At 39.4% G+C, this 129,908-nt stretch overlaps 3 protein-coding genes across 14 annotated transcripts; all 3 read left to right on the top strand.

The window, feature by feature from the left end:
• The first annotated feature begins 22,148 nt into the window (after positions 1-22,148).
• LOC102079979 (nectin-4) lies at positions 22,149-44,534 on the top strand. Of its 5 annotated transcripts, none has more exons than XM_025903997.1 (7): positions 22,149-22,419; positions 23,504-23,545; positions 23,963-24,265; positions 28,496-28,589; positions 41,237-41,391; positions 41,756-41,852; positions 43,268-44,534. In XM_025903997.1, exons 1-7 carry the CDS (start codon positions 22,275-22,277, stop codon positions 43,281-43,283), a joined length of 852 nt encoding a protein of 283 aa, XP_025759782.1. In that variant the 5' UTR covers positions 22,149-22,274; the 3' UTR covers positions 43,284-44,534. The 5 variants fall into 5 exon arrangements, 4 of the variants coding, with proteins under 4 accessions (XP_025759782.1, XP_025759781.1, XP_019208187.1 ...); XM_025903996.1 differs by having other exon boundaries at positions 22,168-22,419; positions 23,504-23,845; positions 43,215-44,534; XM_019352642.2 differs by having other exon boundaries at positions 22,171-22,419; positions 23,504-23,845.
• Positions 44,535-49,287: 4,753 nt separating this feature from the next.
• On the top strand, positions 49,288-129,351 carry LOC102079940 (poliovirus receptor). 4 transcript variants are annotated; one of them, XM_025903999.1, is made up of 8 exons: positions 49,322-49,665; positions 51,926-52,267; positions 117,300-117,602; positions 118,749-118,842; positions 125,018-125,169; positions 125,752-125,851; positions 127,306-127,375; positions 127,660-129,351. In XM_025903999.1, the coding sequence occupies exons 1-8, from the start codon at positions 49,518-49,520 to the stop codon at positions 127,687-127,689; spliced, it is 1,239 nt and encodes a 412-aa protein (XP_025759784.1). In that variant the 5' UTR covers positions 49,322-49,517; the 3' UTR covers positions 127,690-129,351. The 4 variants fall into 4 exon arrangements, 3 of the variants coding, with proteins under 3 accessions (XP_019208186.1, XP_025759784.1, XP_019208176.1); XR_003216870.1 differs by lacking the exons at positions 49,322-49,665; positions 51,926-52,267 and adding exons at positions 113,396-113,671; positions 115,920-116,267 and having other exon boundaries at positions 125,018-125,179; XM_019352631.2 differs by lacking the exons at positions 49,322-49,665; positions 51,926-52,267 and adding exons at positions 113,397-113,671; positions 115,920-116,267.
• Positions 72,386-84,309, top strand: LOC102077979 (nectin-1). Of its 5 annotated transcripts, none has more exons than XM_019352626.2 (7): positions 72,386-72,646; positions 74,826-75,173; positions 75,291-75,593; positions 76,714-76,807; positions 76,919-77,073; positions 77,682-77,781; positions 83,883-84,309. In XM_019352626.2, exons 1-7 carry the CDS (start codon positions 72,493-72,495, stop codon positions 83,980-83,982), a joined length of 1,254 nt encoding a protein of 417 aa, XP_019208171.1. In that variant the 5' UTR covers positions 72,386-72,492; the 3' UTR covers positions 83,983-84,309. The 5 variants fall into 5 exon arrangements, with proteins under 5 accessions (XP_019208171.1, XP_019208172.1, XP_019208174.1 ...); XM_019352627.2 differs by having other exon boundaries at positions 83,886-84,308; XM_019352629.2 differs by lacking the exon at positions 76,919-77,073.
• Positions 129,352-129,908: the final 557 nt, after the last annotated feature.

The following is a 129,908-nucleotide window of genomic DNA, read 5'->3' as shown; positions in this document are numbered from 1 at the left end:
AAAAAAGGAATTCTGTCTATGCTTTCATTTTCCACTGTTTTTCTAGGTCACTCACTCGTTCCAGTTCTTCCTGTGGGACACAAAGGACAAAGGAAGGAGTGCGCCTTCTCTGACTCTCCTTACTTTGTCCTTTGTCTGTCTCCTCTCAGTTTTTACTCATGTGATCCATCACCAGAGCTGGGAAATTCAAAGTCAATCATCAGTTATGCTTGAATATTAAAAACACATACTGCTACATACTTTTCCTAATAGTTTTTCCTTGTCCAGAAGATGGACTACAACGTGTATCTTACTTACAGTTCTGTATCACCCAGGGCATATAAAAGAGAACCATGTTATGACAAAAACTGAAAGAGAAAATAACATATAAATAAATACATAAATCTAATGAAGCTTAAAGTAACTTTATAAGTTATATTAAAGATACTAATCTTGATTTAAAGAGGCAACACTTTGGCAAAAAAAGAGAATTTTATTAAAACAGTGTGATGTTGAAATTTATATCAGCAAGTTATGCAAAGAAATGAAAAACCTGATTTGCCACAGTTTCTAGTTAGCTCAGTGAAGCATTGAAGTTTCTTTGGTATTTAGAGATTTCAGATTTCAGAGATATCTTTGTGGATTTGCTTTTTAGACAAAAGATAAAAGAAAGAAAAGGTGAAAAAAAATTGAAGCTGCTTGTAAATCAGTTCAGTCTGATGATGGTATATGTTTTGGTAGATTATTTTCCCCTGTGAATCAATTAAGAAGTGGGACACTCAGAAAGATTAGAAAGAGTACTGGTTGTACTGGTGTAAGATGTCTGGTAAAGAGCACACTGGCAAAGGAAACAGTTTTAAGTGACTTGTATGTGATGCTGGATAGCTTGGCAAAGAGATGAAATCAATGTGCAGCAAATTAGGGTGATTAAGGATAGGAATAGAAAGATAGGAGGTGAGTGCATTGAGAAGATGGAAGAATACTTCCAGTTGATGTATGTAGAAAACAAGAGAGTGGAGGACAGTTGATGAACCAGGAAGTTCAGAGAATTAGTAAAGAAGTGAGGGCAGCTATGAAGAAGATGAAGAATGAAATGGTGGCTGGTCTAGATGACATATCCCTGGAGCTATGCAGATGTCTAGGAGAGAGAGCAGTGGGCTTTTGACCAGGTTGTTTAGCACAGTTCTGGAGATATAGAGGATGTCTGAGGAGAGAAGTAGTAGTATTTTGGTGCCAATTTTCAGGAACAATGGTAAGTAAGTAAGTAAAATTTTATTTATATAGCACATTTCTAGATAAAAGATCACAAAGTACTTCACAAGGTATAAAACAAAAACAGTCAAAAGTTAACAAAATGCAATTCTAAAAAGATGTGTTTTTAGCTGTTTTTTAAAAGTAATCACTGAGTCTGCAGATCTTAAGTTCTGAGGAAGACAGTTCCACAGTCTGGCGGCCACAGTGGCAAAAGCTCTATCACCCTTGGTTTTCAGCCTTGTATGCTGAATAACAAGTAGGCCCTGATCACAAGACCTCAGGGACCTACTAGGGACATAGGGCTGTAAAAGTTCAACGATGTAGGCTGGTGCTTGTCCTTGAAGAACCAGTATCTTAAAATGGACTCTGAATTCAATGGGGAGCCAGTGCAGCTGTATAAGCAACGGTGTTACATGAGAGTATTTAGATCTTTTTGTGAGAAGCCTTGCTGCAGCATTTTGGACAATCTGCAGACGCTCCAGGGAGTTTTTGTTTAGACATGTAAACAGTGAATTACAGTAGTCCAATCATGATGAAATGAATGCATGAATAACAATCTCCAGTTCAGTATGAGATACTATATGGCTCAGTTTAGAAATATTTCTTAAATGATAGAAGCAGGACAGAAGCAGGACCGAACCAGAGATTTGACGTGGACATCCAGGGTAAGAGCAGAATCAAAGGTTACCCCTAGGTTCCTGATAGACGATTTCACAAATGTTGAAAGAGGACCAAGAGCATTCATTATGTTAGGTACATGTCTGTCTGGAGCACATACAAGGACTTCAGTCTTTTCTTCATTAAGTTGGAGGAAGTTGTCAGCCATCCAACCTTTGATGGTTTCTAAGCACACATTTAGAATCTGCAGCTTAGAAATATCTTCAGGTTTAAAAGACATATATTCGCAGTGGTAGCGAATGTCCTCAAAGGGGCTCAAAATATGCTGGAGAGGAAGTAGATATATTAAAAACAATAAGGGCCCCAACACAGAACCTTGTGGCACACCATAGGACAGGGACGTGGAAGATGACCTGCACTTAGAGACCGCCACAGAAAAGTATCGTTCATAGAGATACGAGGAGAACCACTCTAAGGCAGACCCAGATACACCAACCCAGTATTTCAGCCTTTCAAGCAAAATGTAATGGTCAACGGTGTCAAACGTTGACGTGAGGTCCAACATTAGGAGTACAGAACACTTTCCTGCATCGTTTTGCATCAGAATGTCACTGGAAACTCTAAGAAGGGCTGTTTCAGTAGAATGAGCTCTATGAAAGCCAGACTGAAATTTGTCAAAGATATTATGTTTGTCTAAAACTGCTGTAAGCTGCTTAGCCACAACATTCTCTAATATCTTAGCAATTAACGGAATTTTTGAGATTGGTCTGTAATTGCTAGTGAGAGATGGGTACAGCATTTCACTCGTCACAGCTCTCTCAGCTGAAGCTGTCTGGGAATTTCCCCCCGTGTAGTGAAACGGGCCTTGGGTTTAGCGCTCTCCGTCTCCGCTGCATGAGATCGCTGTCCTGCAGCACTGTTGACATTTTTCAGGTTTTTGTTGTGGATCGAGCTGCTGCAGCGTTTGGTCTGGGTCACATCGAAGATGGTAGAGGGGAGAGCAGGAGTCCAGGTCAGCCTCGGCTTCCAGGGCCTGCAAAGCAGCTCGTAATCAAGCATAAAGAGAAAAACAAAACAAAAAACAGACAGGAGTGTACGAACAGGAAAATGATGTTGTTTGCTGTGTTACACGGAGAGGGGAGAAACGCTGGGCCTTCTCTCCCCCCCACCCCCCCTTGTTTTTTGAATAATATAATCAACTCATAGCTCACCAAGATGACAGGATAACAGAAATGCATATTTCAAATATTGCCATATTACCACAAAATAGACTTGTCTTCATACAGTATTCACTTGTGTTGCTTAATCAGCAGAAAACATCTTACAATTTGACTATCTTAACCACTAAATTCATTGTTTCATCACTGGCTAGTCATTCCAATCTTTCTTTTTAAAGTTAAGCTGTTGTCCTGTAACCTGGAGAGTTTATTTGTCAGTAGTGGATAAACCAGGTCTGTGGTCACCTGTATTAACACACTAAGACATTTATTTAATATCATTTTCATCCCTGGTTATTTGACACTCTCATTTCTCTGATTCTTTAAACAAATTTCCCCTTGTTGCTAATTTAAACAATCCCGTGCCCAGTCCTCCTGTTTTGCTTTAGCTTTTATCTATAATTCATAATAACTTTACCCCTTTTTTGCGCTTGACTCTGTTTTAGGCACTTTCCCCTGCAGTCACACAGACTGCTTCTCCTAGCTCCTCCTTGGGTCCACCTCACACTCAGCTGTGTAGAGCTACTATGCCATTCCAATCCGCCTCTGTTCTCACTGCAGCTGCTATTTAACCAAACAAATAATTTGCTCGCCTGTGAGACAGGTCACAACATATGGGACTGCTCAGTAGACCATTTAACTCTTTATTTCTCTTTCACATTACTTCTAGAAGGGAGATGCGTCCTGCATGACACGCTGCCGTGGATCTCAAAATGGTGGTGTGCCCCTAACAGTTTTATTACAGAAGCTCTCTCATTCTAGTCTAAACAACAGTGTCTCAGTAACTTTCCACCAGAGATGGTCCCCTCTTATCTACATTTTCCCAGGCAAACGTGAGCAAGAGTCTGCAGCTTTCTACTCCCCAAGGACACATGGTCTAATGCCTTTATTTTCCAGGGCTGTGTCCACTTACACTATATAACTACACTATATAACTTTATAACAGTTGTTAATAAAAAACATAGCATTATTGAGGCACTGAAAAATTATTTATTCCCAACAGCATTATGTGATGCCAGGTCCAGCTGTACATGGAACATGCTAGTGTACGTTGGCAAACCGTCTAGCATGCAGTCAGGGCATGCAAGTTGTCCCTAACATTAAAGAAGGTTTAAAAAAGAAAATGATCACATGTAACAACTTGTTTACTTTATATGCCCCTGGCCTACAACTGCAGAAAAGAAAGCTGTCCATGGTGGGACCAGTACAGAGGAATAAACATGAGCTTCCTCCTGCACTTGTGACAAATATGTAAAAACCTTTGTTCTCATGAAAGTTTTCCTTCAGTAAGACCCATGTCCTGGTGTTCCTGCCATGCCAAAACACAGAAAAATGTCAGTTAATGAGTTGGAATAAAGATGAATAAAACCTTGAAACACAGAGATGGATGATATTTTATATTTAATGCTTTATAAATAGTCAAACACAATGGGGTCATTTTTGAGCCCAGAGAACAACAGTTGTGATTATTTGCTGCCAGTAAAAAACTTGTAGTAGTTTAAAAACAGCTTCCTAACTAAACTTTGATATATATACCCGTTTGTGATACTCTGTCAAAGCAACCAACTCTGGTTGTGAAATGATAATCACAATAACTGATGATTTAATTTATTTTTTTTACCCCAAAACAAAGAAAAAGTTAATCTAAATGAGGTTTTAGCAGACGTAAATTTGAAATGGAATAAAGAAATAGTGTCAAAATGTTTAAATTAGGTTTTAATTAAAAGTGGGTGAAAAATCCACTTCATATTAATTAAGTATCAATCAAACCAGATGGAATCATTTTTACCCCTGAAGACAACAGGTGTTATTATGTGCTGCCATTTAAAAATTTTAAATGATTCAAAAAACCATTCTTACTAAAGTTCAGCATACAGCACTCTGTGGTTAGTCAAATAGTCAAAATAATCTAAACGTTTACATATTTTATTGTCTCATTTTATTACATACTTTATGTAAGCAAGGTCTGGTGGCCCTAAATTGTAAAATGAAGGGTAAATTTTGTGGTAATGTGTGGGTCTTAAGTAAAACTAAGGTGTAACACTGAATTGACAATTTATACTTTGTACTTTAAAAAAACACTCAAATGAAGTAGGGTCATTTTTGACTCCTGAGGACAACAGGTGTATGGAAATCAGGAGGACATTTTGAGGGTTAATAGACCTCTCTGCACTGAATCATACTTGTTATTAATCTCTGGCTCTCTTCCACAGCATGTCTTTTGTCCTGTCTTCCTCCCCTCACCCAACCGGTCGCAGCAGATGGCCGCCCCTCCCTGAGCCTGGTTCTGCTAGAGGCTTCTTCCTGTTAAAAGGGAGCTTTTCCTTCCCACTGTCGCCAAATTGCTTTCTCATAGGACAATCATATGATTGTTGGGTTTTTCTCTGTATTTATTATTGTAGGGTCTACATTACATAATAAAGCACCACTGTTGTTGTGATTTCTAAATAAAATTGAGTTGAACTGAAAGAAAACTGAAAAAAATATGACTGTTCAGTTCTGTTCTCTGATTAGATCTGTACAGTACCAATTCCATATTCCTCACCCAGACCAGACGCCAAGCTGCTCTGATAGTCCTGGTTCAGGTTTTGAACAATTAATCCTTTTTGGATTTGTAGACGTAATTGTGAAACTAGTGTTTTACCTTACACAAATCTGGTTCTGTCTTGTTTATACTTTTTCACCTGAGGTCTGAGCTTTAATAGTGTTTCATGCTCTTTACAGCTCTCCATGTGATTGGTGGAAGTGCGATTCATGGAGTTACCGCTATCTTACCCTGCCATATCACTGATATCAGTGATGACTTGACACAGATTACCTGGCAGAGGAAAACCAGAGAAAAAACTCGTAATGACAATTTTATCACTCTCCATCCAAGGGAAGGACCACGGTTTGTCAATGGACATGATGATCGATTTAAGTATATCGGGAATTTTAACAACAAAAATGGAACCCTCCAGTTATCCGATGTTCCATTGAAGGAAGAAGGCAGCTACACGTGCATCTTCACGTTGTTTCCCAGTGGAAATCAGAAGACTGAGATACCTCTAACAGTGACTGCTATAGAACAAAACAAAAAATGTATTTAAGAGATGTGTTTTTTATGAGATGTAGACAGAGTTACTTTTACTGTCATCCTTATATGTTAACTTTCTTGTCTTCTGTAACTCTCCTAGTGCCTCCTTTCACAAGCATCAAGGACAACCTTCCCACTTTGGGCTAGAGATGGACCGATCCGATATTACGTATCGGTATCAGTCCGATACTGACGTAAATTACTGGATCGGATATCGGCGAGAAATAAAAAATGTAATCCGATCCATTAAATATCAAAAAAGCACCTCACAAAACTTGCGACACGGTGTAACTCGGCTCATAACCGTAGCACGTCGGAGCAGTAGGCTATGCATCACGTGATAGAGCGGCTGTGTGTATTTGGAGCCTCACTGGTAAGTAAAGCAAGTGTGTAAGTTCATCTCTGAATGTTTGTAAAGCATTCCCACGTTAAGCTTAACAACCGATATATGGAGCGACTGCCTCTTCTTGCTGCTACTTCAATGTGAAACTGCTTAATGATCAGCTGATCGGCTTTTCTGTCGCGAGTCCGTCTCTCTTCTTTGTTTTTGGCCCACTTTGCACCAGAAAGAGGAAACCAGCGGCTGAACAACAGCAGCACGTTTAAGCTTGATAAGCTGCTCTTAGAATTTTTTATTTAATATTACTTTCTACACCAGGATCCTTTTCTAAGCAGCTGACGGCTGGTAACTGTGCAGGGGCGGATCTAGCAAAGTTTAGCCAGGGGGGCCGATAGGGCATGAACAGGGAAAAGGAGGGCACAAAGACATACTTTTCTTTCTTATTCTCATTTAAAATGCCTGGCTTTTAAGAAATAATTATCTGAATCTTACACTCAAAGTTTTAATCTGATGTAAAATGTATAGAAGTCCATTACTGTATACAGTAACTGTTAAGTCTAATCTAACCTAGTAAGCTATAGTACTTTTTCCTTTGGGAAAGTACCATTTGTGAATTCTGCAATTCTGTTGAAGAAAGATGTTGAATCTATTTAATTATTCTTGAAAAATAATTTATTTCTGTGCATTTTTTTTTCACCCTGCATCAAATTTAAGTTGATTACATCGATTAAGCATCATGAGGTGGGGGGGTGGTTCCCTTTTTGGGGGAGGGGGGGAGTTTGCAACCCTATTAGTTAGGTTGCTTAATATTTCTGCTAAGTACTCTTTAAAATACCAGAATAGGGAGGATGGAGTAGGTTTAAGTTTATTAGATTGATCAGTGTTGCTGAACTATGAAATATTTTGGGTGCAGTGTATTTTTTACATACAGGTATAACAGAATAGCTTTAGTGTTGTTGTTTATTTAAACTTGAGGATGAACTTATACAAAATGCAGCAAGATATTAAAAAAACAGTTTTATTGATTAAAAACACACTATATCGGATTCATATCGGTATCGGCAGATATCCAAATTTATGATATCGGTATCGGTATCGGACATAAAAAAGTGGTATCGTGCCATCTCTACTTTGGGCACAGAAGAGGTTTTATTTGTTACCTGCACAGCTGCTGGATCGAAGCCTCCTGCAGAGGTGAGATGGCTCACTGGTGTTTTGGGAGACAAATTGAGGACGACAGCAAACTCCATCCAGTATAACAACTGTACAGCTACAACAGTCAGCTCTCTGTTTGGTGTTCCTACGAGAGAGATTAATGGTCACCAGGTCCAGTGTGTCATCAGCAGTGACTCCCTGACTAAAGAAGAAACCCTGTCCTTCACCATACAGGTCTACTGTGAGTATCAGCTGCTCATGTAGTTTATTATTATTATTTAATGAATCACACAGTTTAGCCAGAATGCAGCAAATTAAAGCAGTCAATGAGGTTTTTTGATAGGGGAAGAAATCTGGATGAAACAATTGCTATTGAGTCCAGACACGAGTGTTTCTTCACTGGCTGGCAGTAGTCTAATACACTATCTACAATCTTTGTGTGCAGTGTGGGTTTATATATGTATTATAGATAGATACATTTTTTTAATAATAAGTTATGCCACTTTTTGTCATTTTAGTTGCTCTCTCTGCAGACATTCCCCCCTCAGTACCAAGCATTTACAATGTGAGTGGGACAGCTTGTCCCGCAGAGTAATATTGCTGACCCAACACATCTGATTATTCATTTCCTATTCATGTCCTTGTCCTTCAAGTAAAAGCTGTCTCAGGCTGGTTTCCCAAGCTAGATAATGAGTTCATTGTGCTTTATTCACCTCCCCCAGTCGAAAAAGTCTGCACAGTTACCATGGGAATTATCAAAGGAGGCAGTTTATGTGTCAATCTACAAGCAAAAGTAACTGAGATGTTTTGAAAAAGAAGTATTGTGGGGGGTTTTAGTGACATTGTATAACTGTGGTGTTCTGTTTCTGGTGGAATTCCCCAAAGACCACGACACCGAATATGTTGTTTTTAGTCCAAGCTTATTGTAAATGAGTCAATGACACCTTTGAAAGTCTATAAAAGGATTACTACTTGAAACTAAATGAAAAGTAACCAAGATTTATGGTTTTGCCTGACGTGGCAAGATTCAAACATGTATGAAACATTATTTTGACATCGTTAGTATTACATCAGTTCAGGTTTAACACATTCATGTCTTTATTTTTTGCAGTCTCTCCCACAGAAGTGAACATTACAGTGATTTCAGAGGGCTCATTTGAGTATTTGACAGAAGCCAACCCAAGTGCAAACTTTATCTGGAGCAGGTAATGTAATTTGGACAGTTTTTACATATTCATTTCAATGCTGAGAGAGACAGACAAGTTATTTACCAAGTCATTTAAATTTGTTTTAGTGGTGTTGGCAGTGAATTTTGGAAAATAAGCTACAAACTATGATATCAGTTGAGAACTCAGTGTAAACACTTTAATCAGAAGGAAGGAAGAATTAAACTTTAGCTGATGGGTGTTTCCAGAAGCAAAAAATAATTTTCCGCATATTCTGTTTGTTATGAAAACATGCATAACATGGATGCAGCAAGTATATGCAACAAGGAAAAAGGAATCTTCCCATTGAACTTTTTTGTGATTTCCTTCCTCTTTGGGGCTAAAAGAGGCACCACAAACACAATATATCAATAGAAGCACAGGCTGTTCTCTATTTAGCTCAAACAAGTCAAAAATTATAGACCAATGGACAAATGTTCATTACAGAGGACATAAATGAACAGGGTGGTTCTCAGGAGGATATGACAGAAAATTGCCGTTTTGGACTTTATGCACTTTTTCATATTTTCATATCTTTCATTTCATATTTTAGTGAAATATGCACAAGTATCACCTAATGAGTGTTTACCGAAATTGTAATCAAGGTCATATATTTTGCTTTATGGGCACTTCACAAGAATCACTACTCATTCTGGAGTACTGGCCAGACTTAAATGAAATTAGATTAATTGGTCTTGGATATGAGTGTCTGGAGGCCTCCTTGACTGCTCAGTGGATTTGAATTCTTGTGAGTTTCTGCAACAAAGACAACCAGTGCCACCAGAACTTATCACTTTGGTTTTCCACTTCAACATCACATTAACCTATAATGAGTGATGGATTATGAGCTTCCTTATCAATTCTCATTGGGTCTGCTTTGAGAATCACGACCAGCTCTAAGCAGCATCTCAAAGACACTACATTCATGCAGATTAAATCAAATTGCATGCTGTGTGGTCAAATTTTTGTACATGTTGGAGGTATTTCTCCTCTTTGTTGTGATCAGCATTGGAGTCGTTACTCAAAAAACTGTATTGCATATTTTGCACAGAAGACTTTTCTCAAAAGTAATCCTGTACGGTACTTAATTACTCCCAGGAGAAAGTAATTTGCTACAAAATTTGTAACATTACTTTTGCATTTTTGCTCTTCCTCCTCCATACCTGCTTCATGTCCTTGGGGCCGGGGCTGTTGTTCCCTAAACACACTATTAGACATAAGCCCACTCATGAACACAAGTGTACTAAAAGGTACTCACAGACACACACTGTCTTGGTCGGTTGCTGCCTCTAAACATGTCATGTGTTATTAATACTGTGTGCTGCTCAGTAAAATGTAATATTTACTATTACTTATGCATATGTTGGTTGTTGCTGTGGTTTCCCATCCGTGTTGTTTTTTGGTTTTCAGCAGGTGTTGAAGTAGATCCTCAATGTTCTCTCTCTCTCTCTCTCTGTCTCATCTATCTATCTATCTATCTATATAAAAAAAAATAATAATAATTCCCCGCTCGCCCCTGTGGGCGGTCAATCCTTCAAGCTCGGGTCCTCTACCAGAGGCCTGGGAGCTCGAGGGTCCTGCGCAGTATCTTAGCTGTTCCTAGGACTGCGCTCTTCTGGACAGAGATCTCCGATGTTGTTTCCGGGATCTGCTGGAGTCACTCGCCTAGCTTTGGAGTCACCGCACCTAGTGCTCCGATTACCACTGGGACCACCGTCACCTTCACCCTCCACATCTTCTCCAGCTCTTCTCTGAGCCCTTGGTATTTCTCGAGCTTCTCGTGTTCCTTATTCCTGATGTTGCTGTCATTCGGAACCGCTACATCGATCACTAGGGATGTCTTCTTCTGTTTGTCTACCACCACTATGTCCGGTTGGTTAGCCACCACCATTTTGTCCGTCTGTATCTGGAAGTCCCACGGGATCTTAGCTCGGTCATTCTCCATAACCCTTGGGGGCATCTCCCATTTTGACCTCGGGACTTCCAGGTTATACTAAGCACAGATGTTCCTGTACACTATGCCGGCCACTTGGTTATGGCGTTCCATGTATGCCTTGCCTGCTAGCATCTTGCACCCTGCTGTTATGTGCTGGATTGTCTCAGGGTCACCTTTACACAGCCTGCACCTGGGGTCTTGCCTGGTGTGATAGACCCCAGCCTCTATGGATCTTGTGCTCAGTGCTTGTTCCTGTGCTGCCATGATTAGTGCCTCTGTGCTGTCTTTCAGTCCAGCTTTGTCCAGCCACTGGTAGGATTTCTGGGTATCAGCCACCTCCGCTATCTGCCAGTGGTACATACCATGCAGGGGCCTGTCCTTCCATGATGGTTCCTCACCTTCCTCCTCTTTCTTGGGTTTCTGCTCCCTGAGGTATTCACTGAGCATGCTGTCAGTTGGGGCCATCTTCGTGATGTATTCGTGGATGTTCCTTGTCTCATCCTGGACTGTGGTGCTGACACTCACCAGTCCCTGGCCTCCTTCCTTCCGCTTAGCGTACAGCCTCAGGGTGCTGGACTTGGGGTGAAACCCTCCATGCATGGTAAGGAGCTTTCTTGTCTTGATGTCAGTGGCTTCTATCTCCTCCTTTGGCCAGCCTATTACCCCAGCAGGGTACCTGATCACGGGCAGGGCGTAGGTGTTGATAGCCCGGATCTTGTTCTTACCGTTCAGCTGACTCCTCAGGACTTGCCAGACCCTCTGCAGGTACTTGGTGGTTGCAGCTTTCCTAGCGGCCTCTTCATGTTTTCCATTCACCTGCACGATCCCCAGGTACTTGTAACTGTCCTCTATGTCTGCAATGTTGCCTTCTGGTAGTTCGATCCCTTCCCTACCTTCTCTCTCTTTGTTACCATCCAACTACACTTCTCCAGTCCGAACGACATTCCGATGTCATTATATCCTGGTGGTGTGGGTCAGTGAATCGATGCCTCGTTCACTCTTGGCATACAGCTTGATGTCATCCATGTACAGGAGGTGGCTGACAACTGCTCCATTCCGTAGTCGGTATCCATAGCCAGTCTTGTCAATGATCTCACTGAGGGGGTTAAGGCCTATGCAGAACAGCAGTGGGGACAGAGCATCTCCTTGGTAGATCCCGCACTTGATGGTGACTTGTGCTATGGGCTTTGAGTTGGCCTCTAGTGTTGTCCGCCACATCCCCATTGAGTTCCTGATGAAGGCTCTTTAGGGTCCTGTTGACCTTGTACAATTCTAGGCATTCCAATATCCAGCTGTGGGGCACTGAGTCATAGGCCTTCTTGTAATCAATCCAGGCAGTGAACAAGTTGGTCAGTCTGGTCTTGCAGTCTCAGCTGACTGCTCGGTCTACCAGTAGCTGGTGTTTTGCGCCTCTGGTATTCTTGCCCATCCCTTTCTGGGTTAGGGTTAGGGTTATGTATTGACCCATGTGCCTGTCATCCATGAGCTACCTGTCATATCTCTCTGGTGTACCTCCTCAAGCGGCTGGCCAAGGCTGTGAGTCGTTGCTTGGCAGTTTCCCCTATGGACTGCTTTCTGTACTTCTTGGGCACCTTCTTCATCGTGTCTTTCTGCAACTCCGATAGTTGGCTAACCTCCCTCCGTGCTACCTTGATCTTAGCCTCTAGCCTCCTTCTCCATGGATGGTACTGCCCCTTGTGGCTGTTCAACTTGTAGCCAAGCATTTCACTGATCACTGCTGCCATATTGTAGATCAGCTTGTTAGTTTCGGTAATCGTGGCTGTAGGTATCGTCCGTAGTGCTGCATTAACATCATCTAACATCAGCAGACCTTCTGAGGGTACTTCACGTAGTCTTGGTAACCGGCTACGGGGGATCCAGGTTTCAAGCTTGGCCATGATCCTATCTTTCAGGTCAGTTCCTCTTCAACGATCCTTCTCCTTGGTACCCAACCTCGGGTGGGGGTGATGATATCTCCCCCCTGACCTGGCGTCCTGGCTCCCCCTATGTTGTACCTGTGAGAGCAGTCCCTTCTTTCGAATGTTGGAACACTGAGCTACTAGTTGTTTTGCCGTCATTGTGGATGACGGACCTTGTTGATCCGGGTGACATCCGAGCTGGCATGCCTTCATATTTATCTGTCTCGCTCATGTCTGCGGTAGGCTCGCTTAGCGTAGGGGGTCTAGCCTTAGGACCCTTACTGGATATAGACGCCCCAGGTGGGAATCGAACTTGCGATCCTCTACTCCAAAGGCGTTTAGTCTGTCTAATGGACAGGACATTTCTTTCCCATGTCCTGTCCATTATAGCAAAGCTGGAAAGTAAATAAATGGCAGACAGAAATGAGGCTCTGTGAAAATGACTGAAAACGCTAGTGTGGACGTGGAGCGTTTTCAGACGAAAACGCAGTTTTCAAATCAATCCGGGCTAGTGTGGACGTAGTCTAAACAAGAGAGAAAGTGTGAAAATGTTCATGTCTATCTGAGAAAAGTGTATAAAGTGTGTAGTAAGGGGTTTTACAGCTGGCTATTTCGCGGATTTCAACTATCGCGGGTTATTTTTTGAACTCCAGCGATAAACGAGTGAAGCAATATGTAGGAGTTCCTATTGATTGTGTTTGCAATACTATTACAATGTCCAGAAATTTACATTTGCCTTTTGCTGTTTTTAATTATTGTTTACAAATTGGTAAAAAGTTCTTACATTTAGGTAGATCATTATCAATCTGAGGTATGTGGCTTAACCAAATTTGAATCCACGTTAGCCAGCCCTAACTATATGCTTTAGCAAAAAGGTAAGTTTTAAGCCTAATCCTAAAAGCAGAGAGGATGTCTGTCTCTTTTCACTGTGCAATACTTTTTGTTAATATCCAATAGTTAATATCCAATAGTGCAATAGACTTCAATACTTGAAATGTGCAATTCCCTTTCATTCTTATTCCTATTTATTCTATTTATTCCTTTTGTATACTCTTTATTTATATATGTCTCTGTATTTATATAAGTATATATGGTATATTTCTGCTCACATTCTGTTACTTCTGTCGGTGCTGTGCTATTGGAAACCGAATTTCCCGGAGGAACTCACCCGAGGGATTAATAAAGTTTTATCTAATCTAATCTAATCTAAGTCTCTCTTGGAAATGAGATTTTTAATCTCAATGAGATTTTTACCTGGATAAATAAAAATAAAGGACTAATAATTATAACTGATTCTGTAAAACTTCATTAAATATCTTCAGGATTTAAGCTCCATGTTGTAATTCTTTCACAGTAACAGTTAGTAAGAAAAGCATTATATTCATAAATCGACAGTGAAATTACAAACAACATGAATATTTTTGTTCACATGACAAAGCAGTTTTACTTGCCCTGTATATGTGATTACACATAAACTCTTTTCACATTAAACTGCACCAGTGTCACTCAGCAGTCCTTGGCTTCTCTGTCTGTACGTCGCTGCTGATCCATTACAAGTGAGAAATTCCTGGTAAATGCAGTGTTTGTGTGTTTAAATATTGATGTTTTCTTTTTTGCAGTAAGTAGCTCTAAAACTACATTAATTGATTTTTTTTCACTGCTTGAGACAGCAAACTCTTATTCTTCTTTCTACTGGTGTTAATCATGTGACATAACTGCGAGCTTAATGGACCCTGTGGTGAAACTGAAATGTTTTATTGTCTGGTATTAAAACTTGATACTGTTTGGCTGCATTTTATTGAATACTTGGATCAGTGCTCTCAAATCATTAAAACAAAAAAGAAGACATTTCTCGACATTTTATTCTCTTAAGTTGCAGGACTGTGATCACAGAGTTAGCAGGACTCTGCTTGTAGACACAAGGAGTGTGGTGTGAAACCTCACTAAAACTAAGATTGTCTTCAAAAAAGCAGAAATTAACATGTAAAGTGTGGTTTACTCTTGTATTTAGGTGAAAATGAAACAACACAAAATCCTGATGTGAGCAAGGAAAAAGGCTAATAATTCTTTTTTTTTTTTTTGGCTTCTGGCACAACTCACATTTTTCTCCCCTCTCTGTACATTTAATGTTTGAGACCCCTTAATAGCCTCTAGCAGTGTGAAGCATCTAACGCATATGGAAGTAAACACAGTCAGCTCTATGTGCATCTCCCATCAGGTGAGGATTTAGCTTTGCAGTTTGTCTAAATCTTTCTGGTTTTTGTTTCTGAATTTTGGATTTGAGGTTTTTTAGATGTGTCATTGTGAAGTTATTTTGTTTTCTTTTTCCGTGGACTTCTATAAAAGGGAATATAAAGGAACTTTAACGTCTAGACTTAGATTAAAACAGATGACTCACCCTATGAAGGTAATAAGCAATGCCCAAATGAGGTTTGAAATCCATTACTTCTCCCACCCTGTGAAAGGTTTTTCCAAGGTCATACCAAGTTCATTTCCTTTGTTTTTGTACCTTAAAACCTTTCAGTACAAGGAAGTTTTGAATGTGAAATATAAAAACTAAATGACAAAGAAGTCAGTTATGTGTACCCATTTGGGTTATTTATTTAGTTATTTTTATGTAAACTGGTGTTCTGCTGCCAGAATCATGATTTCCCTGAGGAAATCTTTCTCACTATTTTATTGAGAAAGAACAATAGATCATCTTAATCTTATTTTATTCTTCCTTCTTGTCTTTATGTAGGAGCATGCTCTGCTGCTTGGGCCTTATTTCTTGTTTTGCTTTCCCTGAATGTCACTGGGACGGCAGCATGGTGCTTTTATAAATCTGGACGCTTTCAAAGGTGCTCAGAACAATAACTTTGTATACACCTAATATGTAGCATAATATGTAGGACTTCAGATATAAAAGTAAATACATATAATGGACAGCTATGTCTGGGAATTTTTGGTAAGTTAAAAGAAAAAGACTGCAATTGTGCAGATTCTCAGGTTTAATTCAGTCAGTTGGTTGTTTTAGGGCTTGTTTTTTTACACAACTGTCAGTCAACCAATTAAATTTTAACAGTCACAAATATAATTGGTTAATTCCATCACAAATCTCTAAAAGCGGTTTTGTAAGTGAAATAGGTAAAAGGTATGGAAAAGATTGCAACTGTGACATTTACAACCTGGAAGCTCCCAACATGTGATCAAAGGAACTCTCAGTAAAAGTTAAACAAGCTGTATCAAAAAAAAAAAAATTATAATAATTAATCAAAGACAGTTGAGGAACATTGGGAATGGTGCATTCTTTGAAAACCAAAGTGTATAAAGATTAGGCTTTATATAAAATAAAAGGCAGACCAGTTCTGTAACAGCCTTCTTTGTACTGATGAAAAAGATGGAAAAACAAGGAGTACCAAAATTATGGGAAGAAAATGTATGGAAAAATGATCATAATTTGGATAAAGTACTACATCCTCTTTCATAAACAAAAACTAAATGAAGCCAGCTACAGTAAAGGATCACAAAGGAGGAAACTCATTATTTGAGGATATATGAGAGTTCAAATTTTCACTTGTTGCCTGCAAAGGATTCAACAAAGTATTCAATCAGCACAGTCTGTTTCATGATTGTTTATTTGTTAAATTATTTTTACATTTCAGCTGCAGATAATCCAGTATTTTATGTGCAAGCCTTGAATTAAAAGTAAGAGTCTGCAGTTGTGTTGCTGTACAATAATTTCCAGGCCCAACTTTTTGTTTTAATCATTTTAGGTTTTGTTGGAAGAATTTCTCAGCAAATGAAGCTGCAGATGGGAGAGCAGAGCAAGAACAGCAAGAAGTCAGTTGTTAGATTTGTATTGTTGGATGGTCATTTATGCTTAGAAATATCTACTCATATATGTTTAGAGTTGTATAATCAATGTCATGTTGGTAGAGGGTTGATCCTTAGTAGTCTGCAAAGACTTTGTGTGCATTCCAGAGTGTTCTGGCATTCACACCCTCATCCTGGGAGCATGGGAGAGGTCATACCTTCTCTTATTGTTTCATGGTAGGATAAACATATCTATATCTGTTTTAGTCTAAGTGCCTTTTGTTTAGATCAGGGGTGTCCAAAGTCCGGCCCGCAGGCCAACTGCGGCCCGCGGTCCATTTTTAATTGGCCCTCAAGTAATTTTATAAATAGAATAAAAAATGGCCCGCACTTCAACTTTTGGTTGAGTGTATTGCACTTCTTAGTTTTAACACTAGGGGGAGCTACTGATGATCAAGGCAGTTGCTCTACCAAAAAGGACAATCACAGAAATTTACCCTCAAGTTACTAAACATGGCAGAACCAAAGAAGCGAAAGGTAGAAAGTGAGTGCAGAAAATTTCAGACACGGTGGGAGAGTGAATATTTTTTCAAAGAATTAAAGGGGAAGTGTGTCTGTTTGATCTGCACTGAAACTGTGGCAGTTATGAAAGAGTATAATGTACGACGTCATTATGAAACCAAACATCAGGCCTATGCATCCTACACTGGTGCTGAGCGAGAGCAGAAATTAAAGCAAATGGTAGCTATCCTGCGGGGTCAGCAACAGTATTTTTTTCATGCTCAAAAGGTCCAGGAAAAGGCTCCAATAGCAGCTATGAGGTCGCCTAACTCATCGCAAGACATGGCAAGTCTTTTTCAGATGGAGACCTCATAAAACGTTGCTTCGTTAAAGTCACCGAAATAATGTGCCCGAAAAAAGTGCAGGACTTCAACAACGTCAGCATGTCCAGAAATACAGTTATGCGACGCACTGAAGACTTGTCAGCCAACATTAAACTGCAGCTGTCTGATAAAGCTGTGCTTTTGATTTTTACTCCATCGCATGCGATCCGAGCACTGATGCCACAGACACCACACAGCTGCTAATTTTTTTTTTGTGGGGAGTGGACGAGAGCAGGAGCAAAAATATATTCCACAGTACCCGTGTGTTAATATGCATGCATGTGCAGGTACACATGCTTCAAATATCAATAATGCGCATCAATTCTGTCACTACCTGCTTTTGCGCACCACTTTCTTATATGCGTTTTTCTTGTTAATACACAGAGTACACACCGCTGTGCACAGCGCACGCACACGCAAAGTCAGCTGATCTCATCTGATGCAGATCTGCTCCTTGATCAAGTGACATTTGTCCGGATTTTTGGCACGAGTGGCGATCAGCACCGCAGCTGGATGGCCCGATTTACATACCCAGCGCAGCTGATACTCACCAGACTAATTTACTAAAATTATATGCACTCCTGTTATTCAGTCCAGTTCAGTCTGATAATGTTGATAACCGTTTCAAACGAACGTTAATAGGTGTGTTGCTAAGTCTAAGAACTTAAATAACAAGCTTGAAATATACCCGTCCCATTTTCCCCCTTATTGTTTCTCTGTACTGTAAATCTTCTGTCCAAGAAGAAATCTGCTGCTGTTCTGAGAATGAGCTACCAAAGCTTTTTCTGAATAAATCAATAAAGATCCATTCATGGAAAGCTGTGATGAAGGCAGTTTTGTCTTTAATTATATTCAACAATATAACACATTTGACCACTTTTAAATGATTTTTCTAACTTTAATACACTACAGTTAAGGACACACACGCACACACACACACACACACACACACACACACACTTACACTTACACTACGCACAGGCAAGGTACTCTTTGTTTGTATGTATACGTCATATGTTAATGAACCTATGTATATTCATGTAACCTCAATAAAAGAGCAGTGTTGCGAGGGAGCAGACGAGAGCAACTGGGGTCAAGCGAAGGAACGGCGTTTGTCCAGTTGGTCTCCCTCGTATACGAGAATCATAAATAGCTCTGCTTGGTGTCTGATGCTTTTTGCTGTGTAATTGAATTGTCTTGAACGTTCCAGCGAATAGGGTTTAAGCTACAAACCTATCATCAGTAACAGCAAATTTGTTTCAATGTGTTTACAACAATGCTTCTCCTTTTGTCTGCTGGAACTTGTAGTTATTCATTCTGAATTATTTTTAACACCACCATAAATCAGCCAATTAAGCTGATGTTGAAACATTGTAACTTGTATCAAGTTGAATAGATGTTTGCAACATTATTAGAAGCTGAATACTTTTTATATATTCTGAAGTATCTGCCTCAGCATCCTCTGACAGCTGTGGGTGCAAATAATTGTCCACATCTGGACTGAAGGCTCCACCAGCGTGTTTCAGGGTCAGCTGGTAGATGAACACATGAACAGGTCGAGGTACTCGGTACTTTTATATTCCTGAATCCCTTTTGTTAAATCCATGGATGAATGTTTCTGTCTTGCTGTCACTATACTTTATATTTGCAGTAATTACAGTATTTTAAAAGCAAAACATTTTTAATTGACTCCCACTGTGCGACAGCATTTTGTGTGGCTTTAACTGCCTGTTCCTTTGTTTTCATGTGTAACAACTTTAATGGCACTTGAGAGCTGTGCTTGTGTTTCTATCAACAGTTTGAACTGCTTTCATCAGAAGCTGTATTAATGTAGTTACTGTAAATTCATTTGTTTATTTTTCCCCCACCTGAATATTATTATGTCCCTTCATTAAGGGTAACAATGTTAATGTTATGTTTTAAGTTTACAATCTTGTGCAAGGACACAAGTTCTGACGCATCAACCATTAATATGTAACAACAGATGTATTACCATTAAACCACAGAAGCCCATGCAGACAGCTCAATACAGCACTCAGAAAGCACAAACATTCACACCAGACAACTCCCTGAATGACGTAATCAGTCTGTCTGAGAGTGCACACAGACTGGGTGTTAACCCAACCAGTACGATTACACAATAGTGCATAATAGTGTAAATATACAGCCCTGCTATTGTCTGTACATGACAGTGAATGTACATGATTTGCTCTAATAATGCAAACATGCAAGTAAATTTAAAAACAAAACTTAATGGCTTATTGGGGAGTTTTGTGTTTTCTGTTTGATTTATTATTTGAGGGTGTTTTTTAATTCATTTTGAGAAAATCAAGGGTCTTCAAAGTGGCAACAGTTGCACAGGAGAAACTATGGTCCCCCGCATTAATCAGCACCTTAATGTGGTGGAGGGGTTTGTGTGCCCCAGTGAACCTAGAGCTATGATGTTGGGAGCAATTTGCCCCTGGTAGGATCCCCAGTTCAAATTGGTGATGGGTGAGGGGCCCCTCCTGGAGCCAGACTCAGGCCGTTTAACAATGCCCAAGTACGCCAGTACGTACTCGCGTGCTCGGTGAGTACGTACTCGCCGAGAACGCACGGGAGTACGTACCCGCCGAGAACGCGAGCACGGACTCGTGGGCCGTTTCTCAATTTTCAAGTACGCGAGCACGGACTCGTGATTTGTACAGTCGGAACACCAGCGTACATGATGATGTCACAGGTCCGGAGTTTTTACTGCCGTCCCCTCCTAATTTAACTGTGAGTAACATGTTATGAAGCTTAACTTTAATCACAGCCAAACCGGTTTACTCAGGAACAAATAAAACACTGAAATAAACCAAACATTAACATTTAGAAGTGATCTAAGTGACTTCTATATCATTTTTAACCTCAGTAGTGAAACCTCTAATAATAAAAATAGTGTACATGTACATACCTTAATAAAAACAAGCAGGTGAGATGTTAGAACGCTTTTATTTCTATTCTAGTGGACACTCAATACTATAGACAGCTGCTGGGGTTTCTTTAACCTGAGTAGTGAGAAATCCGCGAGCGGGGGGGACGGACGATGTGCCGGGAGTCCGCTGTTGAGTTTTGGACGAAATGCATTCTGGGATATATAGCTGTCCCAAGTCTACACCGATGCATGCTCGATAAAATGGGCGGATCGAGAACACATCCGGGACTTTTTCGCGTTCTCGGCGTGATGCGTACTTCGAATTGGAACAGTACTTGGTCTCCGACTGATGACGTATCACGAGTACACGAGAACGCAAGTACGCACAAGTACGCATATTGATAAACGCCCTCAGAGAAGAGGTTGGCTGGGAGCACCTCTGCCCTCTAAACTCTTTTGTTGTTGTTGTTGTATGTTTTTCACATTGAAGTGTTTCAAATCATCAAACAAATTTAAACAGTGGACAAAGATGACACAAAAAAACACAAAATGCAGTTTCTAAATTAAAGTCTCTTGTTTCTATCTTTCAGCTGAGGTCTGATCTTAGTGTTTCATGCTCTTTACAAAAAGTGTTTATTATTAAGCTAAGCAATTAACTTAAACCAATAACTGTTTGGGCCACCCTTAGCAGGAACATCTGTAATCAAGTCTTTGTGTTTCCTTGTGTTATTTTTGTCTAATATTAAAACTTGTTTGATGATCTTAAATATTTGATTGTGACAAACATACAAAAAATAAGAAAGATGAGTGATTCTAAAAGAAAACAACTATTTTATAGAGCAAAAAAGAGCAAAAAAATTTCTAAAGGGAACATTTATTTTGTTTATTTTTATTTTATTATTATTTTCCTTAAATGTGTCAAATATATATTTTCTCATCTAAATGTCCACTGAGCTGTGAGCCAGGGGGCGGTAATGCGCCTTAACATTGGTTGCCAACCAAGAAGAAGAAGAAGCTGTGAGCCAGGAGGGAGGGGGGATTTTCCTGTTGAAAGTTGGACATCAACTATTGAGGATGATTTTTAATGAATTTTTGAAATAGACATAATCCTATTGTATTGACTGTATTGCATTGGATACAAGTTTCCTGTAATTTCATAGGAATATTACAGTAAATCTGGATGAAACTTGGCACAGAGGTACAGTAGGTGTCCCAGAGTAAGAATCTGTTGAAAGTTGGACATCAACTATTGAGGATGATTTTTAATGAATTTTTGAAATAGACATAATCCTATTGTATTGACTGTATTGCATTGGATACAAGTTTCCTGTAATTTCATAGGAATATTACAGTAAATCTGGATGAAACTTGGCACAGAGGTACAGTAGGTGTCCCAGAGGAGGAATGTGTTGAAAGTTGGACATCAACTATTCAGGATGATTTTTTAATGAATATTTGAAATAGATGTAATTCTATTGTATTGACTGTATTGCATTGGATACAAGTTTCCTGTAATTTCTGAGGAATATTACAGTGAATCTGGATGAAACTTGGCACAGAGGTACAGTAGGTGGCCCAGAGTAAGAATGTGTTGAAAGTTGGACATCAACTATTCAGGATGATTTTTAATGAATATTTGAAATAGACGTAATTCTATTGTATTGACTGTATTGAATTTAATATAAATGTCATTTAATTTCTGAGGAATATTACAGTAAATCTGGATGAAACTTGGCACAGAGGTACAGTAGGTGTCCCAGAGGAAGAATGTGTTGAAAGTTTGACATCAACTATTCAGGATGATTTTTAATGAATTTTTGAATATGCAACCCGACTGTTCCCTTTGGGCTGTCCCAAAGCATTGTATGCGGGCGCGCGCATGTCTGAGTCCGCGCGCATGCACGTGTGACTGCGTGCGCGCGTGTACTTGTGCGCGGGTCTATGCTTTCCATCGGGAGAAAAGGCGCTGCCGTAAATGCCGTGTAAGCGCAAGAATATTGATGCGACGGAAAAGAGGCGGCTGGCTTGACCGCGGCTCACAAATGACGGCTCACTTGACCGGGAGAAGCATGCCACGCTATTTTTCCCTGATAACTTGTCGTTTGTTGCTAATATCTGCGCTCCTGTTTACCAGAGAAGCTGACGGTATTTAGTTTTTTTTCCATACTTTTTCCATACTTTGATAGGCTTGGACTAAGGGGGGATAATCTGGGAGATGTTACAACTGAAGGCTGTCCAAATCTGACAGGGAAAAAATGTGATGACTAGATGTAAGTAAGTGAGTAAAGGGAAAACACACTAGTGAACTTAAAAACCAAGGATGACGAAGTTAAACTTCAACCGAAACAGCAGTAACGCTTTTTATAAAGTAAAAAGTGAGAAGTTCAAAAACATTTATATTTTGTTCTCATTTTTTCAGCGAATGCTGATTAAATGGGACAAGTTTGTCTTCAGCTGAATAAATTCAACTGAAGGCAGTCTTGACAGATACTAGGAACCTGGAAGGTTTTAGATTAATAAGGCAAAACAAGTCAAATATGTTTTTAAAAGTAGCAGGTAGTAGCACGTGGATTCTTGCATATACTTAAATTTTCAGAGTGTGCTGCTTGTTGAGCTTTTTACGATCACCCAACAGACGGTTTAGGTTATTTTTACTTTTTTTTGTCTGAGTTTGGTAATTGTGCAGTTTTGTTTATGTCGGTCACATTTTGTGTGGTAAATGGTATTCTGAGTTTTAGTTGTATTTATTGTACAGTGGTTTGTTGTATTGTAATTATATTGTGGTTTGTGGCCTACAGCTACTAAAGCTGTTTTGCTAGTATGTTTTCTTTTATTCCTTTTGTTTGTTAGTACAAGACAAAAGAGCTGTTGGAGGCTGGTAACTTTGCAAGACTGAATACCCTGACACCCATTAACTTTGCTCTAGTGACAAATATCTCATCCTGATGCTATAGGAAGTGGCCGTACCAAAGCTTCTAGTTCTACTATATTGAACTTGGAAAAATTTGTTTTTATTGTAAGAAGCCTGGACACATTGTAGCTGAGTGTCCCGTTCTGTACAGGTCCAATTACCAAATCAGACACCATGCTCTGAGAGTTTTGGCTTAGGTTTTGAACAATTTGTCCTAGATGGACTTGTAGCTGTAATTTTGAATCTGAGTAAAGCATCTCCTCTCTTGTTTCTATCTTTCAGCTGAGGTCTGATCTTAGTGTTTCATGCTCTTTACAGCTCTACAGGTGATTGGTGGAAGTGTGACAGCGATTCAAGGAGGTACGGCCATCTTACCGTGCCATGTCACTGATATCAGTGATGACTTGACACAGATTACCTGGCAAAGGAAGACTAGACAAAATCCTCATAAAAACAATTTTATTACTATCCAACCCAGAAATGGACCACAGTTTGTCAATGGACATGATGATCGATTTAAATATATCGGGAATTTTAACAGCAAAAATGGAACTCTCCAATTATCCAATGTTACCTTGAAGGACGAAGGCAGCTACACGTGCATCTTCACCCTGTTTCCAAGTGGAAATCAGAAGATTGAGATACCTCTAAACTTGCTCGGTATACAACTAAAATGTGTTTTAAGATATTCTAGGTGTTTGTATAACCGATGTAGACAGAGTTACTTTTACTGTCATGCTTACATGTCAACTTATTTGTGTGCTGTAACTCTCCTAGTGCCTCCTTTCACAAGTGTGATGGACAATCTTCCCACTTTGGGCACAGAAGAGGTTTTATTTGCTACCTGCACGGCTGCTGGATCGAAGCCTCCTGCAGAAGTGAGGTGGCTCACTGGTGCTTTGGGAGACAAAGTGAGGACGACAACAAACTCCACCCAGTATGACAACGGTACGACTACCACAGTCAGCTCTCTGTTTGGCGTTCCTACAAGAAAGATTAACGGTCACCAGGTCCAGTGTGTCATCAGTGGTGACTCCCTGTCTACAGAAGAAACCCTGGCCTTCACCATACAGGTCTACTGTGAGTATCAGCTGTTCATGGAGTTTATTATTTTTCCTCTTTTTTTTTTTTAATCACTGTTCATTTAAGAATTATAACAGTTTAAGAAATCATTAATAAAGTACACCAACACACCCAGGATCAATCTCAGCCTGTTTTATAAAAAAACAGACATAAACGTTCTCATATTTCTGTCTTTGTTCAGGAGAAGGTTTTAGCGGGGGGGGGGTCGCATTTGCGGTTGCAATCTTATCCCTGCTTGCATGAGGCATAACCATAACTATACATGCATTCTTATTAGATATATTATTAATATAATGTATGTCACTTTTTGTCAGTTGTTCTGTAATTAGGGCCCGAGCACTGAGAGTGCGAAGGCCCTATTGTATCTGCTCTGTTTATTATTATTACTATTATTATTATTAGGGCCCGAGCACTGAGAGTGCGAAGGCCCTATTGTATCTGCTCTGTTTATTATTATTATTATTATAATTATTATTATTATTATTATTATTCATTGAAATGAATTGCCTTTTTGAGGGCTTTAACTAGAGATGGCACGATACCACTTTTTTATGTCCGATACCGATATCATAAATTTGGATATCTGCCGATACCGATATGAATCCGATATTGTGTTTTTTTAATATCTTGCTGCATTTTGTATAAGTTCATCCTCAAGTTTAAATAAACAACAACACTAAAGCTATTCTGTTATACATGTATGTAAAAAATACACTGCACCCAAAATATTTCATAGTTCAGCAACACTGATCAATCTAATAAACTTAAACCTACTCCATCCTCCCTATTCTGGTATTTTAAAGAGTACTTAGCAGAAATATTAAGCAACCTAACTAATAGGGTTGCAAACTCCCCCCCCCCCCAAAAAAAAAGGGAACCACCCCCCACCCTCCACCTCATGATGCTTAATCGATGTAATCAACTTAAATTTAATGCAGGGTGAAAAAAAATGCACAGAAATAAATTATTTTTCAAGAATAATTAAATAGATTCAACGTCTTTCTTCAACAGAATTACAGAATTCACAAATGGTACGTTCCCAAAGGAAAAAGTACTATAGCTTACTAGGTTAGATTAGACTTAACAGTTACTGTATACAGTAATGGACTTCTATACATTTTACATCAGATTAAAACTTTGAGTGTAAGATTCAGATAATTATTTATTAAAAGCTAGACATTTTAAATGAGAATAAGAAAGAAAAGTATGTCTTTGTGCTACCTTTTCCCTGTTCATGCCCTATCGGCCCCCCTGGCTAAACTTTGCTAGATCCGCCCCCTGCACAGTTACCAGCCGTCAGCTGCGTAGAAAAGGATCCTGGTGTAGAAAGTAATATTAAATAAAAAAATTCTAACAGCAGCTTATCAAGCTTAAACGTGCTGCTGTTGTTCAGCCGCTGGTTTCCTCTTTCTGGTGCAAAGTGGGCCAAAAACAAAGAAGAGAGACGGACTCGCGACAGAAAAGCTGATCAGCTGATCATTAAGCAGTTTCACGATTGAAGTAGCAGGAAGAAGAGGCAGTCGCTCCATATATCGGTTGTTAAGCTTAACGTGGGAATGCTTTACAAACATTCAGAGATGAACTTACACACTTGCTTTACTTCTCTCTGGGATAACTTACTCGGAGATGAAATGCTGGTTTGCTAGCGAGGCTCCAAATACACACAGCCGCTCTATCACGTGATGCATACTGCTCCGACGTGCTACGGTGATGAGCCGAGTTACGCCGTGTCGCAAGTTTTGTGAGGTGCTTTTTTGATATTTAATGGATCGGATTACATTTTTTATTTCTCGCCGATATCCGATCCAGTAATTTACGTCAGTATCGGACCGATACGATACGTAATATCGGATCGGTCCATCTCTAGCTTTAACATGCTCAAAAACTCGTGAAATTTGCACACGCATCAGGTCTGGTGAAAAATTTCGTATTTTAATGGTTTTACATATGAGCACTAGGAAATGGCTCTAGAGCGCCACCTATATGTTGTTAAATGCAGCCCTACAAACACATCGTTTAAGCTACATGTATGTAATCTGGCACACATGTGTACCATGCCAAGACGAACAAAAAAGTCATTGGGCCCATTGACGCAAACCCAACAGGAAGTCCGCAATTTAGAAGTGAAGGTGACATTTTGGCTCTAATTTTGCCATTTCCATGCCTCGAACTTTTGCGAACTCCTCCTTGGGATTTGGTCGTATAAGCTTCATTTTTGGTCAGTGTCAACTACACACCTGGGCCATGTTAAATTGCGGAGCTTTTGAGTTTTCGTGATACGGTGAGGCCGTGGCGCCATGGCGAAATTCGATGATTCGCCATGACAATCTTATTGCCTCTCATTCCCTCATACATTGTCCGATCTGGACCAAAGACCACACATATGATAAGGCTCCACCCCTGAACATATTTCAACTGCCATATTTGACATCAGGGACAGCGCCACCTAGTGGGAACAGGAAATGTCATGTTTTACACTTTGGGGTACAGTATAGTGATGGGTGACATCTGCAGCCTCAAATTTCTCCAGGAAAGCCTTAAGGAGTTGTTCTTGGGTTACAGTGAAAACTGTGACTTTTCACGAAAGGGTGTGACCCCAGCAGCATGGCGAACTTTGATGTCTCGCCATGAAGAAACAAATTAGTGTAACTCAATGAAATCCAGTCTGATCACTATGAGACTTTACAGGCGTGATGTCAGACCCGCCCTGAATAGATTGATATGCCCATTGTCAGGAATACGCAGAGCGCCACCTAGTGGCAACAGGAAATGTCATGCCTTTCACTTTGATATATTGAATTTCACAGGTTCATCGTGGCCACCTGAAAAGCGGTGAATATCACCATCAGTCCCTCATGATGCTTCAGTGCGAAAACTGACTTTAAACTGAACGGCACACCCTGGTGGCAACGCGGTTCACCATGAACAATGAAGTGGCTTTTGAGGGGCTTGGAAAGTTTCAAAAGTCTTGAAATTTGGTCCACACCTCCAATGTCATGAAGGCTTTCTTATTGTGTGATCATTTTTATGGAACCTTGCAAAATGGCTCCACAGCGCCCCCTACAAAATTTCAAAACATCAGCCTGTGTTTCGTCTATGAGTCTGAAACCTGGTAAGCTTATAGAAGATATCAAGATGTACAAATAAGTCTCTTGGAGCAATATCCCAAATCCAACAGGAAGTCAGCCATTTTAAAATTAATGTGTAATTTTGGCGACATTTTCCCCTCTTTTCAGGCACCGTACTTTGACGAACTCCTCCAAGGGATTTCATCAGATTGACTAGATCTCCAGTGCGTGGCATCTAAAGACCTTTGTGATGTTAAATTGCGAAGCTTTTTACGTTCAGGGAAACGGGGTGGTCATGGGGGCACGTGGAGTTTCATTCACTCGCCAAAAAGCAGTAATCTGCTGTCACTCAAAAACACAATGTCCAATCTCTCCAAAAGGTCGCAGGCATGATGAGACTCGAGCTCGGAAATGTTTGTTATGCCATTTGTCAGTAATGGTTAGAGCGCCACCTAGTGGGACGACTATAATTACTATTGAATGAGATGAAATGTTAGCTGGTGGTTAAATGCATGGATTCTATCAATGTGACATCAGATCGGACATACTGGTTTTAGGTGTTGGGCGTGGCTCGACGTGCCGGGGTGCGAGGGCCCTCATAACGCTGCTTGCAGCTTTAATTTTAGTTGCTCTCTCTGCAGACCTTCACCTCTCAGTACCAATAACCTACTGTTTCAGATATTCAGCCTGTCCTGCAGAGTTGCTGACCCGAGTTTATGTCCTACTGGTTCCAGCATGACAAAACACCATGTCACAAAGTAAAAGCTGTCTTCTCAAGCTAGATGATGAGTTCAATTAGCCTCATTCATAGGTATTATTAAACAAGCAATTTATGTGTCAAACTATAAGTAAAATTAACTGAGGCTGTTTTGAAAATGAAGTATTGTGTGCTCTTTTTCTTTAGTGATGTTCTGTTTCTGGTGGAATTCCCCAAAAGATCACAAAACCTAATATGTTGTTTTTAGTATGAGGTGATTGTACGTGAGCTGATGACACCTTTGAATGTGTTTGAGAGGATTACTCCTTGAAACTGAATGAAAACCAAGATTTGTGATTTTGCCTGATTTGACAGGGTTCAAACATGTATGAAACATTATTTCGACATCATTAGTATTTCCTTACTTTGGGGTTTATACAGTTTTTTCTTTGTTTTTTGCAGTTTCTCCTATAGAAGTGAAAATTTCAGCAATTTCAGAGGATTCATTTGAGTGTGTGACAGAAGCTAACCCAAATGCAAAATTCACCTGGATCAGGTAAAGCAGTTTTAGTAATGGTTTCATTTGAAATATTCATTTAAATGCTGAGAGAGAAAGAGAGAGGTATTTAGAGGCACATGTACACACGTTTGTAAAAACAGTTTTTGTAGTGCTGGCAGTGAATTTCGCAAAATAAACTGCAGACTATGATATCAGATGAAAGCTCAGTGTGAGTACTTTAAGCACATAATCTACGATCTGATCAGAAGGTCAGCCAGTTAAACTTAAATGCTCAGTGATTTAATCCCCTAAAAAAATCCTCCACCTCACTTTCTCTCAGAAGCATAATGTTCCTCATGTTCAGTTTGTTAAGAAAATAACATCCATAACATGGATTTAGAAAATATACAGTGGCTTGCAAAAGTATTCGGCCCCCTTGAACTTTCCCACATTTTGTCACATTACAGCCACAAACATGAATCAATTTTATTGGAATTCCACGTGAAAGACCAATACAAAGTGGTGTACACGTGAGAAGTGGAACGAAAATCATACATGATTCCAAACATTTTTTACAAATAAATAACTGCAAAGTGGGGTGTGCGTAATTATTCAGACCCCTGAGTCAATACTTTGTAGAACCACTTGTGGCTGTAGTGGGACAAAATGTGGAAAAGTTCAAGGGGGCCGAATACTTTTGCAAGCCACTGTATGCCCATGCATATGACAGAGAAAGGAGCCATTTTTCTATTAATGCAACCCTTTTACAAAGTAAAGAACTGGTGCTGTTCTCAAAAGTTTATGAGGTCATTCTTTTCTCAATGATGAGGTACCATGGAAGTTGTGTTATTTTTAGCTGACCTGGATAGCGGACTGGTGAGCTCATGTCTTTGTCCTTATGAGCAGTGTTGCCAACTTAGCGACTTTTTTTCTAAAAAGCGACTAGCGACAAATCTGGCGACTTTTGCTAGTGTTATTAGGAAGACTTAGGACCACTTTTTGATGTGAAAGCGCGTATCGCTCTTACACTCAACAAGCAGCGGGTGCTGCCGTGGGCACCTTGCCCGTGCCAAAGCGCTCACAGGTGGCGGATAGTCCTCATGCAGCAGTCGCCCCCATCTGCTGTCAGAGCAGATGTTCACCCCTACCCACATAGCAGACAGGCCTGGCCCGGATCTGGTGTCAAGCCGGAACTACTGGCTGACTTCTAGCATGGTAAGTGGTATGTCATCCAGATATGGGCCAGGCCTGGCGTAGATGGCACTGTTTGTGTGATGGCATGCCGAATCTGGCCCGATTGTGGTTTGGTTTATGTGGCCCAGGCTCATAGAAAAAAGGTCTTCCCCTGATCCGGCATCAAGCTGGCACTTCTGACTGACTGGTGTCATGGCAGGGTGTATGTCAACCAGATGTGGGCTAAGTCTGGCGATGATGGCACTATTTATGTTCCCTTTTTCGTATTTTAGTTAGAAGATCCAAATGCCATTTTGCAATACTAAACTGCTATGGTGGCCAACGTTTCACATGCAGGTTTGACAGGTTTGTGAGTGTACACTTTATTTAAAACCTAGTGAGGGTTTACTCATGTTTACCACCAGTTGGCTGTAGCTCAGGAGGTAGAACAGGGCACCTACTGATCTGAAGGTTAGTGGTTTGATATCTGGCTCTTCTAGTCTGCATGTCAGAAGTATGAATGTAGTTAGCAAGCACTCAGTTTAGAGAAATTGTGTGATTAGGTAAATGTGGCATGTTTTTTATATATATATATATATAAAAAAAAAAAAACACCCAGCACGCCCCTGCGGGCGGTTTATCCTTCAAGCTCGGGTCCTCTACCAGAGTCCTGGGAGCTTGAGGGTCCTGCGCAGTATCTTAGCTGTTCCCAGGACTGCGCTCTTCTGGACAGAGATCTCCGATGTTGTTCCCGGGATCTGCTGGAGCCACTCGCCTAGCTTGGGAGTCACCGCACCTAGTGCTCCGATTACCACGGGGACCACCGTTACCTTCACCCTCCACATCCTCTCGAGCTCTTCTCTGAGCCCTTGGTATTTCTCCAGCTTCTCGTGTTCCTTCTTCCTGATATTGCTGTCATTCGGAACCGCTACATCGATCACTACAGCCGTCTTCTTCTGTTTGTCTACCACCACTATGTCCGGTTGGTTAGCCACCACCATTTTGTCCGTCTGCATCTGGAAGTCCCACAGGATCTTAGCTCGGTCATTCTCCATCACCCTTGGGGGCATCTCCCATTTTGACCTCGGGACTTCCAGGTCCCGAGGGGGTTACATGAATAGGATGAGGGACCTATGGAGAAAAAAAAAAAACACCCAGCACGCCCCTGCGGGCGGTTTATCCTTCAAGCTCGGGTCCTCTACCAGAGGCCTGGGAGCTTGAGGGTCCTGCGCAGTATCTTAGCTGTTCCCAGGACTGCGCTCTTCTGGACAGAGATCTCCGATGTTGTTCCCGGGATCTGCTGGAGCCACTCGCCTAGCTTGGGAGTCACCGCACCTAGTGCTCCGATTACCACGGGGACCACAGTTACCTTCACCCTCCACATCCTCTCGAGCTCTTCTCTGAGCCCTTGGTATTTCTCCAGCTTCTCGTGTTCCTTCTTCCTGATATTGCTGTCATTCGGAACCGCTACATCGATCACTACAGCCGTCTTCTTCTGTTTGTCTACCACCACTATGTCCGGTTGGTTAGCCACCACCATTTTGTCCGTCTGCATCTGGAAGTCCCACAGGATCTTAGCTCGGTCATTCTCCATCACCCTTGGGGGCATCTCCCATTTTGACCTTGGGACTTCCAGGTTATACTCGGCACAGATGTTCCTGTACACTATGCCGGCCACTTGGTTATGGCGTTCCATGTATGCCTTGCCTGCTAGCATCTTGCACCCTGCTGTTATGTGCTGGATTGTCTCTGGGGCATCTTTACACAGCCTGCACCTGGGGTCTTGCCTGGTGTGATAGACCCCAGCCTCTATGGATCTTGTACTCAGAGCTTGTTCTTGTGCTGCCATGATTAGTGCCTCTGTGCTGTCTTTCAGTCCAGCTTTGTCCAGCCACTGGTAGGATTTCTGGATATCAGCCACCTCCTCTATCTGCCGGTGGTACATACCGTGCAGGGGCCTGTCCTTCCATGATGGTTCCTCGCCTTCCTCCTCTTTCTTGGGTTTCTGCTGCCTGAGGTATTCACTGAGCACACTGTCAGTTGGGGCCATCTTCGTGATGTATTCGTGGATGTTTCTTGTCTCATCCTGGACTGTGGTGCTGACACTCACCAGTCCTCGGCCCCCTTCCTTCCGCTTAGCGTACAACCTCAGGGTGCTAGACTTGGGGTGAAACCCTCCATGCATGGTAAGGAGCTTTCTTGTCTTGATGTCAGTGGCTTCTATCTCCTCCTTTGGCCAGCCTATTACCCCAGCAGGGTACCTGATCACGGGCAGGGCGTAGGTGTTGATGGCCCGGATCTTGTTCTTACCATTCAGCTGACTCCTCAGGAGATATATATATATATATATATATATATATATATATATATATATATATATATGTATAAAACATGCCACATTTACCTAATCATAGCACCTACACATAGCACTTTGAGTTGAGCTATATAGGAATCAGTCAATTCACTGTCTGAACAGAGTTTCGTCATGTTACCTTTATGTTCCAGCACATGTTGTTATTACGTGGCTTGATTAAGGTACACATTAGGCTGACATCTGGGGCCAGAGCTGAAACTGTTCTGGGCCAGCATGGGGCCCAGCAGTGTGTCTGCAACTGGCCTTGTGCTGGCCCATGTGTGAGCTTTGCGGTATGTGGGCCATGTGTAAGCACTTTGTGTGGGCCAGATCCGGACCTTTACAATTTTGCTATGTGGGTACGTGTCCAAACTGCAAATGAATCGCTAATGAGCGAAGCCGCTGCTCCTGCCCTGACTGTAATGCAGTCAGTTCTTCTTTTACTCTTACTTTTTGGGGATCACAAGGTTTAAAGCTGCTTAAAAACACACACACACACTTTTTGTGTGTCTATATGTGTGTGTAACGCCGCCAGAGTGTCTGTTTTTGGGTCACTTTTGTCGGTGTTCTGGGAATACATCCTACCTGACAAACCATCCTACCCGCTGTTTCTACGCATGCGCACAACACAAAATTAAGTGGCAAAACGTCCTACCTTTGTGAATATGAGCTACAAACATACTCTGATGGGTAAAATTAAGAGCCAAACTGTCCTACCTTTGTGAATGTGACCTACAAGAATACTTTAACAACTAAAATTAAGTGGAAAATCGTCCTACCTTTGTTAATATGAGCTAGAAGCATACCTTAACAGCTAAAATTAAGTGGCAAACCGTTCTGGCTTTATGAATATGAGCTACAAGCATACTCTGACGGGCAAAGTTAAGTGGCAAACCATCATACCTATTTTAATTTGTGCTGGAATTACTCTGTGACAGCAGCAATCTGCATAAACTACTTACGGTAGGACGTTTTGCCAAAGTAGGATGGTTTGTCAGAACACCGGTACCATGCCTGGATAAAGGAGGAGGGTTGGAATTATGACATTAAAAAAAACAATAATTGCTAAAAGAATTTAACTTGTACTTCTAGATATATTCTAAATGCATTTAGGTTGTTTTTTACTCACTTTATATCTCTTCCACGATTCTATTTCTCTCTCCTACAACGTAGGTTACAATTACATAAGCATGACCAGTTATGCAAATTAGGCGATGACATCATTTAGCGACTTCTAGCGAATTTTAGGACAACCAATAACAATTTTCCTTGCTGAGGAGTTGGGAACACTGGTTATGAAGTGCAGAGCAGTAAGTTTTAACACATTTATTTACTTTAAGGAAGCAAAAGCTTACACAGGGAAAGTGCTTGCCAGACTTTTTTTAATACACTTCTTTCCAACCATTTCTTTCAGAAGAACAATTCAGTGTTGCAAAACTTTATTTCATTTTTCTATTACATTGTAAGGCATCTTTCTCATGTCTTTCCCACCACAGCTCACAACAATCTACTCCTTCTGGTCATATTTTAGTGAAATATGCACGAGAATCATAATGAGCTCATCCGAATTATGCTTAAGGTCATATTTTTTGTTTTATGGGCACTTTTCCAGGTTTACAAGAATCGCTACTCCTCCTGGAGTATTGTTCAGACTAGTGAAATTCCATGACTGTTTGAGAGCCTCCTTGACTTTTCAGTGGATTTGAATTCTCATTAGTTTGTGCAATGAAGCCAACCAATCCCGACCTAACTTATCACTTTGTTTCGCTACAACATTACATTTATCTGTGTACAGCGATGGATGATGGATAGATGCTCTGGTTAAGTAGACGGTATATTAAGTGATGGTTTGTTCTTCATATAACAATGAATAAAACAGAAATGTTCAAGGTATTTATTTAGACTGTTACGTTAATGCATTTGCATTTTAGCAGTTACTGTGAGCAGCTTCAAATTTTAAGGTGCTGCCTCTGGTAAATACCGACATTTCCTTGTTTTCATACACACACACGCACACATATATATATGTATATATAAGCAACTGCTTTTATGCGTTGCCAATAGCAACAACAACAGTAAAACCATCGCGTGGCTCCGACGTTCGCTTGTTTATTTTCCACATAAACCTTTCATAATAAAGCTGAAGATCCTGTTGAGATTTTTCAGGGTAAACTGAATCACGTGAAAGAGTATGCAGAGTGTTTACGGATGAGAAGCTAAAAGGAGTCATCAGGTGCTAAAACATAAACCGTAGACTCAAAAGTTAGAACAGGCTTTTCGCTGCAGCACGCCATGTAATAAATACTCACATAGTTTCATGCATGGGTCAAAACACTCGACTCCAGGTACACACTGCCCAGCTGAAAACACTTCAGAGATTCACAGAATTTACAGAAAATGTAAACATTTTTGTGATATATATATATCGTTGTCGGGAAGATAAATGTCTTATATCAGGAAATGAGATTTTGGCCATATAGCACAGCTCTAATACACACACACTGGTGTGGAAAAGTGTTTGCCCCCTTCATGATTTCCTAGTGTTTTTCATTTTTGAAAATTTAAAAAAAGAAAACAAAAGAACAGGCAGTTACCTGAACCTGCAGCTATTGTGCATACATACTTCTACTTCAATGGTGTTATCCCAGAAACTGAAGAGCAACTGGAGGGGAACCCAAGGAGATGATTCATTGATAGCGACTTCACCTTTTGACATTAACGCCATTCATACCAGTATTTTAGGTACTGTTTTTTTTGGCAAGCTCTTGCAGATACTATCAAGATTCGGCTATCGAGATTTTGTTTTTCTGATCTTTTAGTCAATAGCCAGAGAAAAGATAAAAGACTTTTAGTTGTAACTGATCCACCTTTATTTGTATAAACAGGGATTAAATTTGAGAGACCATCAATTGTGCTGCTTTTCCATAAATTGCCTATGTGGCCTCACTTTCATCTGTAATTGATATCGTTGTATAAACTATATAAACCCTGTTTATTTGTGTATAGTACATATGTAATGTGGTTGATAATGTAACTTTTAGATGGTTTAACTCTGAACTATAACTGAAGTTATAGGGTATGGAACACCACGACTGCCATAATGAATTAATTAAATACACCATTAAAAAAATAATTAAATGTGGCAATAATTAATTAAAATCAGAAATAATTAATTACATAAATATTTACGACACATGTAATTAATTAATTATTGACACATTTAATTAATTATTGACATATTTAATTAATTAATGACACATTTAATTAATTATTGACAGTTTTAATTAATTATTTAATGGTTTATTTATTTAATTCATTTTGGCACTTTTGTCCCCTTCATCTCTCTCCTTGAAATAATTTTATCTGTCAGCCTCACCCATCAAACTAAGTGGGCGGGGTTAACGCTGCCCATGCTTCTCTAACATTTGATTGGTTGCCTTGCAAAGTAAGTCAAGACAGGTCGATCCTAGATAATCGATTGCTTGTGTGGACTTGGGGCAGCCAGGTATCCCAGAATGAATTCTAAATCACAGGCAGCAATGGTGGTGGTTTTAAAATACCCCGTTTTTCTGTCACCAACTACACTTTTAACAGTGTTTTAGCCGCGAATGTAGTGGCGTAATCTTCACATGTCTGGTCAGGTTGTCAACATAGAACATGTTTGCAAAAGTCCTCAGATGTATTCAGAGATATCACTAGCTCTGCTAACAGTCAGCTGACAGAGTGTACCGAGCTCACAGCCCCGGTGTTCCAGCTTAACTGTTTTTTTTGGGGGGGGGGTTTACATTAACCGGTTTGTTTACATATTCCACTCTCCGTGTTCCACATGTTGCATTCGCAGATTCTCATTTTCGCTGAACGATCGTCTCTTTCCGCCTGGTCTTGTGTCTCTGTGCTTCTGTAACATAAAGAACGAGCTGACATTTTTCTCACGACACCAGCGATCAGCTCAACAGGCCCTCAGTTTACCTGCATGCATCCTCCTCCTCATCTGTCAGCTGTTTAACACCTGCTGCTAATTCAAAAAACACGCCCACGTTACCTGGTGATAGTCACAGTTTAACTGGGCAGCCGGTGCTCGATATAACGCAATGTCGGCGCATTTTTCTGCACAAGATAAGTAAAAAAATTTTTTTTCCCTAGCGCAGAGCTGCTGGAGCTTGTTTCCCAACAGAGCACTTTATAGGCGAACCAGCTGTATCAGCAGCTGATGTCCAATCACCGGCACACAGCTTTGAAACCTCACCTGAGGTTTAGCTCTCAGTGGTTAAACGCTGGACTTAATTCACTCAGGTTCTGTCTGTCGGGTCACGTTTACTTCGCTGTTTTATTTACAACTGAGCAAATCGGTTTGGCTGAGGTTAAAGTTACGTTTCATAACTGCATAGTTTTACTGAAGTTTAATGGTTCATTGGCACATGTGTTAGACTGAACCCTTCGCTTTTCTTTATCTGGTGTGTTTTGGATTTAACAGTGAATTTTGAGATTAAACTGACTTTTAAAATGTTTTTATACAAAGAGGAAAGAGAAGGCGCATTTCCACCGAGAGGAGCAGAGTTTGCAACAGCATGTTCATCATGAAGACTACAACCTGGACAGAAATATTACATCATCTGTTTTTTAATAGTTATTCAACTGTATTCTAAGCACCAGCTGTCTGTTAGAATTTTTAGAGTTTACTTAACTAAAAATAAATGAGGTTAACATATAATTTGTGTGATTTTTTTGCTTTTTTTCTTTTTTTTTTTGCTTTTTCGGTCATGTTATGTTTAACTGTCAAAGGCTTGTTACAAACTATGAAACACATTGTGCAGACTTCTGGATGTTAGAAGAAAACTAATACTGCTCATGAATGAGACTAAAGGCAGGAAGGTGTCCTTTAAAAATAAACATGTTAATAGGACCTCCCTATTTATATCATAGTTTATGATATAGCAGGTGTATTTCAGTAATAGCCTGCTTATTTCAGTGTAGTGGTGTACAGTCACACAGCTCACGTGGGCGTTATCTGTGATACTCCTTAACTATAATTTATCCAAGTTAACTTCAGTTAACCATTCAAACAGTTCTTTTGCAATGACAAACATAAACACTCATGTCGCAGGTAGGTTTCCGCAGTGCCAGCTGTTTACATTACAGCTGCTTATGCAGTAACCATGGTAACCACGGACTCTGAGCGGCTGGATCGACGGAGGTCAGACAACAATTTTACATATATGACCTTAAAACAGGACACAGCCATTATCCGTCCTGGCCTCATATCAAATGTGAATGCAGACTGAGTCTATGTTTGACGTTTGCTTTATATCTAATCTTCCTCTCAAACATTTAAACAGCAGCGAGTCTGCAGCTGAGGGAATACAAACTCAAATTGTCGGAACAGGTTTGATCGTTTCTTGCGTGTATTAATTTGGTGATTTATTAAATGTATAACTGTTATTCTATGCTGCTGCTGAGTCTCTTACGCTGATGAAAATGCAGAAAACACAGATCACGAACACCTGTTCAACCAATCACTTTCATTCCACTTTGATCTGTGACAAACTGACGGTTCATCTCTGTTACAGTGTTGCGTTAGACTGCTATATTTTTTTGTTCTTTATGCTGTAGATTTTCACATCTCTGGAATAGTTGGCAGTAATAAGGATGATTTAAATCATATTGATATGACCCGTGACATATTCGTAGATGACCGTTAGATTAGTCAGCTGGGAAACTCTGGGTTAACTCAGAGAGCTGAAGATATCATGGAGATGCTGACCTCGCGCTGTGGTGTACAGGGCCGTTTACCCTCATGATTAATATTCATAATAAAAATATTAGCCGAACATCATGAAGTCTGTATGTGTTTCATAGTGTCGAACAACCTTTGTACAGTTAAAGCCAGCAGTTACTACATGACGGAAACACCAACGTTATCTCTTTTATGCGTTTATACGCAGGTCACGCTGATTACTGAACAAAAACCCAAAGATCAGCTGTTAATCGAATTTATTTGCTCTCTCTCCTCCTTAAACATGTTTTTTAATGTTAGTTGTAAAAGAAGTCAGTGTCAGCGGGGGTTATTACAGCTGTGTAACAGCTCGATTGCTTGGGAGGCGAGCGGGTCTATCTCACGCTTTGCCGTGAGACTGGGCTGGGCAGACATCTCCGAAATCATCGAAGCACTTTTGCAAAGAGGCTATATCTTGACAAACCGAACAGACATATGAAGATTAAACCACTACATTCTCGGCTAAAAAAGTATTAAAACGGTATTTGGTGACACACAAACAGGGTTTTTCAAAGTTCAGTTCTGTTAGTTTCCACATGCCGGTTGTTGTGTCGTAAATATTTATGTAATTAATTATTTCCGATTTTAATTAATTATTGCCACATTTAATTAATTATTTAATGGTGTATTTAATTAATTCATTATGGCAGCCCTGGCGTTCCATAATAGGGAGGTCACTTCAGGTTAATAATGTAAAACACTGGTGTCTCTGCTAATGCCATTGTCTTGACTGCTAGAGCATGTACATGATGACTCTGATTAGATGTCAGATTTTCCATGTGTGTATGGGAATACAGAGATGCTGCCCATGTATCCGATGAAAATTAGATGGACTTAGATATTGCCATTTAATACATATACCAACAGTGAGTCAGTATTGTCGTGGAATTTTGTAAATAAAGTCTGCAACACGGAAAGAGCTATGGTCAAGCTATTCATTTCTGCGCAGGAGAGCCAACACACACATCAAACATCACAGTTCACAGTCATCAAATTCAAATTTTATTGCCATTGTTTTGTCATGTCAGCTCTGCCCTTCGGATGCCTCAGCTCCTCTATTATGCCCCTCCACAACTCTCTGTACTTTAGGTTCCACGGCCTGTGGCTGGGCAGAGAGCAACTCCCACTATCTTTTCTCAGGAAGCTCCTGGCGCTGGCTCTGAGTTTCATCCTTCTGAGCAAAACAGTTAGCAGATAATATAATGAAACATCATTACGCCTAGCTAAGCAGTTTTCCTTACAACGTCATACTGACACACACAGAGTTCACCTAAGCATGCAAATGTTATATCAAATCCTACAGTGAGATTCTAAACACAGAAATCTAAATGTGAGGCTAAACTAGAATTTTCCATAACAGTATGTAGGAGCTCTATTTGGTTGTTGTTACAATGTACAGACAATTACATTAGCCTTTTACTGTTTTTAGTTATTGCTTCCAAATAGTTAAAAGGTTTTTGTGTTTAGTTAGATCTGTATAAGCTTTAGGATTCAAACCCAGGGCCTTCTTGGTGTTGGGCAACAAAGCTAACAAGACTGCGACCGTGTTGCCTTGCTAAAAGTTTTCAACGACTTGAGTGTAAAATTCACAAAGTTGCCTGATTTAAAATATATATATATTTCTTATTCAACAGATGATTATCTCATGTTAAGGTTGGGTGTAGAATTCTTCATTGAATTAATAGCAGCAAAGCAACCCCAGACCATTTAATTTGTTCATGATATGAGGATCCATGAGGTAGTTTAGACATGGTTCCTGGATCAGGCTCACGGTGAAAAACTCAATGGAAGGTTGTGGAAAGAAACCAACTGGTGGAAGAGTATTGGTTCCAGTGACAAAGGCCAGTATTGTTCCCGGCTCCCGTGTTTCCTCTTGTAGTAATGGAAAAGCTATACGGTCAAAAATGGCAATAAAAACAAAACATAAACACAGCACAATGCACTGCATTATAAATTGAACACAGAATGCTTAAAGCATTACATTTACCTTCTGTATCTGTTAGGTAGGCTCTCCAAAAGTAATGACAACTGCTTCAGCATGTCCTTTATTGCTACTAGATATAGAAAGGCAGATGGTAAAGAGGCTCTCATGAAGGTCAGCTGTGAGCATTGAAGATCCATTTGTCTTCTTGGCTTTTCAGCCAATCACAGCAGTACAGACACCCTGCCTTCCATTTCCACTATACTTTAATACACATACGTTATTCTTTTGCATACATATATTTCCCTCAGATATGCTTTCTTCAGACATTCTCTTCTTACCTACATATATTATTTGCAAGATCAAATGCATATCGCATGCATGTGCATGATAGCAAAATGTACGAGTGCTTGAATACATGTATGTTAGAGTGACAGTATATGCATGTGAAAGAAGAATGTATGTGTTTGAGAGTGAAAGAATACATTTTGGCTTATGGCCCTTCATACGTTTGAATGTTTTGAAAGAGCTGGAAAGTATTTGCCTTTGCAGTAGTGTTGTTGGAAACTCTGCTGCCAGATAGTCTCATGTAATTGGTCTCAAATCAAAACCAATAGGTGATGTGTCGGTCAATATATGGATGAAACTTTCCAAAAAATAGCAACTAAATAAATAATTTTATCAGGTGGTTCTGAACTATAGAAATGCCTGGTCTGCAGGGAATTCTGTTTTCATGATGTATGATGTTCATACTGAAAGTTGGGATATTTTTAAATGTAATTGTTGGTAAGAAATGCACTATGTTCATAAAACAAAAGTGGAATTACAAATAACATGATTTTTTTTCACATACTCATAAATTTTTTTCACATTAAACTGTACCACTCAGCGATCTTTGGCTTCTCTATCTGTAATTCACTGATGATCCAATAAATCTGTGGAATCCCTGGCCAATGCAGTGCTTTAAATATTTTTAAGTTATATTTTTTAATCTTAAGTGGCTATATTTTTTCAATACTTGAGAGAGCAAGCTCTTTCTGCTAGTGTTAATCATGTGAGATAAATGAAAATCAGATGTGGTGAAACTGAATCTTTTGTTGTCTAATATCTGAAATTGATGCTGTTTAGCTACATTATATTGAATGCTCCAATCAATGCTCCCAAATCACTGAATCATCAATCATTGCAGACAAACGTGTAGACTGATGCACTTTGAACAGAGTAAGCAGGGCTCTGCTGATATGCACAAAATACAGTGGCATAGAACCTTACTCACACAAGATTTTCTTCAAAAAAGCAGAAATTAAGATGAAAAGTGCCATTTACTCTTATATTTGGGTTCAAGTGAAATAGTACAAAATCTTAGTGTGAGCAAGGAAAGATCTATAACAAGAGCTTATAACTGAAATGTATTTGACTTTTGGTGCAACAGTTTTCTGCTCTCCCTGTACATTTCATGTTGAGTCTCATTCATGTTTTTCTAGATCTGGCCAGTATTTGCTGGAGTCTGCTGTCAAAGTAGAGGGTGCAAACCTACAACTGCTCAGCCTGACGTCTGATCTAAATGGACTCTATCAGTGTGAAGCATCTAACGCATATGGAAGTAAACACGGTCAACTCTATATGCATGTGACATCAGGTGAGGTCAGCTTGGACTTAGCTGTGCAGTTCGTCCAAATCTATCTTTTGTTTCTGTTTTTTAGATCTGAGCTTTTGTGGATGTTGTGTCATGTTGCGTGCTAATGAATGGTTGTCTGATGCTTCATCCAGTGCAACACATGTTATTAAAGTCAGCCTCACTGACAGAATGTCAAAGCGTGTCCTAGCTTGTGAAAGCTTTTTTTCAGGGTCATATCAAGTTCATCTAATTTATTTTTGTACGTTAAAACTTGTCAGTACAAGGAAGTTTTGAATGTGAAATATAAAACTAAATGTTAAGGAAGTGAGAAAGAACAATGTATAATTTCATCCCCATTATATTGTTTCTTCTTGTGTCCCTGCAGGAACATGCCGTGTTGCCTGGGCATTATTTCTTGTTTTGCTTTCCCTGAATGTTGGGGCTGCAGCATGGTACTTTTATAAATCTGGACGTTTTCAAAGGTACTTTGAACAATAACTCTGCACTTAATATGTGGTATAATATGTAGTCATTCTGATATAACAGTATATGGACATAATGGACAACTGGGTCTAGTAATCTTTGGTAAGTAGAAAGGGTTAAAAAATCAAATGCAGGTATAGTCCAGACTCAGGTTTAATTCAAGGGGCTGGAAAACAATATTAATGCCTTTCTTTCTTTCTTTTTTCTTTTTTCTTTTCTTTTTTTACACAATTCAAAATCAACCACATCAGTTTTGACGGTCTCAAATTGGACAATTTCCTCAAAAGCTTTTACAGAAGAGTGTGGACTAACCTAGAAATGAAACAAATAGGGCCTGGGAGATCCTACTAGGGGGAAAAAGCCCCCCGACAGTATAGCCCCCTGGGATCTCTGGGACACACAAACCCCTCCCCAACGATAAGGTAGCTATTCACGGAGGGGTCTTTCATTTTAAGCTCTACCATTAACAGAGTTTAAACCCTTTTTAGGGGGCTTATCATGACTTTAAATTGCACAGACATAAGCGCTGGATGTTTCAACAGTAAGACTTTAGTCAAGAATCAATAAGACTAATGCTGCTCACACAGACGCTGGAAAAATCAGAGTGGTGAGCAGTATTATTTTTCTAGTGACTGTGTTGACTAATGCTACTTTAATTGCTTTATGTCTTGGTGGCGCTATTGTAGTTAAGAGGTATAAACAATGTTGTGCATGTTTCTCCTCGTATCTGCTTTACTGCAAATTGTTCTTTAACTTACTTTGGAATCTTCTAATAAACATAGTTGAGGCATTGCTTAGTTTAATACCTAAAGGGTCGACCCTGAAACTGGTGCATTAACTTGACATTTGCAGATGTTCATTCTGAATTATTCTTAAGACACCACAATAGGCTGTAACTAAGCTGCTATTGAAAGACAGATTGCAACATATTTCCAGCTGTTTGCAGCATTATCAAGGGCCGAATACTTCTTAAAGCAACAGATTTCATTATTCGTTCTATTAAAAAAAGTATGTTGCAATACCAGAGGTAATTTATTAGTTGATGATCTGTATAAATGACATTATTATTGGGAGTTGAGTCTCTCTAAAAGCTTCATCCTGAAATTGCCTCTGTTTTAGTTTTACATTAATTTAATGTAAAACTCTATTATCTGAGGTATATTTATAGTTTTAGTATACAAAAGGCATTTTATTAAATATGTTTTTCTTGAAGAAAGAACTTCAAGCAGCTGAGAAGTTAAAATAATAATTTTTCCATTACTATTCTCTAGGATATTATACGTTTATAATTATAATAGTTTTATAATATTAAAGGTTGTTTTTAACATTGGCAGATAAACTGAAAGTCTTTTCATGTTCAGTTGAAATTAAATGCAGTTTTAAATGGATCTTCTGCCCCGGCTTCCTCTAACAGCTGTGGGAGCAAATAATGGACAACATCTGGACCGATACCTCCACCAACGTGTCATTCCACAGTCAACTGGTAAACAAACAGATGAATAGATGGAAGTACTTGGTAATCTTTCCTACCCCCGAATCCCTTTTATTTTGTGATTCAGGTTTATAAATGTTTTTGTCTTACTTTAAAATTGCAGTAATTGCATAAATACACGCAAAACATTGGTAAATGACTCCCACTCTCCTTGCATGTCACTGCCACAGCATTTTGGATGTGGCTTTTACTGACTGTTCCTGTTGTCATGAACAACTTAAACAGTGTTTGGGATCCATACTGTTTCCACCAACAGTTTGAAGTGCTTTCATCTGCAGTTAACTGTTGATAGCAGTTGTATTAATGTGGTTACAGCTGTTGTTGTTTTTCCCCATCTGCTTATTATTATTCATGAAGGGTAACAATGTTAATTGCACATTTTTATGTTTAAAATGTACAGTACCAGCACAAGTTTAGACACATAGCCCGTTCATATTAAACAACAGATGTATCAGCAGTACACCAGAAAAGCCCATGCAGACAGTGGGTTCAAAACAGCTTTCAGACAGTACAAACACTCACACCAGACAACTCCTTGAATGCAGTAATCTGTCTGTCTGATGTATAATTACTACTGAGCAGCCAAAGCTGAAGGTGCAAACACTTGCTCTGTAATTTCAACCAGTAACATTAGTATATAATTTTCTAACTATGCAGCTCTGCCTTTGTCCTTTTTATTAAAAAAAAGGAATCTCAATTACTTATCTGGGATGTTTTTTTCACTGCAAGTTCTGCTGCTAAATGACTTGTCCCTTTTTTCCAATGTACTCTCAACTTTCCATTTCGACAGCAGGCAGCTTTAGTTACACTGTGACTCATTTTGGAATCTGTTAGATAGCATTGGCCTTATCACAACTCCTGACACAACAACAGAAGAGGATAAATTGTTTCCCTTATTTCATGTTGTTTTCACAGACCTGCTGATTTCCTAGTTGAACTTTTGCACATTAGGTATGAACTTTTACTGCAGTGAATGATAGAGATACCAAATTTATTTTCTGAGGATAAATTAAATAACTAAAGCATGGTCTTTGGTCTGTATTGTGTGAGTACAAGAAAATAATTATTATAATATGATGTGTTAAATTTGTTTAGATCAGAGGAATAAGGAAGGATTTGTCTGTGTTTCAGTTTGGCTTAGCTGTAGGCCTGAGAGTGTGTAGGGAAAGGAATTTATGGACACTGGGGGGTCTGCTCTCATGAAAGGAGACAGGAAGTTACAGTTGGGGGTTGCTGATGCTGATGCTTGTACCTTTAATAAAAACTCATAATTGTTATAACTTAGAAGTAGGTTTGCAGGAGACTCTCCACCTTATCTGTAAATGTAAGACAACAAGAGGCCAATGGCCCAGTGGATGCAGAGTGGGAGTCTCAGTGTTTGTAATATGTTAACTGTGTTTTGTATGTTGTCTAAAGGAATTTGGTGTAGCTTGGGTGAGGAGATTACTTTTATGACCGGCAGGAAGTCACGTACACAGAAACACACACACAGTGCTTTGACTGTTACGATGCACCCACACCTACATGCCAACTCACTCATGTGCACTCACACATACACACAGGTACGCGCATACAGTCACTCACGTGCACTCACATAGACATACGGGTATGCGCACACACAGGCACTCACGTGCTCGTGCATACACACACAGACACAGAGTTTGCAGCACACCATGGGGGCTTTATGATGGGGTCACTTCTATAAAGCTGGCTGTAACAAACAAAGGAGTGGAGATTTGCAGAGGGACACCGGCCTTGCACGCCTCCCCTTCTAGAAGATGCATGCTTAAATGAAGATGAATAAAGATGAATAAAGGTTTTGTGAAATGACTTATGAGTCCGGTGCCATTGATGCCCGAGGAATAAAAAGAACCGGGGTGAAACTGATTTTGTAACAATTGTAAATTGATTTCTTTTTTTTATTTGTCTTAAGAGTTAAATAAACCTGCATAAATACATGTTTTTAAAATGTTTTTCTTATTCTTTTTTCTTCTTTTTTGCAACAATAAGGTGATTTCCAAAGACCTGTTGGCTGAAAACTTGACGTATTTCATCATGGTGTGCAGTACAATTAGGTCCATATATATCTGGACAGAGGCAATGTTTTTTTTAATTTTTTAATTTTGGTTCTGTACATTAATACATAATGAATCTTAAATAAAACACCTCAGATGCATTAAATTGCTGACTTTCAGTTTTAATTCAGTGGGTTGAACAGAAAGATTGCATAAAAATGTGAGGAACTAAAGCATTTTATTCCTTCATTTCAGGGGCTCAAAAGTAATTGGACAAATTAAATAACTGAAAATGAAATGTTCATTACTAATACTTGGTTGAAAACCCTTTGCTGGCAATGACAGCTTGAATTCTTGAACTCATGGACATCACAACCTGGGTTTCCAACGTTTTAATGCCCTGCCAGGCCTTTACTGCAGCAGCTTTCAGGTGCTGTTTGTTTGTGGGCCTTTCTGTCCGAAGTTCTTTCTTCAACAAGGGAAGTGAATGCTCAGTGCGGTTAAGATCAAGTGACTGTCAGTCACTTCACTGTGGACTGGTTGCGCATTGGACAAATTGGTAATTAGTAGCCACCTCTTGAGGTGCGGGTGTGCCCTGAGGTGGCGTATCAGCTGCTGAATGGACCTGTTAAAGAACTGGCTGAGCATCCAAACAGGAAGAGAGGCTCAGACTCCAGGAAGAAGGAGCATGTAGAAGCCAGGATCGAAGGGAAAGGACCTGGCTTGTGCGAAGACAGACTGATCGGTGCAACACAGTGCCGCATTAGTAGGTTATTAGCAAGAGTATAGAACTTGACTGCATGCTGAAGTGGCAACCCCTAACCCTACTCAAATACATTTAAGTAAATTTAAGTGTTTGGAAAAATGTACTTCTGAAAGTACTTTCATTCCACCATGTACTCATGAGCTGCTGTAACATGAATCAAATGGCTGAACTGCCACCTGAGCATGCAGTCAAGTTCTATAGAGTCTTGCTAATGACCTACTAATTGTATTCAGGTGTGTTGCAACAGGCAGTTAGGCCTTAGGCAGTTTCATTAGATGGTATATGATACATTTTCACTTCTATGTTGATGACACCCTGCTTTATCTGTCCATGAAACCAGATAACATACACAACACACCAGTTATACTGCAAGAATGTCTTAAAGAAACATTTAGTATTTCTTCCACTTGCGCAATATTTCTAAAATTGATGCTGAAAAACTAGTTCATGCATTTATTACTTCTAGATTGTAATTCGCTATTAACAGCATGTCTTAAAAACTTCCTGAAAAACCCTCAGTTGAACCCAAATGCTGCAGCAAGAGTACTGACAGGAACTACAAACAGGCAGCATATTTCTCCAATATTGGCATCTCTTCATTGGCTTCCCATCAAATCCACAACTAAATTTAAAATCCTGCTTCTCACATATGGTAGCTGGATTAGGTTCCAGCCCCCCTGCGACCCTGACAAGGATAAGCAGAAGAGAATGGAGTACAAGAGCAAGCACACGGTGAATCACACATAAATGTAACAAAAACTCAGACAATGATGACCTTCCATGTTTATTTATTTATTTTTTGTAAAATTGAAAAACAATGTCAATAATTTCTTTAAAACCTAATGCATTTTGAATGCATCTAGACTGGTGTGTGGCAATAAGATAATATGTACAAACATTTCATTGTTAATGTCATTTTTGGTTGTTTAGTATTTCAAGTTGTTTTGTTCCTTACAAATGTATTTGCATGATCAGTCAGTCATTTTTCTGTTTCACTCCAACTCCCAAAAAAAGAACAAATGAACAAAACACTTGTTTAGATCTTTATTTTATAAGTATCATGGATGGAAAGGAGGATAGTGATTATGATGATTGTGGGGTTCCATGATATTCTTCACCTTTTCAATTTTCAGTATCTTTTTTATTTTATTGCTCTCAAAACTGGTGCTCATATGAATTTAGTTTGTCAGAAGTGTCACAGTGATTTTTTTAAGCAAAAATAAATTCAGATCCCTTCACATTATGTTTGTTGTGCAGATATTGCCAGCTGTAGGTCCAGTTCTTCAGGCATCAGTTTTTCTGTATCTGCAAGTAATGTCTGAATGCAAGGTGGCTTTTTTGGCCATTTGTTATCAAAATCAACCCTTTTGTATTAATTAGCTCCATGGTACAAAAATCCATGATGAAATTATTTGTTAAAAAATTACCATTCAAACTGACTGGGGAAAATTAAAATCCACTCAGCATAGAATGCATTTAAATTATATACTGTTCTAAAATGTATTTTTCAATGTAGACTTTTTATCTGTTGTTTTATCAGAAATGGCATGTTTTGCATTTAATATCAAACTGGTTTTAGCATGGGACATTTCCCTGATCTTTTTCTTTTTAGCCTGGGACAATTCAATCCTTGTCTTTTGAACAAGGATATAAATATGAAAACTATACAGAAATATGAAATATGAAAACTATACAGAAATATGAAATATAAAGCTATACAGAAATATGAAATATGAACTATGCAAGTTATAAACAGTTGTAAACAGTTGTAGAATTATAATTATCATATTGTACAGAATGATTGTCTATCCCTGCAGATGGTGATTGTCAAAGGATTTTATTAGGATTTTAGGATTTTTATTATGTTTATGCTTAAAAGTACATTTCATTATCTAGATGTGTTTGCTCTTTTAGTATTCAGCTTAAATAGAGAAGTTACGCTCTGTGCAAAGCTCAACAGGAAGCCTGCACGCAGCACAGTTCTATTTTATCTCTTCCTGTACGTCTCTGAGAAGAACATGCTATAAATAAAGGCTGACAACTATTGCAGGGTGTGAGTCTCCGTTGAGTCTCACCCGTGTGCATGTTAACTTGCAAACCTGTCTGAGTGTCATTTATTCTGATCTGAGTTGCACTACAGGAAAACTCCTGAGAGTGATAGTTTATCTTTATTGTAAATATAGTGTTAAATCTATAGCTTGATTAGTTCTATCTGGTTAAGTGTATATTTTTTTAATAGCATAGGCCTTTGTGTGTCTAAGATGGATACTTAGCAACAATATTCAATGTTCATTATTGTTGGCCGTCAATATTACAGAAGATATAAAGAGTGAGTTCAGACAAAATGAGCAAGTTTTAAAAGTTGCTGGGAGATTTGTTATTTAGAAGCATTTTGTGTATATTCAGTAACTATTTTCAGGTGCATTAAAAAAAACACAGAAACAGGAACGACCTGTTCTCAATCACCTCCCTCTCGTCTTTTGGTATTCTCCCAGAGGAGTTTCTCAATGAACGTTAAAAATAGGAAGAAAAAATGACGAAAGAAACAAAGAGCTATTGTTAAAACAGTGGTGATGAAATGGTGAAACAGGCCAGTTAACCCAACTAACACTTCTTCTTTGTTCTTCTTTATTTATTCTTATATGTATGTATATATATACACATATATATATATATGTATTAGAATAAATTCACAAACAGTTGTCCTGTGTTTAGGACGGTCTAAACAACTGGTCACTGATAGGGATTTCTTATCATTGACCTTCTATTTAAATTTGTTTAGGTTTGACCATCTACTTTTGAACCTCTAAATTTTGATGACTGTGCAAAACTGCAATATCTTTGGTAAAAGCCTGTGAAATCCACTTGTCGTTTATTTCACTAGGGCGGGGGTAAAGCTTCCCTTAAAAATAAATATGGCTATTTGAAGCTTTGCAAGCTCTCTGTGAGGGTTTTTTCTTTTTCTTTTATTTGAAAGGTATCATTCCAAAGTACTTTTAAAACTTCTTTTTAAAGGGCTAAGCTGTTTCTTGTGATCATGTTACAATGTAACAATGTTCACAGAAAGAAAATAACAAAATAGTACTATTTCAAATTCTTTTGTATTGGTAATAAATTACTAGTGAACTCTACTTGAAAGCCTAGCAACAGGAACAGGCAGAAACCTGTTCACTAACAAAGACTTACTGTGTGATTTTTTCTCTCTCTCTCTTTTGATCCCAGAGGAATGTTGGCAGTTTCTGTCTCACCCCGCTGTCTGCTACTATTAAAGCAGGAGAAACTGATTCCCAATGGTGTATACTACGTAAATGGCCAGAGTGCTTTTTGTGTTATATTGTAATTATCGCTCCTCGTATCCCCAAAGTTCTCCTCTGGGTGCAGCCATGAGCTAATGGCAAGAAAGAAGATCAGATGGATGGATGGAGCTGTGCCTTTTCTTTGTGTTTTCTTGGTCAGTAATTTCATACTAAGTAAATTCTCTATGATCCCCTGTCGTCTGGTGCTCCTGGCTGCGCTCCTGCTGAGCAGAGATGCTGACGGTATGTAGAAGCTGTTTGTTTGTTGCCTATGTCACTCATTTTTTTGATAGTCATGTAAAGATATAGATACATTAAAAGTAACTCAAGTCAACCTGTGCTGTGTGATGTGAGGGACGGCGGGTGCCTTTGGGTTCATTCTATAATGCTGGACTTACTTTCTACGCAGGTTTGAACTTTGAGAGTATTAAAACAAGAGAGAAAAGTGTGAAAATGCTCATGCCTGTCTGAGAAAAGAGTTTAATGTGCATAATGAGGGGTTTTACAGCCTTAAGACATCCATAATAATTGTAAAATATAACATTGGCTACTTCGCGGATTTCACCTATCGCGGGTTATTATTAGAACGTAACTCCCGCGATAAACGAGGGAACACTGTACAAAAAAGAAGATACAGCAACGTGAAGTATGAAATTCAGTCAGAGAAAATCTAAACACAGAGTTGTCTACAACAGTCTGCCTTATTTGCTTGCTTATTACGAACCACTTTACCATACTTGAGTGAACATGCTGAGGACTGATTCTTATATAGCGCTTTTCTACTCTCCCATATTACTCAAAGTGCTCTATACAACACGCCACATTCACCCAATCACACACACACACTTTCTCTAAACAGAGTGCTTCCTAACTAACTACATTCATACACATTGACAGTCTTGACATGCAGTCTGGAGGAGCCAGGGATCGAACCACTAACCTTCCGATCGGTGACCTGCTCTACCTCCTGAGCTCCAGCCACCCAGTGGTAAACATGCCTGGCCCATATCTGGATGACTTACCACTTATCATGCCAGAAGTCAGCCAGCAGTGCCAGCTTGACACCAGATCCGGGCCAGACCTGTCTGCTATGGGGGAACTAGCCCACCCACAGTAATGAAATCAAACAAAATTGGTGTCAGTCAACTGTGCTACGTTTCTATTGGTTTATGATAGAACTAGCTATCATTTTTGGAGTTATTGTATGAAACTCGAGAGGCTCAGACAGTTCTATGTATTTACCTTTTCTAACAGGAAACATATCTACATTTTTCTGATAGTTTTGTAATTTGTTACCAGCAAATAAAGTGTTTTTCTCCATCAGAATGCACAGTTTATTTTAACTATTATGTGTTAACCTAGCTTTTTACTTTTCAGAGTGTGATCATGACAAAAAATATCCATGGCTGGTTTATGATTCACAACCTTTTCACAGTATAAAAAGGGGCTGGTTAACCTTGGAGCACTGCTAAAAACTTTTATTAATATCTTTAAAATAATAGCAATTTTTTTGCAGCTTATACTGGCACCTCTGGGGTTAATTCTTGATTTTCTGTACTACAAAGGTGATTGAGTTCTTACTGGGGTCATTCCCCATGGTAACTTGTGCTGTGAACCTGCTGGGCTAGGAATTTTTTATAGTCCATATATTTGTGAAATTTGTGATTTTGCCTTTGTGTAATAAGTTCCCAAATTAGTGTTGAGTTTCTAAATATGCTTATAGATACCAGTTTGAGCCACAGCTAAATTTGGATAATGCTAAAAAAATGTTTATAAGATGATGATCAAATTTCACGTTGTTTCACTCTCAGACACAGTATGTGGGAAACGAGCAAAAACACCTTTACATATCCTCTACTTAGTCATTACTTTGTCTGTCAGCGAGGTTAAACAAAACTGCACACCCCAGCATTTACAATCATGATGCATAGGCAAGGAATGAGACCATTAAATCAAAATATGGGTGTTACCTTCTCTGCAAAGGGCCATTGCCAACACCTCGAACTGTTACAGTAATTTTAGACACTTCTTTTTCAAACTGCTGTGAAAATTCAAGTCATGCTGAAGGTGTGTTTGCTAAGTCAGTAGCTGGAGCATAGAATATAATCCAGCTAGTCCTGTTTTTAGCAATACAGCCATGACTTTCAACTGCCTATAATCAGTTTACTTATCCCTACAAATACTATCACAAAGACTGAAAGTCCAAAGTGGACTTTATTTTTTATTTTTGTTTTATGAAGAATGTGCCAAACCTGTGATATAAGACAATCAACTTGGTGTGTAACATCTATGGCATTCTCCTTTAGCTCCATCTAAGATGCACTGTATCACACAGATTCGATACATCAAGTTTCTAATGAAATTCCAGCCTCTCCCTCAAGAGTTTTTGAGGAGGCCTGACATAATTAAACTTGTACTTTAGTGTTTAAACCTGTAAAGCTTTTTGGGTCCTCTGTTTCTGCTTTTTTCAGTTCAGTTTTATAGTGTTTCATTCTCTTTACAGCTCTGCAGGTGATTGGTGGAAGTGTGACAGTGGTTCAAGGAGATACGGCCACCTTACCGTGTCATGTCACTGATACCAATGATGACCTGACACAGATTACCTGGCAAAGGAGGACAAGAGCAAAACCTCACAATGACAATTTTATTACCATCCAACCTGGAAATCGGCTCCAGTTTGTCCATGGACATGATGATAGATTTAAATATATCGGGAATTTTAACGACAAAAATGGAACTCTCCAGTTATCCAGTGTTACCCTGAAGGATGAAGGCAGCTACACATGCATCTTCACCTTGTTTCCCAGTGGAAATCAGAAGACTGAGATACCTCTAAACTTGCTTGGTATGAAAAAATATTAATTTAAAATACTCTTTGTGTTTGTGTGTGACATAGAGAACGAGTTACTTTCACCATCCTGCTTGCGTGTTGATTTATTTAAGTGCTGTAACTCTCCTAGTGCCTCCTTTCACAAACATCAAGGACAATCTTCCCACTTTGGGCACAGAAGAGGTTTTATTTGCTACCTGCACGGCTGCTGGCTCGAAGCCTCCTGCTGAGGTGAGGTGGCTCACTGGTGCTTTGGGAGACAAAGTGAGGACGACAACAAACTCCACCCAGTATGACAACGATACGACTACCACAGTCAGCTCATTGTTTGGCGTACCTACGAGAGAGATTAATGGTCACCAGGTCCAGTGTGTCATCAGCGGTGACTCCCTGACTAAAGAAGAAACCCTGCCCTTCACCATACAGGTCTACTGTGAGTATCAGCTGTTAATAGAGTTTATTATTTTCCCTCTTTTGTGTCGCTGTCCATTTAATAATTTTAATTATTTAATTTGCTATTTAACAAGGTGCACAGCCAGACACACCCACGTTTACATTAAACCATAAGGTGATGCTACTGAACTGAAATGAGCAAAAACCTCTTGTCACAGTGTCAAATTACTCTGTACCAGTCATCCAGCCATGAGAGAAAAATAGTTTCATTATCTAATGATAAAATACATTTGTTTATAAATAATATAATAATGTAATGTCTATACTTTCAGTTCTTTTTACAAACCCAACATCAGTGTTTTTAACAAAAACAGGCACACACTTTTTTATAACAAGTAGCATTAAGTATTAAATTGAGAGACGCTTCTCCTTACTTCTCTATGTTGAGTGGGACTGTAACATTTTACCTCGGTCACATAAAATAGTAACTAAAGAATATTAAAATAGAAAAAATATTATTGTTTGATCAGTAATTTTACTTGTTTGTTGTCTGTATGCAGAGAAAAAATAATCATAAAACCCTGTTAACAGTTTCCACTGCAATAAGCTTTAGTATGAAAGTTTATTTTGGACTCCTAAACAACAGTATAAAATAAGTAACACAACAGTATGCTTGTTTAGGACAATATATCTCAAATTTAGAGCTTAAAGCATTAAGTGTATGTAAGTGAGCCAATGAAAACCATGAAGCAGGAAAATAACTGTTTTCTAAAATGGCTTTAAAACAAAATCTAAACTAACCAAAATTTACTAAAACATATGTGAGATGTTATTTTGATTGCATAAATATTTCGTCAGTTCAAAGATTAACACATTTCTCGCTCTATTTTTTGCAGTCTCTCCTACAGAAGTGAACATTTCAGTGATTTCAGAGGACTCATTTGAGTGTGTGACAGAAGCCAACCCAAATGCAAACTTTACCTGGAGCAGGTAAAGTATAAACATTTCTTTTACTGCGTAAGGCATGTTTTTTAAGCACACTGTGCTAGTGGTCCTATCGGATTTAAAGTACCATAGCAGAGTTGGGTGTGAAGAAAATTTTTTGATATTTATCAACAGACTTTTGCTATATTTGGAATATAGATCTATATTTACACCACCCCAGATCTCCTCTACCAAGACACACCCACAATATCAAAAATCTCTGCCTTGACTGCCCCTGATACACACTGTACCTAACACCTAGGACACTTCCTTCACATGTTGTTTCTTCAGGATATGCTTAATGGGGTGGCATGGATTAAAGCCTCGCCTCCAGGGATTCCCCCTCGCCGTTTGCCTCGTTTCTGGGTTGGGCCTTGATAACCCCACTGTGAAAACCCACTCTTCATAGGGTTTTCTGAATTGCTCTTTATCTGCTTTTCACCAAAGACAAAGACTTTGTCAACTGCTTTAATTCCCCCACAGCTCAAGCTGTAGTCCAAGTATTGTCTCCTTTAGCATAATGTCTTGTGTTTGAATAAAGAAAAATACTATCACAAAGACTGAAATTTGTTTAACTTTTCATTTAACTTTTGGCACAAATCACAACTCACTCACTTTATGTATATTTAATGTTGAGCCTCATTCACGTTTTTTCCAGATCTGGGCAGTCTTTCATGCAGTCTGCTGTCAAAGAAGAGGGTGCAAAGCTACAACTGTTGAGTCTGACCGCATATCTAAATGGCCTCTATCAGTGTGAAGCAGCTAACTCTTATGGAATAAAACATGGTCAGCTCTATGTGCATGTGGCATCAGGTGAGATCAGTTTGGATTTAGCTGTGCAGTTTGTCCAAATTTATCTTTTGTTTCTCTTTTTTAGATCTGAGCTTTTGTGGATGTTGTGTCATTTAGATGTTACTCTGTTTTCTTTTTTTGTTTTCTCCTATTGAAAGATATAAACAGAGACTTGAATATCTAGACTATGAGTAAAATTATTCCATATAATTTTCTCTCCATATTTAAGTATTCGCATCATGCCCTAGAAGCTAGAATTCCATGGAGAATAGTTACGTTAAAGAAGTGGTTTGAGTACCCTAGAGATAAGTTAATGAATCGATGAGTGATGCTCCACTCAGTGTAATACGACCAGTTCTTTAAGCTAAGAGCATGTCTTAGCTTGAAGTTCTTTTCATATCAAATTTGTCTCACATTGTTTTCTATGTCAGATCTTGTCTGTTGGAAAACATTTTTCAATGTGTTGGATACAGGTGTCAGGTTAGGGTTGTTTGAATACTGTCCAACTCATTTAAATGTGAAATATAAAACTAAATTCCAATAAACAGAAAACAACTAATCATCTCCTTCTCAATATATTCTTCCTTCTTGTGTCTCTGCAGGAGCATGCTCTGCTGCTTGGGCCTCATTTGGTCTTTTGCTTTCCCTGGATGTCATCGGAGCTACATGGTTCTTTTATAAATCTGGACGTTTTCAAAAGTGCTTACGACAATAACCCTGGATGTACTTAATATGTAGCACTGTACTCCTAATATTAAAGGATATGTACACAATGTACAAATAGCTTTTGAAGTTTTAGTAAATAAAAATAGACCAAGCCTCAATTGCAGGGGGTCAGACAACAATATTTTTTGTTATATATACACACAGTATAAACGTTGTCTGGTTATATTTAGACTGGTGTAATTGTGATTGGACCTGAACCAGAATGATGTCGGGGAAACTATGGGAGCCTTTAGAAAAGCTTGTAATCTGAAAATTACAACATCCTCTTAAAATAATGAATTAAATCTCATGTTCTGGGTCTCTGATGTTTATTTGTATTTTTATTTGAAAACATGTGTTGTATACTTTAGTTTCAGCCATTAAAGTTGATTATTTGCCTCGCAGTACAGATGGACAATGATCCAAAACACACTGAAAAAGAAGCCCAGGAGGTTTTGAAGGTAGCGTATTATTCTGCAGTGACTGACTCAGTCCCTTGATGTCACTCCAACTTGGCTGGATCTTACATCCTGAACACAAAGTTAAAAACAAGAAGAGCCAAGAATAAGAAACTGAAAAGCCTGAGATTAAAGGGCTTGGAAAGGATCAAGAAGAGAAAATCCATTCTCCAATGCTCTCTAAGACTTCTCCCATTGCCTACAAAGGATACAATAAAGTATTCAAACCGAACAGTCTGTTTTATGATTATGTTTATGTTTCTCCATTTACAGTTCAGCTTCATGTAATACAGTAGTTTTGTTCAACGCCTTCAATTAAAATTACGAGTTTTGCACTTGAATTGCTTCAGGAGGGATTCAGGAGCTTTAATTTGGCTTTCTTATCAGCAAGAAGCAAGTACAATAATGTTTACCTCCACCCGACGATTCAACTGGGGAGGCATTAGGTTGCATTGACATTGCTTACCCACTGAAAAATATTGAAAAATGTCCTGTCCACCAATAGTTCCCACATGCATTGGATAAAATTCCTTTCCATGTATACGTTGTTCCAATAGCCTACTTCTCATCAGCATTCTTAGTTCCTCAACACGTGACATGGGCTTTATCAATTGAGGCAGATTCAAACCCAGAATTTGATAGATCAGGTGTTGAGTAGTGTCGTCACTAAACTATCCAGCTATATCACTCATGCACCGCAAATGATTCACAAGTTACTCAATGCCTCCTGAGCAGAAATAAATAAAAAGAGAAACTGTTGGAGAAGCACAGGTAAGCAACATTGCCCCTGATATACTGGCGATAAGCATGCTACATCAGCACTAGTGAATTCCTTTCTATGCGGATTACACAGAAAGCAATCAAACCTATTAAACAATGTAGAAATACCATCTTCTCGGTAAGCACTTTTAAAACAGTAACTCAGGATTTCTTTTCAGCAATTTAAGGCTTTTTTAAGGTGCGATTGAGGAGGGAACCATGGCAACATTAAACGCTGATTTAATATTAATTTTAGTGATTTAGTGGATTTGACATACTGTGCTGTTATCATGTTTCTTTGGACAAGCAGCATATTGCATGGTGATTAGCACTGTGATGCCTCACAGCAAAAGGTCCTTAATTTGACGCCACCATCTAGCTCGGTCTTTTCTGTGTGCAGTTTGCATGTTCTCCACATGTTCACATGGGTTCTCTGCGGGTACTGCAGTTTCTTCCCACAATCTAAAGACATGCACGTGCATGTCTAACTGGACATAAGACACGCACATGCCTTGTTTGGTCCATTATTAACAATGTGAGAATTATATCCTCCTGGCGTATCTCTAGGGGCTATCAGCCCTACTGTGTAGGAAGGTACAAGTTGTCCTGAACAACTGAGAGGTTCAGTGATGTCATTAACAACCATAAAAACAGAGTTCACTGCCTCTGTAGATGAAGGCATAACTCCAGACGCCACCAGAATTTAAGAAGGCTCAGAAGGTTTCTGTACCCTGCAGAGATGAGATAGACTCCTCTCTGGAGGCATTGCAGATGCCTTGCAGTTTTATAACAGTTGTCTGGCTGATCATTGAAATTCATGTTTTCAGTGATTCAGGATCAGAAAACTCTATATGATTTCATTTTCCACTATTTAACCAGGTCAGTCACTCGATCCAGTTCTTCCTGTGACTATTAAACCAACCACCCTCCTCTCAGTTTTTGCTTATGTGATCCATGGCCAGAGCTGGCAATTTCAGAGCTAATCTTCAGTTATGTTTGAATATACATTAAAAAAATAAATAAATAAAAAACTGGCTTCTACTCCATGGCTGCTGGGTGACCTCTCATCTGGGACTCTCTTCAGCTCTTCCCAGGAGGGTGGCACAGATGCCCCTCCGATGATCGTCCTTGGGCTCTTGCACTCTGGGAGCCTCTGGATGTCTGGGGCCTGGATTTCCTCAATGCCTGCTTCATGCCCTGGGGGATGGGGCCATGGCTCCCCACACCCTCTAGCAGATCATTTCATAGATAAACCTTTTGAATACAAGCCCGCTGGTCCACACAGGTGTGCTCACAGGTGTGCACACGTGTATTCGCTGTTCATTGACAAAAACTACACCTTTCTTCGCTGCTACTTCAAAGCACATTGTGTGCTGTCAGTCCTGCGTGCTACACAACAACATTCAATATCTAGTACTATTATTTACAATTCCCCAGTCTGCATGCCAAATATCCTTGGGCAAGATACTAACCCCAAGTTGCCTTCCGATGTGTTCATCGGAGTGTAAATGTAGCTTAGTTTGCACTTGTGTTTAGAAGTGCTTGTATGAGTGGGTGTGAATGAGGCATGTTGTATGCAGTGCTTTGAGTACTCCGGGAGAGTAGAAAAGCGCTATTTAAGAATCAGTCCATTTACTCTTTTTGCTTGTTTTCTCTTTTTTTTCTTACTCTCTCAACAGGTGATCTGGGAGATATTTTCATTTTAAGTGCCCTTTCTTACTGTCCCTCTTCTCCTCTGTTTTTCTTTTTCCTTCCTCTCTTTCTTTCTCCCTTTCCTATCCCCCAGCCATGTCTGTCCTGTCTGTAACAACTGAAAATAAAATAAAATAAAATAAAATAAAATAAAATAAAATAAAATAAAATAAAATAAAATAAAATAAAGGTCGATCAAATGGACCAATACGGCAAGGCCGTGATGATCCACTTGGTAAAGTAAATCCGTTGGGTAACTTTGTTGGCCATCAGACAACAATTCTGATGGCTAAAGAACCAAACGGGACAGGCAAAAAAAAAAAAAAAAGTAACCTTCATAAGCAGTCTTTCTCTTTTTTTAAAATAAGGAGACATCAGCACAGTCAAATGACAGGCAAATGTTATTATAATGCTTGTAGTGTCTAATACAGGCCCTGACTGGGGACACCTGCTAATACACAGAGTAAAGGGTCGCCTCACCATTATAAAGAAAGTAGGTTAAGAAAATAAGGGCATAATATATTTGAAAAATGTTGAAACACAGGGTTGGACGCATTAGGTATTTGGGCATCAGGCACCGGCCCATTTTCATTGTTTAAAATAGTAAATCACTGACACAGTTCCTGTATTTCCAACACACAAACCTCAAAGTAGAAATGACCCTAACTATAACAAATGCTAAAGAAGTGTTAGAGATACAGTTGTTAGATTGTGTTTTCGACCATCTCCCAAGCTGATGTTTCGAGGTGTGTGGCATTTGCACCTGCTAGACCAACCCAAGCCACATTATCATTTCAACTGACATCAGGTATGGGTCCAGCCAGCTTAGCACTTGTTCTGCAGTTGTTTAGAAGTACTTTACTGCCCCCGATCGAGACATATAGATTTTTGCATCACTTACCTGTAAGTGCCGGGAGTGTCTCTTCTCTTTTAGTCTCTGCAGCTGCCTTGTTGACTGTCTGTGGATGCTGCTTCATTCCCCGCCTGAAAAAATCATTCCAGAGGCTAACTGACACTGTTCTAACCAAGACCATCTAAATGTATTACCAGATAGGGCAAAAAGAGAACAACTAAAAAGATGACCTACAGCCCTGTGATGATGCTATGGACAGTACTGAAGTGTAATTCGATAATAACAGTTAAGCTGAAAATCTAGACAGGAGAGAGCCTAATGTATTAGCAGAGAAACACAGTACAGTGCATTTGTGTAAATATCATATAGGAGTGTAGCCTAAACACGAGGGAAAGAATATAAATATTATTAAAGTTATGCATCACTATTTAGAGTAAGCTGAAGGAATGTATCTGTCTCTCTGACCCTCTAATTTGCCCTTTTCTCAGGCCTTGTTTTTGCGGCTCTGCTATCTGTTGTACAAGTACATCGTGTAACTGAACTGCTTTTCTGTTAGAGCGTCACACACAAATCTGTTCCCAGGATAATTCTGGAAGAAGTGTATAAATGAAACACACAGGATTGCCCCAGTGAGCACTCACATAGACACTCATAGTGTTTGCTTTTGCTTCCTTGCAAGTAAAATAACCATGTTGGAACTCGCTACTCTGTCTGTCTCACTTAATAAGAGGATTTCTCTAACAAAGACCAAGAAACCTAATATGCTGTTTTCAGACCAAGGTGATTGTAAGTGAGGCAGTGACAACTCTGAATGTGTTTGAAAGGATTACTCCTTGAAACTAAACCAAGATTTATGGTTATGCCTGACATGACAGGATTCAAACATGTATGAAACATTATTTTGACATCAGTATTTCCTCAGTTCAGGGTTTATACAGTTCTGTGTTTGATTTTTGAATTCTCTGTTACATTTCAGAGGACTCATTCGAGTGTGTAACTGTGAAAGAGGGAGGAACCAAGAGAAGCACATTTAATGCCTTTGTACAGCTTTTTCCTTTTATTCACCCTCACTTCTTAATGGCTTTGTATACCACATATTAAGGTTGGGATGTTTTTTCAGGGGTTTTTTTGTTATATTTTGTTCTTTTTCCTTAGCATCCTTAAAGTTTTCACAGAACTTGAACACCTATAAAAGATAAATGTGCAAACATGTTTGTTTTGCAGTTTAGATGCTAAGAATTGTAATCTCAAGCATTAAAATCAGGACTCCCTTCCTTGGACCCCTACTTGGTGTTTTGTGTTTATGGATTTTTACGTCTTGTTTATACATTATTTTTATATTCTCCATGTGATTTATGTTTCTTAGTATGGTTTTCTTGTGCTTTTGAGTTTATCTATATTTCTAGTTTAGGTTGTTTAGTCCCCTTCACGGTTTTGTCCCGTCTCTGTGTCCTTCCCCCAGTCTCTACCTGTTAAGTCAATCTTGTCTCCATGTTTATTTGCCAGTTTGGCTCCTGAATTATGTCGTTTGCTGTTCCCGTCCCTTGCTCAGTCACCCTGGGTCCTCTCTGTGTTCCCTGTATTTAGTCTGCGTCTTAGTGTGTGTTCCTGGTGTTTTCTGTGTCATTCTGACAGTTTTTTTCATCCTGTGTGCATCATGTTCAGTTTAGTTCCCCCTGTCTCATCTGTTAGATCATGTTTGTGTACACAGGTGTTTCCTCTCCCCCCTGACTCCCTCTCGTATATATTCTCTGTCTCCCTCCGTCCAGTATCGTAATCTCCCTCTGGCCATGTGTCTTCTTGGTATTTTAATTCCTTCTGTTATTCTCACATCTGCCTGCCACACACTGTGTATCCTGACACATAGCTGAAGGCTGTAAACTGGAAAGTGAAGGAGGGAAAATGTTACTGACTGAGACATTGTTGTCAATGTGTCGGTCCACACTGAGTGAACATTGAAAATACACAGAGGTCAAGAAACTAACAATTAAAAAATTAAATTGTGATACCCTGAGGTTCTCGACCAATGTGCTTTGAAGTAAATGTTGTTGATTATTGAACAGCTCACCACAAAAACTGAACATTTTAAAATCCAGATCCATGCACAGGAAGAAACTGTGGTGATTTTTTTTTTTAAATCATTTGTTGTCAAATTGTCAAATGAGTTGGAGTTTAACTTTAAAACTTAAACTAAATCCATTATGTTCACAAACCGACAGTGGAATAAAAAAAAACGTGTTTTTTTTTCGCAAAGCAGTTTTATTTACACTGTAAATTTGATTACGCATAAATTATTTTCACATTAAACTGCACCAGTGTCACTCAGCAGTCCTTGGCTTCTCTTTCTGTACTTCACTGCGGATCCATTAAAAATGAGAAATTCCTGGTAAACGCAGTGTTAGTGTGTTTAAATATTAAGTGTTTCTTTTTTTATCCTAAGTAGCTCTAAAACTACATTAATTGATTTATTCAATGGTTGAGACAGCAAACTCTTCTTCTTCTTTCGACTGGTGTTAATAATGTGACATGACTGAGAGCTTGATGGACCCTGTGGTGAAACTGAAATGTTTTATTGTCTGGTATCTAAACTTGATTCTATCCAGCTTTATTTTTATTGGATACTTGGATCAATGCTCTCAAATCATTAAAACAAAAAAGAAGAAATTTCTCAATATTTTATTCTCTGACTTTGCAGACTGATTTACAAGCCTGTGAACACAGTTAACAGGACTCTGCTTGTAGACACAAAGTTAAAGCACAGCAAACATACCACAGCAGGGCTGGCCCAGAACACAAAGACACTTAACACTGAAATATAAATCATTCATGCATTAAACAAAAGGCAGCAAACTCAGCAGATCAGCCAGTAATAGACAGCTTAGCAAAGAACCCATTTTAAATAATATCTTCTGGCACTTTGTTTCAAGCACTCTGTAACAAAAACACATAATAATATTTTGAATATACAAAAAATGTCAGACAACACAAGAACTGTGATTAAAATCAGAGATATCAGGTCTTATCAAGTGATGAACTAAAATTTGAAATTTTTCATTATATATAATAGAAGCTTTCCTGGAAAGAAAAACACACAATGAAACTCAACTTTATTGAAACAATGTGGGATCATCTTGATACAGAAAAGACAAAAAGGCAGCCAACATCCGAAGAAGAGCGTTGAACGTCCTTCAAGAAGCCTGGAGAATTCCTGTGGTTCTGCTTAAAAATGTATTTGCATCATACTTCTGTTTCATCCCAACATTATTATAGTGGACACAATAACCCACGATCTCTAGGACATGGTTCAGTCGGGTCCCCATGTGATAATATCCAGTCAGAGACATGAGACTATGTCACAGTATTTAAGGACTGTATTTGCTGCCACACATTAAGCACACACTCTGGCTTTCGAGTAAGGATTTGGTTCTGAAATTGGTACAAGTAGGAAATAATATAAACACCCATTTCAATGATTCTTTCACATTCAGTATTAAAGCCAATAACAAAATAAAGTATGATATTAATCATTGGATAGAAGCAGATTATACAACTTGGCATAGACACAGAATTGCAGCTAAATCCCTCATTTCTGGATCAACACTACCCTCTGGTGGACACAAGAATTCATTCAACTGCCACTGAAACATAGGGCTTGTGAGAACAGATGCATGTTACCAGAGTGAATCATAACAGATAACACTTTCTGGTGAACACTACCTCTACACAATAGTTGTGGAACTATGGGACAAAAGTGTTCTCAACCTAGACAAACTTTAATGCTCCTGATACTGAAATTGAAGGACTGCTGTGAAGATTGTTCAGTCTTTTCAATAAATGCTTCTAAGTACTTAAAAAGAACTTTATATTTTATCAATATGTTGTACTTCAGCCCAGCCTGCTTGCTAAAAGTGATGTACAGGAGCTCTTTTTTGAGTTGGTGTTAGTGAGGTGGGAGTGAGGTTTGACTGCTTAAATGAACCCAAATAATTTACCAGTGGATTACACCACGTGTAATGATGGTAAATATGCTATATTTAACTAAATAATTAATTAATACTTTATAACAATCACAAACAGGTGTCATGTGTTTTAGGCTACAGCACTTGGTAACTGTGCAAAAATGCAGTACTTTTGGAAAAAGCCTGTGGAACATCACATGTGTTTAAATGTGGTTTATTTTACCAGGGTGTGGGAGAAACTACCTAAGAGTCTAGGTATTTGGATCTTGCAAGCTTTGAAAGTACTTTGTGGCTTTTTCAAATACTTTGACTCTGTAAAGGTAACAGCAGAAACTTCTTTTTTAAAGGACGCAGCTATTTATAATTCTGGTAATCATATTACAGTAATGTTCACTGGCAGAATTACAGCAACACAGCAGTACTGAGGATGCTGGAAGCACTACGGTTTTGCACTAATGAACAGTTTGAGTCTATTTTAAATGTATATAGGTAACACATTATTATTAATAATAATAATAATAATACATTTTATTTGAAAGCGCCTTTCAAAACACTCAAGGTCACTGTACACAGTAGAGTAAAAAGCAACATTATTAGTAAGCTTTACTTGAAACTATGCACAGCTTGAAAGTCTACACACAGCCTGACCACAGTAACAGCCAGAAACACGTTCACAAAGAGGTACTGTTTAAGAACTCTTGGGCGGGACATTTGTTCACGTTTGATGTGCCAGAGGAATGTTGGCAGTTTCCTTCTCAGTCTAAAAACCGTTGTATTTGCACCAAAGCATGTGAAAGTGTGTGATACTGTGTCGTCTGGTGCTGCTGACTGTGCTCCTGAGTGGAGGTATGATGGTATGTAGAGGTTTTAGGGGGTTCTTTTTCTTATGCATATGCTGATAATCATGTAAAGATATAGATACATATAAATTAACCCGTCATGTATTGCCCACATATTACCAGCCAATAAGTAAACGTTGAGCACTTACTTTAACCAGACTAACTAAACTAACTGAAAGGAGGATGCATACAGCATTTTTTCACTTACTTCAAGTGAAGTAAATAAAAGTCAGTTCGAGGTAAGTCAACATAATCTTGACAATAAACATCTCTTCCTGTGACACAAACGTCCTTCATCCCTCAGGGTCACACAAAGGGCTCTACAACAGTCCACAGCTGCAGAATGTACAGATTGCCAGAAACATTTGATGTGAGAACTGAAATTGTTTTCCAGTAATAAACCTCCACAGACTCTCTCATGCTTGACGAGTGGTGCTCCTTACTGGAGTTTATTATTGATCAAAAAAATGTTATTATTATTTTTTTTAAAGATAACCAAGACAACCAAAAAGTAACCCATTCATATCCATGGAAACTTTTCACCATGTTAATACCTTGTTTTAAATCTAGAGGCTAAGCCTATAATACAATTACCTGCATAAGTCTGATTTTGGCCTATCTGGGTAACTTCAGGGTTAACACTGGATTTTCTGGTTCACTGCTTACTGCTATAGCTTGCTAACTGGTAACTTATGCTCTAACTGAACAATCGATTATGCAGAAAATAACCTCACAATTCTTAAAATATCTCTTGGACCCCTGTGCACGACAGTGGGAAGGTGTAATTTTTTTATTTATTTTTTTAATACTGTGTAATATCTTAGTGTTTCTCTGATTTTATTCCTTTTCTTTTTCTATTGGCAGCAAAAAAAAAATGTATAACAAATTTCAAATGGTTTATTAAATTCATTTAGATACTTAACAAATGTCATAATATGATATTGATTCTCTGCTGGCAGAATAGATTTGATGAATGTGTTATGGTCGTGAGCCTGTGGACTCAGTGGTTTTGGTTTTGATTATTATCTTATGTTTCAAGTTAATTCCTGTTAGGATTATCTTGTTTTTAGGGTTTGGCATCTGTTTTTTGATTTTGAGCTCCTTTTGTTCTGTGTCTCTGTGCCTGGTCCAACATCTCTGTGTTCCCTCCCTGTTGCCATGTCTGATGTCTTAGTGTTAAGGTAATGTCTGTGTATACCTGTTGAATTTCCCGTTTTACTTTGATAATCTCTGTCCTGTGTCCAGTGTTCAATTCAATTCAATTTTATTTATATAGCGCCGAAACACAACAACAGTCGCCTCAAGGAGCTTTATATAAGTGTGTCTGGTTTTGCTCCCCCTTGTCTCGTCGGCTCTGATTTCTCTCAATCCCTTTCCCCTCCTGTCTCCCATTACCTGATTACTCCAGTGTGTATTTAAGTCTTTTTTTCTACTTGTTATTGGTCTGTCTTCTGTGTAGCTTTCTGCATGTCACCCTCAATGTCATCTTTGCCTGTCATTCCCTGTGTTCTATCTGCGTTTCAGGTTTGTTTAGTTAGTCTTTCCAGTTTAGGTTTTGCAGTGTAGCAGCTCTTATGTTCAGCTCTTGTTTGTAGTTTGTGTTCCCCCTCTGTAAAAAAGTTATATCATAACAAATCCTACATCTGTGCTTGCACTTGGGTCCTTCTCTCCACTTCACACAACTAACGTCGCAGCCGCGACAGAATTCAAGTTGTTAAGCTGTACCTTACTGAAACCACAGGGATGGTTGCAGATCAATTTGGTGATTTAGAAAGTCATTAAATATTGTTTTATTGTTTGTTTGTGTCTCTTTTGCACTCTAGGAATCACAGATCAATCAGACAATCACTCAAATTAATTTCACAAGCTCAAGTGATTTCCACATCTTCTTCATTAGTGAGCTTTGATGTTTGAATGATTCCAGTTTAAAGTTACGAAGCTCTAATGTGCATCCATCAACAGCAGTGAGAGCACGCACTATTAACTGCTATTAAAATGTTTATTGCTTGTGCTAAATCACCAGATTAACTGAGCAATTTGCTGACAACAACTGAAGGTGAGATTCGAGCTATACACAAGAGGTAATTGGGGAGAGGGTAAGAAAAAAACAAATAAACACCTGAAGCTACTTCAAAACATGGCAAAGGAAGCAAAACTATAAATATACCAAAATTTAAACAGGAAGCAAAGCATAACTAAACAAGGAAACAAGATATTAAACGGGAATGGAGGCACTGAAAGGTTAAAGGCAAACACAGAACCCAGACTAACAGAGGGTCCGAGAGGGTACAGGAGGAACTGAAAGAAAACTGAAAGACAACAAGCTCCAGAAAATCCTCAATAACTAAAACTCACAAGAACTAAAGACATAGTATGCAAAAGAATATCATAGAGATCAACATAAAGCAGCAAAGCAAAGAATAAAAAATGTAAAAAGAACCCAATCATAAATTATACTGAAAAAATAAAGAGCTAGAAACTCAAAATACTGAGTCAAACACCCAGGGACTGTGACAGTTTTATGCCTCCCTGTGTTTCTGTAAGTCTCTGAACTGTTTGTAGGTTGAACAGTTCCATTAATGCAGCAAATCAATTCACACTTGTCAAGAGATGTATTCTAAGACACTCCTTCAGCTTTCAATCAGAGAGGAGAAACACACAGTTTTTAACTTGCAGCAAGGGCAGCCACAGAGTACTCGCACAGAAGTGAGGGCTCTGAGACTGCCCTGGTCTTTATTTATACATCAGTGGGTGTTTGTTCCTTACATTGGACTGTGGATGTTTAGGTGTGTGTGTGTGTGTGTGTGTGTGTGTGTGTGTGTGTGTGTGTGTGTGTGTGTGTGTGTGTGTGTGTGACCCCATAAACGACTTCCCTAAACCTGCTGGTCTGGAAAATCCAACAGTTCATCTAAACAAAATGCACTTAGCCTAAAACAGACATAGATACGTTTATCCTATCATAAAACAATAAGACAAGGTACGACCTCTCCCATGCTCCCAGAGTGTGGGTGTGAAAACCAGAACACCCTGGAAATGCACACAAAGCCTACTAAAGATCACACATCCTATCACTACACAATCGATTATACACCTCTAAGCATTTATGGAAACTTATATCATTAAAAGCTTATACTGACTACTAAGTACAATTTTCCATTGACAACACTTAAGCTTGATTACTTTCTCAGTTAGAATTTCAATGCTTCATATATGTGTGAAATTTGTGAATTTGCCTTTATGTGATAATTTCTCACATTAGCTGAGAGCCAATCGTCCACACCATTGAGTTGTTTATTTTTTATTCTTATTTTCCAATCTGCTGTGAAAATTCAAGTCATGATAAAGGTGTGCTTGTTGTGTCAGTAGCTGGACCATAGAATATAATCCAGCTAATCCTGTTTTTAGCAATACAGGCATGACTTTCAACTGCCTATGACCAGTTTACTTATCCCTACAAGAGCAAAGTGGGCTTTATTTTTATATTTGTTTTATGAAGAATGTGCCAAACCTGTGAAATAAGACAATCAAACTTGGTGTGTAAGATCTGTGGCATTGTCGTTTAGCTCCATCTAAGATGCAATGGATGACACAGGTTTGATACATCAAGCAATTTCTAATGAAATTCCAGCCTCTCCCTCAAGAGTTTTTGAGGAGGCCAGACGCAAGTAAACTTGTACTTTAGTGTTTAAACCTGTAAATCTTCTTGGGTCCCCTGTTTCTGCTTTTCCTAGTTCCTCTCTTTAATAGTGTTTCTCTTTACAGCTCTGCAGGTGATTGGTGGAAGTGTGACAGTAGTTCAGGGAGGTACTGCTATCTTACCGTGTCAAGTCACTGATACCAGAGATGACCTGACACAGATTACCTGGCAGAGAAGGACAAGAGAAAAACCTCACAATGACAATTTTATTACTACCCAACCCAGAAATGCACTACAGTTTGTCAATGGACGTGATGGTCGATTTAAATATGTCGTAATTTTTAATGACAAAAATGGAACTCTCCAGTTATCCAATGTTACCCTGAAGGATGAAGGCAGCTACACATGCATCTTCACCTTGTTTTTCAGTGGAAATCAGAAGATTGAGATACCTCTAAACTTGTTTACTATGAAAAACAAACAAACATATTCTGAGTGTTTGTATGTGAGACAGAGAATTACTTTCACCATCCTGCTTGCATGTTGATTTATGTTAGTGGTGGCTCACTGGTGCTTTGGCAGACAAAGTGAGGATGACAAACTCAGCCAAAAGGTGATGCTACTGAGCTGAAGACATCAAAACTTCCTCAGGCACTCAGTGCACTTTATTAAATCTTATCTCACCATGAGGTATTTTTTTTAATCTAATGAATAAATATATTTGTTTATAAAAGTAATCTTTATACTTTCACTTATTTTTACAAAACCCTGCATCGGTATTGTTAACAAAAAAGACACACGCTATCAAAATTCTGTAAACACCTTTGTCAGCATACTTCTCTTTGTTGAGGAGTGTTGTGACATTTAGTGTCACTCAGTTACAATGGTCAAAAAATCAATATTAAAATAAAAACATAAAAAATTAAAATTTATTAAAAAATTAAAATTAAAAAATTAAAACAAATGTATTTTTATTCAGTCATCAATTTTAGTTGTTTGTGGTTTGAATGATGCAGAACCAGCGATTGATTCATTTTAAGATCGCAGAAATATAAAACACCTGGGAGTTTATTTTGGACTCAAAAATAAGTAACACAACAGTAATATTTATTGAGGTCAATATACCTCAAATTTAGAGCTTCAAGCTATTAATGTATGTACATGAAAACCATGAATATAGGCCTGACATTAGAGGATAATGACTAGAGGAAAATGTAATGAGAAACAGCATCCTGTGCTTCAAAATCTCAAACAGAAAGGGAACCAAGTGAATGTAAACATGAAGGTCCTAATAAACAGAGCCGTGCCAGCAGTAAAAGAATTGTTTAATAGCTTTGGAACGAAATGGAAAAGTAACCAGAATTTACTAAAACATATCTGATAGTATTTACTTTCGTACTTTTGATAGCATTAATATTTCCTTGGTTCAAGATGAACACATTTCTCACTATATTTTTTGCAGTCTCTCCTACAGAAGTGAACAGTTCAGTGGACTGAGAGGACTCATCTGAGTGTGAGACAGAAGCAAACTCAAATTTTAATTTCAGCGCTCAAGGCATTTTTTTTTTAAATCACTCTGCTCCCATCTGATTTACAGTTTGGTAGCAGAGTTGGGTGTGGAGTAAAGTGTTGTGATGTGCATCAACAGACTTTTGCTCATCTGCTGGGACACTGAGTCCTGCTGGAGTCCATCACCCACTGGGAATTGTTCTGACTTACTACCACCAATGCAGAACAAGCCTGCCACTGTGGCTGTACAGCAGTCAAGTGGCTCATAATAATGGCCACATACCTAGCATTGTCAAAGCAACCCAAATGTTCGCGGGGGGGCGCGAACATTTTTCTTGTGAAAAAGGGGGGCCTGGCAAAAAAAGTTTGGGAACCACTGGTCTAACACATATGGAAGGAAACTCTGTCAGCTCTATGTGCACGTGGCATCAGGTGAGGTCAGCTTGGACTGAGCTGTGCAGTTTGTCCAAATCTTTTTTGAAATTGTTTGATTTTTTTGCTGCTGTTGTGTCATTCAGATGTTTCTCTGTTTTATTTTCTTGTGTTCTTCTATCAAAGGAGAACAAAAGAAAGAGACACAGAGACTTGAACATCTAGAATTGGACTCTCCCTATTTAGGAATTTGCCTCATGCCCAAATGAGAGGTTAGACTTTGTTGGAGAGCAGTTACTTTAAAGTAGTGGTTAAGTTACCCTATGGCCAAATTAAAGCGTGCATGAGTGATGCAACACCCAGTACATTACAACCAGTTCAACCACTTGATGTATGGAAAGTATCTTAGCTTGTGGTTCTTTCCAAATAACAAATGTGTCTCACTTGCTTTCCTACCTCAGATCTCGTCAGTAATGATGGGAAGTCTTTTCTCTTTTCAGAGAGCCGGCTCTTGTGGCACGACTCCCAAAGAAGTGCCAGCTCTTTTGGCTCCCAAATGGCTTTCGCTCATGACATATCACTGCTTGTCAGTACATGAAAGTTTTTGAATGTTTTACAGACAGGTGATGCATGATGTTTAAGTACTGTCTGAGTCATCTGTTTGAGTAATATATTATCTATATTTAAGCTTTTGCTGTGTTGTGTCATTCAGATGTGATTCTGTTTTCTTTTCTTTGGACTTCTATCAAAGAAAACAAATAAAAACCTGAAAATCTACACACAAAAAATGACTCTCCCTATGGAGGTATTCCAGCAATGCCCAGATAAAAAGTTAGAAATCCACTACTTGTCCTAGCCTGTCAAAGGTTCTTTTTATAGTCATAGTTAATCCCATTTATTTTTGTACCTTTGAGCAAGGTTTGAATGCAAACTATAAATTGAATAGAATTGATTCACCTTTGAATAGCACTGCATGCAGAGAGTTTAATTAGCCATATATTATGAAGAGGAAGTTCACCTGAGTTACAGGTCTTCCGGTTGTAAAACTAGATGGTCTGTTCACAGACCTGCAGCTTGATTGTCATTTTCCTGAGAACACCAGAATTGGTGGGTCTGCTACTGGCGCCTGAACCATGATTTTCTTTCTCAGTCTTTATTGCTGGTGCAGTGGGGCCTGGGTTAGGCAACAGGCAATTCCTGGGTGACAAAAGCACTGATTTTGTGTGTGTTCCCTAACCTCCACTCTTTAATGTTTTGAATTGTTGTTTGTATATATTGTTTATTGTTTATTTCTTCTTTTCTGGCTGATATGTTGTGTGTTTTGCATTGCTGCGTTTGAGAGAATCCATCGACCAGAACCAAATTTCTGGTATGCGTTTCCACATATACTTGGCCATAAATTTGATTCTGATTCTGTGCATTTGACACCACCAAATGGTCCACATAGTCTGGTAGCAGTTTAAAGGACACTACCCACCATCTCATCAGAAGCATGTCTTATCTCATCCTACCAGTAGAGAGTGAGAGTTAAAACTAGAGAAATAAAACCAGTCAGTCTTGTTGGGGGTCGTCGTGTTGCCTCTCCAGTGCAATTGTTGCCACTTTTATTTTAACCAAAGCAGGTGAAGTGGATTAACAGTGGTTCATGCTTCCTAACTGGACAGATTGATATGTCTGAAGTTTGGCTGACTTTCTGTTATACACTATTCTTCAGTCCCTTTCTTTTATTTATTTATTTGGTCTGAAACAGAGTATTTTCATCTGAATGAGTAATGATGAGTGATGGGAAATGTTTAGTAATATGAATGAAATGAAATGTTTCACATGATCTATTACATTCTATTACATTTAGGGATTTTTTTATTTTTATTTAATTGTTAAACATCATGTAGAGCAGTGCTGGAACCAGAGAGAAAGTAAATCTATGACTATGTTGTACTGTAATTTGAATACATTAGTACCCCCTCCCTAACTTTTTAAAACAAAACTAAATAAAATGATAGAAAGTCTGTACAATAATATGTAGCGAGTAAAAATGTGCAACCAAAGAGGAATAATTCACAAGCCAAAATCCTGTGATGGGAAAAAAATACAGCCGGCCCTTTTTTTCGTAAAAACAAAGTTGTCAGGTCTGTGATCCAAAGTAATTAAATGCTAAATGGCCTGTATTTATATAGCGCTTTACACATCCAGTCATCCACCCATTCACACACACATTCACACACTGGTGATGGCAAGCTACATTGGAGCCACAGCCACCCTGGGGCACACTGACAGAGGCGATTAAATTAAAACTAAAAGGTTCAGGGATCCCAAACAAAGGCATACTGTTAAAGCAACGGGGAGGGTGGAGATGGAGGAGCGGGCCAAAGTTCAAATGACTAACAGTTCTAAATAAGTCGAAACTTCGATAACATTTAAAATGACAATGGAAAGTGTGACACAAATATGAAAAAATATATTGTGTGTTCTTCTCCCAAGTGTGCAAATTACTGATATAGCCTACAGTGTTTGGTGATTTCTCACTTGAGTCTAGAAGTGATTCTAAATTTCAGCCAGTAACTGACTGCAAATGATTTTCACCCAAATATTAAACACAATTCTTATTTTAAAAATTGCTCAGTTACTTTAAGACTCTGAAAGTGAGGCACTTTGTAAAAATGTATTTGGATGCTTCTCGTGGCTTTTTCAAGTGAACTTGAACACTTTTCATCTGGACAGGTGTAATCCCAAAGAAGAAGAACAATTAGTTTATGTTTCTTGTATTCTTGTTTAAATTAAACACTTGTTAACAGTGTTAATTTAAGACATATTTAGTGGTGTGTATGAGCATTTTGTAACAGGCATAGCCTGTTTTTTTTTTTTCGTCACCAGCTTTAAGGTGGTTGAAAATCTTCGTCGCTGACTCTTAATTGAATATTTATGTTGATGCCACTAACAGGCATCATAAAACTTGTGTTTAACAAAACTGTACCGGAATATAAAGTGATCAAAAAGTACAATCAAAGAGGAATGATCATCAAGGAAAAACTTCTGGGATGCAAAACAATAAAACATTTTAAAGCAAATTTCTTCATTCTGTGATCCAAACCAAATAAAGGGCAAAGGACCAGATAATTGCAACCCACTTTTCTTTTACTTGTACCTTCCTTGTTTTTTACAACCTGCTCCTCTCTGACTCCACCTTCAAGTTTCGGATCTCACTCGCAGCTCGGACTTGAAGCTTCCAAAGGTCATCACTTCAGAAACGTGTTTCTAACTTGTTAACTGAACTCAACCCTGGTGTGCATGGGTAGCTGCTCGCAGGAAAAAGAAAAGCAAATGGTGGACTTGTTTGCGTTTTCGGGAGCAGTTATTTCAGGAAAAATTGAAATGGGTCGTTTCTTTTTGGCACCTTGCCTGGTGCTGCTGGCTGTGCTCTTGCTGGGCAGCGGTGCTGACGGTATGTAGAAAGATGTTTTCTTTATTCACGCATGCTGCACTGCAACACCGCTCATATAACTACAGTCATAGATCAAACGGCAAAAGCTAAGAAAGATGCGGTATTTGTAGAAACAGATTCATGTGTCAATCTCAGTCGGCGTGTGCCAAACAGTCTGTGCGCGTCTATTCAGATTTACGTAACGTAAAAAGAACAGACGTGTGCACCTTAGAACACACACGCATCAACACTACATATGAGCGAGCGGAGGGATGTTTGGAGTTGTTGTTTGGATGTTTGGAGGAGGAGTTGACCGTCCGATTGGGGTCTGGGATGTGGGGCTTCCCTGCTACTGGGGAGTCGGGGGCGATCTCCTTGTCTCCACTCCAGGGAAAAGTGAACACCTCCTTGGTCTAGGTCAGTGGTTCCCAAACTTTTTTTGCCAGGCCCCCTTTTTTACAAGAAAAATGTTCGCACCCCCCCACCACCTACCCCCCCCCCCCCCGCACAAACACATCCTCCAAACACACACACACCCATATTTTGTTTACAAACTCCATTGCGGTTTATTTCACACCTCAAACATTTAGTAAACAATTAAGCAAAGACAAACAAACGGCAATTAATTACAGGTAGTAATAAAATATACTACTAACTCTTTTACGCTGTGTCCACACCTACACGGGTATTTTTGAAAACGCAGCTGTTTCTATGCGTTTGGGTCTTTCGTCAACACGTAAACGGCGTTGCGATTCACCGAAAACGGAGATTATTTAAAACTCCTTTTTTGCTTTTACGTGTGGACGAGGATTACAGAGTTCGTCACGCAACGTCAAAGGTATGTGCCTCTTTTCACGTCACGCTGTGCGCCACGTTATTGTTTACATGAGATGAATTGCAGAATGGCAGATAGAGACAAAATACTGTTAATCTGACTATCTGCAGGTTTTACACGCTTACATATACACACGCAGTTACTGTCCCTGCATTTAGAAAGAAAAGAGGCGTCACGGTGTGATTATTTTACGTGTAGTTGTTTTTTTCCTGTGTAATAATTTTCAACATTGCTATCAATACATTTTTCAAAAATGCCTCTCTGTGCAAAATGGGTTTCAACACATAAACAGCTGTGGGATACTGTTTGTCCGTGATTTGAACCGGGGGAACAAATTACGGCAGGATCAGCCTGATATTATTTGTATCCCACTGTAACTTTACTGCATAAAGAGCTAACATGTCCAAAATGTCAGGAGTAGTCATTATAAGAAGTGTTTGTGAACTAAAAATCAAGAATGTGGGATCCTGTGTGATTTGAAGAGCCCAGCGCTGCTCCCGACGCAGGGAAACTTATTTTGCAGGGGAGACCTACCTTGGCACTTGTGCAGGTGAAGCCAAAGGGAAGATATGCTTCACCATATTTTCTAGTCTTTGGCTTGGAAGGAAGTTGGTTTGGAAACATATTTGGCGATGCTTCATCTCCTGCTTTGCGTTTGTGTGGGAGCCCCGTCAAAAACCTGTCCACAGTGTCCAAGCGCTCTTTTTTTTTTTTTCCTTTTCATACCGCGCCCCCCTGCAATGGCTCTGCGCCCCCCCTAGGGGGCGGGCCCCACACTTTGGGAACCTCTGGATTATTCCAACATACTCACTGGATTTCAATATCCCTGAGCACATGAGAAATGTGTATTCCCAGACTAGGTGGCAGTAGTTCCTGGAGGTTGCGGTCTCTTGCTGGGTGAAACTGGTTACAAATTAGGTGCTGCACCAAAAACTAAGTGTTTGGTTGACAGCAGATTACCACCATTGTCTGTATTTTTCCATGTTTGCCTGTGAATGCTACTACTAGCTGAGCAGTAGTACATCTTGAAAAAGCGTGATGCAAACCAAAATTAAAGCCACAGTGTTCAGTCAGTAGCTGGAGCATAAAATATAATACAGCTGACCCATTTTTTTTATTTTTTCCACTACATGGTTTTGATTGTCTGTCCATACAGTGTGAGGTTGAGTCCAGTTTGTCATAAATACCATCAAGTGTTCTTGTAACACATAATGATTAATGTGTTATGCCTTGCATCAAAAAGAAAATGAGGAGGCCAATTACAAGTTAACTTATACTTTCGTGTTTAATCCTGTAAACCTTATTGGGCACTCTATTTCAACCTTTTCAATTCCCATCATTAATACTTCTTCATTTACTTTACAGCTCTGCAGGTGATTGGTGGAAGCGTGACAGTGGTTCAAGGAGATACAGCTGTCTTACCTTGCAAACTCAGACTCATTGACACCACGGAAGACTTGACACAGATTACCTGGCAGAAGAGGACCAGAGAAAAACCCAGTAATGACAATTTTATAACTGTTGGACCAAGTCAAGAACCCCAGTTTGTCCATAGACGTGATGATCGATTTAAATACATCGGGAATTTTAATGACAAAAATGGAACTCTCCAGTTTTCCAATGTTGCCCTGAAGGATGAAGGCAGCTACACGTGCATCTTCACCTTGTTTCCCGGTGGAACTAAGAAGACTGAAATACCTCTAAAAGTTAATGGTATGGAAGAAAAAAAAACTTTTATTTAAGAATATTCTCTGTGATTGTGTGTAAAACAGAGTTATTCTCACCATCCTGCTTGTATGTCAACTTATTTGTGTGCTGTAACTCTCCTAGTGCCTCCTTTCACAAGTGTGATGGACAATCTTCCCACTTTGGACACAGAAGAGGTTTTATTTGCTACGTGCACAGCTGCGGGCTCCAGGCCTCCTGCAGAGGTGAGGTGGCTCACTGGTGTTTTGGGAGACAAATTGAGGACGACAACAAATTACATCCATTATAGCAATGGTACGACTACCACAGTCAGCTCTCTGTTTGGTGTACCTACCAGAGAGATTAACGGCCACCAGGTCCAGTGTGTCATCAGCAGTTACGCCATGTCTACAGAAGAAACCCTGCCCTTCATCATACAGGTCTACTGTGAGTATCAGCTGCTTATGTAGTTTATTAGTTGTGTTCTTTTGTGTTGTTGTCCATTTGGTCATTTTAACTATTTAATCAAGTATTTAAAAGATTCACAGACACAGCTTGGATAAAACTCAGCAAAAAGATAATGAACGGAAGTCAGCAAAAAACCTTTTAAAGCAGTCAAATGACTCATTACTATTATTTTACTAGCACCTATTAATTCCAGTAAGGCTTCAGTAGAAGAAGAAACCTGGATGAAACTCTGAGTACAGATTAGAATGGATGGATGGATGGATGGATGGATGGATGGATGGATGGATGGATGGATGAATGGATGGATGGATGGATGGATGGAACATAAATCGTTTCAATCATTTCCACTGTAAAGAGTCTTAATGTGGGACTCACTGAGGTCATTGTACCTCGGTTTTGGAGCTTTTGCCTTTTAAATGAGCTTTAATCAACTTAATCTTCATTCTTTCATTTTTCAGAGCTTGTTTGAGCAATTCAGGGTAATTTTTTTGAACTGGAATCTCCTATTAATTATGATTCTACACAACCTATTCTGCAGAGTAATGTTACTGAACATTTGCAATGATCTGTTTCTGGCCTAGAACTTCTATCATGACAAGACACCATGTCACAAAGTGAAAGCTGTTTCCAAGTGATTTGATAACCTTGACATTGAGTTCAGTGTCTCTATGTCTGAGCTCCTCATTCATTCGATCCATGTACACAATGGGAAACTGGCAGGAGGACATTTGTGGGTAAAACTGTAAGCAAAAACAATTGAGGCTGTTTTGAAAGCATAAGTGGGCTCATCCACTGTGTTTTGTGTTGTGCTGCTTCTTGTCAAATGGATCCCAAAAATCATCACACAAAATTTTTTGTGTGTCTGTTAGTGAGCCAGTGAAAATAATGAATGTAGCATGATGATTTGTCTCTGTTGTCAAATACTGGAGAAAAATTTCTTTTTATTTTCTTAACAATGTTCTGAGAAACAGGATGCTGTTTTGTGAAATTGCAGAAAGAAAAGGGTAAAATAGTAGTATCAATCAAGTAGTATCAAATTTAGTATCATTAATATTTCCTTAATTCTGGATAAACACAGTTCTCTCTCTATTTTCTGCAGTCTCTCCCACAGAAGTGAACATGAAAGCAATTTCAGGGCACTCATTTGAGTGTGTGACAGAAGCCAACCCAAATGCAAACTTCACCTGGAGCAGGTAAAGTTTGAATTTGCTGAAAGATTTGAGCCTTTGGGATAAATTAGTTTGAACAACAGTCTCCATGTTTGGATCGTGTGAATGAACTCAGCATCATTCATGTTTTTCCAGATATGGCCAGTCTTTACTACCATCTGTTGTAAAAGTAGAGGGTGCAAAGCTACAAGTGCTGAGTCTGACCTCTGATCTTAATGGCCTCTATCAGTGTGAAGCATCTAACACATATGGAAGAAAATACGGTCAGCTCTATGTGCATGTGGCATCAGGTAAGGTCAGGTTGGATTTACCTGTACAGCTTGTTCAGGTTTTTTGGATTTCCTTATCCTTATTGAACTTACGCATGAGCTTCATAAAACTTATGAAAATACAGCTGGAAGTCCAAAATTGATGCCTCCTTCACAGCTTTCCAAAGCTGTCCATTGGGCCAGATTGGAGTCTTTCGTGGGACAATTCTAGCCTTATGTTTGACACCTCTGCCCGAGAGCCAAGTTAATGAATGGATGACTGATGCTCCACCCAGTGCAATCGGCTAGTTCCTTCAAATGAGATTGGTCTCATTTAATTTTGTATTTATCAGTACAACAAAATTTGTTTAGTGTGTTATTTGTGAATCTGTGGGATAAGTATTGAATGCTGTTGGAATGTTGTCTGAGTCATCTAAATGTGAAATATAAAACTAAATGCCAGAAAAGTGAGAGGGGGTCATGTGATTGTTGGGTTTTTCTTTGCATGCATTGTTGTAGGGTCTACCTTACAATATAAAGAACCTTGAGGTGACTGCTGTTGTGATTTGGTGCTGTATAGATAAAATTGAATTGAGAGAGAACAAGAGATCATTTCATTCTCATTATATTTTTCCTTCTTGTCTCTGCAGAAGCATGCTCTGCTGCTTGGGCCTTATTTGGTGTTTTGCTTTCCCTGAATGTCATTGGAGCAGCAGCATGGTGCTTTCATAAATCTGGACATTTTCAAAGGTGCTTAGAACAATCAACCTCAATATACTCAATGTGTAGCATAAAATGTTGTTCTCCTGACATTAAAGATCAGTATCATGATCACATGCAGAAGAGGTAGTACTACTGATTTTATATTTATTATCTCATGCATTTTGCACCAGAATTCTTTGATATTTCTTCAAAAAAACATACAAATTATCTTACTGCATGAAACAAAATTTAAGTTTCTTGCATAATACACGAACAAAACTTCTATTTTCCAATTTTTTAAAAAAGTGACGTTACACAAATAAGCCTGACAACTTGTATTTATCAAGTTTTCTCCTTGGGCATTTATTTCTGTTTTACTATTCAGTAAATTTAGCCTTATTAAGTATTTGCGCCAAGAGCATTTCAAACAAAATTTAAAACAAACTTTTGGTTTCCCTTGCAACACAGCAGAACTATGCACAGACTTACCGCTTCAACTGAGCCTCTTCTAGTTATTAATGACTCTTCTTATGAAATCACAACAGTGCGATGGGCTTGTATTGGACTATGACCATGTAGATTTTTAATAGTTTCTAACCACAAGAATGTGTTGTGGAAGTTTTCCACTTAAATAAAGCCTGCAGATGAGTGGTGAGCGGTAGCCAACATTCTTTAATCAAAACACACAGAACAGAAAACCAAGCTTGGTGGAGAGCCTGCATGACCACGGGGCAGGGTCAGCAGAGTCTCACTGAGAGTAGTGTGGCTCTCACTTAAATACCTTCTCCAGGAACAAAAGGCAGTACACAGATGTTTCACACCTTAAGATTCACCACTCCCTGGAAGAGACAAAAGACTCTTCCTGTGGAGTTGTCTGCTTCCCCCAACTTCCTAACTAGACCCCCACCATTTGTCTTACAGTATGGGTGTCAGACATGTTAAAATCCAGTGGCACCAAGGCATTACAATAAAATAATGTGATTAATACATAAGTGAAAGAAATTCCTATACAATCCCACCCTTTGATTCTCAAATCAAGAATCACATTAAAACCAGAATTTCTTTCCCGACATTCTGTACATCACATCAACATTATTTTACACTTAAAGGAGTTTCACACTGTGTATCCTCACTTCACTGTTCTCTCACCGCCCTTTGTTCATGTTTAATCCTCCCCACAATCTAAGCTCTCACATGCAAATGGCAACAACAATGATACAGAAGAAAGGTCTTCTCCAGAGTGTCAAAATACTTTGCATGGCAAAGTGAAACAGCATTAGGTGGTCATTCCCAGTCACAGTCATGGCTCCTGGTGTCTGTGCCATTTACAGAGTCATAATTCCAACGTTGATCTCCCTCTGTGCTGTTACTTTTGGAGCTTGGCACGCTCTCTTCATCCCTCGATGTCTGTTCCAACGCAGCTATAGATTTAAGGCAGAGCACGTCGTACACCTTAGTTGTCTTCCTCAACGTCAACGGCGAAACTCTTTCATTTTATTTTAAGATTTTTGCTGTTCAAAATCTCCTCATGACAATCCTTTGGAAGCCCAGTGGTGCAGCCCACTGTCGTTTGTCTGCTGTCCTGCAGATGGTCCCTGCTTCTCACTGGTCCTCTTGAAGCGTTCTCTCCCAGCCATGGTCTGCATCTGCACTTCAGTCTCTTCTTCCATATCTCTCATGTCACGGTCTCTGCAATTTAAAATTGAAAGCTTCCCCGGAAAACCCTCTTTTGCCCTATGTCAGCTTAGCACAATTAGACATGCACAATGAAGTTGTACATTGTCTCTTAAAAATTCACAGGGCTTCTCCCCTGGAGTAGTTTCACTCCAGGCCCTGTCATAAGAAAAAACATTAGCCAGTGGTGTGTCCTGCTGTAAATCATGTGATTGGATCATATGATTAACCCTCTTTTGTGGAAAAATAGATGTTAGCGCAGCGCATCTGTATGCACACTTTCTCACAGTGACCTCTGCACTGTAAACAATACAAGGTCATGAATAACACACCGCTGGTAAATTCAAAGACACAGAAAGTGACAATTAAAAGGTTAAACCAGCATGGCCCAAAAGCCCATGCAACCTGTTGCTGTCACCTTTCTGCTCCTGTAAAAGAAACATACATACATCCACCCTTTGGTCAGGTCAAGGTGGAGGTGCAATCTTGCATACTGGTGTCAAGTCAGTCAAAGCTTTTGTCAGTCCAGTCAGTCCCCATTTTTATTTGCTGACAGTAGAACCTCGTGACGCAATAAGTTTCTACTACCAGCAATGACGTCATTTCAAAAAAGAAAAAATTATTTAGACAGGATTACCTCGCTGAATCCTTTTTGGCAGGGACTTGTTTTCTGATTGTCCCAAATAAGTGGCTTTCTCCCGAGCCCATTCTAATTTTTGGAGAAACTCACTTGCGATTGTTCAACATGTTGTGTAGCGCTTTCGATCCTGATCTTGCAGGCCTGCTTCAAAAGAGAAAATTGCCAAACAAAAATCTCAGTGCACTGTTAAAAATCAAAAAACATGAAGGCCTCTTTTTAGAAGTTGTCTAAGCATATTCTTAGAATGATAGATCAAAACACAACTAACTGGTAGGTTCAAAGTGGTACCAAAATAAAATGCAAAATCCCCAAAACTTTCATCCACCAGTCACACACCTCACACAACAATATTCTATTAGATAATGAGTTTTGTTTTCCCCCATGTAACCAGATGTGTGTTATGATAAGACCTCCCCCACACATCAGAAACAAGAAACTCAATAATCTATTAGTCTCCACTCATCTGACCCCCCTGCATCATTCTGTTCACCCCTGCAATGATTCAATCATCCTTCCGCAAAATAATACTAGTTCACTAGTCTATGTATCACTTCTTAACCCACTAAGTGAACCGGACAAGATGATGGTAACAGAAACGCCTGCTTAAAATGCTATTTGGTCTCCATGAGCTTCATTGCATGTGTGTTTGTGTTAGTAGGATTAATGCATTTTTCTGTTTGTGTAATTTTTGTGTACCTCTCCTCTTTGCAGTGCTCCAGACACTTTTCAATTCTCCACGCAAGGCAGTCGTTTTTTCTCCCAGTTTCCTAAACCCAAATTTCATTTCCCACACTAAAACAGCCATGTTCTCCATGTTCTCCCCTGCTCCTTCCACTGTGGTCTCATCTCATCTCCCCCCCTTGCAGCAGTCCAGTGAGAGTCAGTTGTCTTTCAGCTTTGTCCTGTGTTTTCCACTGTCTCATCTTGCCATTTTGCTCCAAAAGTGGCAAATGTCCAACTCAGACAGTCTTTTCAAAGGTCCATTCACACACAGTGAAGTTGCAGCTCGTTGGAAATGCACATCCATCCATCCAGTCATGATGATGCCATTTTTCTCCTGGCTGTCGCTGTCTTGCACAGCTGTTGCTGCTGGACCTTTTCTTCACTGCTCAGGACACTGCTGTGAGCTCTTGATATCCATCTCGTTGTTCTGGAACTGCATTTCTTGTCTTCAGGGAGAGATTCTTGGACCTTGTGTTCTCAGGGTGACAAACACATGGAAGTTAAGCTGTAAAACAATTCAGCCAAAACTTGGCTTGAGTGTTTCTAAATGATGTTAACCTATAATTTTCTTCCGACTGCTGCATGTGAAAAATTGATCAGGGTCTGCTCTTCACCTGCAAGTGACACACTGAGACATTTTGATCATTCTTATCACTGCTTAAAGAAACACGTCTCCCCTCTCTGGTTCTGAAGTCCCCTTTCTTAAAAACCCAGAAAGATTGTAGTTGTTCTACACTGAAAATCACCAAACCCTCTTCCTATTTTTTACTTATTTTCATCAACAATTCTGCTAATTTTGTGTGTGCCCACCCTAGGGGAGCTGGTGGCCTGGAGTACCACCGTCTCCCGCTAGTTGGAAACAACCTTTACGCACATTTCTACACTCCTCTCTCTTTTTTTTTTTTTCTTGTTTTTGTTCCCTATTTTCAACATTTTGAACCCCATTTTTCACTGTTTTTTTTTTTTTACACACACATCAACTTTTCCCACACAACCATTCTCTGCAATCTCACAACATACTTTTACCCACAGTTCTTAACATACAGTCACACATTGAGTTTTGTCCCTGGCCGCCTGGTGGAACGTCTGCCGCAGTCGCCTCTCGAGCCGCTAATCCGGCTCCGCTGACTGCCCCTGGAATCTAGATTCTCTTCCTACTACACGAGGCGTCCCCCGTGAGGTTCCTTGCCTTCTACGGACCAAGGAACGAACACCGCCACCCCCAGTCTCCTTTGAAGAAGTTAGGATCTTTTAGAAGACGCTAGAGATGTCACTCCGTGATTCTACACGAAGACTCTCCGTGATTCTACACGAAGACTCCCTCGGAGCTCTTGCCCTGGAAGGTCGTAACACACCTTCTTGGGCTCCCCGAAGGCTGCAACACGCTCACCTCTTGCCAGACACAAAACTCTCGTGACTTGTTACAAGTTAGCTATCACTCACCCATCTGCAGGAGTCCCCTCAAAATCGATGGTCTCGGTGGCCGCTGAAACACACGGCTCCGTGACTCCTCCATTTCCTTTGCTTCAACAGCCGGTAGGACAAAGGTACCCTTTCCCTCAGGGGTGATCAGCCCGTCCACGGAACCGTTGTTCAGCGACCACACGGACCATCCTGCTCACAGCGCCATTCTGTTGTGGAAGTTTTCCACTTAAATAAAGCCTGCAGATGAGTGGTGAGCGGTAGCCAACATTCTTTAATCAAAACACACAGAACAGAAAACCAAGCTTGGTGGAGAGCCTGCATGACCACGGGGCAGGGTCAGCAGAGTCTCACTGAGAGTAGTGTGGCTCTCACTTAAATACCTTCTCCAGGAACAAAAGGCAGTACACAGATGTTTCACACCTTAAGATTCACCACTCCCTGGAAGAGACAAAAGACTCTTCCTGTGGAGTTGTCTGCTTCCCCCAACTTCCTAACTAGACCCCCACCATTTGTCTTACAGTATGGGTGTCAGACATGTTAAAATCCAGTGGCACCAAGGCATTACAATAAAATAATGTGATTAATACATAAGTGAAAGAAATTCCTATACAAATGCAAAATATTTAGCTTTTTCCGTGACTGAAACATTGTCTGCCATTATTGCTGCTAGGCAACAGGTTTGAAAATGGATTCAGAGGATTTACCTACGAAATAAAAATTAACAGTGTTTTGCTTTTGCACAAAAAAGCAGCCCAATTAAGAAGAGCAGTAAAAAAAACAAGAGGAAAACAATTCATAGGCTGAGAGAAAACTTGAAGGAATTATCAAGAAAGTGCAGGTAAAACCATGCAACAAACATGACATTGCAAGTTACATCATCTTAAAGTACCATATTTACTTAGTTTACACCGATATATTGAATATGTCATTTAATCTTAAAATACATTAAACGAGTTAAAGAAGACAAAGTTATTATGAGATCCATTTTTATCACCTTGGATGATGGTGGAGTCGAACTCAGGACATTCCTGCTATGAGACAACATTGCTAACCACTGCACCGCCACGCAGCCCCGAACAATAAACAATCAAATCCAATTGAAACACAGACTCTCAGGTTTAATTCAGAGGGTTGGACGATAATATTTCTTCTTTATACACTGTATAAACTCAGTTGTCCAATTAAATTTTCAGAATTCCAATTTCAAAATTCCAGGCCTAACTATAAACTACACAGTAACAGTAACTAACAGTATAACACATTAAAAGCAACAAGGTTGACCAAAGTGTTGCAAGTTAGTTAACAAACAAGATAAAACACAGACCAGTAATATAAATGCAATAAACTAAAACATAAAAAAAACAAACATAAAAAAAACAAACAAATACAATATAGTGTATTTAAAACAAAGATTCAGCAACATAAAAAAAAAACTTATGGAACTCAAATTGAATTCCAAAAAATTTCCAATCTAAAAAAGTGAATTTTAAGACACTACAGTAAAATTATTATAAATTGGCAGGTTATTAAATCAGTAAAATTGGACTTTTTAAATGTATTAGAATGTTTTGAATATTATAGGAGATTGTTTTTCTATTCTAAAATATGCTTATACACTGAAGGGTTTTGCAAATTTTGTTGAAATCAATCAAACTTTTAAACAAATTCTCTGAATTGTCTTCTTCAGCAGCCTCTCCGACAACTGTGGAAGCAAAAGACTGACAACATCTAGAACGAAGGCTCCAATAATATGTCATTCCAGACTCAGCTGCCTAATGAACACATGAAGAACAGGTGGAGGTACTTGGTGTCTTCATATATTCCTGCTATTTTATTTGTCTTCATCTAGTTTTTATTGAAGTTTCTTTCTTGCTGTTAACCTGCCTTTATCGGCAGTTTACTGTTGACAGCAGATATTAATGTGGTTACTGTGAATTCAGATATGAGTAGAGATCTTCCTGCTATCCACTGATTATATGTCCTATTTATGAGCCAAAAACAAAATAATCAGCTGTGACAGCATCTTATAGGCAGCATAGGCATTTTTAGGCAGCATGACACTGCCTATGAGATCACCTAAAAATACAAGTTAACTTGTTAACATGTTAGTGCTTCAAAACATACTTTAAAAAGAAGAAAAAAAGGGAACAGAGAATGTAATGGGCTGAAAGGAATACTGAAGTTGGAAAATGGCAAATAAACCCAATAAAATGGATCTGCAAGGCCACTAATGTTGTGGGGATGGAGGTGGACTCCGTTAAGGTGATGGCAGAGAGACAGATGATGTCTAAGATAAGGACGATGCTGGACAATACTTCCCACTCACTCCTTGACGTGCTGACCAGTCACAGGAGCACGTTTTGCGAGAGACCGAGACTACCCATAATGCACCACTGAACGACACAGGAAATCATTCCTGCTTTTGGCTGTCTCCCCCTATCTAATGCACAGCTTACACTGTACCCATTTCCACATCCTCTAGAGTGTAATAACAAATAACAAAGTTTTACAGTTTAGAGTCAACCATCTATATTTAATCTATTTAATATTTTAGATATTTATAATTGAAATATGTGGATATATTATATATTTTATTAAATTTTATTTTATTTATTATTGTATTTATTATTATTAAATATTATATATATTTTTTTGTTTGTTTTGTAGCTTTGTAATATATTGTATTATTTAATTTACTTCAGTCTGTTACTGTTCTTATTGTCTTGGAGCAACAGTCACCACATAATTTCCTTAGGGATTAATAAAGTATTCTGATTAAAGAGGAGTACAACTAGAGGCTTATTGTTTTCTGGAAAAAGGTGAATTGAGACTAGGTATGCTGTATGATAGTGGGACTGACTGACGTGACTTTGATCGAACCTTGACTGACAGAGCAAGGTTCAGATCATTCATTGATCTTGTACTGTAAATGTCACATTTATGTTCTATGTTTTGGTAATGAAAATATGTAGGATTGATTGTAGTTCAAAAGAGTTATGCACAAATCAGTCAAGCATTTGATTGGTCTGTTATGAATCCCACTTCTTTATATGGTGGCTAATCTATATTGACATGAAATATCTTTTTTTAAATTATGCTTTTACTTGACTGTGTACAATATGCACAGGTGACATTGTTCAGACTATTTCACTGATTGCTGTTAGAATATAGAGACATTTAACTAAGATAAGCACTTTCAGAATACAACAAAACATCCCACCAGTCACAATTAGGGATGGGTATCGAAAACTGGTTCTTGTTGACAACCGGTTCCCACTGTTTCAATTCCTTGGAATCGTTTGCCATTTTTGCAAACGATTCCCTTATCGATTCCAGTCGCCCCGAATGATGTCACCACGTTGCGGAGCGTCATTTACCTGGCAGGGCGCCAAAGCGGCTCAAACGCTCAAAGGTTTGGTTATACTTTACGAGAACGGATGACAACAGGGCAACTTGCAATACTTGCAAAGTAGATATTTCATTTAAGGGAGGAAACACTACGAATATGCAAAAGCATTTGCTCACAAAACACGCGATAACCTTAAATGAATGTCGTGTTCGTGCTCCGGACTCGCGAATCTCAACCCAGCAGCAGCGGTAACGTTTGCACGTCCTCTCCCGTTAATGCGGCAGGTAAATAATCAACTAACAGTGCATATTATGTTAGCGCGATCTGCCTTATTACAAAACCTGCCATTACTGTGCATTTAGGTGACCATGATGAGAGAGACAGAGTCTGGCTGGCTCAGATGCTGGCAGTTCTCGCTGCAGTCTACCGTTAGCGTCTCCTTTCAGGCCAGGATAGACGAATGTCACCGAGCAGTGACTAAGTTTGTGGTCAAAGGCTTGCACCCATTTGCCACAACAGATGCCCCCGATTTTCGGTAAGTGAATGTGTTTAATTGTAGACATTACTGGATATTCTTGTGTAATTGCTACTGAATAATTTATGTTATACTTTGTTATTGCTACAGAAGAATATTTATTTTATTATTTTACATTTACAATTTTTTTTCCTGGGGACCCTGTGACACCCCATCGAAGAGCTGTAGGCTGTGGATCTCTTAAGATCTCACTGTTGGGTTCGTAAGGCCATTTTACTCCTAAATTTCTATCTTGTTCAAAGAGAAGATATAAAACAAAGTTCTAAGCTAATCGACCTTAGTGTTCTCCTTTTTTTTTAAAGAATAGATAAAGAATCGAATCGTTAAACAGAATCGAAAATGGAATCGGAATCGTGAAAATCTTATCAATACCCATCCCTAGTCACAATTGTGTCTGGTCATAAAACACACTTATTCCCACAGGTTACCAATGACACAAGATTTAAATATTTTAATGTCTGTAAAAAAATTGGGGATTAAATGGGTTAATATAACCTTTCTTAACATGGTAAGGAAAATGATAAATCATTTATCTTTTTTCATATATAGGAACATATGTAGGAACATGATGTTCCAACTGATATGAATTCATTTTGTATTGTTAAAGCTGTATGTTTCAACTGAAACTGATGTGTACTGTAACCGAAAAAAGCATTTTTCATGCCTATGATGACACTAAAAAAACCTGTATTTTATGTCAGTCCATTAAATAAAATGAATGCTGTGTCAAAAATACCCTAACCCTGTGATGACATTCTCCTCTATCCAAATGTATTTAATTGCATATCCAAAGACATACACATCCTTCCAAATTCACCCAACACCTTTCATATTACACTTTCCATCTGTCATGTTGCTCTACAATTTTATATCTATTACATGATTATTACAGGTAATTCCTCTTAACAAGTTTATCACAATGAAGACAATTTGTGACATTTCAATTTAACTTGACTTACCAGCCATGTTTATAGTTTGTTGCAGTAATGTTTACAATAATGTTTATAACTTTTAACAAATATTAATTCACTGAATTCCACCTCTTGGCCAGCTATATACAATCTAGTATAAAAACAATATACAGTAAAGTGTCTGTGTAGGAAATGGAAATCAGCTTAGATAGTTGTGAAATATCTACTGATACCTTGTTGAATCCTTATGTAGATGTAATTGTACAAAGTTGTCATGATTGCTAGGCTGGACTGAGCCCACTCAGATCAGTGCAAATAGAACTGTGTTTATTTACAACACCGGCTGGAATATTTACATGTGAGATGTCGAAGAGGGGTCCAGGCAAGGAATAGCACTCCACCAAGGCCTTAAATGGCATTAGGGGCAGTCAGTGAGGATGAGCATCAGGTGAGTAGATAGAAGCACAGGTATCCAGACGCTGCCCTGAGTAAGAAGGTGAGTACCAGAATTAATGCAGCCACAAAGAACCCGGATAAAGGGCAGCAGGTCGTCTGATCATGTAGACTAAGAAAATCTACTGAAGTTCACATTAGAAACTATTGTGAGTTGTGATTCCTTTCCCCTATGGTGAGACACTAGGATCGTTTAAGAACTGAAAGATAGAATCAGTACCACATGGAAGCTCCTGTCAGGCATCATAGCGGCTAAGATGACTCAATGGCTCAGGTGGGGCACAGAAAGAGATTGGCAAGAATACCAGAGGTGCAAAACACCAGGTACTGGTAAACCGAGCAAATGCAAGACTAGGGAGACCTGCCTGTGCACTACCAGATTGATTACAATATGTATACAAGATCAACAGGACCCTAAAGAGCCTTCATCTGGAACTCAGTGGGGATGTGGTGGACAACACTAGAGGCCAACTTCAAGCCCATAGCATAAGTCACCATCAAGTGCGGAATCTACCAAGGAGATGCTCTGTCCTCACTGCTTTTCTGCATAGACCTGAACCCCTCAGTGAGATCATTGACAAGACTGGTTGCGGATACCGACTACGGAATGGAGCAGTTGTCAGCCACCTCCTGTACATATATGACATCAAGCTGTATGGCCAAGAGTGAACAAGGCATCAATTCCCTGATCCATACCACCAGGATATACAGCAATGACATCGAAATGTTGTTCAGACTTGAGAAATGTAGTCGAATGATAACTGAGTCGGCTGAATGGTAAGAACAAAATCCGGCTATCAACACTTACGCCCTACCCATGATCAGGTTCCCTGATAAGACCAGGTACCAGGATAATTAGCTGGCTGCAGTTACTTTGTTGAAATAAATGGATTACACAGCAGTATTTCCCTGTTTTATATTGTGGCATGTCATGACTGTTTGGGTTTTGTTTGACAGCTACGCTGTGTTGTTCCAGGCGGCAGCGTTACTGTTGCCATGGTTACAGAGTGACACGCTCTCTCTGTGACTGTGTGTTTCCTGGGTGAGAGAGCACCTTTTTGTTGTTGTTTTTGTGCAAAGCTTTTTGTGTTGTTTAGGGGGTTCTTTTTCTTATGCATTTGCTGATAATCATGTAAAGATATAGATACATATAAATTGACTTGTCGTATATTGCCCACATATTACAAGCAAATAAGTAAACTTTGAGCACTTACTTTAACCAGACTAACTAAAGTAACTGAAAGGAGGATGCATACAGCATTTTTTCAAAGTGAAGTAAATAAAAGTCAGTCCGAGGTAAGTCAACATAATCTTGACGATAAACATCTCTTCCTGTGACACAAACGTCCCTCATCTTTCAGACGGTGTTACGCCCCTCTGCACCTGCTAACCAGCTATGTCACTTTAAGATAAAGCCTCTTCTCATTAACACTCTGGTATTCATCTCCTTTTTTAAGTTGCAGCTTTTGAGCCGGGTCGTAACAGAGGGTCACACAAAGGGCTCCACAACAGTCAACAGCTGCAGAATGTACAGATTGCCAGAAACATTTGATCTTAGAACTGAAGTTGTTTTCCCAGTAATAAACCTCCACAGACTCTCCCATGCTTGACGAGTGGTGCTCCTTACTGGAGTTTATTATTCATCCAATAAATTTTAATAAAAAAAAAAAAAGACCAAGACGACCAAAAAGTAACCCATTCATACCCATGGAAAGTTTTCACTGCGTTAATACCTTGTTTTAAATCTAGCAGCCTATGCCTACACTACAATTATGTGCATAGGTCTGATTTTGGCTTATCCAGGTAACTTCGAGGTTAACACTGGATTTTCCGGTTCACTGCTTACTGGGATATGTTGCTATGGTAACTAATGCTGTGACTAAACAATCAATTGTCCAAAAAACTTTGCAATTCCTAAAATTTCACTTGGACCCCTGTGCATGACAGTGGGAAGGTGTAATGTTTTTTAATACTGTGTAATGTCTTAGTGTTTCCATGATTTTATTCTTTCTTTCTTTCTTTCTTTCTTTCTTTCTTTCTTTCTTCTATTGGGAGCAAAAAAATTTATAACAAATTCCACACCAACTGAAGGTGAGATTCCAGCTATAAATACACAAGAGGTAATCGGGGAGAAGGTAGGAAAAAAAAAACAAAGAAGCTTCTTCAAAAAATGGCATAGGAAGCAAAACTATAAAAATACCAAAATTAAACAGGAAGCAAAATACAACTAAAGGTTGTACATTAATGTAGCAAATCACTTCACACTTGAGTTTGATTACGTTCGCCGAATTTGTACGGACCATATATTTGTGAAATTTCTCACACTAGCTGAGAGTTTCTCAGTATGCCTGTAGACACCAGTTTAAGCCCTAACTAAATTTGGATAACTAAAGAAATATTTTTATGATGGAGAACTTTCACATTGTTTCACTCTGGGACTCAGTCCAATACACAGCCAGGGCCTCTTGCCAGGGTCACCTTGCTTTGGTGAAGGAGGATGTGGGAAGCTAGCTAGTTGTTACTTACCTTCCAGCAAGGTTATAAAAAACAGCAGAAAGCAGCATTTAGAATAATGAAGCATAGGCAAGGAATGAGACCATTAAATCAAAAACAGCTCTATTCAAATAAGGTAATTCTCCGAAAAGGCCAATTGTCCACACTGTTGAGTTGTTTAATTTTTATTCTTATTTTCCAATCTGCTGTGAAAATTCAAGTCATGATAAAGTTGTGTTTGTTATGTGAGTAGCTGGAGCATCCAGCTAGTCCCGTTTTTAGCAATACAGGCATGACTTTCAACTGCCTATGACCAGTTTCCTTATCCCTACAAAGTAAAGCGGGCTTTATTTTTATATTTGTTTTATGAAGAATGTGCCAAACCTGTAAAATAAGACAATCAAACTTGGTGTGTACGATCAGTGGCATTCTCATTACGCTTCGTCTAAGATGCAATGGATGACACAGGTTTGATACATCAAGCAATTTCTAATGAAATTCCAGCCTCTCCCTGAAGAGTTTTTAGAGGTACTGCTATCTTACCGTGTCATGTCACTGATACCAGAGATGACCTGACACAGATTACCTGGCAGAGAAGGACAAGAGAAAAACCTCACAATGACAATTTTATTACTACCCAACCCAGGAATGCACTACAGTTTGTCAATGGACGTGATGGTCGATTTAAATATGTCGTAATTTTTAATGACAAAAATGGAACTCTCCAGTTATCCAATGTTGCCCTGAAGGATGAAGGCAGCTACACATGCATCTTCACCTTGTTTCCCAGTGGAAATCAGAAGATTGAGATACCTCTAAACTTGCTTACTATGAAAAACAAACAAACAAACATATTCTGAGTGTTTGTATGTGAGACAGAGAATTACTTTCACCATCCTGCTTGCATGTTGATTTATGTTAGTGGTGGCTCACTGGTGCTTTGGCAGACAAAGTGAGGATGACAAACTCAGCCAAAAGGTGATGCTACTGAGCTGAAGACATCAAAACTTCAGCTCAGAAATATAAAACACCTGGGAGTTTATTTTGGACTCAAAAATAAGTAACACAACAGTAATATTTATTGAGGTCAATATACCTCAAATTTAGAGCTTCAAGCTATTAATGTATGTACATGAAAACCATGAATATAGGCCTGACATTAGAGGATAATGACTAGAGGAAAATGTAATGAGAAACAGCACCCTGTGCTTCAAAATCTCAAACAGAAAGGGAACCAAGTGAATGTAAACATGAAGGTCCTAATAAACAGAGCCGTGCCAGCAGGAAAAGAATTGTTTAATAGCTTTGGAACGAAATGGAAAAGTAACCAGAATTTACTAAAACATATCTGATAGTATTTACTTTTGTACTTTTGATAGCATTAATATTTCCTTGGTTCAAGATGAACACATTTCTCACTATATTTTTTGCAGTCTCTCCTACAGAAGTGAACAGTTCAGAGGACTGAGAGGACTCATCTGAGTGTGAGACAGAAGCAAACTCAAAATTTAATTTCAGCGCTCAAGGCATTTTTTTTTTTAAATCACTCTGCTCCCATCTGATTTACAGTTTGGTAGCAGAGTTGGGTGTGGAGTAAAGTGTTGTGATGTGCATCAACACACTTTTGCTCATCTGCTGGGACACTGAGTCCTGCTGGAGTCCATCACCCACTGGGAATTGTTCTGACTTACTACTACCAATGCAGAACAAGCCTGCCACTGTGGCTGTACAGCAGTCAAGTGGCTCATAATAATGGCCACATACCTAGCATTGTCAAAGCAACCCAAATGTTCGCGGGGGGGGGGCGCGAACATTTTTCTTGTGAAAAAGGGGGGCCTGGCAAAAAAAGTTTGGGAACCACTGGTCTAACACATATGGAAGGAAACTCGGTCAGCTCTATGTGCACGTGGCATCAGGTGAGGTCAGCTTGGACTGAGCTGTGCAGTTTGTCCAAATCTTTTTTGAAATTGTTTGATTTTTTTGCTGCTGTTGTGTCATTCAGATGTTTCTCTGTTTTATTTTCTTGTGTTCTTCTATCAAAGGAGAACAAAAGAAAGAGACACAGAGACTTAAACATCTAGAATTGGACTCTCCCTATTTAGGAATTTGCCTCATGCCCAAATGAGAGGTTAGACTTTGTTGGAGAGCAGTTACTTTAAAGTAGTGGTTAAGTTACCCTATGGCCAAATTAAAGCGTGCATGAGTGATGCACCACCCAGTACATTACAACCAGTTCAACCACTTGATGTATGGAAAGTATCTTAGCTTGTGGTTCTTTCCAAATAACAAATGTGTCTCACTTGCTTTCCTACCTCAGATCTCGTCAGTAATGATGGGAACTCTTTTCTCTTTTCAGAGAGCCGGCTCTTGTGGCACGACTCCCAAAGAAGTGCCAGCTCTTTTGGCTCCCAAATGGCTTTCGCTCATGACATATCACTGCTTGTCAGTACATGAAAGTTTTTGAATGTTTTACAGACAGGTGATGCATGATGTTTAAGTACTGTCTGAGTCATCTGTTTGAGTAATATATTATCTATATTTAAGCTTTTGCTGTGTTGTGTCATTCAGATGTGATTCTGTTTTCTTTTCTTTGGACTTCTATCAAAGAAAACAAATAAAAACCTGAAAATCTACACACAAAAAATGACTCTCCCTATGGAGGTATTCCAGCAATGCCCAGATAAAAAGTTAGAAATCCACTACTTGTCCTAGCCTGTCAAAGGTTCTTTTTATAGTCATAGTTAATCCCATTTATTTTTGTACCTTTGAGCAAGGTTTGAATGCAAACTATAAATTGAATAGAATTGATTCACCTTTGAATAGCACTGCATGCAGAGAGTTTAATTAGCCATATATTATGAAGAGGAAGTTCACCTGAGTTACAGGTCTTCCGGTTGTAAAACTAGATGGTCTGTTCACAGACCTGCAGCTTGATTGTCATTTTCCTGAGAACACCAGAATTGGTGGGTCTGCTACTGGCGCCTGAACCATGATTTTCTTTCTCAGTCTTTATTGCTGGTGCAGTGGGACCTGGGTTAGGCAACAGGCAATTCCTGGGTGACAAAAGCACTGATTTTGTGTGTGTTCCCTAACCTTCACTCTTTAATGTTTTGAATTGTTGTTTGTATATATTGTTTATTTCTTCTTTTCTGGCTGATATGTTGTGTGTTTTGCATTGCTGCGTTTGAGAGAATCCATCGACCAGAACCAAATTTCTGGTATGCGTTTCCACATATACTTGGCCATAAATTTGATTCTGATTCTGTGCATTTGACACCACCAAATGGTCCACATAGTCTGGTAGCAGTTTAAAGGACACTACCCACCATCTCATCAGAAGCATGTCTTATCTCATCCTACCAGTAGAGAGTGAGAGTTAAAACTAGAGAAATAAAACCAGTCAGTCTTGTTGGGGGTCGTCGTGTTGCCTCTCCAGTGCAATTGTTGCCACTTTTATTTTAACCAAAGCAGGTGAAGTGGATTAACAGTGGTTCATGCTTCCTAACTGGACAGATTGATATGTCTGAAGTTTGGCTGACTTTCTGTTATACACTATTCTTCAGTCTCTTTCTTTTATTTATTTATTTGAAACAGTGAAACAGGTCCTAAACAGTGTATTTTCATCTGAATGAGTAATGATGAGTGATGGGAAATGTTTAGTAATATGAATGAAATGAAATGTTTCACATGATCTATTACATTCTATAACATTTAGAAATTTTTTTTTAAAATTTAATTGTTAAACATCATGTAGAGCAGTGCTGGAACCAGAGAGAAAGCAAATCTATGACTATGTTGTACTGTAATTTGAATACATTATTACCCCCTCCCTAACTTTTTAAAACAAAACTAAATAAAATGATAGAAAGTCTGTACAATAATATGTACAGAGTAAAAATGTGCAACCAAAGAGGAATAATTCACAAGCCAAAATCCTGTGATGGGAAAAAAATACAGCTGGCCCTTTTTTTCGTAAAAACAAAGTTGTCAGGTCTGTGATCCAAAGTAATTAAATGCTAAATGGCCTGTATTTATATAGCGCTTTACACATCCAGTCATCCACCCATTCACACACACATTCACACACTGGTGATGGCAAGCTACATTGGAGCCACAGCCACCCTGGGGTGCACTGACAGAGGCTATTAAATTAAAACTAAAAGGTTCAGGGATCCCAAACAAAGGCATACTGTTAAAGCAACGGGGAGGGTGGAGATGGAGGAGCGGGCCAAAGTTCAAATGACTAACAGTTCTAAATAAGTCGAAACTTCGATAACATTTAAAATGACAATGGAAAGTGTGACACAAATATGAAAAAATGTATTGTGTGTTCTTCTCCCAAGTGTGCAAATTATTGATATAGCCTACAGTGTTTGGTGATTTCTCACTTGAGTCTAGAAGTGATTCTAAATTTCAGCCAGTAACTGACTGCAAATGATTTTCACCCAAATATTAAACACAATTCTTGTTTTAAAAATTGCTCAGTTACTTTAAGACTCTGAAAGTGAGGCACTTTGTAAAAATGTATTTGGATGCTTCTCGTGGCTTTTTCAAGTGAACTTAAACACTTTTCATCTGGACAGGTGTAATCCCAAAGAAGAAGAACAATTAGTTTCTTTTTCTTGTATTCTTGTTTAAATTAAACACTTGTTAATGCTCTTGAAGCGAAGGCCACTGGCTTGGTTGTGTCATCCTCTTGTTTCTGAAGTAGCACCGCTCCTAGTCCATAGGAGGATGCATCAGCTGATACTGTTGTTTGTGCTTTGGGGTTGTAGAGTGCCAAGTTTGGTGGTTTACTCAGTTCTGACTTAATGTTGTCAAACGCTGTTTGTTGAGCCTCACTCCAACACCACATGTTTTTGGTGCTGAGTAGTTCTCTCAACGGCTGTGTTTTCTCTGCTAAGTGGGGAAGGTACTTGCCTAGATGATTAACCATTCCTAGGAATCGTCTCACTCCACCCACATCGGTGGGTGCCTCCATGTTGCTGACCGCTTTCACTTTTTCTGGGTCTGCTTTGACTCCTGTAGTGTCAATGATCTGTCCAAGGAACTTGATTGAGGTCTTTGCAAACTCACATTTCTCACTTTTCAATGTCACCCCTGCTTTTGTGAGCCGTTCAAGGACTGCGACCAGTCTCTTGTCGTGCTGGGCCTGTGTGTCAGCATAAACCAGAATGTCATCCATTTGGCAGACAACCCCATCCAGCCCCTCCAAAAGCTGAGACATTCATTTTTGAAAATGCTCAGGGGCTGAGGATATGCCGAAACAGAGTCTATTGAAACAGTACCTTCCGAATGGTGTGATGAAGGTTGTGAGAAGAGCTGACTGCTTGGACAAAGGTATTTGCCAAAACCCTGAGTTAGCATCGAGTTTTGAGAACAACTTTGCGCCCTCTAGCTGTCCTAGTGTGTGCTCAACTGATGGCAACATGTGTCTTTCTCTTTTCACAGAAATGTTCAGTTTGATCAAGTCCACGCACACACGCTCTTCATCTCTGTTTGGTTTGGGTACTGGAACCATTCCTGCACACCAGTCAGTAGGCTGCTCTACTCTGGAGATTACCCCTAATTCTTCCATACGAGCAAGCTCTCTTTTGACTTTGGGCAACAGGGGAAGCGGGACCCTTCTTGGGGTTGAATTCAATTCAATTCAATTCAGTTTTATTTATATAGCGCCAAATCACAACAAAAGTCGCCTATTGTACAGTAGATAGCACAATAATAAATACAGAGAAAAACCCAACAATCATATGACCCCCTATGAGCAAGCACTTTGGCGACAGTGGGAAGGAAAAACTCCCTTTTAACAGGAAGAAACCTCCGGCAGAACCAGGCTCAGGGAGGGGCGGCCATCTGCTGCGACCGGTTGGGGTGAAAGAAGGAAAACAGGATGAAAGACATGCTGTGGAAGAGAGACAGAGAGGGCAGGGCAAATGGCTTAGCGTCTGCTTTAAGCTCAATTTTGTATTCCCCCTCCATTCGGCCTAACCCGCTGAATAGTTTTGGAAACTGCTGCTTTACTGCCTCTACCGAAGTGAGTGACACTGGTTCTACTCTGGCCACTAACCCAAGTGCAACACTTGCTGGGCGGCTAAGTAACCCTTGCGTCAGATCTGCTACTACATACACAGGCTGTACTGTAGTTTTGCTTGGAGTGCTCAGGTTAGCAGTAAATTTCCGTCTAACTGCTAGTGGAGACATTCCTGCTCCATACAGTTTCAGATCTGTGGGTTGCAGCTGTGGTTTTTGTGCTAGAGTGTTATACTCTTTTTCAGGCAAGATGGTTACGTCCGCTCCTGTGTCAATTTTGAGCCAGCAGTCTACATTGTTAACTTTTATTTTAGTCAACCACGCATCCTCAGTTCTCTCTGAGGCTACTGTTCCCAAAAATGCTACCTCCCTTTCTTCACTGTCACGACCTGTTGCACGTATTTCTCCCACTGCCCCAGACCTGCACATTCTAGCATAGTGACCTTTCTTTTTACACTGATTGCAGAGTACTTCCTTGGCTGGGCACAGGTTCTTGCTGTGAAATGGTGTCTTTCCACATCGGTTGCATTGGCTTTTCGCATTCCTCTCTGTGTTTTGTGGCACAGTCTTTCTTGGTTTGAAGTGTTTTACTTTTGCTTTAATGACGTCCACATTACAAAGATTTTCCTGCTTGAAGTTGTTTTTAAGAAGATCCTGCTGCTTCTTAACAAGCTCACTTTGGCGAATCAGTAGCACTGCTTTTTCTAACGTGAGCTCTGCGTCCATTTGCAGTTGCTCCGAGAGCCTCTTGTCTCTTATTCCGACAACGAGTCTGTCTCTTATCATTTCATTGTGCAGCGCCCCGTAGCCACAATGCTCAGCCAAGGCATATAGGGATGTAATAAACCCATCTGCAGTCTCTCCTGCTTCTTGCTGCCTTTGGTTGAACTTTGCATGTTCAAAGATAACATTTCTTCTGACTACAAAGTGTGCCTCAAGTTTGTCTTTGAGAGTGTACTCACTCGCCTCCTCTTCGGTCAGGTTCAACGAAGTGATCACGTCTTCAGCTTCATCGCCCATTGTATATATCAGTGTTAACCTGGTTTTCGTCCGATTGTAGCTCGAGTCCGGATGCTATCCTGAACCTCTCAAAGCGTCGGATCCATTTCGGCCACTCTTCTGGCTTTGAAAAGTCGAACTTCGGCGGCGGTGATACTTGGAAGGCTGCCGGCTCGGCTGCCATGCTGCTAGTCGCGAGATGCTAGTTAGCGTTTGCTAATTTGTTAGCTTAGCTCTTACTGTGACTGTTAATGCAACCTTGCAGGGCGAGTTCTCTCCGGTGAGAAAGCTTTTGTTTTCGTGACGTTCTTCTTCCCTCCAGAGTACTTCTGACACCATGTTTTGGTAGATCTCCGGTTTATAATAGCAGCAACATTAACAAGACTGGGACAGCTCTGTCTTAATGTGGCGACTTCCTTTATTGCCAAGCTACAACAACAAACATACATGGCACAACCACCAGAGGGTGCTGCATGAACCATTGAATTAGTCCTTACCATAACACATTGTGTTCGTGTTTTCCTCCGAAACAATAAGTTCCGTTGGAGCAGCCTTTCAACACCTCTCTCTGTCTCTCGCTAGCAAAGTTGACCCACACAACAAAGTAAAGCTATTTTTCGGCTACGAGGCCAACACGGAACCGATATATTAGCCAGAGGTCCCTTTAGTATGGTTCGGAGCCGCGGACCTTCAGTAACAGTAATAAATCACACAGCAATAGTACATTCATGTAGTTGTAAAAGGCAAGAGTTGGCAGTTCATCCTGTAATCGGAAGGTTGCCGGTTCGAGCCCCAGCTCGGACAGTCTCGGTCGTTGTGTCCTTGGGCAAGACACTTCACCCGTTGCCTACTGGTGGTGGTCAGAGGGCCCGGTGGCGCCAGTGTCCGGCAGCCTCTACTCTGTCAGTGCGCCCCAGGGCAGCTGTGGCTACAATGTTGCTTGCCATCACCAGTGTGTGAATGTGTGTGTGAATGCGTGGATGACTGGATGTGTAAAGCACTTTGGGGTCCTTAGGGACTAGTAAAGCGCTATACAAATACAGACCATTTACCATTTTTACAAATAAGTAAACTTTGACGGCATACATGGAACGCCATAACCAAGCGGCCGACATAGTATACAGGAAGTATGCCAAATATGGCCTGGAAGTCCCGAGGTCAAAATAGGAGATGGAGATGCCCCCAAGGGTGGGGAGAATGACCAAGCTAAGATTTTGTGGGACTTCCAGATACAGACGGACAAATGGTAGTGGCCTATCAACCAGACATAGTGGTTGTAGACAAACAGAAGAAGATGGCCGTAGTGATTGATGTAGTGGTTCTGAATGACAGCAACATCAGGAAGAAGGAACACGAGAAGCTTGAGAAATACAAAGGGCCCAGAGAAGAGCTCGAGAAAATGTGGAGGGTGGCGTAACCGGGTAATGACACCCGGTTACGCCAATCACTAAAATCAATATTGAATCGGTGTGTAACTTTGCCAAAACAATATCGGACTCTGTAGTTTTCTCTGGTCCCCTCCCCAATCAGACCAGGAGTGACATGTTTAGCCGCATGTTCTCCTTAAATTGCTGGCTGTCTGAGTGGTGTCCAAGAAACGATGTGGGCTTCCTAGATAATTGGCAAACCTTCTGGAGGAAACCTGGTCTTGTTAGGAGAGACGGCATCCATCCCACTTTGGATGGAGCAGCTCTCATTTCTAGAAATATGGACAAATTTATTAAACCCCCCAAAATATGACTATCCAGAGTTGGGACCAGGAAGCAGAGTTGCAGTCTTACACGCCTCTCTGCAGCTTCTCTCCTCCTGCTACCCCCCCAAAAACCCATCTCCATTGAGACTGTGTCAGCTCCCAAACAAACAAAAAACAAACTAAAAACCAGCAATAAACAACTTAAACATAAAAAATCACAAAGAAAGAACAATACAGTATCCACATCTGAACCAAAGAGTAAAACAGTGAAATGTGGATTATTAAATATTAGGTCTCTCTCCTCCAAGCCTCTGTTAGTACATGACTTAATAATTGATCAACAAATCGATTTACTCTGCCTTACAGAAACCTGGTTGCAGCCGGATGATTATGTTAGTTTAAATGAATCAACACCCCCGAGTCATTCTAACTACCAGAAATCTCGAAGCACAGGCCGAGAGGGCGGTGTGGCAGCAATTTTTCACACCAGCCTATTAATTAACGAAAGACCAAGACAGACTTTTAATTCATTTGAAAGCCTGATGCTTAACCTTGCCCAACCCAGCTGTAAAACTCAGAAACCAGTCTTACTTGTTATCATATATCGTCCACCTGGGCCTTACACAGAGTTTCTCTCTGATTTCTCAGACTTTTTATCTGATTTAGTGTTCAGCTCAGATAAAATAATTATTGTGGGTGATTTTAACATCCATGTAGATGCTAAAAATGACAGCCTCAACATGGCATTTAATCTGTTATTAGACTCAATTGGCTTCTCTCAACATGTAAAAGAACCCACCCACCACTTTAATCACACTCTAGATCTTGTTTTAACATATGGCATAGAAACTGAACATTTAACAGTGTTTCCTGAAAACCCTCTGCTGTCTGATCATTTCCTGGTAACATTTACATTTACAATAATTGATTACACAGCAGTGGAGAGTAGACTTTATCAAAGTAGATGTCTTTCTGAAAGTGCTGTAACTAACTTTAAGAATATAATCCACCCACTGTTATCATCTTCAATGCCCTGTACCAACATAGAGCAGAGCAGCTATCTGAACTCTACCCCAACAGAGGTCGATTATCTTGTTAATAATTTTACCTCCTCACTACGTACGACTCTGGATACTGTAGCTCCTGTGAAAACTAAGGCCTCAAATCCGAAGTACCTGACTCCGTGGTATAATTCTCAAACACGTAGCCTAAAGCAGATAACTCGTAAGCTGGAGAGGAAATGGCGTGTCACAAATTTAGAGGATCATCATTTAGCCTGGAGAATTAGTTTGCTAATTTATAAGAAAGCCCTCCGCAAAGCACGATGATCTTACTATTCTTTACTGATTGAAGAAAATAAGAACAACCCCAGGTTTCTCTTCAGCACTGTAGCCAGGCTGACAAACAGTCAGAGCTCTTTTGAGCCAACCATCCCTTTAACGCTAACTAGTAATGACTTCATGAACTCCTTCACAAATAAAATTCTTATCATTAGAGAAAAAATTACCAATAATCATCCCACAGATGTAATATTATCTACAGCTACTTTTAGTACCATTGATGTTAAGTTAGACTCTTTTTCTCCAATTGATCTTTCTGAGTTAACTTCAATAATTACTTCCTCCAAACCATCAACGTGTGTTTTAGATCCCATTCCTAAAAAACTGCTCAAAGAAGTCCTGCCATTAATTAATTCTTCGATCTTAAATATGATCAACCTATCTCTAATAATCGACTATGTACCACAGGCCTTCAAGGTGGCTGTAGTTAAACCTTTACCCAAAAAGCCTGTCTTAGCTAATTATAGGCCAGTCTCCAACCTTCCTTTCATATCAAAAATCCTTGAAAGAGTAGTTGTCAAACAGCTAACAGATCATCTGCAGAGGAATGGCTTATTTGAAGCATTTCAGTCAGGTTTCAGAGCTCATCACAGCACAGAAACAGCTTTAGTGAAGGTTACAAATGATCTTCTTATGTCCTCTGACAGTGGACTCATCTCTGTGCTTGTCCTGCTAGACCTTAGTGCAGCGTTTGATACTGTTGACCATAATATCTTATTAGAGCGATTAGAACATGCTGTAGGTATTACAGGTACTGTACTGCAGTGGTTTGTATCATATCTATCTATAAGACTCCAATTTGTACATGTAAATGGAGAGTCCTCTTCACACACTAAGGTCATTTATGGTGTTCCACAGGGTTCGGTGCTAGGACCAATTCTGTTTACATCATACATGCTTCCCCTAGGCAGCATCATTAGAAGACATAGCATAAATTGATCGTGGCTCAAGAGTTGGGAGTTCGCCTTGTAATCGGAAGGTTGCCGGTTCGAGCCCCAGCTCGGACAGTCTTGGTCGTTGTGTCCTTGGGCAAGACACTTCACCCGTTGCCTACTGGTGGTGGTCAGAGGGCCCGGTGGCGCCAGTGTCCGGCAGCCTCGCCTCTGGCGCCCCAGGGTGGCTGTGGCTACAATGTAGCTTGCCATCACCAGTGTGTGTGTGAATGGGTGGATGACTGGATGTGTAAAGCACTTTGGGGTTCTTAGGGACTAGTAAAGCGCTATACAAATACAGGCCATTTACCATTCAACGCACATATTAAACAAATATGTGCGTTTCTTCCATTTGCGCAACATCTCTAAAGTTAGAAATATCCTGTCTCTTAGTGACGCTGAAAAACTAGTTCATGCATTTATTACTTCCAGGCTGGACTACTGTAATTCTTTATTATCAGGATGTCCTAAAAACTCCCTGAAAAGTCTTCAGTCTTCAGCTAATCCAAAATGCTGCAGAAGAGTACTGACAGGGACTAGAAAGAGAGAGCATATTTCTCCTGTTTTGGCTTCCCTTCATTGGCTTCCTGTTAAATCCAGAATTGAATTCAAAATCCTGCTCCTCACATACAAGGTCTTAAATAATCAGGCCCCATCTTATCTTAATGACCTTGTAGTACCACATCACCCTATTAGAGCACTTCACTCTCGCACTGCAGGCCTACTTGCTGTTCCCAGAGTATTTAAAAGTAGAATGGGAGGGAGAGCCTTCAGTTTTCAGGCCCCTCTTCTGTGGAACCAGCTTCCAGTTTGGATTCGGGAGACAGACACTATCCGTACTTTCAAGATTAGGCTTAAAACTTTCCTTTTTGCTAAAGCATATAGTTAGGGCTGGACCAGGTGACCCTGAATCCTCCCTTAGTTATGCTGCAATAGACGTAGGCTGCCGGGGATTCCCATGATGCATTGAGTTTTTTCTTTCCAGTCACCTTTCTCACTCAGTATGTGTTAATAGACCTCTCTGCATTGAATCATATCTGTTATTAACCTCTGTCTCTCTTCCACAGCATGTCTTTCATCCTGTTTTCCTTCTCTCACCCCAACCGGTCGCAGCAGATGGCCGCCCCTCCCTGAGCCTGGTTCTGCCGGAGGTTTCTTCCTGTTAAAAGGGAGTTTTTCCTTCCCACTGTCGCCAAAGTGCTTGCTCATAGGGGGTCATATGATTGTTGGGTTTTTCTCTGTACCTATGAAGCACCTTGAGGTGACTTTTGTTGTGATTTGGCGCTATATAAATAAAATTGAATTGAATTGAATTGAAGGTAACAGTGGTCCCATTGGTAATTGGAGCACTAGTTGCGGTGACTCCCAAGCTAGGCGAGTGGCTTCAGCAGATCCCAGGAACAACATCTGAGATATCTGTCCAGAAGAGTGCAGCCCTAGGAACAGCTAAGATACTGCGCAGGACCCAAGCTCCTCTGGTAGAGGACCTGAGCTTGATGGATAGATCAAAAAAGATGTGTCACGGGTTGCTCTGAGGACCCACTCGCAGGACTCCGGAGTAGCTTTTTAACAGAGACGATTTTATTTACAAGATCTTCACCAGGTGTATTTACACACAGTGTGGGGATAGTGCTATGTACAAGACGTGAGGGGCAGGGTTCCAGGGCTCCAGGGAAAACAGGGGAATCACACACGTGCTCAGTCCAACCTCTCTCTCTCCGCTAGTGACCAGTCTCTTCCTCCACACTTCACACAGGGAAACACGGGGACGGGTCCAGGGAATCTAGGAACACAGAAACACACGTTAACTCTCTGAGACGAAGGCATGGGAAACTTGGGCTCGCCGTGTACTGACTAAAGTCTTCACAACAATCCAGCGTTGAACAGCTGATCTCCTCCCTCTAAAATACCAGCTGGTCTGATGAGGCCCAGGTGTTCCCAATCCAGGAAGGCATGGGCCGAGGGCGTGAACCCACCATGAGTTCCGCCCCGGCAAGACAGGGGAGAGGGGGAGAGAGAGGGGGAGAGAGAGAAGGAAAGGAGAGCTAAGAGTGGGGAGACTATGATCAGCGCCTTGCCGATCCTGCAGGTCGTGACAAGATGATGGATTCCAATGAATATATGAAAGTATATATAAAAACATGATGTAAAAAAAAAACCCTTTATTTTTAACAGGTTTAGATCGCATTCTACACTTTCCCATCTAAAGAGAAATATTTTAAACAGAGAGCTCAAGGCTGAAATTGCCACTTTGAATTTTGAAAGAAAATTAAGAAAGCAAAACAAATGAACTGCAAATGATGCAATCAGGGTCCTGTGTGGTTTTGCATCTTTTTCTTGTTGTATTCAATTAATGAAAACTAATTGGTTTCACACTGGGCTAGTACACTTAATTATTAATGCGTACAGGCCTAACTAATACATTAAAAGCTAAAAGGGGAGAATGTAAAAGCATTTAAAAGGAAAAGGGGTCAGAATCTGTTTTTCTCCCCAATATTGTCCTTACAAGCAGTTTGAGCATAAATATTTTGAATCTGTACAGGTAACAGCAGTAACTGCTTTTTTAAAAGACAAATTTGTATGTTTGTAATTCTGGTAATCATGTTACAATAATGTACACTGGCAGAAATAAAACAGCACTGAAGATGTTGAAAGCACAAAGTTTTTGTACTGAGGAATAGATTCTATTTTAAATGCATTTATATAGGTAACAAATTATCAGTCAACTTTACTTGAATCTACGCACAACTTGAAAGTCTACACACAGCCTGATCACAGTAACAGCCAGAAACACGTTCACAAAGAGGTGCTGTTTAAGAACTCTTGGGCGGGATATTTGTTCACGTTTGATGTGTCAGAGGAATGTTCGCAATTTCCTTCTCAGTCTGACATCCGTTGTATTTGCACCAAAGCATGTGTGTGATACTGTGTCGTCTGGTGCTGCTGACTGTGCTCCTGAGTGGAGGTATGATGGTATGTAGAGGTTTTAGGGGGTTCTTTTTCTTATGCATTTGCTGATAATCATGTAAAGATATAGATACATATAAATTGACTTGTCGTATATTGCCCACGTATTACAAGCAAATAAGTAAACTTTGAGCACTTACTTTAACCAGACTAACTAAACTAACTGAAAGGAGGATGCATACAGCATTTTTTCACTTACTTCAAGTGAAGTAAATAAAAGTCAGTTCGAGGTAAGTCAACATAATCTTGACGATAAACATCTCTTCCTGTGACACAAACGTCCCTCATCTTTCAGACGGTGTTACGCCCCTCTGCACCTGCTAACCAGCTATGTCACTTTAAGATAAAGCCTCTTCTCATTAACACTCTGGTATTCATCTCCTTTTTTAAGTTGCAGCTTTTGAGCCGGGTCGTAACAGAGGGTCACACAAAGGGCTCCACAACAGTCAACAGCTGCAGAATGTACAGATTGCCAGAAACATTTGATCTTAGAACTGAAGTTGTTTTCCAGTAATAAACCTCCACAGACTCTCCCATGCTTGACGAGTGGTGCTCCTTACTGGAGTTTATTATGCATCCAATAAATTTTAATTAAAAAAAAAAGACCAAGACGACCAAAAAGTAACCCATTCATACCCATGGAAAGTTTTCACTGCGTTAATACCTTGTTTTAAATCTAGCAGCCTATGCCTACACTACAATTATGTGCATAGGTCTGATTTTGGCTTATCCAGGTAACTTCGGGGTTAACACTGGATTTTCCGGTTCACTGCTTACTGGGATATGTTGCTATGGTAACTAATGCTGTGACTAAACAATCAATTGTCCAAAAAATAACTTTGCAATTCCTAAAATTTCACTTGGACCCCTGTGCATGACAGTGGGAAGGTGTAATGTTTTTTTTTAATACTGTGTAATGTCTTAGTGTTTCCCTGAATTTATTCTTTCTATCTTTTTTCTATTGGGAGCAAAAAAATTTATAACAAATTCGACACCAACTGAAGGTGAGATTCAAGCTATAAATACACAAGAGATAATCGGGGAGAAGTTAGGAAGAAAAAAAACAAAGAAGCTACATCAAAAAATGGCATAGGAAGCAAAACTATAAAAATACCAAAATTAAACAGGAAGCAAAATACAACTAAAGGTTGTACATTAATGTAGCAAATCACTTCACACTTGAGCTTGATTACGTTCTCCGAATTTGTACGGACCATATATTTGTGAAATTTCTCACACTAGCTGAGAGTTTCTCAGTATGCCTGTAGACACCGGTTTGAGCCCTAACTAAATTTGGATAACTAAAGAAATATTTTTATGATGGAGAACTTTCACATTGTTTCACTCTGGGACTCAGTCCAATACACAGCCAGGGCCTCTTGCCAGGGTCACCTTGCTTTGGTGAAGGAGGATGTGGGAAGCTAGCTAGTTGTTACTGACCTTCCAGCAAGGTTATAAAAAACAGCACAAAGCAGCATTTAGAATAATGAAGCATAGGCAAGGAATGAGACCATTAAATCAAAAACAGCTCTATTCAAATAAGGTAATTCTCCGAAAAGGCCAATCGTCCACACCATTGAGTTGTTTAATTTTTATTCTTATTTTCCAATCTGCTGTGAAAATTCAAGTCATGATAAAGTTGTGTTTGTTATGTGAGTAGCTGGAGCATCCAGCTAGTCCCGTTTTTAGCAATACAAGCATGACTTTCAACTGCCTATGACCAGTTTCCTTATCCCTACAAAGTAAAGCGGGCTTTATTTTTATATTTGTTTTATGAAGAATGTGCCAAACCTGTAAAATAAGACAATCAAACTTGGTGTGTAAGATCAGTGGCATTCTCATTACGCTTCGTCTAAGATGCAATGGATGACACAGGTTTGATACATCAAGCAATTTTTTTTTTTTTTTTTTTTTTTGCCTGTCCCGTTTGGCTCTTTTGCCATCAGAATTATTGTCTAAAGGCAAAGAAAGATGCCCAACGGATTTACTTTACCAAACTGACCATCCCAGCCTTGCCGTAATGGTCCATTTGATTCACCTTTTATTGTTGATTTTATTTTCATTTGCTGAATACGGGACAGACTTTACTGGGAGAAAGAAAAGGGGAGAAAGAAAGAGGGAAAGAAAAACAGCTGAGAAGAGGGACGGGGATAAAGGGCAAAAAACAAGAACCAACAGAGCAAGCAGACAAAAAAATACATATATCGATCACCTGGATCACCTGTTGAGAAAGAAAAAAGAAAACAAGCAGAAGAAAACGAGAGTAATAGAATAAACAACATCCCAACGATATATGGGAATATGGCAGTAAATACTAAATGTTAAACATTATTGTGCAGCACGTAAGATCGACAGCGCACAGTGTGCTTTGAGGTAGGAGCCAAAAAGGGTGTAGTTTGTGTGTGTGATCACCCGTGTGTACACCTGTGAGCATGGACGCGCTTGTTTTTTTTAAAAGGTTCCTTCATGTAATGATCTGCTAGAGGGTGTGGGGGGCCACTGCCCCGACCTCCAGGGCATGAAGCAGGTATGGAGGAGATCGAAACTCCAGACATCCAGAGGCCCCCAGAACACAAGAGACCAAGGAAGACCAACAGAGGGGCAGCCGCGCCACTATCCCCGAAAGAGCTGAGGAGAGTCCCAGATGAGGCGTCACTCAGCAGCCGCGGAGCAGAAGCCAGGGGGGTTGCAGTGGGCTGCGCCGGCAGCCAGCTGTGCCTGAGTGACCGAGCCCTAGGCCGAGAGGCCGAGGGCACTCCACCTCCGAAGTGGCCCGAGCGAGCCCCAGGCTCCAGGCTCCGATAAGCAGCCGCCAAGGAGTGAGCCGGTGTGTACCCGGGCGCCCATCCCCAGACACAAAGAACCACCAACGCACCGATGTCTGAGGGCGTCTGCCACCGGCAGGGGAAGTGGTGGGGGGAGATGGGCCTCCAAACCTTGGAGGGCCTGAGATGTTCCCAGAGAGGTGGCGTCTGATGCCCAACCTGACATATAGACACAGACATACAGGCACACACAGATACAAACATCCATTCCCACCCTCATGCTCTCATAAGCAATTACTCCACACTCAACCAACGTGGAGACAGACATAAAGAGACACTGTACACACAATCACACTCCCCAAGCGTACTCTAAGAACCGGGTCTAGGTACCCTTGCCCCTGGAGGAGGAAATTGCACCCAGACCCAGGTGGTGTTACCCACATCAAGCAATTTCTAATGAAATTCCAGCCTCTCCCTGAAGAGTTTTTAGAGGTACTGCTATCTTACCGTGTCATGTCACTGATACCAGAGATGACCTGACACAGATTACCTGGCAGAGAAGGACAAGAGAAAAACCTCACAATGACAATTTTATTACTACCCAACCCAGGAATGGACTACAGGTGGTCAATGGATGTGATGATTGATTTAAATATGTCGTAATTTTTAATGACAAAAATGGAACTCTCCAGTTATCCAATGTTGCCCTGAAGGATGAAGGCAGATCCACGTGCGTCTTCACCTTGTTTTTCAGTGGAAATCAGAAGATTGAGATACCTCTAAAATTGTTTACTATGAAAAACAAACAAACAAAAATATTCTGAGTGTTTGTATGTGAGACAGAGAATTACTTTCACCATCCTGCTTGCATGTTGATTTATGTTAGTGGTGGCTCACTGGTGCTTTGGCAGACAAAGTGAGGATGACAAACTCAGCCAAAAGGTGATGCTACTGAGCTGAAGGCATCAAAACTTCCTCAGGCACTCAGTGCACTTTATTCAACCTTATTACGCCATGAGGTGTTTTTTTTAATGTAATGATGAAATATATTTGTTTATAAAAGTAATCTTTATACTTTCAGTTATTTTTACAAAACCCTACATCGGTATTGTTAACAAAAAAGACTTAGAGACTTAGACTTAGAGACTTAGAGCTTTTTATTGTCATTGTGCAGTTTCTTGCACAGCAAAATTGGGTAGCTGGACCACAAAGGTGCTAAAGTAAGAAAAAGAGAAACCAACATACATCGAAGATGGAAATAAATAAATAAATAGAATAAAATAAAAAGCAGTGTATATATATACATGTGTGAGTGGAACTATATACATGGTGTATGTGTAGGAAACACTGAAACAGACTGGGACCAAAATAATTGCACTTGAGCCAAAAATATTGCACAAAAAAGACACACACTATCAAAATTCTGTAAACACCTTTGTCAACATACTTCTCTTTGCTGAGGGGTGTTGTGACATTTGGTGTCACTCAGTTACAATGGTCAAAAAAGTCTATATTAAAAGAAAAACATAAAAGAAAAATTAAAATGAAATACAAATATTTTAATTCAGTCATCAATTTTAGTTGTTTGTGGTTTGAATGCTGCAGAACCAGCGATTCATTTTAAGATTGGAGGAATATAAACATAATTCTTTTAGTTTGGGGGGTTTTTTTTGGACAAAATAAGTAACACAACAGTAATATTTATTAAGGTCAATATACCTCAAATTTAGAGCTTCAACCTATTAATGTATGTAAATAAAAACCATGAATATATGCCTGACATTAGAGCAGGGGTGGGCATTCGTTTTTTGTCATCACATTTTTTATTCTTATTTCATAAGTCAAGATGGGCCTTTGTCTTGAGAACAAGACAAAGGCTAACCCTAACCCTAACCCTATCGTACTTTTGATAGCATTAATATTTCCTTGGTTCAAGATGAACACATTTCTCACTATATTTTTTGCAGTCTCTCCTACAGAAGTGAACAGTTCAGTGGACTGAGAGGACTCATCTGAGTGTGTGACAGAAGCCAACTCAAATTTTAATTTCAGCACTCAGGACATTTTTTGAAGTTCACTGTTCTGAAAGAGTTGGGCTTTGAGCAGATCAACTGATTAAACCACTAAACCACTCTGCTCCTATCTGATTTACAGTTCTGTAGCAGAGTTGGGTGTGGAGTAAAGTGTTTTGATCTGCATCAAAACATTTGCTCATCTGCTGGGACACTGAGTTCTGCTGGAGTCCGTCACCCACTGGGAATTGGTCTGACTTACTATCACCAATGCAGAACAACCCTGCCACTGTGGCTGTACAGTAATAAAGTGGCTCATAATAATGGCCACATACCTAGCATTGTCAAAGCAACCCACACAAGAAACCCCAGTGAAAACTGCATTGTTCCTCTTGAATCTGACATTCAAAATTCAAAAGATGGACTCTGCAGTACTCTGGCACCGAATTTCCCAGAGAGGCTGCGGAGTGTGATAGTTCTAATAATTTCTCTTGTTTTGGTTTTCACATAGCTGGCTCTTGTGAAGCATTTTGTGATTTTATATCTTGATAGATTGCTATATAAATACAGTTTTACTTACTACATTACCTACCTATGGCACCTGCAGCAGTGGGCAAGAGCGTAGGTCCATGCTGTTCCTTCAGGATATTTTAGAGGGGGCCCCGTGATCAAAAGTCTCAAACCTGATAATCCTCAGTGTGAAGCATCTAACACATACGGAAGGAAACTCGGTCAGCTCTATGTGCACGTGGCATCAGGTGAGGTCAGCTTGGACTGAGCTGTGCAGTTTGTCCAAATCTTTTTTGAAATTGTTTGATTTTTTTGCTGCTGTTGTGTCATTCAGATGTTTCTCTGTTTTATTTTCTTGTGTTCTTCTATCAAAGGAGAACAAAAGAAAGAGACACAGAGACTTGAACATCTAGAATTGGACTCTCCCTCTTTAGGAATTCGCCTAATGCCCAAATGAGAGGTTAGACTTTGTTGGAGAGCAGTTACTTTAAAGTAGTGGTTAAGTTACCCTATGGCCAAATTAAAGCGTGCATGAGTGATGCACCACCCAGTACATTACAACCAGTTCAACCACTTGATGTATGGAAAGTATCTTAGCTTGTGGTTCTTTCCAAATAACAAATGTGTCTCACTTGCTTTCCTACCTCAGATCTCGTCAGTAATGATGGGAAGTCTTTTCTCTTTTCAGAGAGCCGGCTCTTGTGGCACGACTCCCAAAGAAGTGCCAGCTCTTTTGGCTCCCAAATGGCTTTCGCTCATGACATATCACTGCTTGTCAGTACATGAAAGTTTTTGAATGTTTTAGAGACAGGAGATGCATGATGTTTAAGTACTGTCTGAGTCATCTGTTTGAGTAATATATTATCTATATTTAAGCTTTTGCTGTGTTGTGTCATTCAGATGTGATTCTGTTTTCTTTTCTTTGGACTTTTATCAAAGAAAACAAATAAAAACCTGAAAATCTACACACAAAAAATGACTCTCCCTATGGAGGTATTCCAGCAATGCCCAGATAAAAAGTTAGAAATCCACTACTTGTCCTAGCCTGTCAAAGGTTCTTTTTATAGTCATAGTTAATCCCATTTATTTTTGTACCTTTGAGCAAGGTTCGAATGCAAACTATAAATTGAATAGAATTGATTCACCTTTGAATAGCACTGCATGCAGAGAGTTTAATTAGCCATATATTATGAAGAGGAAGTTCACCTGAGTTACAGGTCTTCCGGTTGTAAAACTAGATGGTCTGTTCACAGACCTGCAGCTTGATTGTCATTTTCCTGAAAACACCAGAATTGGTAGGTCTGCTACTGGCGCCTGAACCATGATTTTCTTTCTCAGTCTTTATGCTGGTGCAGTGGGGCCTGGGTTAGGCAACAGGCAATTCCTGGGTGACAAAAGCACTGATTTTGTTAATGTTCCCTAACCTTCACTCTTTAATGTTTTGAATTGTTGTTTGTATATATTGTTTATTGTTTATTTCTTCTTTTCTGGCTGATATGTTGTGTGTTTTGCATTGCTGCGTTTGAGAGAATCCATCGACCAGAACCAAATTTCTGGTATGCGTTTCCACATATACTTGGCCATAAATTTGATTCTGATTCTGTGCATTTGACACCACCAAATGGTCCACATAGTCTGGTAGCAGTTTAAAGGACACTACCCACCATCTCATCAGAAGCATGTCTTATCTCATCCTACCAGTAGAGAGTGAGAGTTAAAACTAGAGAAATAAAACCAGTCAGTCTTGTTGGGGGTCATCGTGTTGCCTCTCCAGTGCAATTGTTGCCACTTTTATTTTAACCAAAGCAGGTGAAGTGGATTAACAGTGGTTCATGCTTCCTAACTGGACAGATTGATATGTCTGAAGTTTGGCTGACTTTCTGTTATACACTATTCTTCAGTCCCTTTCTTTTATTTATTTGGTCTGAAACAGAGTATTTTCATCTGAATGAGTAATGATGAGTAATGGGAAATGTTTAGTAATATGAATGAACTGAAAAGTTTCACATGATCTATTACATTCTATTACATTTAGGGATTTTTTGTTTTGTTTTATTTAAATGTTAAACATCGTGTAGAGGGGAAAGCAGTGCTGGAAACAGAGAGAAAGTAAATCTATGACTATGTTGTACTGTAATTTGAATACATTAGTACCCCCTCCCTAACTTTTTAAAACAAAACTAAATAAAATGATAGAAAGCCTGTACAATAATATGTAGCGAGTGTGTGATCTGTGCACCGACTGAAGGGTGGTCTAACCCCTGAGGTTGAAGAAAGAAGAGCGGAGAATCACCTGACTGGAAGACACTGGTAGCTGCAGCAATAAAATAAAGGTTAAAAGCTCCTCGGACAGAGGTTCTAGTCTGAGTACATTTGAGGGTATAAGGTGGCACCAAGATGGGGGTGGGAAACTGGAGCACCAAAATAAAGCTGTGGGAGAACTGGGGATTGAGGGGAATCATCTACTGTTGTTGTTGTAATCATAGTTTTTCTTGCATCTGAACTGCGCGAACACGGAGGGCATCTCACATATGGTTCACCCGTTAAAAGGGGACAAAGGACCTCAGGGGTAAGAAGAAATGAACCCTGCGACACTGGATTGCAGGGTGTAAGTGATCTCTTTTTAAAAAAGAGATCAAAAGGGGGAATGTGGGATTATAATATTACCTTATGCCATGTTATACCCCTAATTAAAGATTGTGAAGTATTATGTAGTTTTAGTTTGCATTATTCTCCTGAATTAGAAGAAGGTGATAACTATTACATTTGTTAAACTGATTTGCATTACATTAGACTGCTGATTTATTGTGAATGAATGAGATTGTTTTATGATGTTTTATGATACTGCTGAGTTATAAGAATACTGTTTTCAGAGAGTCATGATCTTATTTGTCTGATTAGAAGAGAGCAGAATACACTGGAGATGTTTTCTGCCCCATCCAAGCAGGAGCAGATAAACAGGGAGCCAAGGTCATAGCTTAGGCGCCGTGTGAGAGAAAGAATGTCAATGTTTAGGCTTTTATGACTAGGTGGGGGACACTAGAGGCTATAAGAGTTTGAGCAATGCTCCACCATTTTGAGATCTTATGCTGTCCGCGTGCAGTGTTCATCTCCCACACGTGTGTTCATTAAAATCATCGTTTGACTTGACCCGGCCGGACCAGTGTTGTTATTGTGGTTTTCCTCTTGTATCCATCTCCAATACTTTGAACCCGTAACACAAGTAAAAATGTGCAACCAAAGAGGAATAATTCACAAGCCAAAATCCTGTGATGGGAAAAAAAAAAAAAAAAAAAAAAGAATACAGCTGGCCCTTTTTTTCATAAAAACAAAGTTGTCAGGTCTGTGATCCAAAGTAATTAAAACTCAAAGGTTCAGGGATCCCAAACAAAGTCATACTGTTAAAGCAACGGGGAGGGTGGAGGTGGAGGAGCGGGCCAAAGTTCAAATGACTAACAGTTCTAAATAAGTCGAAACTTCGATAACATTTAAAATGACAATGGAAAGTGTGACACACCACCCAAGTGTGCAAATTATTGATATAGCCTACAGTGTTTGGTGATTTCTCACTTGAGTCTAGAAGTGATTCTAAATTTCAGCCAGTAACTGACTGCAAATGATTTTCACCCAAATATTAAACACAATTCTTGTTTTAAAAATTGCTCAGTTACTTTAAGACTCTGAAAGTGAGGCACTTTGTAAAAATGTATTTGGATGCTTCTCGTGGCTTTTTCAAGTGAACTTAAACACTTTTCATCTGGACAGGTGTAATCCCAAAGAAGAAGAACAATTAGTTTATGTTTCTTGTATTCTTGTTTAAATAAAACACTTGTTAACAGTGTTCATTTAAGACATATTTAGTGGTGTGTATGAGCATTTTGTAACAGGCATAGCCTGTTTTTTTTTTCGTCACCAGCTTTAAGGAGGTTGAAAATCTTCGTCGCTGACTCTTAATTGAATATTTATGTTGATGCCACTAACAGGCATCATAAAACTTGTCTTTAACAAAACTGTACCGGAATATAAAGTGATCAAAAAGTACAATCAAAGAGGAATGATCATCAAGGAAAAACTTCTGGGATGCAAAACAATAAAACATTTTAAAGCAAATTTCTTCATTCTGTGATCCAAACCAAATAAAGGGCAAAGGACCATATAATTGCAACCCACTTTTCTTTTTCTTGTACCTTCCTTGTTTTTTACAACCTGCTCCTCTCTGACTCCACCTTCCATAAGTTTCGGATCTCACTCGCAGCTCAGACTTGAATCTTCCAAAGGTCATCACTTTAGAAACGTGTTTCTAACTTGTTAACTGAACTCAACCCTGGTGTGCATGGGTAGCTGCTCGCAGGAAAAAGAAAAGCAAATGGTGGACTTGTTTGCGTTTTCGAGAGCAGTTATTTCAGGAAAAATTGAAATGGGTCGTTTCTTTTTGGCACCTTACCTGGTGCTGCTGGCTGTGCTCCTGCTGGGCAGCGGTGCTGACGGTATGTAGAAAGATGTTTTCTTTATTCACGCATGCTGCACTACAACACCGCTCATATAACTACAGTCATAGATCAAAGGGCAAAAGCTAAGAAAGATGTGGTATTTGTAGAAACAGATTCATGTGTCAATCTCAGTCGGCGTGTGCGAAACAGTCTGTGCGAGTCTATTCAGATTTACGTAACGTAAAAAGAACAGACGTGTGCACCTTAGAACACACACGCATCAACACTACATATGAGCGAGCGGAGGGATGTTTGGAGTTGTTGTTTGGATGTTTGGAGGAGGAGTTGACCGTCCGATTGGGGTCTGGGATGTGGGGCTTTCCTGCTACTGCGGAGTCGGGGGGCGATCTCCTTGTCTCCACTCCAGGGAAAAGTTAACACCTCCTTGGTCTAGGTCAGGGGTCTGCAACCTTTAACACCCAAAGAGCCACTTGGACCCGGTTTCCACGCAAAAGAAAACACTGGGAGCCGCAAATACTTTTTGACATCTAAAATGAAGATAACACTGTATATATAGTTTTTTACCTTTGTGCTTTGTGTGAACAACTAAGGTGTGTTGCTTATGAAATCCATGAAGTGCTACAGAGAAAATTACATTTTATTTACGTAATTAACACATTTTGAACTCTTAAAGAAATATAACAAAAGGAAAGACACCCAGCTGAACTAAAATGATCCATGTAGCAAACAAAAACTGTTGTCAGCCGCCTCCCTTATATCGCCTTTGGGCTGTTGGAGCCTTGACCTGACTCTTAAAAAATAATTGGAAAAAAGCACTATGCTGCTGAAAAATGAAAAATAGATATTTGCAAAATTCTGCCTAAATATGTATTTTACCTGGTTAATGCGTGCGGCGGGGCGTGGTTTGCAGCGCCGCTGCAGGGGAGTCGGACGCACCTGACACCCGCAAGCAGTCACGCCTCGCCGCCTTTACGTCTGCGCTATCTGTGCTGTTGTGTTATTGGTGGTGTATGTCGGGCTGTGAGCTGAAAAGCTACAGCCGGCTGTATGCCTACAGCAACCGTGTGTGAAAAGTGCTCAATAAAGAGATGCTCAAAAGCATGCTCATGGAAACATTGTCGGGTCTGCCGTGATTTGTTTACAATGGGACTTCTGCTCCTGAACCTCTGCGCACAGAGTCCGCAAATCGAGGATATACGAAGTCAGTTTACTCACGGTGTTTGTCTTTAACATAGTTCATGGTGGAGAACAGCTGCTGACATAATGTGGATCCGAAGATCCGTAATTGGCCTATCTGGGGTTGAAAGTCTCGATAAATGCACGGCGTTTCGGCGGGTATACCGGCTTCCGCGAGTGTGACTCTTATTTTGAGCGATGAAAAAATAATAGAATATAATTTTATTTTTATATTTCAAAATCACAACAATCTTCCAATTTAGAACTACGAGTTAAAAAGAACTAACATAAATAAAATACACTTCAGCTAAATACTTCTAATTTATTTTCCCAAACCACGCGGAGCCGCAGTATAAGGACTAAAGAGCCGCAGGTTGCCGACCCCTGGTCTAGGTGCAGTTTCCCCCTCTAGGGGAAAGGGTACCTGGACCTGGGGTTTAGAGTATGTTTGAGGAGTGTGATTGTGTGTACAGATGCCCTGCAGGTACTTACAGATCATCGTACTCATTTAGTAACTTCCTAAGCAGAATAGATTATTCCAACATACTCACTGGATTTCAATATCCCTGAGCACATGAGAAATGTGTATTCCCAGACTAGGTGGCAGTAGTTCCTGGAGGTTGCAGTCTCTTGCTGGGTGGAATTGGTTACAAATTAGGTGCTGCACCAAAAACTAAGTGTTTACTTTGGTTGAGAGCAGATTGCCACCATTGTCTGTATTTTTCCATGTTTGTCTGTGAATGCTACTACTAGCTGAGCAGTAGTACATCTTGAAAAAGCGTGATGCAAACCAACATTAAAGCCACAGTGTTCAGTCAGTAGCTGGAGCATAAAATATAATACAGCTGACCCATTTTTTTTAAAATATTTTTTCCACTACATGGTTTTTGATTGTCTGTCCATACAGTGTGAGGTTGAGTCCAGTTTGTCATCAAGTGTTCTTGTAACACATAATGATTAACGCCTTGCATCAAAAAAACAAAAAAGAAAACAGGAGGTCAGATACAAGTTAACTTATACTTTCGTGTTTAATCCTGTAAACCTTATTGGGCACTTTATTTCAACTTTTTCAGTTCCCATCATTAATACTTCTTCATTTACTTTACAGCTCAGCAGGTGATTGGTGGAAGCGTGACAGTGGTTCAAGGAGATACAGCTGTCTTACCTTGCAAACTCAGACTCACTGACACCACGGAAGACTTGACACAGATTACCTGGCAGAAGAGGACCAGAGAAAAACCCAGTAATGACAATTTTATCACTGTTGGACCAAGTCAAGAACCACGGTTTGTCAGTGGACGTGATGATCGATTTAAATATATCGGGAATTTTAATGACAAAAATGGAACTCTCCAGTTATCCAATGTTGCCCTGAAGGATGAAGGCAGCTACACGTGCATCTTCACCTTGTTTCCCGGTGGAACTAAGAAGACTGAAATACCTCTAAAAGTGACTGGTATGGAAGAAAAAAACACAACTTTTATTTAGAATAATTCTCTTTGCGCGTGTGTTTGAAACAGTGACTTTCACCATGTTGCTCGCATGTTAAGTAATTGTGTGCTGTAACTCTCCTAGTAGTGCTGGGCTATATCATACCGTTCACGGTAATACCGGTGTAATTTTGGGCAACGATAGGAAATTAAAATATCGTGATAGAATATGGGTAAAACGTGCATGCACAGTGCCTATGTTTACATACGACATGGCAGCGACGCAAAATGAGAAGAGCGAAAGTGGATCGTTAAATGAAACATGAACCAGAATTGGTTTGTAAAAATGCTGCAACTTCAGTGGTGTGGAACTGGTTTAGCTTTTGTCTGTCAGATACACAACAAAGCGCTATTTATGGTAGAGCATGCTAGCGTGCCGTCGTTATTACTGTGTTGTTTGGAAAATACGGCACACTTAAAATCAATCCTTTGATTTTTCTGAAAATCGACAGTGTCCCTTATAATCCCGTGTGCCTTATGTATGTAATTCTGGTTGTGTTTACTGACCTCGAAACGATTTTATGTGATACACGGCGCTCGAAAATCTGTCAAATGTTTTAGTACGACTTTGCTAAGCTACGAACCCGCACTGCTTGATGGATTGTCGGAGCATTACGGCTATCGTAGGCAGGAGCCTCGCGGAGTGATACGTACTGTGCTTCAACATAGTATTACCATATTGTGTGTGTATTACCTCTTTTTAAGTTTTGTGGATATTATACATGGTTATGCTGAGGATATGTCGGCCAATTTCCACTGGAAATGCCTTTTGGTTAAACTGTCAGCAAGGAATTTGCACTGTTACATTTTTATATAACTTTAATGCACATAAAAAAACAGCTGCTTGTTTAAGTGAAAATACATTGATGGGGTTTTTTGCACTAATAAAGTTGTGGAGTTGTAAAGTATTTTGTCTAGTGTCAATTATATCGTCAGTTATATCGTTATCGCAAATTTTCGAATGTATATCGTGATAAATATTTTGCTCTATCTCCTAGTGCCTCCTTTCACAAACGTCAAGGACAATCTTCCCACTTTGGGCACAGAAGAGGTTTTATTTGCTACCTGCACGGCTGCTGGCTCCAGGCCTCCTGCAGAGGTGAGGTGGCTCACTGGTGATTTGGAAAAAAAAGTGAGGACAACAACAAACTCCATCCAGTATGACAACGGTACCACTACCACAGTCAGCTCTCTGTTTGGTGTTCCTACAAGCGAGATTAATGGTCGCCAGGTCCAGTGTGTCATCAGTGGTGACTTCCTGACTAAAGAAATAAGTCTGCCCTTCACCATACAGGTCTACTGTGAGTATCAGCTGCTCATGTAGTTTATTATTTGTCTTCTTTTGTGTCACTGTTGATTTAAAAATTGTAATGATTTGATCAGATTTTTGTTTAAAACTGTCGTGTATGATACAAGACAAGTTAGAATTATTATCTGAATGTTATGTTGTTCTATTTTAAAAAGGCACGCAGACACACCACCCAGCATTATACTCAGCTGTTTAATTACTAAACTGTAGAAAGTCTGCAAACACAGCTTGGATAATTTCTCTATACTGGTTACTCATTTTTATCTAGCCATGCACATATTTAATGATAAAACACTTTAAAAACAATTGAAAAGCAAAGTCTGATCATTCAGTGCTTTTTATAATACTCTAAATCATTTTTTGTTAGACAGTAACCCTCACTTACGTACTTTCTGCAACAGAAAACATAAAATATTTAAAGTTGTTCTTCTTCTTCAGGATTTTTTTACTTGCCACATCATCTTTGATCTCATGACTTTCCTTTGAGTAAAGGGTCAATTGTCAAAATGTCAAGCAGAAATAGACATTTCAGACATTTTTTGGAAGTGGGGAAAAATCTAAATGAAAACAAATTGCTCTCACAAGGATAATTTGATAATGAGGAAGAGATTTGTTGGGTCAAACCATAAGACAAAAATAACTGAGGCTATTTTGAAAGAGAAAGCTCATTCATTAGCTTTGCTTAGTGATGTGGTACATTTGTGGTGTTATGTTTCTGTGAAAATTCCCTTAAAAGGCAAAACTTGGTGTCCATAGTTGAAAGTGACTGCTGGCTAGTGACCACTTGGAATGTTTGATGGGTTTTTTTAATCCTGTGAAACAGCACAGCGGTTAGCATGTTTTTTGTCGGTGCTTTGATTGATATAAATCTTATCAACAACAGAGAGTATGACCCATGCACTCCACTGCACCAGCCACCCATGCACATATCCACACACCCCTTTGTGTGCATCCACAAAGTAGTGTAAATCAGTAGCAGTGTCAGAATGCAACAAGAAAAATGTTTCTCTGAATGAAATTGAAAGTAAACAAAAATTCACCAAAATGTACTTTATGTAACATTATAGGATTTAAACACGTGTGAAATGTTATTTCTTTATTTCAGGATTAAATCTGTTCTTGTTTTCTCTTTTTGCAGTCTCTCCCACAGAAGTGAACATCACACTGATTTCAGAGGACACATTTGAGTGTGTGGCAGCAGCCAACCCAAGAGCTAAATATAACTGGAGCAGGTAAATTAATTTGCAGAATGGTTTAACCAAAACATTTCAGTACTCTGGGTTGTTTTTTTTGTTTTTTTTAGTTTATCTTAATTATACTGTGTTCAAGATGTGGTTCAAAAGAGTTTAAACTGCACCCTCAGAGTTTGATTTATGTTCTTTGACACAAAAAATAAACCCTGAGACAGAGGTATTGTGTCACGATCTGAGGAGACAGACCGTGCGGTGGAGTGTGTGGTGGACCCAGGTGCGAACACAAGAGAGTAGACCGGAGCAAACTGGAACTGAAAGCGAGCCTTTGTTATGGCTGATGACTGGTCTCAAAAGAAACCGACAAGAATGAGGGCAGCACGAGAGCAGTAACTAAACAGAAATCTAAACTAGGAACAAACTATGGTAAGGCTATGGCTGAGGATACAAAAGGCTGGGCATGGAAACACGGAGGGTGGGAACACAGACGACGCGACACAGACTGCATGAAACACAGATACTCACGCCGATCACTTAAGAGTACTAATCAGTTGGCACCAGATAACCTTCCACAGGACACCTGATCATTTCTCAAGGCACAGCTATGTGCCACGGCACAGTTGTTGGGAAACACTGGCCTAGGCCAGCAGTCCCCACCCTCTTTTGTGCCACGGACCGTTATATGTGTGACATTATTTTCACGGACTGGCCTTTCAGGTGTCGCGGATAAATACCTCAAAGTAAAACCAATACCGGTACCAAAAAAAAGAAGATTTTTCAGAACTCACGGGAAAAGAAACAGGGAAACAGAGTTAACGATAAATACGATAAAAATAAGATAACAAAAACTGCTAAAAACCCTCAAAACCATAAATTTTACACCAGAGCCTCAACTCTTGCGGCCTGGTACTAAACGACTGATGCACCGGTACCAGTTCGTGACCCGGGAGTTGTGGACAGCTGGCCTAGACTAGAGCACATAGACAACCTTACTTTGGAACACATACTCAGCTCATAAGCTGAGTGTGAAGTAAGCAGTCTTTGCCAAGTCCAACACTCACTCGGAACGGATTTGACTTACTACTAGCAAAATGGACCAGCTCTTACTACAGTTGTACAAGGACCAAATAACAATGGGAGCGTAATGATAGACCATAAATATCGAATTCCTGGATTACTTTTCACAGGATCACCGCCCTGAACCTCCACCCACCATTGAAGAGGTAATTCAACTAAGTGCCCAACGGCATCCAAAGACAGCATCCTCAACCACAGCCCAATACTGCACCCAATATCTATGATGCCTCCATGGGTGGTGAGCACTTAGGAGGGGAAGGCCAATGTTCTCAGTGGTATTAGGATATGTTGTAGTTAAAATTTACCATAAAAGGATATCTTCCTTTATAAAGTATTTATTTTACTGAAATTGCCAAGTCTTATTGCATTGATCCACATGCACAAAATAAACTTGTTAACATAATGTTTGACTTTAACGTTTTAGCTCAATGTAGCTCAATTATTTCGAATTAGGACTAATCTCGCTTTAACCATTTTTTACTGCGCAATTAGAAAAAGTAACCTTGGCAGAACCCCTCTCATGCACTTTAAGATTTCTGAAAGTTAGGAAGTAAAGTTTCAAACTTTTCTTCTCCAATTAATTGAAAAAACACTGACATCACAAAAAAACCAAGCAAAATAAAGTGTATCAATAAAGATGATAGATTACAATGAATATATAAAATATATATAAAAACATGTTTAAAAAAATACTGACATAGGTTTAGATCGAAATTCTAAACTTTTCAATCTAAAGAGAAAAATTTCAAACAGAGAGCTCAAGGGTGAAATTGCTACTTTGAATCTGTAAGAAAATTAAGAAAATACAATAGACTTAATGGTTACAACTTAATGAGAACGCAAAAGCTTTTAAAAGGGAAAGGCGTCAGTGTGTGATCATGACTTTCCTGTTCAAAGGGTTTGTGTGAGTATGTTCGATGTCATGAGGCGCACTCTCTGCGGCTTTGGAACAGGAAACAGCAGGAAAGTTGGTATGTGACTGTGGAAACAACTCCCTATATGTTGGGTTTCTGAGTTCTGACTCCCTCCACACTCTCCCTTCAGGTAAAACAAGACAAAGGTTAATTCACTTTTTTACTGACAACAGACAAAGACAACTTCACATGGCAAGGTGGAGTTTATTGACTGTGTTACTCAACAGTCCAGCCTTGATTGAAGCCATGATGAGGATGATTAGCATCAGGTGCCAGGTGAGTGTGATCACCTGGCAGATATGGCTGGCTTCAGGGAGGGAAAACTTTCCAGGCCCGGTGTTGCACGAAAGCATGAACACCGCCATACGCACACAGAAGAAAATGAGGGAACGGGAACAGACAACAAAACTTAAAAAAAACCCCCAGATATGATAGGTCGACTAGCGAGGACTGGCAAACCATGACACTACAACTGCATAAACTATTATCTCTTTGCTTGACCAGAGACACACAAGTACAAAGTAATTTCATCTCTCTTTCCTATATTTGTGCTGGTATGAGGGCTGTTATATTCATTCTTTTGCAGTGGTTTTATTCAGTAACTCTCAAACAATCAGTTTGGTTTTGAGGCTCTTGTTTATTTCTTCACAACAACCTGATATTTTATTACATAAAGACTTAGTGTTTCTGTTCTGGGTTTAATATAAATGGAACGTGATTGATACTGTTTTGATGTATTGAGCAATTCGCAGCATCTGTGAATTTGAGATCTGAAGATTTCATTTTAGATTCATATAACATTGGTGATACTGCTTAATGCTTTCATGTTAGAACGATTGATGCTTTCCTTTTATGTGTGTGTGGGAATGCAGAGATATTGCCCATATACATGCCCATTAAGGTTGGATCGACTTAACTATTGTCATTTTATACGCATACCAAAAGTGAGCAAAGTTTGTTTATCTTTGTAATACCTCTGCGTCATGCTGGTTTTAGTTATTGTTTAAAAAAGGTCAATGATCAACCTGAGTGTAGGAACTCTTTATCAACTCTTTATCAATCTGTGGTATGCAACTTAACAAAAGTTAAGCCACTGCTATGCTTTCTTATTCTGCAGAAACCATACTCACAGTCAAAGCGCTGTATGCTTTATATGGCGTGTAACATCTGGTCTGATAACCCTTTTCTTATTAATGCAGTCCTCACAAGGGTGGCTATCTCCAATACTACAGGGCATTATAATTATTATATAAATTATACTAAATTAAAGCTACTCTGCAAGCTACCTCCTGCAGAAAGAAATACTTCTAGTCAGTTTCCATAATCATAAAGTGGTCTAATATTTTTTAATTTTTCTTTTAATAGTTCAGAAAATTCACCTTAAATGCCCTGTTGTGTTTTATCAGACAAGCTTCACATGCACCCAAATCTTTCATCTTCTTGTTTTATTACAAATATGCTCAGCATGCACCCTCCACCCTCCCTACCTGCAGACACACACATGCGCACACAAACGTATTGCCTGCTTGATTACAAAATGTAAAACATTTGTAAAGAAGCACAAATGGCCTTTAATGGAAGGCTTTCAGGTGGTGAAGAGGGGCAAGGAAAGTGGACTTTTTTTTAGAACACAAAGAAGACAATGTACACTGTGACAAGGGTTGAGCAGGGTTTAAATACACTGCCGAAAAAAAATACACTTGTGGTGGATAAACTGTACTGATTGACTGGATGGATTGGGACTAAAGGATGGCACATTGTTTGATGGATATGAAAATCAAGCTGACTGAGCTGGGCTGAATTCAATGACACTCTAAAACTTAATTGAAAAACTGAAATGTTATAGCAGCAACTCAAAATGGAACTCAGTAGTTCAACAGCCCCGCACATGTTTGTATGCATACCAGACAATATCATGGTGTACTCCTTTTTTTGCTAGGCCCCCTTTCTTTTACAAGAAAATCTTCTCTCCCCCCGGCACAAACACATCCTCCAACCATACACACACATATTTTGTTTTGAAAGTCCATTGCAGTTTATTTCACACTTCAAACCTTTTGTAAACAATAAAAAACAAATAAAAGTAAACTGCAGTAAATTAAAGGTTGCAATAAAATAAACCACAAAACAAACCCTCTTTATGGTGTAATTATTTTACATTTAGTTGTTTTTTTTTGTTTTGTTTTTTTCCTGTGTATGAATATTCAACACTGCTATCAATGCATTGTTCAAAAAATGTCTCTGTGCAAAATGAGTTTAAAAACATAAATGACTGTGGGATGCTGTTTGTCCGTGATTTGAACTGGGGCAACAAATTGTGGCAGGATCAGCCTGATATTATTTGTGTCCCATTGTAACTTTACTGTATAAAGAGCTAACAACTAAAAATCAAGAATGTGGGATACTGTTTGTCTGTGATTAGGACAGCTCAGTGCGTGCTCCCGACGCAGGGGAAATAAATTTTGCTGGGTACACCTACCTTAGCACCACTGTTGTGCAGGTGAAGCCAAAGGCCAAGATATGCTTCATCATATTTTCATCATATTTTCTAGTCTTTGGTTTTGGAAACATATTTGGCGATGCTTTATCCTCTGCTTTGCGTTTGTGTGGGAACCCCATCAAAAACCTGTGCATTATGCTAGCAGTGTCAAAGCATTCTTTGTTTTGTTTTTTTTATTTATACCGTCCACTGGCCTATCTCCTAAACATCACCTTACATCCAGACATATCATCATCATCAGGTATGTCATATGAACCTGAATTAAAGCCTAAAACCAGCAGGACAAATACTTTTTAGAAGAAACACAATGACATCATAGAAAAACAGGAATCGGTAAACCCCCTTTTTGATGACACGCACGTAATCATGTCTGATCATCCTGTCTGCTTGTTTGTTTTGAGGGACAACATTTTTGGTTGATATCATTAACTCGTCAAAGCAGCTGAATCCCATTTTTTCCCTCTAAGATAACTACAAAAACTGTCCACCAAAAGCAAGATACAAAACTTTGTGGCAGAATTGCACTTGAAAACTGAATATTGCCAGTAAATACACAAGTAGGGTCATTTCAGTATAAAAACATTATAATGTGTAACAGAAAGGCCAGCTCAAACTTGTTTGAAATCCCCTGGAAGTATTTACCACTGCAGCTGTGTTGTTTTGGCTGTCCAGGAGCTCTGGGGAGGTTTGTAGGCTGATTCAGCTCAGCGGATAGAAATCAATTCTCAAATCAGAGCCAGTAGGCCTTGTGTTGGCCGATAATATGGATGACACATTCAGAAAGCAAATGATTCATGGGACTGTTTTACAGGTTTAAAAAGAGTTGGCACTCATTAAGCAATCATCTTTTCAGGTAGATACAAATACAAACTTGCCTGTTTGTTCTCATTTACAGGATGTGTGCACAGTTCATATTGAAAGTTAGGACATACTTGGATGAAATACCGAGTCCTAAAATAAAATAGTTACACCCTCCATCTTGAGATTATTTTGAAGTGATTGCTAGTAACAAATGTGTTATGTTCATAAATAGACAAAGGAATCGCAGATAACATGAATATTTTTTCTCATACTAAAGCTGTTTTATTTTCCTTTTTTTATTTCATTATGAAGAAACTCCTATGCATTAAACTGCACTGGTGTCACTCAGTAGTCTTTCTTGGGCTCTCTGACTATAGTTTACTGCTGATGATCCATTAGATGTGAGGAATTCCTGGTGAATGCCGTGTTTGTGTTAGTGTTGCTTTATGTTTATTGCTCTAAAGCTACACTAAGTGATTAAGACTAGTTCTTTCTGTTAGAGTTATTGAGCGCTATGTGGACGCTGTGGAGAAACAGAAGTTTTATTGTCTGGTATCCAAACCTGCTTTTGTTTAGATGTGACCTATTGAATCGTCCAATCAATGCACTACATAAGGCAATAAAATCTAATTCAAAAGGGAAAATTGCTTTAAATTTGATTCTTTTAACTTATAAAATGGTGAACAAGATGATACACAGTATAAAACATTACTAAAACTAAAATTTTCTGCCCAAGAAAGAAATGATGTAACATGTAAGGTTAGCTTTACTTTTGCATTTAGGCTGAAATGAAAGAATACAGTATCTTGGGGTGAGCAATGAAAGTCAAATGGCTAATAATTGAAATTAATGTGAGTTTTGACACAACTGACAGTTGTTGCCCTCTCTGTACATCTTACATTAAAGTTTGTTCATGTTTTTCCAGATCTGACCAGCCTTTGCTGGAGTCTGCTGTTAAAGTAGATGGTGCGAAGCTACAACTGCTGAGTCTGACCTCTGGTCTAAACGGCCTCTATCGGTGTGAAGCATCTAATGCACATGGAAGTAAACACAGTCAGCTCTATGTGCATGTGGCAGGTAAGGTCAGGTGAGGTCAGCTTGAATTTAACTGTGCAGTTTGTTCAAATCTTTCTGGATTTGTTTCTGACTTTTGGATTTGAACTGATGTTGTGCCATTTTGATGTTATTCTGTTTTCTGGTGCTACCCCTCCACAAGTTTATATAAATACATACTTGAACATCTAAAATTTGAGTAAAACCTCTCCTTATGGAGCTTCAATGACTTTCCAGCCATGCCCAAGAAACATGTTAGAATGCCTTTGTAAACATCTAATTTAGCTTAAACTACAACCTGCTTTCAAAAGAAAAGTTAATGAATAGGCAGCTGATCCTCTACCCAGTTCAGTACACAATATCATTCAAGTCACCATTGAAGCACAGAGCATGTACCACCATATCAAGTTTGTTTCATGTTTGCATATCAAGTTTTGTTTCATTTACTTTTGCGCAACAAATCTTGTCAGTACAAGTCTTTAATGTGTTCAGTGGAGGTGTTGCGTGGTGTTTGAATACCATCTGAGCCATCTAAATGTGAAAATATAAAACTGAATTCCAGGAAACTGGGAACTCATTATATTCTTCCTTTTTGTGTCCCTGCAGGAACTTGCTCTGCTGCTTGGACTTTTTTTGGCCTTTTGGTTTCCGTGAATGCCATTGGGGCTGCAGTATGGTGCTTTTCTAAATCTGGATATTTTAAAAAGTATGTAGAACAATGAGTCTGCAGATACTTAATATGTAGCATAATATCGAGTACCTCTCATATGAAACCATAGTCACATGATGTACAAATAGGTCCACACATTTGTACACAACCCCCCCCCAAAAAAAAACTAGTGCGGTTGCAGTGCAGACTCTCAGGTTGGACAGTAATATTTGTTCTTTTATATACACAATTCTCAGTTGTCTTATTATATTTTGAAGGTCTCAAATATAATTCAGCATTTCTCTCTAAAACTGTTGCAGAAGAGTGTGGGCTGTACTATAAATTAAACAGGTAAAAAGTCTGGAGAGGATTCCAAGTGTTACATTTGCACCCTGGAAGCTTTTTCTGTGAACTTCCAACATGGGGTTAAAGTACATCTCAGTCTCAGTGCAAGATAAACAGAATGTAGTCTAAGGAGCTTGGAAAGAAAAGCGTCTGGACTTCTTTAAGTTGCTTGAAGATGTTTCATCTCTCATCCGAGAAGCTTCTTCAGTTCTAAGGGTCAAATGGTGGACTTAAACCCCGTGGGAGTTTAAGTCCACCAGATTTAAACCCCGTGGGAGTTTCCCCACAGGAAGAAACCTCCAGCAGAACCAAGCTCAGAGAGTGGCGGCCGTCTGCCGCGACTGATTGGGGAGAGAAAACGAAGGACTTGACAATACTTGTAAACTTGTTGTATATTCACCTGAATACAGCAAATTCAGTCAGTGCCTCACAGTGAGGACAAAATAAATGCATAAAGATCAACAATAAATATGTCATGGTGCTGGGTCATTGACCCAGCGTTTTATGTTTAGTATGATTACTGTCTTCTGTTCTAGTTTATTCTGATTTTGGTATCCTGTGTCCTCCCCTTGTGCCCTGTTTGTGTCCCGGAGTTTGTGTTTGTGATTTTCCTGTTTTATTTTGAAGGTCTGTGTCTGGTGTCACTGTGTTCAGCTTATATCCTCCGGTCATCTTGTGTATTAGGATCAGCTGTGCTTCCCACCTGTGTGTCATTACCTGGTCTCCTTGTGTGTGTGTATATATTTTGGGTGTCGGTCTGTGCTCGTTGTCGGCTCGTCTGCGTTTCATGGTATTCTTTTCCTTAGTCTGCATCTCTCTGCCCCTTACCCTGTCTCGTATGATCTCAGGTTTGCTATTTACTTCTCCCAGTTTGTTCAGTAGCTTCTCTCTTCTTACTTCTTGTTTTTGTCACTCTGCCACTTATAAATAAACTCTCACTCACATCATCAGTCATTGCCTGCATTTTGGGTCCTTTTCCTCCAACACTACACGGCTCGCCCCGGCAGCCGTGACAAAATCTGAAAACAGAAAAGAATCACAAAAGGAGGAAAAGAGAATTAAAAACTAAGATGTGGTAGGATACAGAGACAAAGTGGTTATTGCTCCTAAAAGTTCCTGACCTAACCGTAAAATGCGAACGCTATGTCTTTTGTATTTTTTCACAGGCGGCATCATCTAGTTTCAAAAGATTCTAAAAATGGGACTAATAGCCAAAGAGAAATACTCCGCGAAAAGGTAAAAGTCTTTTTTGTTTCCCTCAAATTCAAAGATCACCCAAAATATGTGTGCATAATTTAAGGTATCCAATTACTGGAGATATACTTTAATTATGTACAATTAATTTTATTAAATCTTCTTCTTAAAATATCTGAGCCCCTTAGAAGTAAAATTATTATTATTGTGTTTTGAATATTCTAGGAGTAAAGTTTAAATTGTCCTTGTAAAATCTTGCATATTCAGTCATAACTAAAATGCCGTTTTATACAATTGATCTGAATTGTCTCCCTCGGGGATCTCAGCTGACAGCTGTGGAAAGCAGAAATGGATAATACAGCGCCTGTGCTGAGGGCTCCACCAACGTGTCATTGCAGACTGAGGAATAAACAGATAAGGAACAGGTTAAAGTACTTGGTATCATTTACATCCCTCCCCCCATTGATATTTCTCCATTTATGAATGTTAGGACCTCATGACATCCTCACTGAGTCTGATTTGACAGTTTCATCAGTAACATGTGCAGTAGTAGTCCAGCGAGTAGTTGACTGGATATCATTTTGTAGAGCTGTGGCAATGCTCCTAACTCTGCTGCCGGGTCAATACTCTTGTATGTTATTGTTCAGCATTCATGTAATACACTGTGCTGAGAGATGCAGAGCAAACATTTTTGCAACAGCATGTATGAATATGCTGTCCTGGAGCAGCTGAACTATGTCTGTAACCTGAATAGGCTTCAGGTACCATCTCATGCTACCAGTCATGGATACTAGCAAAACTACAGACAACTCAGTCAGGATGGGTGAATGTGTAAGAATAAGAGTGAAGTAAATAAAAAGTGAAATAAATGACCAGAAATGGAAACAGATGGATGTTTTTCAGTTCATTCAACTAAATTCCATCCTACAAAGTTTTGGTTGTTAATGACTGCTTGGTTTTAAAATGCAGCAACCAACAAAGCTTCTGCTGTGTGTCATATAGTTCTGACTTTTTTGTTGTTGTTGTTGTTTCTTGTTTTGTTTTCAGTGGCGGGGGGTGGGTGTTTATGTTTGTGGCAACTTTTTTTAAAGCCTTAAATCATTTAAGTGTGCTGTTTGCTTTGTTTTAAGTTAACCAGCTTTAAGTTACTGTTTCATTTACATTTCTTTCTTTCCTGAAATTTCAACACTGCATTTTTTTGTTTGTTTTGTAATTATCTTTATGAAGTGTTACATCGTTGATGTTTTTACCTCTTTTTTAAAAAAAAAATGAATTGTAATCGCATAAATATTATAAGGACTTGTTCCTCAGTACACATATTTTTAGTGTATATATCACACCTGTCATCCATGATAATACAATACAGGATCTCATGGATAAATGAGATACACAGACCAAAGCTTTCTGACACGTCATATGGATGGAAACTGGTTTCGGTCACGAGCCCTCAGATTGTAATTTTTGGGTAATCTTGTTTAATTCTTTACTATCAAGTCTCCAGTCGCTCCTAATTCACGTGAGCAGTGTTTTGACTATATTCATTTCTCAAGTCTACACAGCTTCTTTGTAGCTTTGGTTTACTCACAAAATGTTTGACCAGAAGAATGACTACAGTGATCAACTGATTGTGTTATCAAATAAAATATCTCAGAAGTGCTGCATGCGATGCAGGAGTAACGTAGCGTTGTTCCAGGGAAGGCTTCGGTGCAAACAAGTCTTCTAGAAACTTGAACTGCAGTGGGTTACCTGACATGTTTCAATACTGTCTACGACACAGGAGAAAAGAAAAAAAACCTCATGTTCGATTTCATAAATTCTTCTGAAGTAATATACCAACATTATACATGTGGAACTGTGTCTTAATCATTTAAAAGTAGCTCTTTATCTATTCTCGCTATTACTAGAAACTGAAAGAATGTCTCAAACTGCTGTTTTGTTTTTACAAGTTACTGTTTTTATAAAGAATCCATGTTTTTTGACTTGCTTCAATTTTACAGAATAAACATAAGTGACCTGCATGCCCCTGTCTCATTGAATATCATATTAATATAAAAAAACCCTTTCATTTCTTTGTTCTATTAAATACACTTCACCATTATATCCCACATTGCAGTGGCACGAAGATGTCTTTCTTTCAACCTCTCTAGATCACCGTGGTAACTCATACTGAGCACATAATGAACCGGAGATGGTTTAAACTCCTTTCAATGAGTCTTTTAATGCACCATGAATGCTACAGAGTCTCCGCTGAAACCTGTTAAGACATATCTCACTATTGCCAACAAATGATGACCTGCTGGGAAGTTACAGAAGTGTGCAGTAGAAGTGATAAAGTATTCAGTTAGTGGCACAGAAAACCTATAAATATGTTTTTAACCACCAAATGGAAACACTAACAACAATCAGTTTATTTCTAAGCTGTTTATCTTGACAAATATGCGATCAGTGTAATTCACTTTACTTTGATCTGGCCAGAAACCAACTGTGGAACAGTGTCAGACCACAAATGCATGCAGAAGACTATAATTTTTAAATGCAGCAGCTTGACAGTATAGCAGCCATTATGTGCAGCTTT

The sequence above is a fragment of the Oreochromis niloticus genome, linkage group LG16, assembly GCF_001858045.2.
Source record: "Oreochromis niloticus isolate F11D_XX linkage group LG16, O_niloticus_UMD_NMBU, whole genome shotgun sequence".
Classification (NCBI taxonomy): domain Eukaryota; kingdom Metazoa; phylum Chordata; class Actinopteri; order Cichliformes; family Cichlidae; genus Oreochromis; species Oreochromis niloticus.
This window is presented reverse-complemented; position numbering and strand designations above follow the sequence as displayed.

What these genes read in the sequence shown, in the direction of transcription:
- LOC102079979 (XM_019352642.2), top strand. Translation starts at nt 22,275, where the DNA reads ATGCGACGGAAAAGAGGCGGCTGGCTTGACCGCGGCTCACAAATGACG. An exon ending in CTTCACCATACAGGTCTACT is followed by an intron (nt 24,266 to 28,495) that starts GTGAGTATCAGC and finishes TGTTTTTTGCAG; the next exon opens with TTTCTCCTATAGAAGTGAAA. An exon ending in GCAAAATTCACCTGGATCAG is followed by an intron (nt 28,590 to 41,236) that starts GTAAAGCAGTTT and finishes ATGTTTTTCTAG; the next exon opens with ATCTGGCCAGTATTTGCTGG.
- LOC102077979 (XM_019352626.2), top strand. Translation starts at nt 72,493, where the DNA reads ATGGGTAGCTGCTCGCAGGAAAAAGAAAAGCAAATGGTGGACTTGTTT. An exon ending in CTTCATCATACAGGTCTACT is followed by an intron (nt 75,594 to 76,713) that starts GTGAGTATCAGC and finishes TATTTTCTGCAG; the next exon opens with TCTCTCCCACAGAAGTGAAC. An exon ending in AAATCTGGACATTTTCAAAG is followed by an intron (nt 77,782 to 83,882) that starts GTGCTTAGAACA and finishes TGTCTTCTTCAG; the next exon opens with CAGCCTCTCCGACAACTGTG.
- LOC102079940 (XM_019352631.2), top strand. Translation starts at nt 113,518, where the DNA reads ATGGGTAGCTGCTCGCAGGAAAAAGAAAAGCAAATGGTGGACTTGTTT. An exon ending in AATACCTCTAAAAGTGACTG is followed by an intron (nt 116,268 to 117,299) that starts GTATGGAAGAAA and finishes TCTATCTCCTAG; the next exon opens with TGCCTCCTTTCACAAACGTC. An exon ending in GAGAAATACTCCGCGAAAAG is followed by an intron (nt 127,376 to 127,659) that starts GTAAAAGTCTTT and finishes CGGGGATCTCAG; the next exon opens with CTGACAGCTGTGGAAAGCAG.